The sequence below is a fragment of the Gymnodraco acuticeps genome, unplaced genomic scaffold (assembly GCF_902827175.1).
Source record: "Gymnodraco acuticeps unplaced genomic scaffold, fGymAcu1.1, whole genome shotgun sequence".
Classification (NCBI taxonomy): Eukaryota; Metazoa; Chordata; class Actinopteri; order Perciformes; family Bathydraconidae; genus Gymnodraco; species Gymnodraco acuticeps.
The window spans coordinates 527,455-671,633 of NW_022992308.1; the positions used below are offsets into that span (position 1 = coordinate 527,455).

Here is a 144,179-nt window from a genome sequence, read left to right on the forward strand (position 1 = left end):
TTCTTTACATCTGAGGGCTCAAATGTTTCCATCTCTTTACTCCGGATGCAGACCTCCACTCTCAACACTTCCTAATGAGGGAAACAGCGTGAAGTGTGGATTCATTAGTTGTTATTATGGGCCTGAGGTGCTGTGCGTGGGTAATGGCTTTGAAAGGGAAAGTTAATGGCAAACTTTCAATGTGAAAGTCAGATGAAACCTTGACTGAAACCCACTGTAAGCCTCTCTATGGTGGCAAAAATGCTCTAAGTAGCTACTGTAAATATTAAAAAGGCGGATTAAGCAGCATAAAGCGATGCATAGGATAAAGATGAAATATGCATAAGGGATTTATCTTACATCGTAGTTCTTTAAGACGCTGGATCATAAAAAAAGGGAGTGAATGATGCAATAAATAACCTGTTTTAATTGAGTGCAACTCCCATGGAGTGAAAGTGAATTTCTAACTCATCAAATTACACGAAAGCTATTTTTGTTAGAAAGTTAAGAAGGCAAATAAATGGGAGCATTTGTTGCAGCAGAAGTGACAGCTGGACTTTGTGCTGAGTCTCACTCTTACAGCAGATAGAGGACAGCCGGCTGCCCAGATGTACCCGAAACAGAGTCCCAAATGCCCTCTGTCCCTGAAGCCTGTTAGCCTCAGATGGTCCTGCTGCCCGTCCTGACTCCACATCTCCACTGAGCAATGTGCCGCTCGCTGTGGGACAAAGAGGCACGGCAACATTCCCAGACAGATGTCACTGCTCAATTCATCACACTGAGCAGATGCACGCCGGTGAACCTGTGGCTCATTGACCAGCTGACACAGGTATCTATATCTGTACAACTCCGGGACATCATAAACCAAGCTGTTCCGTATCATTACTTATGGCCAAATACCCTTTATTTAGTGAGTTCAATGCTGATAGTCAGGCGAAAAAGTGCAAGCTAACATTTGCTTTTCTGCTCCACCTGAAACCCCAACTTGAGTGTTTTTTCCCTCTAAAACCCCAACCTGACATTTAATGTTTCAAAATGAATCTTTAAGGTATATATATTATAATCATGTTTGAGAGACTTTAGTGTCACACAAAGTGTACTATTTACATATGGACCAAATACTCCTGTTCATTTCTTATGACAAAGTAAAAAGTTATAATAATTTGATTAATGTTGTTTATTGTATATAATACTTTTTTTTTTTAACTCAAACCTTTTCAGAGTTCCAAGTTTTGCGTCATTGGATTCTCAATAAAGGCATTAAAGATGACAGTTAAACACGTATTAGGGACTAGTCGTGTACAGAAAATACAGCATCACTAGATGTGACATCCTTAGATTCAAACGCAGTAGAATAACTGTTATCAACATGACTGATGTAATTTAATGTTCAGTGCTCTTATTCAGAGTCAACACTCACTCAGAAGACTCTCCTGAAGAGAAATACAGCACATGGTAATAAAACAGTGCCGAAATGAAAAGAATATTATTAGCTTTGAAGAAAAACAGATCTATGCATGCCGTCATGATTTCATCATATTCTGTCAGGTGTGCATTGATTTAGTTTCTCTCTCTGGCATGGAAACATCACACTTCAGCTGTTTTTTCTTCTTGCAAAATACATATATGATTATAAATAAACCAAACAACTTCTATTGGGACACTCTTTCCATTTCTATGTAACAAGAATCCTTATTACTGGCAATCCAATTATTGCTTGAAACCAGTTGTGTGGTTCAGTTTGATTTGTTCTCTCAAGTTTAGATTGAAAGCAGATCAAAGATGAAGATGTGCCCTCTCAAATGTACGCTTATTTAATGCAGAGCAGCAGCCAAAGAAACATGTTTCAGCTCTTTGCCTTCATCATTATCATCGGTACGAGTACAAAATGTAATTTATTTGTTTCCTTCATTATGTCCCTTCATTTCTCCTTGTTATGAAGTGTTGGGGGGATGGTAAAAGCACCAGTCTAACTCCATTATTACTGTGGAACTAGAGTGAGGAGCACACATTTCTGACCGATTATAGTTATTAATTATAAGATATTACAGCTACAAAAATATTTAAAATAAAAGGATAGGCTTTATTTTCAATTGTGATCAATACATTTTATTCTGTCACATTTCAGTGTTCTTGATTTTTTTTCAGTTTTTCTTTTTTGTTGTTACTGCTTTTTCTGTAGGTGACATTGACATATCTGGCATTTTAAAGAAAATTCTTCCTGAAATATTTCCAAATGGTCACATCACAGTGACATGCATGTGTTTCAACTTCAAAGATATATTATCTATTGTTTGTGCATACAGGACTTAAAGTGACTGAGTAATGTATTGACACTGTTTGTGTTTTTTCTCCTCCATACAACATGAAGGGGTCTCTGTTTACTGCAGACATGTCACACTGATTGCAGAAACCATTAAATGACACTACACTGACAGCTGTTCAGGGTCATTCATCAAGTGATGGAGTGAGAGAGAAAGTTGGAAAGATGAGGCGAACAGGAGGGGATTCAAATCTGCTGAGGAGTCCCCTCAAGTTGATGAAACATTTCTTGGACGATTACCCCCAGGTTCAGTCTCTGCATATTGGCCATTCAGACAATTCTCAGTTTGCTTTACTGAGAAGTTACTTCACACCTTGCTGCACTAAAAACATAAACAATGACACATTTGGGTGTTTTATATACAGAGAAAACCTCCAAGAAAATACAATTTAAAGGAACCAATCAATTGTCTCACACCGAGTCCATATCCAAAGTCCAGCCAATCCTGATCAGATCTATGTGAACTACCTTGAGTGACAGACCGATTAGCCGGGGCTGGCACTTTCTCTTTCTGTCACACAAAACAAACACATCACTCACCAGCATGCACACATGTGCAAATGTCCACATTACAAAGGTGAAGATCATCTCATGGTGTTTACTCTTTATTCACCTCTCAAGGACAAAGACCTTTATCAGTGCTGACCAGCGCCTAGCGTCCCACCTTCCTCCCCTCCAATATGCGGCTGAGTTATGGAGTGCCGGCTCCTTAAAGGGCAGCAGGACGAGAGAGAGATGCAGAGTATGCTTAACACCAAGCCGATGGCTCCAGACACTCCCCATCCATCACTGTCTGCCCTGAGCAACCTCTTCTTACCTGCCATTCCCCCACTGGGGGCCCTCCAGGTCATACTTACATAAAGGAGAATTACTGAACACTTCTCTGAAAGGGCTGTCATTTAGAGGATTTCCATTTACAGGATTTCTGGTGAATACAAAAGAAGATGGAAATATTCTTGCTCTTCCAAACTGGAGATTTCAGGTATATAAAAAACTCAAATTTACTATGATCGAAAACAATTCTGTTTCCTAAGGCATGAGCACCTGATGCCGGAGGGTGTACCGAGGTGCAAAATTATGAATATTAAATAGTTTAGGGCGGTAATAAGTTATTCTAGCCTATCTAAGGTGCACTTCATTTGTGTTTGTTATTGTGTAGGCCTGATTCAATAAAACCCTTTCATCTGAAGATGTAAGAAACCTGCTTTTTGATGATACTACTCCAGGTGTCTGGTCATAAAATATATAACATCCCTCATTATATTCCTAACGTTCCAGTTTCTCTACACCTCTAGTGACAATTGCACAATCAAAACTAAGACACTGTTAGTGCATTAAGGTAAAGGGGCAATCTGATGTATTTCCATGAGGGTGAAATAAAATGACTTATTAACCGTTCAAGGTTACAGCTCACTCTGAGATAAGGCACATTTCTATTCTCCTTGTGAATGTATGAGAGAATTAAGGCATTCCAATCTCAGTAATGTATGTATAGCGGTGAGAGTGTAAGCGTACGAGATTGTGATCCATTTTAATTGGAAGCCAGTGTCATTCTTACTCAGTGGGTGTGACTCCTCTGGTCAAATATAATTTTCTCATCAACACTGCAGGATGTCAGCAGGAGCCAGTTAGACCCAATGTGATTCAAATGAGTCTGAATTAAGAAAACGACTCAATTAGTGGATATTTATTCACAGCTGTACTCTGCCCAGGGAAGCAATTAACTTGTTTAATGCCAGAGTATGAGTCAGGGTGCTTGAAACATCTAACTATGTGCAAGAATTGAATGACGAGGTCAACTGATGCATGCGTTTCAACAAAGAGAACAGGAGGGTTTGTTATGATGGTGATAAGTGGCTGATGATTCGACTAAAAAGTCATACTTTAAGGCTAAATGTTGACCAAAGATCAGTTTCCATAAAGCTTTGGTTATTTTCTTGTTTTGTCAGAATCACAATCATTATAAATCAATCAAAAATCTAAATACATCCGAATATACATACATTTAGGACCGTTGGTTTGTTTTGGCCGTGGTCCAATTTTCTTTTTAAATCATTTTCATAATGCCTGTTTCCTGCTGAATGACTTCATTGCAATGTTTTTCATTCGTTATGGAGGAACTCAGTTTTAGAGATCTGTTCATTAAATCATCTAAACTAATATGAATCTAAATTTCCCAAGTTGAGGACAATCCTAAATGTATTGTTTAGGTTACCGAGTCAATAAAATGTGTAATCAAACAAAGAAATACCGTAGAAAACTGCTGACATTTATTTAAAGCAACATCTAGCTTTCTTGCTTTCTCCACCCTCCGAATCCTCTCATATCAAACTGACTCTATAATGTAGCAAAGTCAACTGCCTAACTCTGAATTTTGCATTAAGGCGAGTACTTGATAGACAGCAAACAGTACACAGTGAAGTCTTACGGTCGACACTGTAGCAATATGAGGGGATAACAACCAGAGACATGCATAGAGACATGTGCTTGCATCCCTGGAGTGTTTGGACTTGAGTAGTAAACAAACATTTATTAGGTATTACTGTAGTCATACAGCCTGTGTTTGCAAATGTGTTACAAGTAATGTTTGTAGCTTCCTTATAGCATTTGAAGTAACAATACATGCCAGAAAATATTGTAGGTAGGGGACTGTAATTCAAAAATGTGAGGCCCGCCCCTTGCACCTGGAAGTTAGTGGAGAGTAGAGTAGATCAAACACATTTTTTACATTTGCAATAACCTTGCCAATAGCTCATACATTTCTACTTTGCATTTTGGTAAAACACATTGAATCATAAAAGAAATGCATAGAAGTATGACATTTGAAATTCTTCATGCACGTTAAGTTGTTCATGATATCATGAAACGTACTGCATATCATTTTTGAGATATTCAAGGTAGAGTGTTGCTGTTTTCCTCTAAGTCAAGAGAATCCTCCAACGAAAATATTAATTATGCCGTGGAAAGTCTTGCATTTTGAGAAAAGTGAAGCTTAATGTTGAAGCCCAAAGGGTAAAACAACATTTTGAGTTGGGAAATAATTTATTCAGTTCAAATGGAGTTCAGAGTTTCAGCATTTTCTAATATTCATAAAGTACTTTTAATCCACTTAAAACAGCTTTACTTTGTGTGTTTAACCATTGAATGGCCACTCAAAACCAGTGAGACAAACATACTTCTCTCCATGATGGTTCTGTGTAAAATATTGCACTGTCTGGATCCACTGCTCATTTGGCACAGGCACAGTGTGGAGCAGACTCTGCCTGCGGTGTGCAAGTCTGAGTGTTGTTCCAGGTAATAATTAAGGTTACATAAAGTGGATAGCTGGCTGCTCGCTCATCTATGCAAGTAAGTACCAAGGTAATGGGCAGCAGGAAATGGAAAACTTTATTTTGCCACAGCGTTGTGTTTTAATTGTGTGCACCAGCCTTGGCACATTCGCTGTAGGTGCCGGTTCATTTGGAGGCTTCTCACACTGTTTTAATCTTGGTTTGAAGACATGCCGTTGGGCTGTAACTACAGTAGGGTGCAATGTTTGCTGTTATGTTGTGAGAATGCTTGTTTACTTACTGGATACCTTACACTTTAAGAAACATATCACTCACTGCATGGGGCTTTCATGGTTGTTTTTCCTCCATAGAGACAGTGCATGAAAACACCAGGATTATTGATGTTTTTCAAATGGACGAAAATAAACAGGCTGTATCTAAAGAGAAGCCTTCACATACAAACAACCTTGAGTGTCTCCTTCAAGAGCACTATTTCCCCCCTCCTTAAAACATACACAATATACATTGTATGGTTACCTGTCATGATTTAGGAGAAATTGTGAATGTGCATGCTCCAAAAGAGCTATAAGGCTTCAATGTCTCACTAAAACTTGACAGTTTAAACCTTGTATTGTATCGAGCAGGGAAATGGCCGTACATCAGATATAAGGGTATTTCATATTGAATGTAGAAAGCACTACAGGTTTATGAGGCAAAACTAAAGGTGCTATTGTAGATACATTTGACCTAGAGTACACAGTGGTCAAGGCTGAACCAACAACAACACCTGAGTGCTTAGCTTTGAAGCTGATCTTTACTCAGCTGCTTCTTGAGCATCTCTAAATTATGTTATACAGCAATGGCAGGCGCACCGATTTGCAATAATGGCATTCACAGTCAAATGATAATGCAATGAAGCTGTCAGCAGGATGATTATCATAATACTTGAGTCCATATCCCAAAGGCATTATAAGACATTAGAGAACAGAGAACTCCCCCTCGGTCCTACTTTTCCTCCTATAAAAATGCACTTAGCAAAAACATAAATAACTTTTGTTTTACTAAACGATAATTATTGCTATGAATTACGTTGTATTGTGCAAGAATGTAAGAAGATGTAAGAGAATGTAAACAACAATGAGCCAACCTCAACACACGTCCTCCATGATCTACATCACCCCTAGGGTGAAGATATCTCATCACCTTATTTACTATCTGCACTGGGTCTCTGCAGGTCTTCTCTGTATTGCTGTCGAGGACAAGAGTTTTATTGGGTATCCCTCTTCGGGGTGTTTCCATCATGATTGCCGAAGTGGCACACGTAAGAAAACGGAATGATTACATGATAACATCTCGCTCCTGCTCTTCTCACTCCCCCCAAGAGGCTGTTGATGATATTCTGAACTGCTGTGCTACATGCCGCTCACATTCCCTTTCATATAAATCCAAAGACAAGCTGCCAGTTGGGATTTTACAACGTACACAACCCAATTTAACAATACAGCTGTGCACAAGCCAAAACAGGCTTGCGTACAATTTTTAAAAAGCGATACAGAAGTGGTGAATGGCGATAAGGGGTTATCTATAATGTGATTTTTTTAGTCAGATAAAACAAATGTATCGTAACCATGCAGTATAAGTGATGCATTAGATCCCTTCTATGTTTATAGACTTTTGTTAAAGATTATAATATTCCACAGGGATTAGGAAATTAGAAATAATTGATCATGATTGATCACCTGGGTGTGTCATTAAATACAATGAATAAGGTCGGCTTCAAAAGCCAATGGTTGCCATAGAGACGAGCATGGAGAATAAAGGGTGGAAAGGCGCTAGGGGAGACATCACCGGTGTTTGTAGTTATTGTTACCACATTTTTCCTTCCTTCCTTCTTTCGTTGTCCTCCTACTACTCAAACTCCTTGGCATTAGAATGACCTTCATGTTTCTCCAGCACTGGCCCAACTCCTCTCATAGGTCTCGTTACATAGTTTCACAGGTAGTTTAGTATTCTAGTTTAGTATTCTGTTGATGTGTAACCCCTACATACCCCCCGACTTGTGTTCCTATCAACCATATTTATTGGTGTAATTTCTTGATCTAAAGACAGGATGAGCAATAATGCGCTCCCTTGTGTCATTTGCTGTCGTTCCATTAATGGTTTCATTGTAATGTAATAGCAGCCAGCAAACATGAAAGCCATTAGGGGACCCTCCCCCACGCCAACACCATTTTCTTACAGTGTTGAGGAAAGTGGGATTCAAGGTTACATATTCTGTGCTGCAGTGAGTTTGTTACAGCAGGTTTATTGTGTGAAGTAAGATCTGGCTCTGGGTGATGCAAAAAAAAGAAAGTCTATTTTGTATTTCCGCAAAGAGACAGACAGCAAAGTAAAAACAAATCAGTGCTTCTCTGATGTTGGCAATAACAAGGTAAAAAAAAACGATATCAACAAAACACTATATCCCTGCTGTTGATAATTGGTGGAGAAAAACAACAGGAGACTCAAAACACTATCTCTAATTTCAGTTTAATGGTTTCTCTTAAAGAGGCCCTATTATGCTCATTATCAGGTTTCATATTTCCATTGAGTGCCCCTACTGAGACATGCTTACATGCTTTAATGTCCAAAGACATAATAATATATTAGATATATAAAAGCTCTTTATTTTTCTCATCTCATGCTCTTTTCACCCTCTGTCTGAAACCAGAGCCCAGTCTGCTCCGATTGGTTGGATTGCTGGCTCTGTTGTCATTGGTCAACCGCGTAGGGATGTCCCGCCCCTTCACCTATCACGTACAATGCGTTGGAGTGCTAGCCAATAGAAACGTGAGTGTTGTGTAGTGATGTCACTATCTCGCTGAAGTAAACAAAGGAGTACAATCTAGGCGTTGCAGCCGGGGGGGAGTGAGTGGGAGAGAGACCCCTTTTGGACGGAACTTTGGGATTTTGGGAAAACCCCAAAAGCATAGCAGGGCCCCTTTAACGGAGCTCTGCTCAAAGTCAAATCTAGAGCACCTATGTCAGTATGTTTATTTTAAATTGTTCCCTTCACTCTAGTACCCTCCCTTGTCTCTTCCCTACATCTATATGACCATCACAAAAAAGAATCAAAGGCACTTTGTGGACATTTTGTCTAATTAAGGGATTAGATACGCTTCCCTGGTCTTGTAGAAAAGCCCCATTGATTTCTTCTTATTGAGTTTTCGTTTGTGTTGTTTCTGTTTTATTCAATTTCACACTGCAGTTTGTATTCATTACAGGGGCAACTGAGAGAGTCAGTTTGCAGCCAACACAATGCCTCGCAGAGTTTAAGTATCTCGGCCTGAGCACTGATCGTAAAGTATCTGCTTGCATTACCATCTTAACGTTCTTGACTCTTGCTCCATCAAAGGAAGCATGGCAGGCATCCAACCCTGGCTTGTAAAAAGCATTCCTAGTCTTTTATTTTTGCAAACAACTTTGGCTGCAGGGTCAAAAGGATCGGAAAGCTTGTCAATCACAATACTACATTCTAAATATACTGTGCTTCGAATACATACCTATGAGGATTACAATGTGTCTTTGCCAGCATGTGTAAGCATATTAGAATAACCTGAACATCAATCAGCCGTTCAGCAAATGCTCAAAAGCAACATCTGTTTATGTTCACTGGAAAAGACTGAAATTGCCAAAGTAATTATAAATGTTTTCCATTAGGATGGAGAAATAGTGTGATTTGTTATGTAGGGGATAATGTACAGCAAGTTGTTCGTTATTAAGAGTGATTAAAGTCCAGCCCACCATATCGAGGTTCATTTTGTAATAGTGACCGGCTCGTTGCATATTATCCCGCTTACTACACGACTACCATAACACTCTGTAGCCTTGTGATAAGCCTACTTAGCGTTAGCTATAATTCAAATTCATTGTGTCAAACGTTGAGAAGTGTCAACAAATCCCAGCCCTAAGTGCTATGTGACTGCCAACAGAGTAAGTTTTACCTTTTGAACAGACCAATTTTAACATTTCCATATACTGTGTTATTTGGTGTTTACTTCAGGTCTGTCTTCTCTGATTTAGACAATTTCTCTGTCGTTCACCTCTTTGTCTTTTAACGATGACGAGATGAGGCCCTACGATCAGAGTGAACTTTGAAATAAAAAAATACCAATCAGAATCAAGGTTTCTATTAAAGAACTGTGCAATAAAGAGTTCCAAAGTCCACAGAGGAAGGAGAAAATGACAGATGTGTGGGTCAACAAAACAAATAAATACTTATGAGGACCAAGGTCTCCCAACTTGAACCAAAACAATGATCAATATCTAACCCTGACATTTTTGTTCCTTTTGTTAGCAGCTATTAACTTCATTCAGTGTCAACATCATATTGTAACCTCGATAAAGGATTTTGAATCTACTGAGCTTCTTATGGGTTAATAAATGAGGTTTTAAGGCTGTCTGTTTAAAAGCGGTCAGAACCTTATGCTCACCTGTAACCTAACATTTGTACAAACCTGCACCTGCGGCATAATCACTTTGTGTCAAAGGATTACAAGCATTTGTCATGTACCCTCCGCCCCTGAGTACAGTATACAATTATCTACTATGTTGAGGCTTTTAAGATCAAGAAGCAAAGAGGGAGTTCTACACGTTCCTGGTAAGAAAGAGGAAACTGTCAGTTAGCTCTACGGCCTTATCAGGGTATCTCAGCAGGGAAGCCGGAGCCAATCTGCAGCAGCTGTTTCCTCCGGATCCATGCACGTTAAGGCTTTGTTTGCTACAGTTTCTCCAGGGAGCTAACCATAAGCCTGAGAGACGCTACTGAATGTCAGCTTCTCTGAAAAGAAGATCCCGCAGGTGTCTCAGCAGGATTCTGTTTAAAGAAGGCCTCCAGGACAGTTAAGCTCAAATCAGCAAAAGCCCTGCCTGAGAGTTGTAACTAGGAAGAGCATCATGAATTTTTGCGTTCTGAAGCAAAGTTGAAGAACACTCTGTAAAGTATGAAATTGAAGTTGACGTAAAAGTGTATAGATGATATGAGAAGGCAAATAAAAAATAATACGGTATTTTTATACCAAATCAACAGTCGTCTCACTATCGTTATCGCAAGCAGAGACATATTTAAAGAAGCGACTTCTAAGAAAGTGGGAAGTGTTTTTTCAAATTCTACTCTAAGACAAGTCCCAGAGGGTGGCTGTCATTTACGTGATATAAAAAACACTAAGGTTCCTTTTAAGGCACGAAAACCACTGTTCAGGGATTTTAAACCAGAAGGATGATAATTATCGGAATGATGGAGATGCAAACTAAATGACAAACCTACATGAAAGCAGGAGAATTCAGACATTTGGGTCAGAAGACAAAAGGTAGATGAGTGAGCATATCTCCATTTTAATAGACTGTCAAAAAAAACATGAAAAAATGGTGAAGGCAAGCTCTCCCGGTGTTTTGTGTTCCCTGCTGAGTGGGTGGTGTATACGACAATAGAAAAGCTGCAGGGCACCAAAGACCAAAGCCATCTTAACCATAGCAGGGTGACCTAAATGTTCATGTACGGACTTGGTGATTAGAGGGATTCATTCCTAAGAGTAAGCATCTTCTTTTATCTGCTTGTGGGTACCAATGAAAAAGTTATTTTCCTCCATCAGTATAATGCATATTACACAACAGGGTTGTTTAACATCCTAGAGACAGCAACTAAGTTCTTCAAAGAAATTGAAAATGAAATGTGTAGACGAGATTTGTTTTGAGTCAGCAACCAGTTCTCCTTTCCATTTGGCTTGCCTTCCCATTAGTTTCAAAATAAGATGTTGTGCCTTTGCATGTCATAAAGCTAATTACCCATGATGGATGTTAGACAAGCTTCTGACAAGAACTAATAACTGTGTTGATCATTCCCTGAGAGTTTGCTGCTTGTATTTCCTCCCACACCCAAACCCTGCCTTCCATCATGTCTGGGGATGCTTTGACTAAATAAACCCACAACATGCTGATGAATTATTCAAATTTGACTCTGATGTGTGAAGACCGAGTTGCAATGGAAGGATGGGGTTAGCGCTAGTAGAAAAACCCCTCCTCCCGCCCGACTTAACCTCCAGTCAAACCAATTACCATCCATACCCCTCCAGCTCTGGAGCCTTATGCGAGGAGAAGAAATGGAAGAAGCCGCTTACATTATTCCAGGGTTCCTGCAGTCAATACTGCTGCACAGCAAAGATGGAGGTGATGGAAATAATCAATTTACAGTGTAGCACAAAGTGACTTCCAGTTGTTCCAGCTGATGGCGACAGATTAAGAAAATGATTTCATGGAAAATGATTCTGGCTTTATTACAAATAATAGTGTTCATGTTTTGTCCCATCAGTGAGCTGAGTGAGCAGTGTTTTAGGGATTGCAACATATCTGTTTTTTAGTTCAAAACTTTGAGATTAAGATTAAGCAAATTGTGGCTGCTCATGGGGCTTTCTATTTCCTTATTGTTAAGTTTCTTCTAGCTGTATACACATAACATACTCTGCCACACTGCATTGTGCCATAACCTGCTCCCTGATTTAGCGTTATGAGCCATTTGGAGTCGTTTAGGTCTTTTTTTGTCATTGTGTTCTGGTGCCTGCGCTCCACCAAGTCGAGTTGATGTCACAGTCAACCGACTGACTCAAGATGCACCTCCCACCCCCATCTCCCTCACCAGCTTACCATGAATCACATTGTCCCTTATTTGAGTCTGGTCATGAACTGATGCCTGTATTTTTCAATCTGTCTGTCCTTCTCCATATTTACTCTCTTCGCTCTAATGTCAATTATAATAACAATAATTTATTTACATGATTACAGGTAGACAAAACATGTTATTTAAGGGCTTTTTCAGCTTTCAGAACTGGTTCTAGCAGAATATAAGAGGTTTCTTTTTCGGTATACATCTAGGTTACATATAGTAAGGTAGTTTTGATTTGTTAGGGGAAAAAACACAAACCGAGAAGAAGAAAGCCTGAAACACAAACATGTGATCAGTGCCATTCCTCTATCTTTAAGCAACATACATCCACTATCAGCTCTGTTCTTAACTTCCCTTTATTAATATTGCCTTCACAGTGTTAGATTTCTAATAATAATGATGAATACCATTGTGAAATACAAACCAAACAACCGCATTGTTTGAAGCAGTCAGTTGTGAGAAGAGACAATGCAGTATATTGGCTGACTTTTTGTACCAGTTTGGTTTATTTTCAGAACCACATCATATTTGTCTGCTTCTGCACATCGTTGGGTGGAAAATATGGCATCGACCCAAATCTTATCAACAGAATCTCTCACTCTGCTCTCTAAAAGATTCATAACCAGCGAGATGGTTGAAACTGATCAGAGATTCACACACACTCTCTCAGATAAAAGTACACCAGCAATTGAGCTGCAAAAATCCGCAAGCTCAGGCTAAAATGGTACAAATTTGAACTACCAATGGATTCATATTGATCGTTAGATAACCCGTTAAAAGTTCCTTGTAGTATCTTAACAGAAATGTATGTGACCATACAGTATAGAGCATTGACGCCCAATTCATTTTAGAGTATGATTGTTACGCAGTGTTGCCATGAAAAACAGTGGGATTCACAATAACATTGCTTTGACCCTTAGATTCTGTCTGGAAGTACATCTGTCCACTTAAAATATTTTTAACACAAAAGTTTGGCAAAGTAAAAAAAAAGGTTTTGCGGGGTGTAGGCTACTGTAAAGGTTTCTCGGGACAACTCAGAAGTATTAATCTTACCGTATTTCTGAGTTATAAGGAATAACAAGAGGCGCTTTCACACCAAGTACTTTGCCGTACTTAGTGCATCAGAACTCTTTAGTTCTGATGGCGGCTTCACAAAACTGTTTGGGAGTTTTACGGGCCGTGGTTTGCAATCCGCCCAGCCAATCAGAAATGGGAACCTTTTTCTCCCATGAAAGTACCTCTCTAGCAGGGACTGAAAAGGGGGTGAAAAGGTTCTCATGAAAGTAAGTTCTAGTTCGGAATTTTTTTGGTGTGAACGCACATTTTCGGAACTATATCTGAACTATACTGGGAAAAGTACTCCGGTGTGAAAGCACCTAAGGTAAGACAAAACCCTGCTGAATCACATGTTCAATGTAGCCAATTTAACAGTGTTTTGCTCTTCCTTCAGAGCAACTGTGTACTTTATCATAAAGATTTGTTATTAATCTTAAATGATCCTTATCTTAACCCAAGGTACTTTATAGAATATGCCATGGTGTTTTGCTTTTATTCCACCTTCTCATCTTTAAAGCCTTCAGTAGGCACAGACTTCATTGTGTTTTGGTAAAGATAATGATAAAAGTTGAATGTTAAATTCAGTGATAAATACTGTAGGAAAGGTGATATATACACTATGAACAACTGTTGTTATGGTGGTGGGTTGTTGGACCTCCAGACACATCCAATGACAACCAGAATCTGAAGTTTGGTCAAAAAAGTTAAACAAAATAATTGTTTTAATCATCCACAGTATACTGGAGATGACCCCAAGAACAGCCATCTAAAACACAATGAATCATCTGAAAGCTATAAAATACATCTTTAATAATTCTACAACCTTCAGTTTTGGCATGGTACATCCTGTGTCACCTCATGTAAGCACAGTCGTGATACTGCAACATGAATCATCCTTGTCTCGTTTGCCGCAGTTAGTTTCTTGTTCTCTTGTTGGTAACAGTTGTTACTCATCCCCTCTTTCCTCTGTTCATTCTGAAATCAGTAGCATTAGTAAACAGTCTTTTTCCCCCTGAAAACTTATTTATCCTTGAGCACCTGGTATAAAGTCTGCAAAGCGAATGATTTTCTGGGAATGGTAACCTCTCAGGTGTGTTAACTTTTAAGTGAAAGACTACAATGTCAACCTTTTCTATTTATAAAAGATAAGATGCAGTTGCTCCTGATTTCATCATGCCTTATGTGAGACACTTCTTGCTAAACTCTGCAGGTTCGTCTGGATACCTCTTGCAGCTGAGAAGAGCTTCTGTCTTGTTTTTTTTATGTAACATAACTCAAATCCCTCTTCCACCCATTAACTCAGAGTAAAATCTCCCGATCCCATTGCATCAATAACAACTTAGAGCAGACAAATGAACCTGTTAAGATTCAAGACTCCTGACCATAAAGGGGTCAATCAATTGTATGTTAATTGGCTCTGCTTTCACTCCGACTAATTCTCACCTAATTTGTATTTCAGCTTGGAGTCACTGAACAATTATGCAAACGTTTTCAAGATCCATGCGCTTCAATGCACTTTAGACCGTGAATAAGAGCAGCCTATCCATTGTGAATTCAAATAAATCATTTAATGTACATTTAATACAGACATGTGAATTACAAATGCACCTGTTAGTCTGCTGTTGTGCTCTAGTCAATGTGCAATATGTCCCCTGAGTAGCACTCATACATCTTTGTACTTCAGTCTAAGACACAGAGTATACTGTATGGAACTAAACCAATTTCTGGTGCATTTACTCAAATGTCTACCAGGATGGTGCTTACTGTATCTGTGCAGGTTTATTTGGACAAGACGGACTATAATTCATGTTCACTTCCCAGCCAAGACAGCTGCTCAATCAGAATGTGGCAGGCTTTTCTCTTGATATACAACCACATAGAAACTGAGTGCATCAAAGGATATTTGGAGAGTGAACATGAATGAAATTCTCTATAACAACTTTAAATATGACAAAGCCCTCTAGCAGCTCTGGGAGTTATAACTCTTGTCCGTCGGGGGGGAAGTAGGGACAGTGTGACATTGACATAGTGTCAAAAGTGTGCAGATGGAGGAACGGTGAAAAAATGTTGGTGTTTATATTTGTATGTTGTGCCTCTACTGTGACATGCTTACATGCTTTACTGTTCAAAAAGGTCTTTATTTGTCTCATGCCTGTGCTGCAGCATCTCTTTTCACCCTCTGTCTGAAACCAGAGCCCAGTCTGGTCTGATTGGTTAGCTGGCCGGCTCTGTTGTGATTGGTGAACCGCTTAGAGATGTCCCACCCCTTAGCCTATCATGTACAATGTGTTGGAATGCTAGCCAATAAAATCGCAAGTGGGAAATAGTTTATGTAACAGAAGTAAACAAAGGAGTCCAATTTCAGACAGGTGGGGAGTGTGTGGGGGAGAAAAATACTGTTGGGAACTTTTGGGTTTTATCCTTTGCAGACCATTTAAATGCATAAAAACCTAAATAACACACTACATGAAAGGGAACACCCCAACAAGCATAATAGGGTCCCTTCAAAAAATAGGAGACCATCATCCAACATCAGATCATGCATGATTAATAACAAATCCATGATTGAGTTAAAATGAGGCAAGGATAGAGGTTTAATACAACTGTAAACAAAATATAAAGAGAACACTATGTACAGTAGTTCCTGTGGAGACTGGTGGGAAGGAAAACTACAAAGATTTCTCAACTATTTTGGCTAATTAAAATGTAATCCATTACCGCATTGCTTTGCATTCGATTCATCGCCATCACATACTCACACAACAGCAACAGAAAAGAAGCCAGAGGGCACAGTATTGTTTCGACGCACTGCTTCTAGACCCGCGAGTGTCACAGACTCACAGGCAGCCATTGACCCACTCCAACAGAGATGAGTCACACAGATGCTTTTCAAAAACTGCAATCTTCAAAAACGTCTTTTATAAGCTGCCTCATATTGAAATATAACAAGATCTAAATATTTTTCCCAAGAAATTATAGCACAACCCATTAAGTACATTTTGCCTCAGTAAGTTAAACAAGATAAAAGACAGCATAAGGCACCTTATTTATGGCTGCTGCAGGTTCCTGCCCCATAAAGCTGAACATAGCGGCACATTCATGTCAACACAGATACAATTGTATTTCATAGTTACAACTCTTAGATACCGAGGCTTGTGTGTCATAAAAAGATGTGGCAATTAAAACCCGCTGCATCATAGTTTGAAACGACACAAAGCATACCACTTCCAATCTGCTCAGTGTATACATCTTAACAATTGATCCATAGAGGTGGCTGAGCTGTCTGGAATAAATAAAAGAGTATTTATCTAGCATATGAAGACAAACTCCTCTTATTCTTGGGTCATGCAAACACTGGAAATGATTATGCACATGTTTTCATTTTTAAGGCAGGATCCTTTTTAAATCCCATTATGAATACAAAAATCAGCACTTTGCTGGTTTCCACAGATCATAATTCAACTTGGCTTGTTTAACTTATATGTTAAACATTGTTCATGTAAACTACATGTCTCTCAAATTAAACAAAATGTGTTGCTTGTCGATGCCCTCTAGAGCATTACATGGTTTTTCATTTGTATGATAGATAGTGCTTTTAAAAATTGCACATGCATGTTTATTCATGTGTGGGCCATCTTGTTGAATTCACCAGTAGGGATGTAATGGGGAAGGATGCACAAAATGTACAAGGCTATCTTTGTGGGCCACACTGCCCATTGGTCCTGTCAAAGCTGTAAGTTGGAAGTAATGCAAATGCAGGTGTGAGGGGTTACACAGCGTCAGGTTTTTCATTTAGTCCTGCCGCACATGGCTGTGGAAAGCACTATCAAACTAAAAAAGCATTATCAGAGGCAGAGACAGTCTTCTCCTGAAGCTGAAAAAAGGCGCAGGGTTGGACTTTTGTTGATTGAGAGACGGAACAGAGTTGCTCTCAAGGTTTGAAGCTCTTATCTGGAATTGAGCAAAAATGTTCACTTCACAATATGCAAGACCAAAGCACCAGCGTCTGTAAACTTGGAGGAACAAAACACAAAGCACTTGCTATTCGTTGTTGTTTGAAAGACATGTTTCAAACTGCAGGCTATTGAACACGCACACAATACAAATAATAGCTTGTTCGATGCCTTCTATAGACACACAGCAACAAGCATGCAAGACAGTGCAATGAGATACAAACGATCTTTGATCTGGCCTCTGCGACATTCCCTAGTGACCTTTCCTTTAGTGGCCTGTGTCCCCATATCTATGTCTCTCATAAAGTTTGACCTTTTATTTCCATTTTAGTCAGTCGAGCTATTTATACAACATTTAAACATAACAGGCACCCAGTGAATCTTTGACTGTGCAGTTGTTTGGCATGAACAGGAGATGCCCTGCTCTCCTGACACGGGTCATAGACTGACATACAGAAAGAGCAAGGAAATTAGAGGACATCATGTATTTGTTATTCTATCTGTTAAATGCATTATTGGTAGAGTCTAGAGAATGCAGCACTTTGTAAATTTTATTTATAATTGTATGTCAATCAAGTGATAAAGGTTGTCTGCCTTAAAGGAAGCTTGAGTTAGAGATAGTTAAATGAAAAACAATGAGATAATTAGGTGTTTTTCCAAAGCGATAAGGCTTGTTTGGAGTTTGGTCTTAATTTCAAATATTTGGCTTAACTTTACTTAATTGAAGTAGTAATGGAGATACTGCTTAACAAAGCTAAACATAGCTATAGTGACAGCAGGAAACAAACAAAATCGCTGAGAGGCTGAGGCCGGGCCTGTTTGCTATTGTGTGACACGCTACAAAAAGTACTTGCTGAGATCAAAAACTCTGTTGAAAAATAATGTAGTTTAATGAAATCTGGGATGATCAACTTATTATCCTTGGACAGACATTGTTATAATAATCAAAGCAATTATTAAACTTGCGGTCAACAAAAAATACAACGACCCTGTGACACACACACACACACACACCTCACACCTCAAGCAGGTGAACAGGATTATAATAACTGCCGCACATATCCATGTGACCCAAGCCAACCAATCAATAGTGACCAAACAAATATCTTATATTAAAACAAATCTCATTAATATACACGTTTCATGGCTCCTACAATAGCTTTAACAACAGTGTGCACTGTATTCCCACATGAAGGATTAGACTGGAACTTGAGTAAGTAGGTCAAAGTTAAAGCAAGGGGCAGCCCTGCACTGCAATGAATTACAGTAAACAATATGTGGGAAAACAATATTTACTTTCCTTTTACCTCAAATGTAAATGAATAGGATATTCTTGTAGCACCAACTACCTTGTTGGCAGGAAAACGGGGTTCAGGGGGGAGTGGCTGTACCCGTAGGATAGAAAAGGGGGAAGTGACGTCTGACTCAGAGGTCATGCGGCTGTGGAGAAGAACGTGTTGCCCACATTCTGTTACTGAGTTTAGGCTAGTTAGCTAGCAGGTTTATTGTTTTGGGTGCAGTCACTTTTGCCTCCACTTGCTGTTCAAATAAATGTTGAATATCCATAGTTTTAGTCCCTAATGTTGCACCAGATTGATGCATTTAACTTCAACATTTAAAAACATAATCTTCCCGGGGGAGCATGCCCCCGGACCCCCCTAGAGGAGGTGAGGTCCACCACCTGCCCACACCCCCTGTTAAATTGTCTCACCCACATTGAGGATGCTTCCTACGCCCATGTTTTATTCCATGTGTCAAGTCAGGCGAATTGGGTCCAAATGTTATTGCATCAATGATCTGTTAACATTAAAATCCCTAAATATATGCTGTAACTATTTTGCTCTAGGCAACTCAAGGGCTCAGGTAATGTGATTACTATATATACACCATATATATTATGGTCCAAAATAACATTAAATGCATAGGTTTTTTTGTTAAGTAACATACTTTCGTCGCCGGCCGGCCGATACATGCCGCACATTAAGTGGGCCTGTCTGTCAATTAATCCCCGGGCCACTTTTTCCTCCCAGTCCGCCCCTGGCCTCAAGCATGGTATTTCAAACAAGTTTGATAAGACAAGAAGTTCCAATCCAGCATAATATTGATGTAAGATGTTAGCTCACCAATAAGTGGTGTGTAAATAAACGATGTGCATTGTACCTCTCTGAAAGAGAAGGCCAACAAACATTATCAGCAATAAAAGTTGGACTTATCCTGAAAATGTGATTATTTGCTTTCTTGAAACAAAGTGAGATGAGAAGATCGATACCTTAACGCTAAATATGATCCTGGAGCAAGGAGACTGTTAGCTTAGCACTAAAGAAAGCAGCATGCAAAAAACAGCCTGGCTCCGTCTCCTAGCTCTAGATCATGTTGATCATATGTATTCAGTAACTCCTTAACTCGGGGCAAAAAAGTAAATGATGTGTATTCAATCACATGTATTCCCCAACATCATCATACTATTACTCTAATATAAATGTTAAATAGTTTTATTATATTACATCAATCTGGATAAGCCTTTACAATATACATGTGGAACATTATGTTATATTCACTGAGAGACGCATAAAATATGTCTGCATTGAAGAGGAAAGTGTTTAAGAATGGACTTTAGATTAAATCAACACGAAGATGTGACTGTATTCTTTCAGACTAACTTGTGTCACAAACTAACCCAAAAAATGTAATCACCCAATGCAAAACGAAACCCTCGAATAGAGGTGGAAGTTCCTTCAATACATTATTTCTCCTCTCTGAATGAGATTGCCTCTGAATCGAGGGCTGCAGTGAGCTACGTGCTAGTGAATCATAAAAGAGTCTTTGACTACCCCTAATATGAATAACATGTGGAGCCCATATTGTGTTGAACTTGCTTTGACATTGTAATCTTCCAATAATTTGGCTGGCTGATTCAGTATTGCCTCGTCATATTCTGTTTGACGACCATGTCCGTCTGTCAAAGACTATCAGCTTTTTGTTTTGATTGGCTCTCTACTTTAGCTGGCTGTGAATATTGAATGGATGCTTTGCATGCAGACCCACAGAAATGTCTTGTCCTGGATTATTTCTTACTTTAAGTGACACATGTATGTAAACACACAGAGAATCCTGTATACATCTAGTAAAATGACTTTAAATAAAATATTTGTAACAGAGTTTTGTGTTGAATAAAGTTTGTGTGAAGAAACAATTTTGGAGCTGATTTGTTAAACAACAGGATTAGGTTGAAATAGGTCGCGTCTCATATTTATGGATGAGGCGGGTAAATATGGCCACACTTTTCATTGAATGGTAGGTAGTGAATAACTTTTGTTTTTGATAACACTGCCTTGTTTGACATTTACATCCACACAAAAGTTTTAAACTGAAACTTCTGTGCATTGAAAAAAATGAGACTGCAGACCTCAGAAATTGTATCAAACAAAAGTTAATCCTCAATCAATTAATCAAAAGTAAAAAGGAGCGCTAGAAAGAAAAACAGAGAGCAAATAGACATTTACAGACAACTTGGAGAAACATAGAGGACAGTTGTTACCAAAGTTCTATTAAATACAGACAGCTAAGACACAAGCAGAGAGGATGGCACCTTGACCTTGTCTCCATGTAAATTCCGCAAAACATTTTGAGGATAATCACATCTTTAGGCTATACACAGCATGGACCACTGCACAAAGCTTTTTGTATTCACCCAGACCAACAGCCATGCAGAATGCTATTTACTCTGCAGCGGAGGATAAGAAAGAGGTTAGGACACAAACAGGCTACTCCAACCACAGGTCAATCCTACAGGGAGGGGACTCAAGATTGGGATTTTCTGCTAGGCTGAGCAAACATTTCTCAGGGACTAAGGGGGCAAAAACACTGAGGTACAATTTAAGCAGCTAGGAAACACTTTCACAACAAATGTAAGAATGCTAGATACGATGACAACATAATGGATAGTCTATAGTTGGGACAATTACACAGAAATGTTGGTTACGTCCTCTCTAAGGGTTTGCTTCTTGTCAAAAATCAAGGTCTCAGGATCTTTCCTTTTATACAAAACCACAACCAAGAAAGAAATAAGCCTATTGTGCAATGTGGAACATGATTAAGGCCCATCTCAAACACCATCTCTTCCGGTTACAGGTCAACTTGGGTATGTGACGATGAATAAAACCAAAGCATGTTTACTGGTTATATTAAAGTAGGTTGGTTTAAAGAACTCTTTCCTTTCGCTTCTTTGTGTGTAAGGAGAAAATGGCCGGAGTGATCACCACAGCTGCAATCTGACCTCACATTTAAAAGCCATCTATTAATCCTTTAAGATCAGGGGTGAATGGTGAGAGGATACTGACAGTCAGAAATCACATATCAGCGGCTTAAAATATTTTAGCAGAGGAGTTCATTTTTACGGAGCCCTGGAGGGTTCATAGAGAGAAAAATAAATAAAACGAGGCCACGTTTTATTAATTTGTGCGCACGAGATGTAATTCGTAGCCTCAATTTAAATAAAACTGAAGAAACACACTCCTCAATGTCAGTTTCGGTACTTTAATGACAAGGATGACGACACCCTGAAACAGAGCAATGCCGCAGGATAAGCTGACAAAGTACTACATACATGCATGTCATGACCAATACACATATATTCAATTACATAGAGTAAAGACACACCAAACAATAGTGGAAACAGTCTTACATGAGTGAGTGCAGTGCATGACATTAAGGATTTTGGGAGATGGCCCTGTGGGCCATCTAAGCTAATTTATAGATGGCCCTGAACCCAATAGAGATTGCCCTGAAAAATGCGCGCGGACGAAATGACTCACGAAGGGTTTGGGGGGCCTCCCCTAGAACATTTAGATTTTTGCAGGTCTTAGATGCTGTCTGGTGCATTCTCTAGACTGAATTATAAGATGAACCACCGCAATATTATATTGTTCAATTGTATTCTTCATTTCACTTGTTTGTTCTTGTTTGTGTTTGCTCACTTGCATGCCCTGCAGCTATAAGAAATACTTAAGTTGTTGGTCAAGACACTTTCCATCTGATGAAGGCAGATGCCTTCCCAGATGTAAAAAAGTAGAAAACATTATATTCAGTTATAACTGCCAAAACAAACATTATTTACACTATTATGGCCCCTGTTAAAAATGTTTGTAATGTTATCTACTGTAAGTTGGTCGAACGAATACCTCCTCATCCGGAAGCTGACCGAGCAGACCCGAGCAGCAGTCGAGAGGAGCCGAGCGCATCCGCGAAGCACACAAAATGGCGACGTCAGAGTTTCCGTTAGCCGGCAAATCTAAATCTCTTCGGTCAAAAATAATTTCCCTTTAGCGCAATACCGCTTCAGTTGCGCCACTTATGTGACAGACAAGAAGAGTATGTGACAGACAAGAATAGTCAATTCTAATGTCTAAACACTTCATGTGGAGAAAGAGATGTCCTGTGTGGGTTGATTGTGCGTTGATCTGTTGGTAATGCCTCGGGGTTCCGGTGGGCATGTAAACAAATGCATAATGCTGCGCTATACTTTGTGGCCTCACCCAGTTGCATAGCGACACTTATTGTTTAGGTGTCTTTTAATAAGCAGGTAGTCATATCATTAGCTAGAACTCGCTAGATCTGATCGATATGGACATAAACGCGAGTGAAGTCTAATCTGACGGGAGAGAGAGATCAGCTGCTGCTGACGAGTCGACACGCAGCTCTGCATAATCACCTGCAGCGGTGAGCGGACAAAACACACACTTCAGGTTAGAATATCACACGTAGCTATTTTAATTACCTCTCAAACTACCTAAACTAGTTATAGATATGTTTAGTTTTACTGTCGGGTCACTCATTACTGATCCGAGAGCTGCATGATACTGGCATAATAGATTGCCCGATCGGGCAACCAGCAGGTGAGGCTTCATTGCCCGAGCTAAATACTAGATGGCCATCGGGCAGTCCTTAATGTCGAGCCCTGGAGTGGATGAACGTCTCAACTCGAGACGGAGTGAATGAACAACATGTGAACTAAAATGGCCGCTCGGCACTTCCGGGTCAAAGCACGGCATACCCGGACAGCGACAGCAGTGACGCTGCCCTCTAGTGGCCGGCGATAAACTCTTCATCCCCCCCCAGACCGGAAAACTATGGGCCGGAATAGATTAACGGTCTAAATCCAGCTGCCGGACTCGGGCTCGTAACGTGCAGGCGGCCTCCTCACGCGGCCTGGCCGAGTAGGCTGGGGCAGCGTCGGCGGGGACTGCGGCACCGGTGCGCCCAGGAAGGCACCCAGGAACGGTGAGGTCAGAGGACGCCTCACCGGCCAACCCAGTCTCACGGCATTTCGTGTTCACCAACACGATTTTTAATCTATTGATTCGTGTTCACCAACACGATTTGCCCCTTTTTTTCGTGTTGCACAGCACGATTTTAAAAGCAATGTATTTCTACTACCTGCAGCACGTCTTTTTCTCCGGTCGGGTCGAGGAAGACCGGAAGCTGTGTGGTTCATAAAAACATGTTCTTACTCAATATCAAGCCACAGTTATTGCTTTTATTTGAAATCGTATAATTTCGGACTTTTGTTGCCGTCTGTGAGGAAAATAAATGGGGCTCAGAGCCTCAGAATACGGAAATCTGTATTTTAAAATATTTGTTTCCTTCTAATTCGATATTCTTTTCAAAATAACACACTGTTATTTACTCACCAATAACACACAATTATCCTTGCTTTTATTTATTGGTTTAATTCCATAATCTCGGGCTTTTTTGGCGTCCGTCAGGAACTGAATTTCAAAATAAAAATAACCGGAAACAGACGTAGGCCTATAAGGGACATATCGAGCATCATTGCGATTGTCAACATTTCTGAGTTTAGGATGGCCGAAGACACTACACTACCCATAATCCCCAGCTATCGTTTAGGACTACAGTCCCCGTAAGGTTACGCAGAACGTCAAACAGCTGTGTGAAATGGAACGAAACCACGCCAGACTATCCAAAACTGGAATCGAACGCCCCCCCAGAACTACACATGCTGGCTATTGTGTTTCGCAAAATGTTCTATGGGACGTCTCTACTGAACGTTTTCGTTTTTCCCACAATTAGAAGTTGCCAGTATTAAACACATTGGTGTTATCAAATGTAAAACATATAATTAATAAATGGGTGAAAATCGTTTGTGTCCATAATGCGCAGCATTAATACCCACATGACAGCTCATTGTTACTTTGTAATTCTACTCCACTACAATTCAGAGGTTATCCTGGTATTTTTACTCCACTGCATTTATTTGAGTTACTTTGCAGATTCTGATTAATTATGTGAAATATAAACAACCCTTAAATCAGACTTTAGTTACACCTGAGTAAAATTCAGGTAAGGTGATTGTCAAGTGCCAACAATCAGGAGAGATATTTGATAGTTGGTGCTTGAGAAGACTAAACATGTATCTGCAATTGACATGAATGGAAACGAGTAATAAAGTATATTCATTACTCGTTATTCTCCACTAATAGTTAATTAAAGACTGTATATTATGGCTATTTTGCACATCCCTTTCAAGATTTTCAAAGATGTATTGACATATCATATACACAACTACGGTGTAGTTATGCAATGAATGAAACACTTGGGTCACAGGTTCCTCAACAGTGCATTACAAGACATCTATCAATATGTGTGTACCTCCACCATTAAACTGTCATATTCTGCACATTTCTTATTCTATCTACATACATAAGAGTATAATTCATTTGTATAATATCAGTTAAAATAAGTGCTTCAACATAGTTAACATTGCAGGAAAGCAATATATTAGACGTTAAGTACTTTGTCAGGCTTAATATTTATCTGTAGATAGATACCCCCAAAGTTGTTTTCTTATTTAAAAGAAGACCTTAATCTGTTATTTAATGTTTAAATAAAGGTTAATTCGTTTTTCTGTTTAGCACCTCCTCCTATTAATATCTTTGTACATTCTGCACTAAACTGTTTTATTGTAGAGATCACTTATAGTATCTTCTTGATTTTTTATATTCTATATTTATACTTTCCCCCTATGAAAGTATGTACTCTTAATATTTTTTTAATCAAATAAAACACAATAATTCAATAACATGCTTTAACCACTAGGCGGTGCACACAAGGTACACACAGCCATAATACATTTGTATTATTAGTGTAGGACACTTTTGTTTTCGTACAACATCTGAAAATGTGTAGTTTTATGCATGCTTTCACATAATTTTACAGCATATTGCTATACTATTTCAGACTCAGTATTTACATTCTTACATTCAAAGAAAATCAGTAATATCTTTAAAAACTACAGTCCTTTTATATCAGCTGTGCACCGTTATGGTGTAAATATAACCTATCTGTGAATTAGATCAAATGTAAAAGTCAGCCGAATTAGTGTTGATACTGCAAGGAGACGTATTGTGTGAAGAGAAATTGAAGATGTTGTTTAATTGTTGAATATATTTATGATCCACGTCAAGTATTCAGTTTGGGCGGCATTTTCTCAGTTTTTCCAAAGGTCTTCTCATCAGGGCTCTATAAATAAAGAACTACGGCAGATCTGTAATATACAATGCAGCCGAACCGTGTATTACAATGCCGTTATGTGATGACTTTCAAAGAGAAAAGCAAGAGCGCTCGGAATTAAGTATTCTTTTATGCTTTTAAAATGTTTTCCGGATTTCATATCATATAAACACCAAATCCCAGCATGCATTGCGGCTAAAACATCCAATAAGCGAGCTTAAAACCATAGCTGAGGATCTTGGGTAATCGCTCGAAATGCCTACGTCTGTTTCCGGTTATTTTTATTTTGAAATTCAGTTCCTAACGGACGCCAAAAAAGCCAGAGATTATGGAATTAAACCAATAAATAAAAGCAAGGATAATTGTGTGTTATTGGTGAGTAAATAACAGTGTGTTATTTTGAAAAGAATAACAAATTAGAAGGAAAAAAAGATTTAAAAAATACAGATTTCAGTATCCTGAGGCTCTGAGCCCCATTTATTTTCCTCACAGACGGCAACAAAAGTCCGAAATTATACGATTTCAAATAAAAGCAATAACTGTGGCTTGATATTGAGTAAGAACATGTTTTTATGAACCACACAGCTTCCGGTTTTCCTCGACCCGACCGGAGAAAAAGACGTGCTGCAGGCAGTAGAAATACATTGCTTTTAAAATCGTGCTGTGCAACACGAAAAAAAGGGGCAAATCGTGTTGGTGAACACGAATCAATAGATTAAAAATCGTGTTGGTGAACACGAAATGCCGTGAGACTGGGTTGCACCGGCAGGTGCCGGTGGGGAAGCGCCCATAGCCGAGTCGCGGGATCCAACAGCCGGCCGCTGAGCAATCCCCTCGGGCGTCGCCCAGCCCGGGTGGATTGGTGGGGGCTGATGGCCCAGAGCAGCGGGGTGGCGGCAACGGCGCCGCCGGCTGCTCACGGGCGCAGGGTGTGGCCGGCGTATAGGCACGGAGGAAACGCCGGTTGCGCAGTGTCAAACGTCCCAAACCGTCAACCCTGACCCGATAATTGGTCGTGGCCCGGTGACTCCACCACGACCCCTGACCTGTCCCATTTGTGGGGGCTCGGGCCTTGCTGGTTCTGGAGGAATACCCTTTCGCCGAGTGCCAATGGGCGGAGCGGTCTTGAGTGAGTCCCCAGAGATTCGGTGGTACGGGACATACGGGTCCGAAGGGCGTCCTCCTTCGCCGCCCATGCCTCGCGCCATAGCAGGCGGATGTGCAGGTTCGAGAACTTCTCGAGGCGGTTCACGAAGGAGAGCGAGCCACGAAGGGGGCGGCCGAAGATGATCTGCGCTGGCGAGAGGTTGCAGTCGGGGTAAGGCGTGTTTCGCAACTGCAGCATAGCACGCAGGAAGCGGTCCTGATCAAGGCCGCCCGACGGGCCGGTGTTGGACATCAGGAGGCGCTTAGCGGTCTTAACCGCAACTTCCGCCCTCCCATTCGACTGCGGAAAGCTAACGGACGACACACGGTGTTTGACGTGCCATAAGCGGAGGAAGTCCTCAGTGTGGCTCGCCTTGAATTCCGGACCACCGTCGCTCGAGAGCTCCTCCGGTACGCCGAAGGTGGCGAAGAACGAACGGAGGTGTTGGACCAGGCCAGCTGAGCCCGCCAGGGCAGTACCCGCCGTAGAGCTCAGGACCTCTACCCAGCCCGAGAGACGGTCCCCGACAACTATGTAGTGGCGGCCCCCATAGTCGAAGAAGTCAGCAAACACTGCCTCGAATGGCGTGGACGGGTCCCTGGTGGCCTGAATGTCCCCGGACATCCCGGGCCAGTAAACTATGGCTCGGGCATGCTGCCCCATCGCTGAGGTCCCCTGGTGAGCGGCAGGGAGGGTGTAGCCGCCTGTGACGGAGCATTGTGGTTGCAGTCTGCACACCCGTCCCTGGTGGCCTGAATGTCCCCGGACATCCGGGCCAGTAAACTATGGCTCGGGCATGCTGCCCCATCGCTGAGGTCCCCTGGTGAGCGGCATGGAGATGCCGAAGGACTCTCCCACAGAGGGATGGGGGGACCACGACGCGGTCCCGATAGAGCAGGACGCCGTCCTGTGTGTAGACGGACTCACAGACCGATGACAGACTCGCCAGGGCAGGGTCATTTACGTCAATCCCACCCTCCTGCTCGATGAGTTGGAGGAGGTGGCCGAGGCATCCGTCAGCCGCTGTCTCCTGTGCGAGGAGGGGCCAAGAGACGGCTCTGTGCTCCCGTGCGTCGTCGCGGATGGAGGCCATGAGTGCTGACTCCACGGTGTCAGGCCCGCTCGGCAGCGCCAATGAGAGGCCGTTCGCTGAGCCCGAGGGGGAAGGATGCCTCGACGTGGCATCAGCGGCATAGTTGCTCTTGCCAGGCAGGTGCACAATGTCAAAGCGCCATGGGAGGGTGCGCTGCTTGAGTCTAAACAGACGCGAGTTTGTTATCTCATCCAGCGTACGGTCGCCAAAGATCTTCACCAACGGCTTATGGTCGGTGACCACAACGAGGTTGTCGGACCCCTGCGTGAAGTACCGCGTCTGTTCCAGACCCCAGGCCACAGCTAGGGCCTCTCCCTCGACGGCCGCATAGCACTGCTCCGCAGGGGACAGGAAACGCGAACCCACGAGGGTGATCCTCCATCCACCTGGACAGCAGTCCGGTATGCCCGAGGCACAGTGACAATGTTGCTGGAGCAGGAAGTAGCCAATGCCACGCATGGACCAGTCAGGGCGGAGGCAGGTACGCTTCTGCATGTCGTAGATCTCCACGCCCTCGCGGATGGCCTCCATTATGGCTTGCTTGGACGCCTGGAAGGCCTCCTCCAGAACGGGGGACCATAGGAACACATAGCGTGGGCTGAGGAACGGCTTAAATGGAGCCATCGTGTCACGCAACTGGGCGTAGTTGGCCACCTGGTTGACAAGGCCGAACCAACTCCTGATGTCCGTCGTGGAGCCAGGGGTGGGGAAGTCCCGGATGGCGTCCAAGTATTTCGGGAGCGGTTCAATGGTAGATTCCGACACCCTGAAGCCAGCGAAATCGACGCACCTCTCCGCGAACTGAAACTTGTCTGAGTTCAACACGATTCCCGACCGGCCGACACGCGTCAGGAAGTCGATGGTCCTCCACCAGTGTTGCTCCAGGTCGGTGTCATAGTGGATGGTGTCATCCACGCAACGTTCCTTGCGTTCATAGTCCGAGAGGACGGCATCAAACCGACGGTTGTAGCCATCACCCTGATGACAGGAAGCCCTGTGGTGCCCTGGTGTAGCGCCAACGGCCGAAGGGTGTGATGAAGGTGTGAGGTGGGCGATCCGACTCACGCAGGGGGACACTGTGTAGCCGTTCCAGGCGTCCGTGACGGTCCTTCCAGGTGCCCTTCGGGACGCGGCGTGCAAGGTGGAACGGGGACTCAGTGGCAAAGGTCTCACGTTGGCAGAACTTGTTAAGGGCGGAGAGGTCCACGGTCCTGCGTGGGGAACCGTCGTGCTTCCGAGTGACTACCATATGATGGCACCACGTCAAATGACCCCAAGGGCTTCGTCCCGCAGGAGGTCATCGTGGACCCTCCGCTGCCAGTGTAGAGGCACTGTAGCCACGGTGTGAAATGCCCTAGGCGTAGCTGGCGGGGTACCACGTGCATCTCGATAGGTGGCCCCTTCATGCATGGTAGTGCTCGATGGGGGCAAGTATTGAACGTCGACGAGGCATATCTCCCGAGTAGCCAATCTTTCATCCTGTTATTGTTCTCTGGCTTACAAGGGAACGGCAGTGCTATGGGGCGCGCCGGGGGGACCGTGCGCTGAGGGCATGTGCACTGGGCGTCCCGGGGGTCACCTGGCCCCACGCAGCCGCCGTTGGCTGACCTCGTCGCATTGACGGACAAGGGCTGGTCTGGCGTGTCAGCCGTGTCAGGGCTACGCCTGTCCTTGTGCCCCCCTGCAACGTCGTCCAATGGGAAGTTCACGGGCAAGAGGCCGAGGTTGAGCAACGACTCGTAGGAGAGTTACATGGCCCGGACCGAGCTGCTCACATATACCATGGAACGGCAGGATGTGACAAGCCCCCTAGCGAAGAACGCTCCCTCGATGGTTATGGGGGAGCGGTTGGCGGCCGACAGGCTGAGGCTGACGGGTCGCAGGTCGTCCCGCGAGAAACCGCAGGCCAGGAACTCCTCCAGCGACCAAAGGTCCGACTGCGCGCCAGTGTCTGCGACGGCGGATATCCGAGCTCCATCGGCCGAGCCTTGGTTGCCGGTGCCATCCCTCAGCCCGACTGGCATGTCCATCGAGATGGTGATTAATGCTCGGGGGTGGTCTCTCAGCCTGGCCCGTCTCCATTCGCCCTTGGAGAAGATGTGGTGCTCGAGTCTGATAGGTGCTTGCCTGTTGACACATCCGTGCGACGTAGGGGCGCGGTGTCGGCGATGGCTCCTGTGACGTCGGCCAGGGCGGGCCCCAGCTTGCATCGATGAGACCTGGGAGACCGGCTCCGACCCCATGGCGGCCTGTTGACTGTCGGACGACGGCTGTTGACGCCTCTGTCGTCGGCGGGCCCTGTAGTAGCCGATGCACACCTGGTGAGGCTTAGGATTCCACCTGCGAGGCCCCTCCGTGAAGACGTTAAAGACGCTCTTACATTCCGGGCACGAGGCACGGTTCGCCCCGTCCGCAGGGCTCGGGGCGGGGCTCGTCTGTGGAGTCGTCTTCAGGCGCCGGAATGACTACATGGCTGATAGGGAGGACGACGGGAGAGCGTTACGGGCCATCTCTCTGTTCTCGACGAGTGCAATTACGTCATTAACTGGCTTAACCAGGACGTCAGGTGTCCCCAGCGTCTCGCGGCGTATATCCGAGTCATAAATGCCATTGAACAGAACATCACGGATGATGTGGTCGGTATAGTCCACGTCCTTACCACACTCGCATACCGCATTATATGCGCATGTCTCTGCTTTACCCCGCACTCTGGCAGCGAATGCACGGAATGTCTCATCGCGTTCCTGGCGGAACTGAAGTAGCTCGGTGCGCAGGACGCATGTAGCGACTGGGATGACAGCTAGGGAACGCATGACGGTGATTAGGTGTGGCAAGGGTCCGGAAGCGGCGTCGGGGGCGGCTTTCAACAGGCTGTCTCCAAGTACAGGCCCAGCGCATTGAAACAGCTGGAAGGGGGCCTGCGCATCCCCTATGCCTGAGCCGGCGCGGAATACGTCCCAACGGCGGATGAACACGTTCCATTCCTCTATCGACACGCCCACATCAACTTTGGGCCGATCGAGTCTCGGGCCGTGAGGGGCTGGGGCCTGGGCTGGCGCGGCCATGACAGGCGCTGCGTGCTGGTGGCTAAATAATAATAATAATAATAATTTCAATTTATATAGCGCCTTTCACGAAACCCAAGGACGCTTTACAATGGGAAGTAACAAAACAAAAAGTAATAATAAAGAGACATAGGCTGAAGAAAACAAAAAACAGGAACAGGTTGCTGAGTACTGTATATTAGTTGAGGCCAAAGGCCTGAGTGAACAGATGGTGTTTGAGGTGTTTTTTGAAGGTGTCCAGAGTGTCTGCATTCCTGATTGCACAGGGGAGAGAATTCCAGAGGGTGGGGGCTGCGACACTGAAGGCTCTGTTGCCAAATGTTTTCAGCTTTGAGCGCTGGATGGAGATTAAATCCATGAATCGTCAATATAATAATGACGAGTGCTTCAGACAAGTCTTCGGATTCAAACTCGCAGCCGGGGACGGGGCATCCAACAACGACCATGGTGTCGTCATGAAGAAACACACTCCTCAATGTCAGTTTCGATACTTTAATGACAAGGATGATGACACCCTGAAACAGAGCAATGCCGCAGGATAAGCTGACAAAGTACTACATACATGCATGTCATGACCAATACACATATATTCAATTACATATAGAGTAAAGACACACCAAACAATAGTGGAAACAGTCTTACATGAGTGAGTGGATGAACATCTCAACTCGAGAAGGAGTGAATAAACAACATGTGAACTAAAATGGCCGCTCGTAACTTCCGGGTCAAAGCACGGCATACCCGGACAGCGACAGCAGTGACGCTGCCCTCTAGTGGCCGGCAATAAACTCTTCAAAAACGAGGCCACGTTTTATTAATTTGTGCGCACGATATACTTTCTCGTGCGCACAAGATACTTTCTTATGGTTAGACACATCGAACTGCCCGATTATTACGCCATATTATTAGTTTTATGAAGAAGATGTCCGCTCGCCAGGGCGCGCGCGCGTGTGGTGTGTGTGGTGTGTGTGTGTGTGTGTGTGTGTGTGTGTGTGTGTGTGTGTGTGTGTGTGTGTGTGTGTGTGTGTGTGTGTGTGTGTGTGTGTGTGTGTGTGTGTGTGTGTGTGTGTGTGTGTGTGTGTGTGTGTGTGTGTGTGTGTGTGTGTGTGTGTGTGTGTGAAATGAAGTCCGAGTTTGAAATATATCTCAAATAATGTATGCACTGCCATTTCCCCACATAAACATAACAGTCTGCAATGAAACGGTTGTCTCGTGTTCGCTCCACTTGGCGCACCGGTAACTTTCTTGTGCGAATGAGAAAGTATCTTGTGCGCACGAATTAATAAAACGTGGCCTCGTTTTAATTATTTTTCTCTCTATGAACCCTCCAGGGCTCCGTACATTTTCAAGTTACATCGTTAAAAAAAAGGTTATTCTAACTGCGAAATCATAAATGTCAGGTTTGGGGAAAATAGGACCCAAGTGCAGTTAAAAAAATACAAAAAAAGGTTTGTTAACAAAAAGCGAGCTTTATTATAAAAAGCCAAAGGCATGAAAAACAAGAAACTAATTAACAGAAACAAAACCGGGGAGCACGAAAGACAGGAAGAAACGTACATACGGGAACAGGCAGGAGACACGGACAAGCATGGGTGACAGTGACATGAAATGACGACGAACAGACATGGAGCATAGGGGAAGACCAGACTAAATACACAGAAGGGTAATCACAGGACAAGACACAGCTGGGCAGGGGAGGAGAAACACAAGGGAAACAGGTGAACACACTCAGACAATTAGACACTCCAGGGAGGAAAAACACAGGGAGAGGGACCAGACATTATACAAAGAGGAAAACATTTCAAAACAAAGGTGGAAAACATAAATCCAAAACCATGACAATAAAGACATAACACAGACAATTAAGCTCCAACACTGACTGACAAGTTACTTCAAACCAGGAACATGGCACTGTAAATTATTTTTTATTTAACCCCACATTCAAAATAATGCTAAATTCTACTGCCTTTTAACACCATATTTAGAAAGTGAACTCATACATATGTTACATTATGTAAAATGTGTTTAAAAGCATAGTTTGGTAAACGTTGTTTATTCATGTACTAGCTAGATGAGAACATTGATACCCTTTTGTTTCCATTGCTATGAATTTAACAGAATGCAAATTAAGAAAAACCTTTTCAGAGTCGCTGTGATTATATAAGCCAGTCAAACCTGTTCGGTTGTTTGATCCAGACCTAATCCGTTAAAACATAAAAACACAAAGGGGTGTGTGCTAACAGACAGACATTTTAAAGGAATCTTTCAATTAAACATTGCCAATGACTTGCATTGTTCAAAATGAAATAATTCATCCAAAATAATAATGGAATTACATTGCCTACCTCAGCTTTGATACAAACTGGTGAAAACGAATTATCAGTCAAAAGCCAAAGAGACTTACGTTTTCCAGTGTATCTTTCACACGCATGCTTCAGTGAAGGAGCAACAAGGAGACTGAGTAATTGTATGAAGCAAAGGTTAATCTGATGTGTTTTCCCGACATAAACGAGTGACACCTCTGCCTGCTCAGGAAATACTGGATCTGCTGGCTCTAATCCACCCGGGAGACAAATGATTGCAATAGAAGCAATTTGATGGTCAGACCCTGTGAGTGATGTGTCACATTGTGCAACTGCCCTGTGATCTCTAATACAAGAGACTTAATGGATTCTGAAAGTACGGATACATTGATCTAGCCATTGCACTGCACGTCTGGATGACACCTGGAAGGTATCTGATCGCCACAGAGATTTATTTCATAAAGGGGGGAGATACAACCAAAGCCTAAGAGTGGCGACGGGAATACTGTATTTGAGACATTCTAGTGCTTTGAGAAAGCAAATGTAATTCTTCAATATCTTACTGCCAACATCTGTACATTGTAAGGGACACATAAGAGAGTGTGTTAATTCATAAAAGACTGATTACTAGTTCCTGGTAGAGTACCTAGGATTTTAACATTGATCAATTTGATACCTCCTAGTGATAATAACACAAATTACACTTTGAACCTCAAAAAAATCTTGCTTAGAAACTACAGTACAATAAAACTAAAATAGTCATGTCGCCCATATTAGCAACTATCTTCCTATTTATGCTTATAACGAATACATCAGACACGATGCAACATTAACATTTATTGTAAGTCCTTTATTATGTCAATATGATGAATGTAAGTCCAATTACCACTTCTTATTCAGCTCTGAATTGGTTGCTGGCAAACTGGGACAAAACAAATTCTGGCTTTCCTGATGTAAATGTTTGGCTATGTTCAGCAGCCAGATGTTAACTTTGTCTCTCTGCTGTGTGGGTCTGGAAATTGTGCACCATGGGCTTATCAGAGCTGTTTTCTTAAAACCGCTGCCTGCTGGTGCTGAAAAGAGTAGAGCTTGAAAATCCAAAACAAGCTAAAAGACGCTAAACTGTGGAGTTGAGGGGGAACTGCAAGAGACGGCTTTCAAATAACATATTGTCCTTTGATATTTAAGAAAAACAAGTCTATTGCATCATTTCCATCTACTCTGGCCTTAGAGGCACACAGACCTTATAAAAAGGAAAAGCCCCCAAAGTAAGAAAAGCTTGATCCATTTAGAGATACTGACTCAATCAACAACAACACAAATCCCAACTACATTTTCAGACCATTACAAAAACATACTCCTACACACACATTAACGCACTTCCTGAAAACCTTCTCCTCCAATGTGTCCTCCTAATTAAAATGTTTATTTGGATGCATTTCACTGCAGATTGGTCATCACCACAATGTATTCAAGACTGCAATTAAGCTCATCATCACAGCCATCACTCCCTCCAATCCTAATTAAGCCTAATTACACATGAGGCAGCCATCATAACAAAAGCTGCCGTTCCTTTAAATGTTCACCCCCTTTTTTAATTTTTTGGAGCGAGGAGGGGAAATAAACGGGGGGGGGGGACAAGCAGGCGAAACCACACTGTCAAAACACGCACTGACACGCAACCCGACACTCCCCTTCAAAACATGCACTAACACACTGACTGAGTGTCCAGTGCTGTCCAGCTGCCTGAAGCAGAGCCTGCTGTGTGGATGTGTGCAGCCCCCTGGACTTGGTGGGAGGGGGAGAAGTTTCCCCAAAGACAAGCTTGGATCAGTGAGAGAGACGATGCTTTCCTCCTTCAGCCCATTCTCACACGCTGCTCAGTGGAATTGCTGATTTTCGAAATTAATTTTCCGCAAGTTATTCAACGGGACTGAGGAGAGATTTTAAAGCAGAGGATGCTCCCACAGGTCATTCGGATTCTGTATGTCTTGTCTTTCTGCTTTTTCCAAGGAGGCTTTATCAGGTGAGGCGCACTGATGTTTTAGTCTCTGTGTTGCGCGACTTGTCAATTCTCTTATTTTCTGCTTGAAATTAACTTTTCGAGTCGACGCTACTTTAGATCATCTGTCATTTCATACACTTTTTGCTTGAAGCTTTTAAGATGATTACCCGTTTTTGTTTGTTTGTTTTTGTTTTAGACGCGAAGGGGTTTAACCTACTTTGCCTTAACAATCCATTTAGATTGAGAGAGTGCCTTTTCAAACAATGAAATTGAACGTAGAAAACAATCGTGTTATAAAGCGGTAGTCTCCATGCGAACAGACGTGGGCATGACTTCACAAAGAATAATCCAGCATTTTACGCACAGAGCAAACTGGAATCTCTCGCCACCAACTCCAAAAAAAAATCATCTCATGGTCGCGGTTTGTAAACTGGCATCGCATGCACATTTAGTAATAAGCTATGCAAACAATTTACTATAAAAATAAACATCAGGTAACAAGCACTGTTGTCTTGGTGCCCAGATCAACAAAGCCCTATCTCGCAAGCTACCTGTGGAATTCCTGCTTGTACTGCATGACCAATGTGTGGCTTTTGGTGGAGGTTAAAATAAGACATTAAGACTCTAATGTATGATATAATATTCATTGAATGATTAACAGTTTAATGTGATCTGACGTTGGTGGCTGACAGAAACCTGATTTATTTCATGCATGCACACAATTATTTGCTTCCTTGATGTTTTTTTCAGAAACTGCAGAAAAAGTGTTTGCAGAGTTGATTCATTATAATAAGGGAGGGCGGGCAAGCTCCAGTCAGTGTGTGTTGAGTGTGTCTGGGGAGAAAAAAAAACCCACCCTCCCTCTCTCGCTCTGTCTTTCCGTTATTCTCTCAGTTTGTCCTCTCTCAGTTTCCTCCCTCATAAACTCACTCTGACCAGCAACCAAGCTTCCTTTTTCTCCCTTCCTACCTCCCCCACTCTGTACATCCTGATGGCAAAAAACTTTTATTTGCAGTGACACTTTCCTTATTTCATGGCCTGCCAACTTCAGGTGTGAGCGAAAGGGAATTAGGATCTGCATAATCCCAAAGCGGAACAGAGCAGTGACTCCGTGAACCCAGGAGCAGGAAGAGCAGCTCGTAGCCTGGAGAGCAGTCACCTGACAACACCTCCTCTCAGAAAGGATATGCTCTCCTACCAACCTCTCTGCTCGCCATGTAGGCAGCAAGAAGGGAAAGGGATCTAGGAGGTCAGGTGTAAAAGACAGGCAGCATTTGATGAGGGTGTGTATGGGGGAGGAGGTAGAGGGGGATAAGAGAATCGAGCAAACAGGGATGTAGAGAAATGTGAACAAGAAATTGAGAGGATTCATCTAGCAAGAGGCAGCGGGGAGATTAGTAAAGTGGAGAATGGAGACAGGATATGGAGAGAAATGGTTCAGATAGGAAAGATGAGATTGAGAAAGGGGGGGGCATTGGAGGTCCCCATGAGGGGAATCTTTAATTTTAGGGTGAAGACTTGGTTAGGTTTAGGATTAGGGTTAGGGTAAGGTTAAGGGTAAGGGTTAGGCATGTGTTGGTTATGGTTAAGGTTAGGATAAGTCTCCAGGAAATGCATGTAAGTCAATGTAATGTCCCCTGAAGTGATGTATACATGGTGTGTGTGGTGTGTGTGTGTGTGTGTGTGTGTGTGTGTGTGTGTGTGTGTGTGTGTGTGTGTGTGTGTGTGTGTGTGTGTTGCCTGAAACAAATCTGCTACACAGAAATGTATTTTAAAAAACATTTTCATTTCAGCATTTGCACAAGGAAAGTGTTTGTTTATAGCCAAATAGAGACATTTCAATCAATGCAGTTTGCACCGGTTTGTTAGTCCAACAAATAGAAATGTTCTTTTTAGTTGAACCCTCCCCAGTTCACAATTGCCTGCAATTTCTTTAAATCCTTTTTTGTTTGTGTTTGGGCTTCTACACATGTTTGCAAGAGCATAGTTCAAAAATAGATTGTGCTTTTCTACAAACCATATTTTATTCTAACAAAAACAGCAGACATTTTTTGATTTTTCATAACTGTTGGAGCCAATATGTTTGTCTTCAGTTTTCAGTCACAACATATAGTTTCAAAACTTTTTTTAATACAGCATGATGTTCAATTTGTAAATGATGGTCCCATTTAGAGTAAAATAGATGATAAAGCAGGGTGGCTCATGGGCGTGGCCACATGTTGATTCACAGGAGGCTACCACAATGTTGTAGAGGCTGGGAGCTCTTTGATGTTCATACTATAACTTCAACCTTTCAACAGTATGATTTTGTTTCGTAATTTTTACATTTTTGGTCTAGTCACTGCTGTTTTTTTTAAAGATGGCGTGCTTCAAAAACCAAGGTGCGATGCCACTGTGACTATAATCCCTTCTTAAATACACTTATAAGCTTTTTTGCACTTAGTTAGAATAAAAGGCCTACGAATAATAATATAATAATACCATTTATTTATAGAGCACTTTCAAGAAACTCAGACCCTTATCATAAAAACTCGTAAAAAAACAACACTACTGCAGGACTGTGCTTTAAGTCATACTGTACTTTCATGACCTCATGACAGCTGCACTTTTATACACAAGTCAAACTGCCTTGCAACGTTGCTTTGCATCAGAATCAGCCATGCGAGTTTGATCAATTAAGTTCTTAAACTTACAAAACTAACATTTATAAATTGGAAAATACCTGATCAAAGAGTCAGTTATGAGTTTGCAAATCGGACTAAACATTCACTGCTAGCTTTTGCTCAGCACATAGTAGTTAAAGATGTAAAGTTCTGTGATCACTCAGTTGGGTATAAAGACACTTGACGTATCGTAGAGTTAACTCTGATTTCCTCCATCTGGTGTGGAGCGTCATTAACAAGCAGAACTCAAGTTGTGCTACATTTGTTCACAGTGGGGTCTTAAACAGCAGTTTGGATTTGTGCAAGTTTGGTTGTGTTTCTGGAACACTGCTGCCCAAAGAACTGTTCAATGAGAGACTTTTGTTCATTGTGTTATGGTACATTTTATTTATCTCAACATGATTACACATGCGGACCTCCACAGTATAAAGAGATCACAATAGCAGATAGACATCTTTCAAATGTATCCACTACCCTCTTTTCATCTCCTGTGGGTCTGCCTATTGGCAAATTAAGAGTAGTGAACCAAAGAAGTCAAAAACAGAGAATCATATATTATTTATTTTTTCATCCGGTCAATGAAAGATCTTGAAAAAATGCAATGCTTTTGACCAATTGAGCTGTGTCCTCTCATTGGGTGTCCACTTGATAGCATGTGTATAAGAAAGAAGGTACATTTGGAAGAAAGGCCTAACAAATACATTTTCAAGTGAAAATTGCTTCATCACATCTTCAGAAAGTGTGTCAGTCGAGGAATTATCAAAATAAACCAATTATATGACTGACATCTTTGTAGAGGAGCCAAGGAAAATACATGGTTAATTGGGCTAAGGATATAAAAAGGAAAGTTATTTAAACTTTAACGTTTTAATTTAAAGAAAAGAAGAGACCTTATTGCCGATGATTATGTTCCTTTTCTCTGATTTGGTTCTGAACATTTGGAACTGTTATTGTCAATAGGCTTGCAGGATTACCTAACAGTTTGATACTGAAAACTAATTGAGATTTTGGTCCTCATGCATGCCCAATTAGGATGATGTATATGCCACTGAGATACACATAGTGTTATTTCATTTGATTTTAATAACAAACATTTTCAGCATCCTTAAATGTCAAATTTCAAAATAAAAGAACTGAGCTTTTCCAGTTTGCACCAATGTCCCAAAATGTTAAAGCCTGAGAGCTCATTATTTTTAGATTTCAAATCACTTTAAAGTGTGGTCAACAGTGTCCTCTTATAGCAGGAAGCAACAACTTTACACGTATTCTTGTCAATGAAAGTCTGTGAATATACTTCACAAACAATTCCAACTTTGTCAGGCATTATAACAGCAGCCAACTGTAACAACAGTCGTTTTGCTCTCAGTTTGAGCTTTTTCCCAGCTACTGCTCAGTTTAAATATTGCAGGTCAGAGAGTTTGAAGTGCAGGAAGAGAAATAAGGTAGAGCATAGTCAGTGTGAAGAGGAATGGATGTTAACATTTTGTACCAAATGACATCCCTTAGGAAAACCGTCCTTGAACAAAGTTCACTTTTTGCTGAACATCAACTTCACAGGCGAATAGGAGCAGCTTAAGCTGGATAAGTGGACTTAGTACTAAAATGTGTCGCTGTCGTAACTATATTTGAGTGTCAAAGCAGCAGCATTTAGAATAGCAACAATTTCAGAGTAATAAATTAATTCTAGTATCACTTGCAGGACCATGTAAACTCACAGTTATGCTTGTGAACTTTATTTAAAAGGCACAAAGTAAAGGCATTGATACAAAGTAAATTCACTTCATAGTGCTATCCTTTGAAGGTAAACCAAAGTGAAGTATCCAAAAACAGGGGAAGCCATTGTAGTTTTGTTGGCGGTGTTGCTGGGCCATTCCCGGTCAATCCCTGGTGATAGAGCAAAACAACAGTTAGCAAAGTTACCTCCTCTTAAAGTGAATAAGAACTTCAGGGGGTTTGTGAGGCGATACTAGACTTGAGTTGTTCCAAATTGTTTTGTTTTAAGGCTGTTCTAAGACAAACCTGTTAAACCAGCGAAAAAAATTCTGCAGGAAACACTTCAAATAAATAAACACAATTTAGCGAGTCCAAACTTCAAAAGCTCAGTTGTTGGACATTCTGATGGATGTCCAAGCTGCTATGGGAGCATCAATAACAGCAAAGTTATATCTGGACTGGAGGCTAGTAAACATTAGAGAAGAGAGGAAAGCAAAGAGTTTGAGCTTTCAGTTTACATATTCACAGCAAACAACTGACAAATAAGGCCTGTAAAAACTTGGGTGAGAAAAAGCCAGTTCCACCTTTGAATGTGAAAGGCAAAGAAAACGTTTGCACCCCAGTTTGAATTTAAAATGGTTGCATTGGTAACAATAAGTGTCAGAATAGATGCAGATAAATAAAACAGAAAAGGCCATAACCAGCAAATAAATGCTTACATTTTTTCAAGGGAATTGTTTTGGATAAGTTATATATATCCTTTTTTGTTACTGATACAGGCTGGGAGAAACAGCATTTTGTTATGTTATCTGTGTATGTCCACAAGAAAATTACAATAAACTGAATCTGGAACATGCAGAGGTTGATTTGTTGTGTTTTTTGCACACAGCGGTGTCATAAAAGTTTAAACCAAAACTCACCCAGATTTCACCTTGACTGTCACAAACACTTTTAGGGCTCTTTTATCCTTTCCAAAAACACACAGGAAATCCCAGTGCACTCGACTGATACACAGACAAGAGCAGCGAGGAGCGAGAACGAAGGACAGATGGGATGTTTACGTGAGTTAATGACTAAAAAATGAGATCCAAGCTGGTGACAAGAGTCAAACAGACGGTTCGTTCTCAGCTTCGTTCGTCGTGGTATACTTAGTATTGAAATATGAAAACTAGGGAATAGGATACAAAGAAAATTCATCAAAAGATAAACAAATAAATATGCGCTGGTAAGCTTTAAATTCCATTGAGGATATGTTGAAGATTTAATTGTATCCTGTCAAAGAAAATTCAAACAAGTCTTTTTTTCTGCTCATTGTCAAAGGATGGTATAATTTTCACAGGGAAGTCACTGAAAGTGTTTGTCATAAGCAACTTTTAATAAAAAACAGGGATTTACTGAGAGCCCATTTACCCATGAAGTTACATTTAAAAACCTGTCAAGAAAGCGACGTCTAACACAGACCTGCCCATTGCTTCAGTGGACGTTAGATTTGGGTTTGGATATTTGGCGGAGGTGACAGCCTACTGATGGTCTTAGCAGTCTGCCAGGGCCTTCAGTGTTGGGGGGACATCTCGGGCTGAGACATGTGACTGATGGCCGCTTCCCATTTCAATCGAACAAAACGACATTTCCATTTTCCTCTTGTATCAAATACATGACAACCCCTTCAAACACATTTTAAAAGAGTTGTTATCATCTATTCTTTTATTTAGAGTCTCACCAAAGATGTTATTTTCAACATGGAAAGAAATGGGTGTCCCTCCTTGCCTATTCTTTGCCTTAACTGAACCACGAGTCGTTGCCATGCCTCAGCTGCCAGCCTAAATCAACACCCCGAGTCACTGAATAATAAATGCATCATGAAGTGTAACCGACTGCCATCAACTCAGGGTAAACTTCTAATCCTCACAGATACGAAGCCAGCTGATGTTCAGCTGGAAGAGCATTAAAATGCAACACTGTCTATTGATCATGCAGGGAACCACCAAAACCCTTCAGGTATTTATTCATAGAGGATCAAATCAAATGTGTTTTTGTGCTTCATGAAAATCACTTGCTTGACACGTGCAAGTGGAAAAAGAAAAGTGATGAGTAAAATGCATCACCTCATAGCCAGAAACTATAGGTTACTTACGTAACCCCAGTTCTCAGAGTAACATGAAGTGAGATGTCTCACTATGGGATGCGCCTCATCGCGGAGCAAACAGAAGCATCAATCTCATTACGCCAATCCTGATTGGCTGGAGATCTTGACGTCAGCGTCAGGGAAATCACCCCCTATAAGTAGCTTGCGCCACAACGCATGCGCCATTCAAAATAAGCACCTCTTCTCGCTTCACCATAGCAAGGAGGACCGTCTGGTGAGACATCTCACTTCATGTTACTCTGAGAACTGGGGTTACGTAAGTAACCTATAGTTCTCATTCATAACACTCCGTTCGATGTCTCACTATGGGAAATTGTAGCTCCCGTATTGCCAGACGAGCTTATCTTGAAAATCACCAAACCAACCAGAACTTAACAGGTAGAGCTCTGACTCAACCAGGTGCCCAGCACTGCTTGAGTCACACTGGGAGCAGAACGTCCAGCCTGTTAGGAGGCAGACAAAAGTGAGCGGCGAGGACCAGCTCGCCGCTGCACCAATGTCTTGGATGGGAGACATCCTGGACAGAGTCCAGAATGCAGCCAGACTCTCGCGGACCCGAGGGTGCCTGCGAACTCTGACTCGTATGAGCCCCAAAGCAATTGCTTCCACAGACCAGTGGGAGAGCCGTTGCTTAGTAACAGGCTTGCCCTTATAAGGGTTAGCCCAGGACACAAGGGGTTGGTCATTATGACAAAGCACCCTTGATCTGTCCCTGTACGTGCGTGAAGCACGGGCTGGACACGGCAAATCCGGCCGCTGTTCCCCGGAGGAATACAGTGGCGGGGAGGATGCCTTAATGTCAAATGTGGTACCCGAACCGACCGCCTTAAGATAAAGGCAGGGTCAGGCTTCATGAAAACTGTACAGATAGTGCATGAGTGCCGCTGGCTCGCTTGGCAGCTGCCAGGGTCAGCGTCATGTCACACTGTATTTGTACCACTCATGGGCCAGGCCCATAGAGCCAAGCGCTCTGGGTGTGGGTGAAAGATCGCCCCCCCGCTTGGGACAGTATGTCCCTGCGTAGTGGGAGCTGCCATGGCTGCCCGCACAGCAGCTGATATATCTCCGCTAGCCAGTACATAGCTGGCCAGTGCGGAGCTATCAGGATAAGTGTGTGGCGTTGCTCTCTCACTCTGGCCAGAGTTGGGGGTATCAGAGCCAGGGGTGGGAACGCGTACAGAAGGCCCGGGGGCCAATTGTGCGCGAGTGCATCCACGCCTAACGGTGCATTTAGATCGCTCATCGAAAATAACAGCTGACACTGAGCGTTGTCTTTCGATGCGAACAGATCCACCGCGGCTCTGCCATAACGCACCCACAGCTGGCTCACAATCCTTGGATGTAGAGTCCAGTCTGCATAAAGTGGTATACCTCTGGACAGTAGATCTGCCCCGAGGTTCCTCACTCCCGGTACGTGCGTCGCTCTCAGAGAGAGGAGATGCCTACCGCTCCATAGGATAAGTTTGCGCGCCAGTGTGTGTAACTGGAGAGAACGCAAACCCCCTTGGCGGTTAATATACGATATTGTGGTCGTATTGTCTGTCCTCACGAGGACGTGATGTCCCCTGAGGAAAGGCAGAAAGCGTTTTAGGGTGAGAAACACAGCTAAAAGCTCCAGGTAATTTATGTGCGCCCGCTGGAGGTCTCTGCTCCAGAGACCCCTCACCGGGCGACCTTCATAAATACCTCCCCAACCTGTCAGACATGCGTCCGTGGTGACCACTTTCCGTGAAAGGACAGCACCCATAGGCACACCTCGTACTAGAAAAGTCGGGTGCAGCCAGTGGCGCAGTGCCATTACGCATTTCACATGGCGCGCGGGGTTTAGTTTTAGGGCGGCCACCCAGCGCTGAAACTCCCTCATGTGTAAGCGTCCCAGTCGTACGACCAGGATGGCTGACGCCATGAGCCCCAGCAATCGCAGGCATGATCTGAAGAGAACATGTTTGCGCAGCCTGAAAAGAGCGAGACAAGCTCTGAAAGCTTTCACTCTATCCGCTGACAAGCGAGCTGAAAAGGGCACCGAGTTCAGGTGTAAACCCAGGAAGAGTATAGTCTGCGCGGGGCACAACATGCTCTTCTCTGTGTTTATTATGAAACCCAGGTTGAGCAGGTGCTTTACGAGGACATTTGTCTGCGTAACAGCCTCCTGCTCCGACTGTGCGAGAAGCAGCCAGTCGTCCAGGTAGGTCGCCAGGCGAATACCCTGTTGTCTTAACGGGGCTATCGCGGCTTCCGTACATCGTACAAACACCCTTGGACTGAGAGACAGACCGAAGGGGAGTACTCTGTAATACAGAGTATTACAGAGTACTCCCCTGGACTCCAGTGCTGGAATTGGGCCGGTACTCACCGGTACGCAGTACCGGCACTTCTGGTTCTGACCCATGGAGTACCGGCACTTCTTGCTCAGTACCGGCATGCTGGCGGTACTCCGGTACTCATGCACCGTGCCAGTACTCAACACTCTCCCGCCGTTCTTATTATACCTCCATATATATATATATACAGCCGCCCGGTACTCAGTAGATGCGTCATGAGGTGCCGAACGGACATTCTCATCGCTCTAACCGCTGGAGTTTCACAGCGGCTGTCAGCTGTTTACTCCTGTCATTCAAACAGAACGTGCTGGAGAGGGGGCGGGGCTTATCTTCTCCATGTAAATACTGTGGTGGAAACGACTATGTCAAAATTAACCTATTTGACCGTGATTTAATAGTAATACACGTTTCAAAATAATAATAATAATAATAATGCCGAAGTAACAACATACTGAAAACTGTTAGTAAAACCATGTTTTAATGCTTTACAATTTACATACCTAGATGCACGTGTGTTGTGTTTATGCAGTGCAACTCCCACCCAGTGGGTGGCTATGTAGAGTGATAGAACAGAGCAGGCACGCCCCCGAGAGAAGGAAAGCAAGTCACGTCACAAATTAGCATTTCAAAAATGTTAGCGTGGATTAATAAAAGTGCAAAAAGACAGCGGTTGTCGCCGGAAGAAACTTCAAATACAGAGAATGTTGTGCCTGTGTTGGAAATTGTGTCTGATGGGGAGCTTTCTTTGGTTGATCCTCCTGCTCCAAGTTCTAGTGCATTAGCATTAGCACTAGCTCCGCCGCCTCCTCCAGAGCCTCTAACGTTAGCTGCTGCTGGCGCAACTGCCACCACCAACACCGGGCAAAGCGATGCACCTGACTGCTGGACAACGGACCAGGTGCAATATTTTTGCAAGACCAATGCATGGCTCCTTCTTAAAGATAAGAAGCTAGGATGTCGGATATGCAGAGATGTCAAATCTTTGGGAATACACACTGGACAAGGACTGAAACTGTCAACTGAATGGGGTGAGTGTGCAGTGTCTCATTTCGGTGTTGACAAAGACAAACAACAAGCTAGCCTGAGAAAAAAAATCAAAGAACATAAAGAATCACAAGCCCATGTAAAAGCTGCTGACATCCTTACATCTGCTTCACGTGAAACTATTCAACATCAAGTGCAGTCTATGCATAAATCTGAATTAGACACCACTATCAGAGTTTTTCGAACGGCATATACAATTGGCAAACATAGCCGGCCATTCACAGACATGCCAATTGATTTGAATGTACAGAAACTGAATGGGCTGAACGTGGGCAGGGTTTTGCACTCCAATAAAACCTGTGGCGAAATCATCGACCACATAGCTCATGAGCTGAAGAAAGAAGAAAAAAATGGCAAAAGACATTACAGAAAACCAAAGAAAACTCTGTGTTTTGGTCGATGAATCTACCACTATTAGTGGTAAAACGGTGCTTGTTGTGTGTCTACGCTCAGCATTAGCTGATGCTGAGCCCGAAACGTTTTTTTGGGAGCTGATCGAGTTGGATGGAACAACGGCTGATGACATCACAAAGGCGTTAATGGAGTGTCTTGGAAGAGATTTTAACGAGGACTTTTTAGGTCAGTGTTTCGTTTCTTTTGCATGTGATGGGGCTTCAGTCATGCTAGGGAAGAGAACAGGCGTTGCTACCCAGTTGTGTAGTAAATTCCCAAGCCTGTTTGTGTGGCACTGCTCCAATCATCGTCTAGAGCTGGCAGTTGGGGATGTGGTCAAGGAGGTCTCAGGGCTCAATCATTTCCAGATCTTTTTTGACAAACTCTATTCCTTGTTCCATGCCTCCCCCAAAAATCAGAGGCAGTTAGCGCAGTGTGCGCAAGCAGTCGGACAGCGTCTCCTGGTGATAGGGCATGTTTTGTCCATCCGCTGGGTGGCTTCAAGTGAAAGGAGCGTCAGAGCAGTCTGGGAAAACTACCGAGTGCTTCATGATCACTTCACAAATGCTGCAAACGACAGGAGCAGGGATTCCAGAGACAGAGCAAAGTACAAGGGCCTGGATGATGTGCTCACATCTGCAACGTTTGTCAGCAATCTGGGACTGATGTACGATGCGCTCACAGAGCTCAGCGACCTCTCTCGGCAACTCCAAAAAAGAGAGATGACACTGCCTACAGCAGATAGGCTCTTAACTCGAGAAATACGAATTTTTGAATCCATGGTCACCATGCCTGGCCCACACATGACTACAGTTCATACAGCTCTAGCTGAGAAGTCCTTCAAGGGTGTTGCCCTGCGTGAGAATGGCAGGCTTGTACAGATTCATGCAGGTCAGTTTTTCCGCAGTATGGTAGAGAATCTGAGACACAGAATGACTTCCACAACCTCCTCTCATGTCAGCACAAGAGAAATCCCATTACATGGCCGGGAAGCCCGGGACAATCAGCTAATCCAGGACATGAAAGTTATCCATCCTGGAAGTTGGCCTGAAGAGGAGTTAGACGTACAGTATGGGGACGTAGAGGTGCTACGTTTGTGCGAAGTGCTGAAAGTGGACAGAAGAGAGACTGTTCAGGGCTTTCGCGAATACAAGGAAACCAGGGCATCCCGTACACCTGCTGCCATGGAGCCTCTACTGAAAGCAGTCCGAACCATCGCTGTCTCCACTAGTGAGTGTGAGCGGGCATTCAGCTGCATGAACGATATCCTTACTGCAAAAAGGAATGCTCTCTCTGTCAGCCGACTGTCCAGCCTGGTTTTCATTAAATGTAATGGACCATCACTAGGACAGTTCAATCCGGAACAGTATGTGAGGTCCTGGCTGGCAAAGGGAAGGAGAAGTGCTGATGAAAGAGCCTGTCCAGCTCCAGCCCCTGATACTGATGTCCCCAAGGCCTTCTGGAGCCTTTTCTAACAATGTGAAGTATATTGCAAAGCAGCTCACCCAGTGAGAAGACTTTTGGCATAATGTGCCGATTTGTACAGATCCTGGAGATAGAAGGACTTCAGACCAACCAGGGAGTTATCTGATCAGCTTGGTGTTCAATGTAACTCTTTACCATGGCTCAGACTTTGTTACTTGCAGTTACAGTTTCTCATTTTAGATTGTGCAAATTTTGCATTTGTTTTTACATGTTCTTTGTTCATGCTCTTTATCATTTTTCTGAGTTGGAAAGTTAGATTGCATCATAGTTTACTTTATACATATTTGTATTCTTCAGTGGTGAAGTATATTGCAAAGCAGCTCAGCCATGTGAGAAGACTTTTGGCACTTTTTCGTTTTTCGTTTTCTGAGTTGGAAAGTTAGATTGCATTCAAAATGTACAGAAATACTTAATTTTGTTAAAGCTTTTTATAAAAAATGCTTCTGACCAGAGCTTTGTTTCCTTGTCATTAATGTTGAACACCACCAGAGGGGCTCTCACCTGAAAGGTCTCTGCTTCATGTGTCTTCAGCAGAAGATCTAGACTTTGATTGCTATATTTTCAGTTAATATTGACCTTACTGAGCTTTAGCCATATCCGCTGCCTATCATAAAAAATGTTAAGTACAGTGAACCTTTCTAAAATATACAGTAGTAAAGAGACAAACCCACCAGCATTATAGTAGCCAAATTCTTGTTTGTGGGCTGTATATATAACATTTACTTGAAAAAGTTGCTGATTTTAGAGTACTGGCACCTTTTTCATTCCAATTCAAGCACTGCTCTGTATTCATAACAGATCCCCTGAAATGCGAATCTCAGATATTTCCTGTGTGGGTAATATACTGGGATGTGAAAATACGCATCTTTCAGGTCGACTGATGTGAACCAGTCGTCTTGTCGCACGAGCCGCAACAGAGATGTGTGAGTGAGCATTCTGAACTTATATCTTCTTAGATATTTGTTCAGAGCCCTCAAATCAAGTATTGGCCGAATTCCGTTCCCTCCCCGTTTGGGAACGAGGAAGTACTTGGAATAGAAGCCGCCCTGACTCTGCTCGGCGGGTACAATAGATATAGCCCTCTTTTCTAGGAGAGAGAGAATCTCTTTCTCCAGAATATGGGCTGACTCTCCTCGGGCCTGCGAATGCAGAATGCCCGAGAAGCGAGGGGGGGTGACAGCGAATTGGAGTCTGTAGCCCCGTGTTACTGTCTTGAAAACCCAAGCAGATGATGTGAGCATCTTCCACTGCATGCTCCTTAGAGCCAGTGGAGATGTCACATCTCTTCCCCTCTGAGTCTCTATTTGTTGTGTTATGGGGCCCTCTAGTGTCTGAACACAGTGGTGCCCCCTTTCGACAATCCCCACCGACACTGCGCATGCGCATGACGGTGGTGCCTTCACAACCCCAGCCGGCACTGCGCATGCGCGTGGCGGTGGTGCTTTTAAAACCCCAGCCGGCACTGCGCATGCGCGTGGCGGTGGTGCCTTCACAGACCCGCCTGTAATCCGCCTTTTGAGAGATGCCGAAGCTGCTCTCAGAAGAGGAACAGTTGACGGGCTGTTTATTGTTTTTTTTGTTTTTCTTATCATTTTTTTGAGCTGCGCCCTCGGCCTGAAGCCTGGATGCGTCAGCGGCAAATGTTTAATGACAGAGGAACAAACAGATTTGTGACATGTGTTTATGCGGACTTGAGGATGGTGTTGAGGCATCTCTCGAGGCGGCGGGAACACATTTAGAGCTGGGGAACCGTGGACTTCCAGCTCTGTCACGGAGGGGAGAATGAGGGGCTGTCACGCCGCTCGCTTCTTCTTCCTCGCCTGCTGGCCGAAATTCTGGGTTGGCTGCGCCTGAGCTGCAGCCGGAACCGGAGATTTTCTGGGCCAGCTCGCCCTCGTCTCCAGCCTGGGCTGGGGACTCGGGGCGGGCTGCGACCTCTGCGTTCTCGGTGTTTTAAACCGAGCAGGGTTCAAGGCAGCTTGGGCGAAGGACTGCTGCTGCGAAGGCAGCGGCTGGACCCTTCGAGGGAGGCAGAGGTGGAGTGCCTCGTCCTCCCTCTTTTTCGACTCACACCTCTTTTGCATGGAAGCAAGAGCGGAGCCGAAAATTCCCTCGGGAACGATGGGCATATCCAGCACATCCTCCTTTTCCCGGTCTGGGAGGTTGGTGAGGTTGAGCCATCTCGCTCTTTCCTGCACCACCATGATCCCCATTGCCTTACCCGTGGCCTGGACGGCGCAGCGTTGGACACGGAGACAGATGTCTGTGACCGCTGCCATCTCGTCCAGAGTGGCTGCCCCCGGGTTACCCGACAGGTCCTCGCAGAGCTCCGCTTGGTAAGCGGTTAGCAGCGAGGCCACATTCAGGGCCCTGGCGGACAACGCTGCGGCTTTGTAGGACCGTCCAGTCATTGTCGACTGAAATCGGTCCGACTTTGCCGGCAGCGTGGGGTTCCTGCTTGGTGACGTGCCCATCCTCGGTAGGAGGTGGGCTGCTACCAGCGGTTCCATGGGCGGTATGCGGAGCAGGCCGAGCTTCTCCATTCCGTCACAGTCTAGGGAGGAGGCACCCTGGATTGGGACCTTGTTGCTGAAGGGCCGGTCTCTCCACGAGACCGACACCTCATCCAACATCTCCGGGAAGACCGGAAGGAGTTGCCTCTTTGTCCGCGCTGCTTGGGGAAAATGTTTCCCTTCGTAGCGGGACCTGGAGGTCTCCTTGGCCATTTCAGGCCACGGGATGTCGAGTCTGGCCGCAGCGCGTTTGCACACGGCCTGCAGGTCCATACTCAGACAGGGCGAAGCTGGTGTGCTATCGTCTGGGAGAGCAGCCCTCGCTCCAGGCTTTGCAGCCTGAGCCGATGACATGAAGATGTCCTCTTCATGTTCATCCGACTCGGACAGGAGGAACACCGAGGCGTCCTCTTCGTCCTCGTCGTAGTGAAGCTCGAGGACATCCTCCGCGGGTGAGACCATGGTGAGGTCTAACCGGGAGCCCCAGCTCGGTAAAGCGTGGGGTCCCGTTCCCGCGTGTCTTGCCGCCACCGGGTCCCGGCCTGCCAGGGCAGGTCAGAGGACATGGGGGGTTCCTGCTCCGACAGGCTAGCTTGGCGTGCTAGCCGTCGGCGGAGGCTCTTTACGGTGAAGCGGACACAATGTCCGCACGAGCCGGGGTTGTCGATAGCGCCTCGGGCGTGTTCCAGCCCGAGGCAGGACGAGCAGACCTGGTGTGTGTTTGTGCCCGAGATCTTCAACCCGCAGCCGCAGAGTCGAGCCACCGAGTCCCTGACTCCTCTGGTGTGAGGGAGAGGGGCGTCCATCTTGTTCGCCTCGTGGCGTGGAGAGGACCCGCTCTCAACAGGTAGGTTGGGAGAAAAAGAGGTAACCACCCTGTCCTTAATCCGGAGAAAAGGACGGTGTGGGTCTTTTATTCCCGGAGAATACTGACTGGTGTGGCAGTATGCTCCTTTTAATCCTTTCCTCCTCCGTGGGGAAGAGAAAAGAAAAGACTTCCTCGCTACCGTGGTGTCGGTAGTGAGGGAGCAAGCTAACGCTAGCTTGAAAAAAGTCAGACCTAGCTTACTTTCCGGGGAAAGAGAGCGGCGAGGTCGATTTCAACAATAACTAGCGTTAGTAATTACCGTCTTCCTGCGAAGCAGAAGGAGTAGCCGGCGAGCGCCCGTCGACCGAAATGGATATTTGGGTTCAGTCTGTGGACCGTGAAGCTTTTCCGGCTACCATAGAGATGTGCTCTGAAGCGAGAAGAGGTGTTTGAATGGCGCATGCGTTGTGGCGCAAGCTACTTATAGGGGGTGATTTCCCTGACGCTGACGTCAAGATCTCCAGCCAATCAGGATTGGCGTAATGAGATTGATGCTTCTGTTTGCTCCGCGATGAGGCGCATCCCATAGTGAGACATCGAATGGAGTGTTATGAATGAGAACTGCTTTTACCTACAAACTGCAAGTATATGTAATCCAGCTTTTTAGAATCTTTTAGCTGATTGTTTTGGTTTCATAGACTGTTACTTTACTTTTTACTCCCATTGCTCTCGCCAGCAAAGCTTAGTGTTCAGTAAAAAAGTTTTTAATTGTATATTATTGAGAGTGCCCTGAACAGCAGTCAGACATAAAGTGGAATATTTTGCCGCTAAAGAGCCAAATAGAACAATTAGAGCTTAAAAGCAGAAAATACAGCAGATCCAATGCGGAGTGCCACCTGCAATGAGCCTTTATGAAGTGTATATGCAATAAGGTTAAAGCATTTAGATTTTGCAGCAAAGTGAGACCAAACTAGAAATTTAGGATAGATGATTTATTTTAGCCAGAGAGTAATCGGTAAACATATTTCTGTAAACCTGCATGTTGACCTGTGTTACAAAGAATGTATTCCTAAAATACATCAACATGTCTGCAGCATGCACACAAATGTACATGTACTTACTGCAGTAAGGGTACTATGCTGCTGCCTGGTGTGTTTTTGGGTAGTATTTGGATTCCACTTAAATTCCATTTAAATGTTCTAATTGAAATGTCTGTAGGCTACCTCACATGGCTTTGTTAATTAATCAAACACAACAAAATCCTTGGATCAGTCTTGTATGAATGGGCTTTGGATTTGACAAGCTCTGGACACACATGTGTGTACCTCTGAAGGAAATCCCATACCAAAGGTTTTATGTTAGCACTGCAAGCTTGTCTGTTATCACTTCTGACAATGGACAGACTCTAAAGTCAGACTGACTGTTTGCAAAAAGACTTTTCAGCACTTCCTTTAGTTACAGCAGGTACTGTATAGTCACAAAATAATTGCATTGGTCTGGCTACACAAGCTTCAGGTAGCTTCACTGGTGGTATAAAACCACAGTTGGGCCTAAAAACATGTTTTTCTTTGTTTCGACACCTTTCACTCAAGATCAAACCAACCCAGCATGATGTTTGATTCAATATTGAAGTAATAAATATGTAGGTAGGAAGATATGTGACACAGTAGTAATGTAATGCAAATTAAGTGGACCGCTCCACTCCTCTTCTACGGATTGAAATGGCCACTTATTGACTAAAGCAGCACTTTGACTCTGAGCTGCACTGCTGCAGGTCATAATGTGCTCTGAAATCAGGAACATGAAGTCGAGGCCCATTATGAAACCCTTCATCATGTCATTATGTCTGATCATACAGTCCATAAGGATTCAACTTCACTCTTGGTGGAAAGGAAAAGTGTGTCCTACAAAAACCAGATCTCATAATATATGGTTGGACAAAAGAATCAAAGAGCAGTAAAGTCAAACTGAAGCTCTGCTATGTAATTGAATCAAAACTGAACCATTAACTGAACCATTAAGAATGACCATGCTGCAATAAATCAGTAATTACAGAGGTCTGTAATTTATTAGAGAAATACTGCAGGCAGAAGCTATCCGTAGGGGAGCATACTGTACTTGTTAATCATGATCTTAAAGTCAAATGTACGCTTCACCCAAATCCTCAATAATTTTGACATTTTGGGTGGTTTGTCAGACATCTAAATGTGTCGTAAGTTGCCATTAATTGGGTGTTTGCCTAAATTAATCGCTCTCTATTTTTGTGATTCATTCATTAATATATTTAAGGAATTATGTAATGTTTTAATAAGTAGTGTAGAGCAATATCATAATCCGAACCGTCAATTGTAATTGCATTATTGTCAGTACAACATCCTTTTTTAAATGACTGCAATCAACTAAAAGTCTAATCTTTCAATTCATACATTGCACTTTTTAAGTACCGTCAGTATGTTAAGGTTCTACTAGCTACCTAACTTTAATAAACAACCTTGTACAAAGAAGATGGGGGGTAAATAACATGTGAAAATGTGTATGAAAAAACATATTTGCTTGGAAGTTAAACATTTTTTTGAATGGCACATTATTAAATATGCTGAGGAGCAAATCTGATGATTGTAAGGTAAAATCTCACCGGTTAAAGATGTTGTGTGGCTCATGTTCACTCTGTTAACCTCTCAAAGATGGCTCAAAGTAACACCCAGGTCGCTCATAAGAACACCAAGTCCTAGCTTCAGTGAAAATAAAAGCCAAAACCACAAACAAATCGTCTCTCTTCCTCCGTTTTATTGCAGCCGAGGTCACACATGACCAGTAAAGCAGATATTGTCGGGCGGTAAAGGGGGTCCAGAGGGTCGTTGAGGGGGATTACAGCTGTGTTCGTAAGATAACACAACGGCAAGAGCCGGTGTAATTCCTCTACGCACTGAATGAATTAGTTTCTGATGTGAGGCCGCCCACTAAGGGAAAAACAGAATTACATGCATCAAAGGCGTGATCACAGTTTCACCATCAGTAAGGAAAAGATGCATTTATTATCAATGTGTTGTTATGTGTTTGAGGCGTGTGCGACCATATGCCATTGAATGTTTTAATAATGGACATTTAGCTGCACCCGGTGTAACAGAAAGAGATCCAATATGGACTGCAAACATCAGTTTCCATTGAAGTAACTCCCAATTGATGCTTTGACTTACTGCGGGTGTCCATTATCTGACACTTTGTGATATAAGTGGGCTGTTTGCCATAAGTGGCCTGCAGGTGACTGTATTTTATACACAGTGCAAAGCTGATTCAAGGGTAAAACACCACAGATAATGTACTTCCATAAATCCCTTACGCTCTAACCTCTGGTTCCTGGAAAACTTTTCTCCCCATTAGTGAGATGACGAGTTGTCCTTGACAGGTCAAGAGCTGTATTGATGATATCATAGTGTGCTCAAGTAAAACATCAAATTAAAACCTTGACAGTAGTCAAACCAAGTTTTTCGTTAGACACATTTAGTAGTTTGAGCTTTGAACGTTATTGGTAAAAAGCCCAAGGATATTTTGGGCTGCATTGGTGCACAGCTTCATACTGAGAATTACTTTTGAAAGGTTGCAGGTTGGACTATACATCTTAAAGAAAGTTTTCTCATAAAAAATGGTGTCTCAAGTGTGCAATCAAAAGCCAGGTTTTAAAATCAACCTTATTAAAGTGGAAAATATTTGACATAAGCTCCTCACAGGACTAATGGTTGATTGCAGAACTCTTTACACCTATTTTTATTAAATGAATGGCAATGGGATACCTAACACATTACAAGTAGACAGGCTTTGAAGGAAATGTTTCAGAAAGTAGTCTGAGCCATATTCATCTGACTCCATTAGATCTTATCCTGAGCTGTTAATTAACTCAACCTCCTTTACTTGATTCAATCAACGGCCTGCCAGGCATTTGTCTTCCACTGAGAGGACAGATTCATCCTAGTTCAAATCATGTCATTGAGGATAGACTATTCATTAACAGTAATGTTTACCGTTTTATATTGTATCCAAATGTATAGGAAACATAGCAGAAATATATATACAATTGCTAATGATTTCTGAATAGTATATAGAGTTATTGTGGCAATCCTGTCTGATCATAGTTTTTAGATTCACATTTTCTTTTTAAGGGTAAATCATTTTTGGCATCTTTTGACGTACCTCTGTACACAGGTCTGAACGGGACTATTTCAATGTATTATGATCAAGGTTGAATCAATGTTTAGATCAAATGCGTTTATCATGTTACACTTAACTGTAGTTGTTAAGCAACTCCACAGTAAAGGGTGACGTTCAGCTGATTAAATGTATATTTGAACTGCCCAATGCAAGATAAATAAAAGCAAAATAACAGAATAATTGCTGTGTGTTGCATTAGCAGTAAAATAAATCCTTTGATCGGACAGTTCAAATTGTCCTTTCAAGGTAATAGTTATAATTCATTGGCCTAATCTCAATGACGTCACATTTCAAAGTCACATTGACTAAAAGTTTCCCAGTTGAGAAATATTCAATGTGACATTTTATTGCCTCCTCTTTGGAGGACACAACTTGGATGTCTACTATGATTCTCAAAAGACGTGATTTTATTGTGTTATTGTATTTGGTGACGTCCACACTATTAGTCATGCATGGCAATATAATAGGTTATCTCAGGCCACACAAAGACTCAGGGCTTCCTAACAATCCATAACAGGGCTGGATCTCTTTATCAGGGTGAACAGACCCTGTGTGAATCCTGAACGTATTCTTTCTCTCACTTTGGTGCTTGACCACAGAGACTCCCTCCATTTGTCTGTGTTTCCTCACGAGACGCCCACATTGTTTCCAGAAAGAGTGTGTACAAATCCTGTCGTTCTCTTTGGAGGAGGGATATTTGCTTTTCAATAAATGGGTGGTAAACTCGAGAAATGTGTCATGGCTGTGTCGATGACACCGGGTCATGCTTCAATTCCTCCAGCTATTCTAGAAACATTTTTCATCTTAATAAAATGTGTCTTCAGTATAAGGCGTATAACACCAAGAAAAAATGATATTCAAATCCCTTTTGGTACTGGGGTTGCTTATCTTTTCCACAATGGAGTACAGGGGTATTATTGCAAATGTGTGAGGGAAGATATGAAACCAAATCTCAATCTGTATGTGCGCAAGATTTGTGAATGTGTACAAGAATCTCTGAATGACAGAAATCTGTAAATGCATTTTCAGAATGTGATAGTGTATACGAGGATATTTTTAATCTAAATCAGCTGTAACTCTTTAAGTTATTACCTGAACACCAGCCATTTACTTTTTATGACGCCAAATTCGTTTTTTTACCACTATGCTAAAAAATAAGGAAGGCACTTGCCTATACAGATCACAATGTCCACCTCTTAACAAAAAAATCTTATACAAAAGCTGGAACTTAATCCTTTTAAACAGATCATCAGTGAAATCCCTAATCTTAGCAGTAGTTTTAAAACACTTAACAACAGTGTATATTTGGTCCAAGTAGTGGATGTAAGCACCTTGAAAGAAGTGTTGCATCACTACAAAACACTGTATACTGTGAAATTCAACAAACATGGTAACTGGTTAATGTTCAGTAGAAGGAACGTTGCACCAACATAAACAAATCTTAACATCAAAGTAGCTCAAAATATTTTTCCCCTTATTAGAGCTGACAGTTACCAGTTATTGGGGGTTTTTCCGAGGCAGGATCAATACAAAAACCGGCAAGGGTTTCTTGCATTAGAACACAGAAAATAGTGCCCCTTGTTCCTTTATTTCCAAATAATGTACTTATTAATTAACTGAAGTTGGTACATTTACACACAACACATTTATGTTATACCCTACAAAGATTATTGAGTAATTATATTTAGCCAAAATTACATAAGCAGCAGAAAATAACAGAATTTATTTTAGGATTTTTTCATAATTATAATTATTAATATTGTGAATGAAAACGTGATCACATGTGGCTAACATTTAAACTATAAGTGGAAGTGTTGCATCCTAGGCTTCATTTGGATTTGTTTTATTCTGGTGAAGTATTCAGTCCTTAATAATTTAGATACGCTGAGCTAGCACTTGCCTCCAAACTGTCAATGAATTCCAGTGATACAGAATCTTTTTTTTAACAGACTAGAAAATGTATCAACATAACAGTAAGGGAGGCAACTTCTACCTGTAGACATATACCAATTCTACATGTGCAGCACGAGTCAGAAGAGGACCGAGCATTTCACAAAGCATTGTTAGGCTGCATACCTTAAGGGTTTGATTCAGAAAGTCCCTGGTGCTCCATGGTGTCTTTGTCCTCACGCTTTTGGTTCCAGCCAGCAGCTTGATCAAGCGAAACAGGCTTGCGGCTATGCCTACAACTTCCTCTGTCCCCACTGTCATGTCCAAAATATGGGTCATGTAGAGTGCAGGGTGTGTGCGTGCGTGCGTGCGTGCACGTGTGAGAGATTCAGAAACAATTTCTGTATGACAATCAGCTTTAACTCTGCTGGGCTGAAACCTATCTATACAGATTGACAGAAAAACCCCAGTAGCTTTTATTCTCTGGTTTAAAAAGGCACAGGTGGACCATTACTGGGGCCAAGCACCATTGACTCCCCAACTGGCCTTTGGCTTTTCAGGTCTCTCTTTTAATGCAGTAAATGCTATAGTGGCAAGTTCCCCGGGGTCAAATTAGAAAGCCACTAAGCTATTTTCTCCAAATACAGAAACCATTAGCAGTTAATACCTGAAAGAGAGTAGCCAGAGAAAATGCAAAACTATGGAAGACTAAAGGGATAATACCATATATAGTACAGTATAAAAAATGGAAAACACAATTACATAAACCGCTTAAAGCTGTAATGGAAAAAATAGATGATGGCAGCTGTGAATGACCTGTGGTTAACAGGAAAACAAACATATGCTATCAGAGTATGTGATTTATTCCGCAACTGATGGGAGCTGACACCTCTATCCATATTCATATAGGTGCATTTAGCAAATGGAACACATTAATCATCACAGTCAAGCAGTCTACAGCCTCTAATTATATGTTCACTGTACACACGCTGTTGACTACTTCTGTAAGAATCCAGCTGGAGAGATTTCCCAGTGGCCTTTAAATCTGAAGGAGGACGGGGGAGGCAGAGTAGACATGTGGAGGCACACACAGATGATGACACCCCTTTTCCATAAACTAAAATGCACACTCTGCAAAGTGTAATCACTGCATTTCATTACTTGACTTCACTACATGGAGAGGATGAGAGAGACAAGTATCCTGCTTTGATCATGGTGTTTATTCCCCCTAGGTGAACATCTCAACTCACTGCAAGGCACATAACAGCAGCATTAATGGAACTGCATCAGCAATGATACCTTAAAGCAAAATAAGTGCTGCACTTGTAGATGATGAGAAGAGAGATCTAGACATATATAGGTTCAATACATTTGCATGAATCTAGATGTATTTTCTGTTTGATCCAGGAAAACTAAATTATTGTAGGGCTTTATAGTGCCCACATGACTAACAAACCTTTTGTGGTGAGGAGCTGACGACTGTGTCAGGATAAAGCTACGTCCATCTCGAGCCCCTAAGCAGACGCATCAAAGCAATCTTCTGCAGTCAGTATAGTCTCTATCAGATTTCCTGCTAGCTCTGTTTCAGAGTGACAGGAGGCAATTCGTGCTGATATCAGATCTTTGAGAAGGTGGCCTGAATATAGAGATGCTTGGAGAGACCTCTGGAAGATGGGTAGAGGAGGATAGATTCATCTCCCTTGAGGGGAAAGGTCAGTTCCTCAGGTTTGTCACAGATATTGCCGTTTAAACTGAGACTGTCGGAAACCCTTTGTGTTTTTTATTTGGCTTTGGGGGAGAGCTAACAGGAGGGAAAAGCTGATCTCTTAATATCCCCATAAATACACATCCCCTCTCAATGTGTAATATGTATGACCAGTAGGAGAGGGGGCAGTTATTTAAAGGAATGCTTATAAAAATGTTGAAAGCTGACTATGATAATCAGCTTTGCTCCATTCTCATTTTACACAGTTGAGTGGAGTAAAAAAATAGTATAAAAATAAGGTCATTCTGTTTCTTAAAGAAGTCAAAATGAGCAGATTTGCTTGTGATCATGTTTTTGTCCCGCACATCAGAGGAGAACAACAGGAAACTAAATGTTTCTCTGTTTACTGCTCTTCTGGGAGTGTTTGAGTTCAAATAAAGACCATCTTTATCCATCTCCAGTGTGAGTTTTAAATATTGATGTACAATCAAACTAAAAAAAGCATTCAACCAGCCAGCAGTGTTAATGACAATATGTCCGATCATTACACTATCACAATCCCTGTATCTAAATAGCATACAGTAAAATATAATGGGTCTGATATACCCACATGTTTGTGTTATACATTTAAATTCAGTGCCTCATATTCCCATGTTTGATTTTTAAATGAGGAATCTTTTTTGCAGTATTGCTAGATGTGTGGGTTGAACAATGTATTCTCCCGTGACGTTATGACAGCAGAAGTAGCAATTAGGGACTGGAGAAAGTTTGGAACTGTTTCCTTCAGTTTTAATCACACAGAAACTCAGAAGAAATTATTCACAAGGAAAGGATATTATATTTCACACAAATAGGAATTTGAAGTCACTAGACCAGGATGTATTGTGAGTGCCAGAGTTTAGTTTAGGTTGCATGGGAAAAGCCCAAGGTGGAAGTTGGAGTTCAGCGTAGTAGAAATGAGCCATCGTGAGCATAAATCTGTCATGCAGCCGCAGCTCGTTTTTCCCTCGTCATTACTGTGCCACAAGCCTAGAAACATAATTTCTGCTGGGTACTCCAGAGATGTCAAGCCTCACTCCCACAACATTAAAGATTGCATTACAAATTAGAACGCATGAGCAATGGCAGAGAGTTGCGATTTTCTCAGCGTTAGCATGGTTTAATCTTAATCATTAAACCCTGGTGATTGCATAGAGAGAATAAAACAGTAGAGTCTACCATAAGCATTGGCTCATGGCTGAACTAATTATGCTTTACTACAAAACAAAAGATCAAAGATAACTGAAAAAAGAATGGAAAAAGTTCAAAGACATGGATGGTATCTAAATCAAGCCAAGTAAACAATATCCAATGGGAATAAGTCCTCAGCCACTATTTGAGATATCTTAAACCCCCAACTATCTTTGTTCTTCTCTGCTTTTAGATGTCTAACCCTTTGATCCACACATAAACGGAGGTGTGTAAAAATAGTGACAAGGTTCCTGAAGCAATTTACTACACAATATTTTACATATGCATCTTTTATTTTCACTTGAACATATAACAGAGACCATGAAAAGACCAAAGCAATCAAACATTGATCCTACATATCAGTATTGTACGAGTGGCCAAAGCCTAAAGTAGCATTCCTCTGTACCATAGACCTCCAATGTTTTCCAGGAATTATTAAAAACACATTAGGCAAGGCAAGGCAAGGCAAGTTTATTTATATAGCACTTTTCAACACAAGACAATTCAAGGTGCTTTACAAAAAATGAAAGAGATTAAGAAAATGGCATTTAAAATCAGTCATTAAAAAGAAAAGCTAATAAAATAAACATTAAAAGAAAAAAAAATACATGGCAGTCAATTAAACATTAAAAGAAAAAAGTACATGGATAAAAGTTACAGTGCAGTCTAAGATATGAATAGTTCAATTAAAAGCAGCGACAAAAAGAAAAGTCTTCAGCCTGGATTTAAAAGTATTCAGAGTTGCAGCGGACCTGCAGGTTTCTGGGAGTTTGTTCCAGATATTTGGAGCATAATAACTGAATGCTGCTTCTCCATGTTTAGTTCTGACTCTGGGGACAGGAAGCTGACCAGTCCCTGAAGACCTGAGAGATCTGGATGGTTCATAATTTAGCAGGAGGTCAGAAATGTATTTTGGACCTAAACCATTCAGTGCTTTATAAACCAGCAGCAGTATTTTGAAATCTATTCTTTGACACACAGGAAGCCAGTGTAAAGACTTCAGAACTGGAGTGATGTGATCCACTTTCTTAGTGTTAGTGAGGACTCGAGCAGCAGCGTTCTGAATTAGCTGCAGCTTTCTAATAGATTTTTTAGTGAGACCTGTGAAGACACCATTGCAGTAGTCGAGTCTACTGAAGATAAAAGCATGGACAAGTTTTTCCAAATCCTGCTGTGACATTAGTCTTTTAATCCTAGATATATTCTTTAGGTGATAGTAGGCTGATTTAGTAACAGTTTTAATGTGACTGTTGAAACTCAGGTCAGAGTCCATGACTACACCTAGATTTCTGGCTTTATCTGTTGTTTTGAACATTGCACACTGAAGCTCAGTGCTAACTTTTATACGTTCTGACTTGGCTACAAAAACCATTACCTCAGTTTTATCTTTGTTTAATTGGAGAAAGTTCTGACACATCTAGTCATTGATTTGTTCAATGCACTTACTCAGTGTTTGAATTGGAGCATAGTCTCCTGGTGAAATTGTCACGTAAATGTGTGTGTCATCTGCATAGCTATGGTAACTTATTTTGTTGTTCTTCATTATCTGAGCCAGTGGTAGCATGTAGATGTTAAAGAGAAGAGGCCCCAAGATGGAGCCTTGAGGAACCCCACATGTCATATTTGTCAACTCAGATGTGTATTTACCTATAGAAACAAAGTTGTTTCTGTCCTTTAAGTAGGATTCAAACGAATTCAGAACTGTTTCCGAAAGTCCCACCCAGTTTTCCAGTCGGTCTAGTAATATGCTGTGGTCAACAGTGTCAAACGCAGCACTGAGATCTAATAATACTAACACTGAAGTTCTGCCACTGTCTGTGTTTAAGTGGATGTCATTAAAGACCTTTACAAGAGCAGTCTCAGTGCTGTGGTTTGGACGAAAGCCTGACTGGAACACATCAAAACAGTTATTTAAATGCAAGAAATTACTCAACTGTTGAAAAACAACTTTTTCAATGATTTTACCTAGAAATGGCAGGTTTGATATGGGCCTGTAATTGTTCATTACTGAAGCATCTAGATTATTCTTTTTTAAGAGCGGTTTAATGACTGCAGTTTTCAGGGCCTGTGGAAAAATACCTGAGTGAAGAGATTTGTTTACTATATGAAGTAGATCTGAGGCCATGCAAGGCAAAACATCTTTGAAAAATCCTGTTGGAATAATATCAAGGCAGCAAGAGGAGGATTTCAGAAGTTGAATAATGTCCTCTAGGTTTTTATCCTTAATCTGATGGAATTGTGTCATGGTGTCTGAATTTATATTAGGTAGACATAGGGACAACACATTTGCTGTTCCTGATGCAGAGGCACTGACTGCTTGTCTGATTTTCTGAATTTTGTCAGTGAAAAGGGAGGCAAAATCATTGCACGCCCTGGTGGATAGAAATTCAGAGGCGACTGACACTGGGGGGTTAGTTAGTCTGTCGACGGTAGCAAACAAGGCACGTGCGTTGTTTTTGTTTTTGGTAATGATGTCAGAGAAGAACGATTGTCGTGCGTTTTTCAATTCCAAATTATAAAGGCCAAGTCTCTCTTTATAGATTTCAAAGTGAACCTGGAGATTTGTTTTTCGCCACCTGCGTTCAGCTTTTCGACATTCTCTTTTTTCTGTTTTCACGGTCATGGCCTTTCTCCATGGAGATATTTTCTTGACAGACACTTCCTTTAACCTAGTTGGAGCAATGGCATCTATAACATTTTTAATTTTTGAATTAAAATGATCTACTAGCTCATTTACTGAGATGTTGGCAGGGGCAAGTGTGGAAGAGAAATTCTGAGTAAACATTTCTCTAGTATTTTCAGTTAAATATCGCTTTGTGGTTACCTCTTTTTGAACATTTTTGTGAACAGAAATAGAGCTCTCAAAGAAAACACAGGAATGGTCAGAGAGTGCAACATCAGTCACCACAACCTTAGAGATATTCACACCCTTTGAGATAATTAAGTCCAGAGTGTGCCCCTTATTGTGCGTGGGCTCCGTCACATGCTGAGTCAGTCCATAGCTATCAAGAACACAAAACAGTTCTTTAGCCCCTCTGTCCTGGGGGTTGTCAACATGGATGTTAAAATCACCAACAATGACTAGACGGTCAAAGTCAATACACACTATAGACAGCAGTTCAGTAAAGTCATCAAAGAAGCTTGCACAGTATTTGGGTGGTCTATAGATATTTAGGAACAGAGCTCGAGAGGAGCATTTCAGCCGAAGGGCCACATATTCAAAAGAATCAAAGTTTCCATACGCTGTCTTCCTGCATTGAAGGGAATCATTGAACAGAATAGCAACTCCACCCCCTTTCTTATGCATTCTTTCCTGACTCATAAAACTAAAGTTGGGAGGGGTTGATTCGATAAGAACAGCTGCACTGTTATTTTGTTCAATCCAAGTTTCTGTTAAAAACATAAAATCGAGATTGTGCTCAGTGATAAAATCATTGATTAAAAATGTTTTTCCTGCCAAAGACCTGACATTTAATAAAGCTAGTTTAAGTTTGTTAAACACACTATCAGTCATGTTTTTTGTAACAAGCTGTGGCTGACATGGAATCACTGCTAAATTAGATACACTCACACAAACATTTGAGCGCTTCCTGTTTCTATGATTCACCGCTCTTAATCTATTACCTATCAACACAGATATCGGCAAAGCTACTTGCAGGCAGGGCCCCGACATGTCCTGGAAAGAGTTGAGAGTGCCATACGCCCTTGAGCCTGGACCCATCACATATCAGTAAGAGTTTGTTGTGTTTTGTACACACACATCCTTATCAGGCTTCGGAGACTGCAGATGCCCCCTCGAAGGGAGGGGAGGTGGTCGACGTAGGCACGGTGATGGAGACGGGCGAGATGGTGCGGGGGTAGAGGACATGCTGCCAGGGGGGGGAGGTGGTTGACGTAGGCGCGGTGATGAGGACGGGGGAGATTGTGCGCGTCTCCGCGGTGATTTTGGTGGGCGTCGTTGAGGAGCGGGGGTAAAGGACATGGTGCCAGTCCTGCGTATCGCCTTCGTTTGGTCTTTGAACTCCAGGAAGGAATCGGTGCCAACCCTCTGTATCTCCTTTGTGTGTTCATCGATCTCCAGGAGGGTGGGCGAGGGTGAAAGGGTGAACGGAGTATCCTCAAAGGCGTTGACAGGGGGGGGGGTGACGGGCAGTGGAGACTCCTCCATTTGTCTCATAGGTCTCCCATAATCAGAACATTCCTCAGGCGGGTGCAGTGATAATTCTTCAGGGTTTTCTGCGTGATGTGTTGTGTCTTTCTCCTGTTTTGATTCCTCTTGCCGCTTGTCCTTGGCAGAGGGAACAGATTGATGACGCAGGCAGTTGAATATGTTAGAGATAAACAATTTCACTCCTGACTTGTTCAGGCAAACTCCATTTGCCTTGAAAAGATGTCTGCGATCCCAGAAAAAGTTAAAATTGTCAATAAAATGAACAGAATGGTCAGTACAGGCCGTTGAAAGCCAGGTGTTCAGTGCAAACAATCTGCTGAATCTCTCCACTCCTCTTCTGACTGGCGGTAGAGGGCCACTGATGAACACCTCTGCATTTAGAGAGCTGGCAGTTTCCAACAAACATTTAAAGTCTTCTTTCAGCACTTCTGACTGTTGTTTCACAACATCATTTGTTCCAATGTGCAGTACCACATTCTTCACAGTCGGATGTTCAGCCCCAATATGCAGGATCTTCTCAGCCAAGTCAGAGACCACATCCTTGGGAAAACAGAGTACTTTGGTATTGTTCTTATTACACAGACCTTTTACATCTCTTACAGCAGAGTCACCCACAATCAGAGTTTCAGGCCCAGTCGTTAGCTTTCCCTCTAGCCTTTTACTTTTAGAGTAGCTATTGGTCCTTACCCTGCTGCGTGAAGAGGACAGGTTATCCAGGTCATCAGATCTCCGGTTCTCGGTCAGCGGAGCGCATCTGTTCTGGATTGGCACACTTGTTGGTTTAGGAGGATTGTTTGTAATTCTCCCTTTAGCAGCTGTCCACTGCTGTTTCCTAGTATGAATAGGGGTTGAAGAGGCGCTCTTCCTGGGTGATAACAATGCAGGCCAGCCGGTCGCATCACAGATTTCGGAGCTCTGGGCTCTGCCTGTTATCCGTCCTCCCAAATCCCATGGAAATGATTTACTCTTAGGCTTTGCACCCAGAGAGTTCCAGGGAGGACTACCACTTGTAGATTTATTACCCGGTACACAGCCCTCCTGTTCCTTGGAATCCTTGTAGCTGCTAACTAGCTGTGAGTTAGCATACCCTTCTCCATTATTTTGCAACACTGGTAAAGTCGTGTCATTCCCACGACATAGTCCATTCATTTCCACGTTAACTTCCAACCGTTGCATTTTCATTTCCAACACAGCCATCTTCTGTATAAGTTTCTGGAAGTCATCTGTAGAGAACGGAGGCATTTTGCTACCAACTAGCTAAATAGCAGTAGCCTACCAGGCTTTAGCTGTTGCTAGGCCACGCTATTGTAAGACTGACGTCGTCGTAAAAATGTTGAAATATGGCTGAAACCCTCCGTCTATTTACGAAGATAAACTGTCCCAGTGATAAGTTAATGTCCAGGAGCCGCTGCTCGAAGTTTTCAGAGAATAAGAATAGGAAAATCAGCATAAAAAGTAAGCAGAGGCAAGAGCAAGCAGAAAAGCGTCTGCACTGTAAGAAAGATAAGCAAGCAGACATTAATGAGCCACATCGTTACATCGCCGACATGTTGCCTCATTACATTGAACATGGGGCTGCAGTGATTTATTTTCAATCGATTCCACATACCGTACTGGTGCCATATGAAACGGCTCTGGGAATTGTTTTTATTGAGTTACGTTAGTTAAACAACTGCAGCTGTTTCATGGCTTTTTGTTTGCATTGTTAACCCTATCCATTAGTAAAAGCATTAGAACAGAATGTAGCCCGTTGTCCTTTTGTAACTGTAATCCATACATTAACAGTCTTTTGCTCAAACTCCTGCATAATCACAGATATCGCTCTACAGATAGAGGTCATATGCAAATATGTTTGAAATTCAAGAGTCATTTCAAATGCATCCATCTAATATTTTATCTACCGTAGATTGAATATGCATGTATGCCCTGTAGGCTTCTCCCATGACATCATAAACCATGAAACAATTTAGAGGAATCTGCCTTGGAAAGTAGACCTCTGTACTGAATAATTAATCTGCACATCGTTTCACCTCGGTCCTACTGAACTCTCACTTTTGTTGACATACATTAAGTGATTCCTTATGTAATTTCTCTCAACGTTTCACCTTCTCACTGCATCCCTTTAGGTTTAAGTATGTTTTCATCCTCATTCCCATTCAGCCTCAACTTGTGATCCATTTTTCTATCAACATCCAGATGTGATTTCTCTATTTGATGCTATCCAAGCTCCTTGAGAAGGTTTCTACTGTAGGAAGCTCTGTTTCCATGCGTGGAGAGGTGTCACTGTGCAGGAGTGGCAGTGGTCATGTCATTGAAGATAGATGTGCAAGGGGGAATTGCAATGTGCTTCAAATCCCATTCCCCAATGAGCCTATTGGTCAAAAAGGAAGAAAAGTAGCCATAGGCAATCAGATGTGAAGAAGGGTAGCATGGGTCATTTGAAGACAGAAAAATGACATGTCAATGTATTACCATGAAGCATGGTGTGGTTGAATGTATTTTTAATAAAAGGCCTGTCACTGATATGAGTCCATTCATATGGTTTGGTGGGTCCTCCAAATAAGAGCCTTTGGAGAGTGAAACTGTACCTAAGGCTCAAGTGGATGTCAAGGGCAATTGGAGAAGTAGGAAATTACGGAAATGTGTTTCAACACACTTTTGTTCTGTTCCCCATTATCCTAATGGAAATAAAAAGTTAGTAGGTTCATGCACGGATGTCTAATGGGCCTCATATCCCAGAGGGATTCCTTGTAGGAAACCACAGAACAGCCATATGATGTGCTTTTCTGATCACCAGCTTTTTAATGAAAAAAGCAATTAAAAATTATATTTTTTCACTCCATGGGCAAAATCCCATCTAATTAGAGATCATTTTCATTGGATTCATCGCAATCAGAGGCTCAATGAGGTCGTTGTTTCTAACTAAAAACAAGTCTTGAATCTTCATCTAAAAAAGGCAAGCACCGTACCATGGCTTTATGTTGTGAGATGATTGAAAAAGGAAGCAGTGAATTTTGTAGATTAAAATAAATGATGGTGTCTCACTGACCCCGCCTCCCCACCCACTCAACCCACTCCATGTATGTCCTCATACATTTGAGGCGTGTGTAATGTATACAGAATGACAGCTCCAGCTTCCTTTCTTTAACTATGGTTATATATTCCCTGTAACTAAATGATGCAGTACGCTGGAAATGGGTAGCAGTTGTGCTGCTTCTCATTCTTTGCAGGATTTTATTAAGGATAAATTGGTCAAAGGATCCATTTACCCTTTTTGCATCTTTATGTCATAACTGGATCTGAACATGCATCTCAAACAAGCTGCAACAGGCCAATAACGGCAGGAAGCATATTTATATTGGACGATTCTACAAACACCCCATAGTTTAAAATCAATACCACCACTCAAAACAATCACAGAAATGTGTGTTTCTTGTCTGGCACTAAAGGTTTGGGCTAAATATAATATACTGTAGTGTGTCTATCAGCCCCTGATTAGTTCTCTCTAGCCAACTATTATGGATTAACATTGTAAAAAGTAATTGTGTTGAATTTGCAACATATGGAGCGGTGTATCATTTAAATCCAAGGAGGTTTCAAACTTCTTGAAGGCTAAATTAGTGTCAAACAGTCTATAGTCAAAATACAACTATGAATTAAGTAATAAGGTGCTGCAGAGATTCATTTTAAATTATGTTCTACAGAATTAAGAAAATCTTCATTAAATATCCTCTTAAAAATAAGAAGATTTTAATATGTTTTCAATGAAAATGTGAATAACGCAGAAATTATAATTGGAATATCAGGCAAAATAATCGCAATTATATTTCCAAATTACTCATGCTTGATTAACACCTTATAATTATAAACGATATTTCTCACAATGGCTTTGGACCAAAACTGGCTGTTGATGTGGGAGATTTTTTTCTGTGAGGAGACATTTAAAAAGTGAAGCAACCATGGTCATGTATCCATGTTTGCAGAAATTGCCAACATGCTGTTTGCCTGAACCATTGGTCATGTGTACACATACTTTGATTAAAATAAATGGCTGACTGAAATGTTTGCCTAAAGCCAGGTGGGGTGGAATGGTAATCAAATGCAGGGTAGCTTTTCAGATGAGTTGCTCATACAGTGGCTTCCCGTGGTTGATTTGTTGACAGCAGAGTCCTGACAGGTGTGTCATAACAGTGTTTCACTCTCATAGCTGTAGAGTGCACAGGTTTTAGTGTATGTGAGCACAGGATGATGAACAACTGCCATACAAACTGCGTCCAGAATAGAAATGTGCCTGATCACCCGCAAAGTGTGCCAAGATTAAAACCATTGTGTTTAATGTCTATTTAGGCCTGTCCTCAGAGAGAAAACAGTACAGTAGTTTTAGCCGGCATACTGACATTTCACAGAAGACTAAATCATTTCAGAACAGCTGTTTGAATTAAACATATACATAACCATCTCCGTATTTCTAGCATTTGTAACTGTGTGTATGCAATCGTATTTCAGCATTGACTCATCTTTGCTGTCAAAGCCAAATAAAGTTACTCATTAACAAAAGTGACAGCCAAAACGTGCTCCATAGTGGGATGAAAGAAAGGAAGGCTTGTTACGTATTCTCGACAGCAGTCTGGCACAAAATGCTAAAATGAAAAGGGAAGTAGGGGGAAGTAAAAGGTCAGGCTCATTAAATGTCAGCAAAGAGCATCTTAATAATTGAATCACTCAGACAAAGAACCACATACTTTAGCTTTGAAGGGTTGAGGAACCACTTTCAGTAACACTTGTAGTTTTAAAGTTACTAGAAACTCAAAATATGAATTTGAAAATGACGGTTATACAGAATACTAACCTCAAAAGACCTAACATAAAAATACATTTGGATAAGATCCCTAGTATTTTGTCTACCAAAACAGCAGATGTAAAAAAAAAATTTAACAACCTGTTTTATTTCAAACAGTTGGGTTGGTACGTAAATCTTGAGATAATAAGTATTTTGATTGAGGCGGTTTCTTCTTTCACATATTCAGGGTTATAAGATAGCTAACGTTGAAGCATTGATGACACCTCACACAATAGTGAGGAGTCCAATTAAAAATGCATGGCGGTGGATCGAGAGGTGATGTAAGGCCTGAGGGAAAGCAGAAATCCTCAGCCCCTCCCACAATGCAGGGTGAATAGTTCAGCCTAGACCTCTCCACAGTGAGTTCACATAAACTATGATCACACTCTGAATGGCATCTGCAACATTTTTTTGTTGTTCTTTAAGTTCAGAAAATGAGAAAGAAAATATTTCAGACACTTCTGGAACCGTCCCAAAGATAAATGGGATAATTTTGCAAAAATGTTCCTAAATTTGTGTCTTTTTTCCCACATGTTTAAGAAATTAAACATATACGTTTTGTCCATTTAACAAAACAAAACGCTGCAAAGGTAAAGAATGTTGTCATTGGACCCAAGAACAGTTGTAACTTAGAAACAATAAAAGAAGGCCTCAATGGAAATGTTGTTTATTACATGTTAGGACCATATCTGATCATGTAAATGCATTCTATATATGCTTGTGTTGAATCAGTATCAAGAGCGCATAGGTTTTGTATTTCTACAGCTGAGGAATATCATACTGTTGTTTCATCACTGTGAATTTGCATCAACAAGGAAATACTCATACAGACAGCTCCACAGACCAAGGCTGCATTTCACCGGCAGTGCATGCTTTGATGAACAGTTTTGACTTCAAGCTCTGACTCATGAATGTAGTACATAATAGATATGAACCTTGCCTTATGGGTTAGACTTGCTATGCAAGCATTTGTAAGAATGATGATTTGACTAAAGTGAACTCCCTTTATGATTTTGACACCATAAATGTCATAATGCAGCTCAGTCATCAGCAGGCTGTGCTGATGCGTTCACAAATCTTTGCTTGAATCTTTGTTGTGCTACAGACCTGTTCTTTTTCTTTTAATATATCTTCAAAACTACACAATCATTTTTCCCTGAGAGCTTGTGACTGCATGTCAGAGAAAATCCCACTGGAGACCAAACAAGATGTTTTATTGTTTTGGGTTGATCCGTCAAAAAAACCTAACCTCAAGACAGCCAGTTTGTTATCAATGGCTTACTGAGAGCGTAAGAGCCTGAGCATCAATCCATCTCCCTGTGTACCTGTTTGAGTGTGTTACTGTGTGAGTGGAAGAGAGAGAGGGGCATGAAAGGAGGACCAATACACTGTACAACTAGTGGACTTTGGCTGGAAGCAGTGGAGTGGAGTCAGGGGACGGATGAGAGTTGAGCTTTATAATGTTAGAAAGGACCAGCTATGTGCTCTGCTCCTCTGGGAAAATCAACAAAGTGCTGGATGCTTTTGTTATTTTTCAGCCATACAGTAGATGTGCCTTCAGCGATGATAACTTTTGGGATGTATGGCAGTTACATTTTATTTGTAAAATGTAAAATGTCTTTGAGCATTAGGAAAAGCGATGTATTATTATTATTAAGTTGGTTGATGTCAGCTGTGCAGCAGGCTCAACATCCCTATAAACGTTGAAATTGTAAGTCATGAATAAGTGAAATGTTGCACTAAAGAGTTAAATAAAAGCTGCTGCTTGACGTCCCAAAAATACCCTCCTTAAAGTCCCCGATCCTGAAGCCCCTGACAATGCGGTTTATATGACTATAAATACAGCTAAGAGGCTGTAGAATTTGGTGGATCAGTGGCTGCCCACTCGTACTGTAAGAGCACAGGGCACCAGCAAATCTGTGCCTCGGAGGGGACTGAACCAGCCATCTGTACTGGGGAGCTACAGATCATGACAGATCGTGAACTGTTAACAATTGTATCAAAAGCATGTGGTGCAATCAGCTGTGCAGGGGCTGGTGAGAAATCACATTCATTATAAACCTTATATAACATTTTTCTCGTTGCCCCAGTCTTCTTTCTGTCTCACTTCCCCTCTTTACCTTCACTGTGGCCTATTGATTATCCCTTGCAGTGGCTCCTGAGCCTCACTGGAGCTTCTATCAACTCCTTCCTCCCCCCCGGTGTGACATTCAGAGCATTACAATTGAGTCATCAATCTGTCAGGCCTTACGCCAGCTAAGCCACGAGCCGTGGGAAGCACAGGAGACAGACAAGTTTACCTCTGCTTCTCTTTTGCTCCTCTGTAGTTAGGGCCTAACAACCAATAAGTGTCAGACATGATGTGAAATAGGTAATATTTTTGCTGCCAGCCGAGGCAAGCCATCCATCGTCATTTTTCACACTCATTTCCTCACCCACCGCTGGGTATTTTTTACTGATGACTGACTTGGTTATTGCTGTTGGCTCCTCACTCCGTTGGATTCTCATTGTTTTGTTACCACCACCCCCACTACCTCTCATATATACGCACAACCCTCTGCTGTTTCTCAAATCTTCCCCCTTTTCTTTGTCTTCTTATTTGTCCCACTCTCTCTCTCTCCCTCCCTGGGTCAGACTGAGCTCCTGTAAGGAGGATATAAAGCCCCCCAGCAGGGTAGGACCACAGCTGTCGCCTTCTGACTTCCTGGACAAGCTCATGGGGAGAACATCAGGATATGATGCTCGCATCAGACCCAACTTCAAAGGTAGAGAACATGCCCTCACAGTAGCCCTGAAGAAAATCAAATCCATAGCACCACAAGCACTAGAAGAAAAAAAGACCAGTGGATCTGGGCTTCAAAATCTCAACATCTGACCATTCTCCAGTGTATGTGCTTGTGCTGTATACTTTTTTGTCAGAAAGGTTTATATTTTTCTAAGATTTCTAGCTTTCCAGGACATAAATATTGCATCAGCTTGTCCACATTTTCAGCATGTTTGGATTTTACACAGAACTGATCAACCTAACAGCTGGCCGTCACCACAAACTGTTAATTAGATACTTTGTTGTTTGATGTTGGCTTAATTAAGAGACATAATATATTATACTACGCAGCACAAGCACCCTGCAACCCTGTCTCCCAATTATGTTCTGAAGAAAATATAATTGCTGCCTGAAGCATGTTTACTGGTAATGTTTTTTAAACCAGTAAAGGAATTGCTACTTTTTTGTACTAGCACAAGTGTTAGGGGATTTTAAAGTCTGACATTGGGATAAAATCAGCTGAACTGCAGCCAAATGCCTGTGTCTTTTTTAGAAAAATTACAAACCGGAAGGGAATTGAAAATGATATATATATTTCAGTTCCCTGATGGTGCTTCTTAGTTTTGCTTTGTATAGTTTGAAGCTTAGATAGCTTATTAGTTGTTGCACATTAAACATGATGAAAACAATTTATCCAAAACACAATTTAACTTGATTTATTGACAAAAAGAATCATGATTAAATGCCATTTCAGCTGAACTTAAACGTGATGGATAATGTTATACTCTGTAAGTTATTGAATCTCTATTGATTAGATTAGGTATTTGCTTTGAGTTTGGATTTGGCAAAGTTACGACCAAGGAGCGGTATGATTTTTGACAATTGAACATTTTAAAAGCAATTGTACGCCAAGGATAACAAAGTATCTTCATCGCCTGCATGAGCTGTCACAGCTGCTGCTCCAACTGCTGACTGTGTTGATGAGCAGGCAAAACCAATGAGCCAAACGACAAAAACTGACTTCCCATCGTCTCAGAGCTCCAGCACGCACCTGTCCCTTCTACCTCACGCAGCATATTATACTAACATCTCTCCCTCCATGCCCTACTGGGAAGGAGGACCTCACAGAAGGAAAATCTGTGTTCTGGCCATGAAAGCACTTTAATAGGGAAAAGTTCATTGTTTTGGTCGAATCTGGTAAATGAGTAGCATAATCATTTTATTTCAATAACGTAATGTCAGTGTTGTAAACTAATGATTTTATCAGAATGCAGGAAGATGGATCGCTACAACCTTCATTTGAACAAATCCAAAAGTTATCTGTCATTTAAGTATGAATCATCTTCTTGAAATGTTGGTTTCAGTTAATGTCAGAGATTTATTTTGGATGTAATTACCCTTCAATAAATGCTTGAAAAAACTGGTGCATTTAATGAACAGGCTCTTCAACAGCAACATTTTCAGCCAAAATGACTTTAGGATGAAAATAACAATGAATCTGATCTAAATGGTAAAAAGCAAAAAGGAGATGTAAAATATAAAAGGTAATTTTATAATCTCATGAATCCCCTCTGATGGAAAACTTGTATAGATTCAGTCTTGTTCTTTGTTTCCTCAGGCCCAGCTGTGAATGTCACCTGTAATATCTTCATCAACAGCTTTGGGTCAATCACAGAAACTACAATGGTAAGAAAACCAAAGAGATTTCAAATGCTTAACATATGTTAGACGGACAAATGTGTTTTCTTCTAAAAGAAAGGATAATGGTTTGTACTTTTTTTAACTGTATTTAGCACCTCCTCTTTCTTTCCAACTTCTTTGCTAATCCACTCAGTGCTGAAGCCATTCTCTCATATCTGTGTTTCCTGGAGCATAACAGTGCAACCTTCAGAGACCAATGGGTCACTGACATGCAGATAATGAACTGTCCACTCCGCAATTAAAATGAAAAATTGATCAAATGGATGAAAGGGGGTATGGGAGAGAGGACGAGGGGTTCAGGGAGAAAAAGGCTGTCCTCCAGTCTGCGTTTACAGCGTTATGGCTGCTGAGTCAGCACAATACAGTAGAGAACTGTTTAAGGGCGTCTGAGGGAGGCCCAGAGGGTCAGACCTCCAGCAGGACAGCCCACAGAACGACAACTCCAATGATGTCAATGCGCGCGCTGGTGAAGCATGCTTTTTATTCTGAGCAATGAAGTGAACGAGCAAGATGTGCAAAGCCCAAAGATGAATTCTGAATTAATTGCAGAGATTAGAATTCTAATTGAATTACTCATGTATGCTGGCTGCGGGCAGGGCTGATTGTGTTCTGCACTCGTCCCTCACATTGCTTGCATTGCCAACCCTCTGCTCACCAGCAGCTCATCGATGCAATGCTCCAACAAACAGTACACCATCATTCAATCAGTTATGAATATGTTCATGCATGGGCTTTTCAAAGAGAGTAATGCCTTTATTATTCTGAACCACTGAGGGTTACACTACAAATATGAATCATCTGCCATAACTCTAGTGCTTACACCAGTCAATGTCATCGGGAGATATGTAAAAAATGTTGTATCTGCGTTTTGAAGTACATCCTCACTGTATTAGAAGCTCAGATAAAAAATCTTGAAAAACATTAGTTCGTTTCAAATCTTCCTACAATAACTTTTAATTGTGGACAGCATACCTTATCATGGTGCTGCAATGTCAGAGTGTATTTCTGTATTGTATGAATTATATCATTGCACAGTTTTTGTATATTTAGACTTAAAGGTGATATTCCATCGTAGTAAGGGGGATTTTCAAAGTTCCATCATGGTTTTATCTTTGAGTCTAACAGCTTCAGTCATCTTAAATGTATGGTCAGATAGAAAGGACTCCAATCTTGAGCAGTAACAGAACATCGGGAATGCACAGAAAGATCCACTTCTAAGCTGTCTGTGTGTACTGCAACATCACTGATGGTATACGTTCTTCCACAGGATTACAGGCTTAATGTATTTCTACGGCAAAATTGGAACGACCCTCGTCTGGCGTACAGCGAATACCCAGACGACTCCCTGGACCTGGATCCATCCATGTTGGACTCTATCTGGAAACCTGATTTATTCTTTGCAAACGAGAAAGGAGCCAATTTCCACGAGGTCACCACTGATAACAAGCTGCTACGGATTTTCCAAGATGGCAGCGTTCTGTACAGCATTAGGTAACTAAAGATAAGATGTAGCTGCTGTATGAAGTGTCAAAAACTGCATATCCATCATTCATCTAACTGCTTAGGTATACATATGATTGTTTTACTCAGAAAGGCTACGGGGAAAATGTTCAATTAACATTTGTGTAAACCTGCTTTTGAAGCCACTATGACAAATATTGCTAAGCTTTTAAATATGTCTGCATTTTAATGTATAAGACCAACATGAAACTAGTGACTAAAGTAGGAATAAAATCGGTTTGTGTTATTTTAGAGGGCTCTTTTTGGGATAATATCTGTCAAATAAAGTGAGGAAAGTAGTGCAAATCCCTCGTGACCAGAATTATTTCAACAATTGAATTGCCAATCACAGAAGCCCCACTGCACCTTCCGCAGGTCAACGAAATGCTGAACGGGTGAAGGCATGGATACAGGAGATGTAAATGTGAAGTGGCAAGTGTGTGACCTCAAAGTCTGTTTGTTAAATGACTGTCATTTTGTACAATTGGCTTGTAGAAATCATAACATACCGTGGGAGGAAATCTCACCTTTGTACTTCCTGCTTGTATGTCACAATAATTATAATATTGCAACTTTAAACTGATTAATATTGGAAATGTAACCAAACCAACACTAGGACATAAAAATGTGCAAACAATTGGTTGAGCATCCTTAGTATTTGCACTTTTCAAGGATGAAATCAAGTGTAACATATTGTTTTAGGTCTAGATTGGTAATTTTGTTGATAAGATCAGCAATTTAACACCTTTATGGAAGCCCCCTTGTGAGTGCTTTTCTTGTTTTGTTTTTTTAATCCTCCTGACACTCTCCAAATGTTTCTTTCCTTGGACCAGGGGCCGTAAATATTTGGATAAAAAGATTATTGAAGGAGAGCTCGACATTGAGCTGTCAGGAGAACAGAGGAAAGAGAGGCAGGCGGAAGAGCAGATTTTTAATATGTGTTAACATTGTTTTCCATATTCAATGAGATGAGAATGTGGTAAAAATACAAATGTATTTAGTATTACTAAATCATGCCAAATCTTAATATTACCATATTATGTAAAAAGTTTGACCTGATATTGATTGTCCAACATGAATACATAACATTATACATTCATCAGCCATTTCCAACTTCCCAATAACTCTTAACTTAATTACTCTACGAAATGATTTAAAGAACAATAATAATTATAATCATTTCCTTCCGGGTCTCAAGAGGTTTTCAAAGCTAATATTTTATATATTATTTTATTTTGAGTTAACAGAACTTACTCTTGCTTTGGGAACAAGACATAATACATGAATCCTGTTGCAAATACAAATAATAACAACCTCATTCCACTGATTTACTGCATGCTCTAGATTCGGTTACCAACTATGTTTGGTAATTATGGATCAAACATCTTTGTGTGGATTAAATCCATGACACAATTAATCCAGTGCTAGGATAATGAATCACTTGGGTATTTGTAGTTTGTTCTTGAGCTGGTGAAGGATATTGTGTCATCATAACACAGTAGCAAATGGGTGCCTTTGTGTATACTGCTCGCAGCTCTTGTCTCGCCTCTGGGCGATGCATTACAGCAGGTAATTACACACTTTCCCCCCGAACAGACTCCTAAATAGCTCCCTCTCTCTGTTCTCTGAGGATTTTTTGAAGGCTTAATGCATCAACACCACAACAAATAAATGTAGGGATGCCTACGCCAATTACTTTGCCATTACTTTGCCATTACTTTGGTGCTGCTAGGAATCAAATGGTAGAGCAACTCAATATGTTTCCCATTCTACTCTTTTTGAATTATACACAAACGCATTACTCCTATTTTAAAAACAAAAACAGCTTGGCACTGATTTACTTCACTGTAATATGTTAACCCATCTTTTTACCTTGTGTCTTTTCCTTTTCCTGCCTTTTGACATCCCTTTTTGCTCCTCTTTTCTCTTCCAATCTGTTTTTTCTATCTCAGGCTGACTCTTGTCCTGTCCTGCCCTATGGACTTGAAGAATTTCCCAATGGACATTCAGACCTGTACAATGCAGCTTGAAAGCTGTGAGTTTTCTTCTTTATTTCCTCTTCCTCTCGTCTCACATACCTTTTTGTTTTCCACCTTCTTCCTGATTTTTACCTTTTCCCGGCTATCTTGCTATATTTCAAGAGAACTGTATCATGAATATAAATGTCCATGTGAAGGTTCCCTGTTATCTTATTACATCTCATTTGTTCTCAAAAAACAAAGATTCAGAATAAATAGTGAATCGATTAAACTTTGCAGGTTTATCTGCAGCAATCTAAGATGCAAAGATGTCTGGCTAACTAGTTTATTTCCTACATAACGCAGCATGACTTCTAACACCAAGGTGTATTTCACACTACATTATATTGTGAGATGAGCACATCAATTTTTGAGAGTTTCCCCCACCATATAAAAGCACTAGACGCTTATCTATCAGAGTGTTGTTGTTGTTGGCAGTCCACAGCAAACACAGGCTTTTCTCTTATTTTAACTTTAAAGGTAAAACATAATGTTGAGAGGTTCACATTTTGTCAGAAGTCAGCTTTAAACTTTGAGCGAGCCAGAGACAGACTGAAATTAATATAAACGTACTGTACAGTATGTTCTGCGTACTGCCTACTAACTGAACAATGATGTTGAGTCTCTGCATCACATGACTGTATTGGTCTTGACAGTCCAAGCGACCATTGAATAAAAATGGTTTACCCAAAATGTAAATCAACAGAACCTCTTCAACTAAATGTATTAATTCCTTTGTTTTATTGCAAATTAAAATGATTAAATAGTTTTTTACTGTATCTTAAAAACATTCGCCCTCACTTTATCCAACAGTCATCCTTGCAGGCTTCTGAAGAGTTGCAGTGCATTTGGGGCGATTTCACGACTCTTAGCAGCTCTTGATTATCAAGTATACATCTGGACATTTTTCACGTACACAAAATTCCCATATTATATGCAGCTGGGTCGCTCTTCAATGGCACTCTGAAAATAAAACATATTTCTCATTGTTTTCGTTGTAAACTGCAGAGAGTGCAACGTTTGACATGTGTTGCAAAAAATAGGTGGCTTTAAAAAAAATCCACTGTTTACCATTCTTGTTCATATTTACAGCACATTTATTAAAACGCCGCTGTTGAAGAAATGTACAAAAAGGCATTTGAAACCTTATAAAATGTTATTACAGTGATAAAATGTGGGGGAAGAATAATTTTCTTCCCTTTCAGTCTTCCCTTGCCTTTAGCAGAGATAGCATCTGCCCTCATGAAACCAATTTCCAGGATATAAATAATAAAACTTCAATTTTGTGTCCCTTTTATTATATGTTACCCAGCCGCTGTGACTAGAGGTGACCTACATTCCAGTCATAGGGACAAAAGAACTTGTAGCAAAAAGGAGGAAACAGAAGGAGCACTCGTACCCAGTGCTTGAATTGGAATGAAAAAGGTGCCAGTACTCTAAAATCAGCAACTTTTTCAAGTCAATTTTATATATACAGCCCACAAACAAGAATTTGGCTACTATAATGCTGGTGGGTTTGTCTCTTTACTACTGTATATTTTAGAAAGGTTCACTGTACTTAACATTTTTTATGATAGGCAGCGGATATGGCTAAAGCTCAGTAAGGTCAATATTAACTGAAAATATAGCAATCAAAGTCTAGATCTTCTGCTGAAGACACATGAAGCAGAGACCTTTCAGGTGAGAGCCCCTCTGGTGGTGTTCAACATTAATGACAAGGAAACAAAGCTCTGGTCAGAAGCATTTTTTATAAAAAGCTTTAACAAAATTAAGTATTTCTGTACATTTTGAATGCAATCTAACTTTCCAACTCAGAAAACGAATAACGAAAAAGTGCCAAAAGTCTTCTCACATGGCTGAGCTGCTTTGCAATATACTTCACCACTGAAGAATACAAATATGTATAAAGTAAACTATGATGCAATCTAACTTTCCAACTCAGAAAAATGATAAAGAGCATGAACAAAGAACATGTCAAAACAAATGCAAAATTTGCACAATCTAAAATGAGAAACTGTAACTGCAAGTAACAAAGTCTGAGCCATGGTAAAGAGTTACATTGAACACCAAGCTGATCAGATAACTCCCTGGTTGGTCTGAAGTCCTTCTATCTCCAGGATCTGTACAAATCGGCACATTATGCCAAAAGTCTTCTCACTGGGTGAGCTGCTTTGCAATATACTTCACATTGTTAGAAAAGGCTCCAGAAGGCCTTGGGGACATCAGTATCAGGGGCTGGAGCTGGACAGGCTCTTTCATCAGCACTTCTCCTTCCCTTTGCCAGCCAGGACCTCACATACTGTTCCGGATTGAACTGTCCTAGTGATGGTCCATTACATTTAATGAAAACCAGGCTGGACAGTCGGCTGACAGAGAGAGCATTCCTTTTTGCAGTAAGGATATCGTTCATGCAGCTGAATGCCCGCTCACACTCACTAGTGGAGACAGCGATGGTTCGGACTGCTTTCAGTAGAGGCTCCATGGCAGCAGGTGTACGGGATGCCCTGGTTTCCTTGTATTCGCGAAAGCCCTGAACAGTCTCTCTTCTGTCCACTTTCAGCACTTCGCACAAACGTAGCACCTCTACGTCCCCATACTGTATGTCTAACTCCTCTTCAGGCCAACTTCCAGGATGGATAACTTTCATGTCCTGGATTAGCTGATTGTCCCGGGCCTCCCGGCCATGTAATGGAATTTCTCTTGTGCTGACATGAGAGGAGGTTGTGGAAGTCATTCTGTGTCTCAGATTCTCTACAATACTGCGGAAAAACTGACCTGCATGAATCTGTACAAGCCTGCCATTCTCACGCAGGGCAACACCCTTGAAGGACTTCTCAGCTAGAGCTGTATGAACTGTAGTCATGTGTGGGCCAGGCATGGTGACCATGGATTCAAAAACTCGTATTTCTCGAGTTAAGAGCCTATCTGCTGTAGGCAGTGTCATCTCTCTTTTTTGGAGTTGCCGAGAGAGGTCGCTGAGCTCTGTGAGCGCATCGTACATCAGTCCCAGATTGCTGACAAACGTTGCAGATGTGAGCACATCATCCAGGCCCTTGTACTTTGCTCTGTCTCTGGAATCCCTGCTCGTGTCGTTTGCAGCATTTGTGAAGTGATCATGAAGCACTCGGTAGTTTTCCCAGACTGCTCTGACGCTCCTTTCACTTGAAGCCACCCAGCGGATGGACAAAACACGCCCTATCACCAGGAGATGCTGTCCGACTGCTTGCGCACACTGCGCTAACTGCCTCTGATTTTTGGGGGAGGCATGGAACAAGGAATAGAGTTTGTCAAAAAAGATCTGGAAATGATTGAGCCCTGAGACCTCCTTGACCACATCCCCAACTGCCAGCTCTAGACGATGATTGGAGCAGTGCCACACAAACAGGCTTGGGAATTTACTACACAACTGGGTAGCAACGCCTGTTCTCTTCCCTAGCATGACTGAAGCCCCATCACATGCAAAAGAAACGAAACACTGACCTAAAAAGTCCTCGTTAAAATCTCTTCCAAGACACTCCATTAACGCCTTTGTGATGTCATCAGCCGTTGTTCCATCCAACTCGATCAGCTCCCAAAAAAAACGTTTCGGGCTCAGCATCAGCTAATGCTGAGCGTAGACACACAACAAGCACCGTTTTACCACTAATAGTGGTAGATTCATCGACCAAAACACAGAGTTTTCTTTGGTTTTCTGTAATGTCTTTTGCCATTTTTTTCTTCAGCTCATGAGCTATGTGGTCGATGATTTCGCCACAGGTTTTATTGGAGTGCAAAACCCTGCCCACGTTCAGCCCATTCAGTTTCTTTACATTCAAATCAATTGGCATGTCTGTGAATGGCCGGCTATGTTTGCCAATTTTATATGCCGTTCGAAAAACTCTGATAGTGGTGTCTAATTCAGATTTATGCATTGACTGCACTTGATGTTGAATAGTTTCACGTGAAGCAGATGTAAGGATGTCAGCAGCTTTTACATGGGCTTGTGATTCTTTATGTTCTTTGATTTTTTTTCTCAGGCTAGCTTGTTGTTTGCCCTTGTCAACACCGAAATGAGACACTGCACACTCACCCCATTCAGTTGACAGTTTCAGTCCTTGTCCAGTGTGTATTCCCAAAGATTTGACATCTCTGCATATCCGACATCCTAGCTTCTTATCTTTAAGAAGGAGCCATGCATTGGTCTTGCAAAAATATTGCACCTGGTCCGTTGTCCAGCAGTCAGGTGCATCGCTTTGCCCGGTGTTGGTGGTGGCAGTTGCGCCAGCAGCAGCTAACGTTAGAGGCTCTGGAGGAGGCGGCGGAGCTAGTGCTAATGCTAATGCACTAGAACTTGGAGCAGGAGGATCAACCAAAGAAAGCTCCCCATCAGACACAATTTCCAACACAGGCACAGCATTCTCTGTATTTGAAGTTTCTTCCGGCGACAACCGCTGTCTTTTTGCACTTTTATTAATCCACGCTAACATTTTAGAAATGCTAATTTGTGACGTGACTTGCTTTCCTTCTCTCGGGGGCGTGCCTGCTCTGTTCTATCACTCTACATAGCCACCCACTGGGTGGGAGTTGCACTGCATAAACACAACACACGTGCATCTAGGTATGTAAATTGTAAAGCATTAAAACATGGTTTTACTAACAGTTTTCAGTATGTTGTTACTTCGGCATTATTATTATTATTATTATTTTGAAACGTGTATTACTATTAAATCACGGTCAAATAGGTTAATTTTGACATAGTCGTTTCCACCACAGTATTTACATGGAGAAGATAAGCCCCGCCCCCTCTCCAGCACGTTCTGTTTGAATGACAGGAGTAAACAGCTGACAGCCGCTGTGAAACTCCAGCGGTTAGAGCGATGAGAATGTCCGTTCGGCACCTCATGACGCATCTACTGAGTACCGGGCGGCTGAATATGGATGTATAATAAGAACGGCGGGAGAGTGTTGAGTACTGGCACGGTGCATGAGTACCGGAGTACCGCCAGCATGCCGGTACTGAGCAAGAAGTGCCGGTACTCCATGGGTCAGAACCAGAAGTGCCGGTACTGCGTACCGGTGAGTACCGGCCCAATTCCAGCACTGCTCGTACCATGAAGTCACTGCACCTTTTCAGAAGCATCTCACAAATAAACAAGTCAAGCTGAATACTGGTATCTCTACCTAGGTCCTTATCTGATTCAACGAGGAACAAGAGTTATTGGTTTGTAAGGAACTAGTCAGCCACTCTTTGTGCAAGAGGCAGCATGATTTATTTCTGCAAATTAACACAGGGACAAACTGATAAAAAATCCAATAAATGTAACGCACAACGTACGTCAGCCAGCATAACAACAAAAATATAAATAAATGTTACCCTTTAGGAAAGTAAGGGAGACGACTTGTGACAAATGTTTGCTGGAGCGGCCGTGTGTGTGCATGTGCTGGGTGTATCACATCACACTGCCATTAAAGGAGGCGTAATCATTCCTGATTAAAGGCTTGGTGAGGACACTTGGCATTGTGTTGACAAGCGCCAGTACACCACCCAAGGGTGTGATCACCTTGGCTAGAGCTCAGTGTTAAGACGACATTATAGGTTTTACTGCCACAACTGGAGCTGTAGAAAAATGAGAAAGCGCGAGAGAGGCGGGTGATTGAAAAAAAAAATGAAGAGGAGAGTCATCTTTGGGGTTTAAGAGAGCCAAGGCCAATCTTCTTTTCTGGCCTTTGATGCCACGGGCTTATAAGAAGAGAATAAGGCAGAATCGTATTGTTGAGTCTATTTATACGACACATCAAAGGCTTATATGCAGCCTTTACCACTTCGCTTTGCCCTGAGCCATTAGCGTCCAATAAGCATAAATACACTTTGTAACTTACACCATAAGTAAAAAGCAAACCGTACTATGTGAAGCATCACCGTGACTGCATTAAGGACGTGGCTTTCATTAGGTGAACAGCTTTTTACCATGAAAAGACAAATGGCATGTTACTAACAGTGATTAGTCTGCCCTGCTGAGATATTCCAGACATTATACCTCATGACTTTCATTGTATTGAACCTAAAATGCCAATTAAATTTGACGCCTCTTAGCTGTAGTTGGAAGCCAACAAAATAGCTTTTCATCATCTTAGAAAAGCAGGGTTATTTACTTCTCTTATTGTGCAGGATGTGTGAATGACAGTGAACCTGTGATAAGTGTGGTTTTTCCTGGCGTGTTGGCAAGATGGAGTATAACATCTTGAATAATTGATGCCTTGGTTTCACAGCCCTAAGGGTCCCAGTGGACATCGGTATTATTCAGATGTACAAGAAATGCTGCATTTTTAATAATAATAAGGTAGCTGTGAGAAGGAGGAGAGCAACCCTCGAAAAAAGCAACGGTGTGTAAATAAGCTAAATAATTATCGTCTTATTCCGAGTGGTTTACTAAACTGTGTATTCAACTTGCAAAAATAAAAACATTAAATGCCATTATATTTCCAGTTTGAAAATCTCCAGTTGCACTAATCATCTCAGCATACAACATCACTGTCACAAGCAGATATGCTCCTCATGTCCCCCTTTACTCTGTAACCTTCAAGCAACCACAACAACATGACTGGATCTGTGCTGGGTGACCTTTACTGTGACAAACGTGATGGCAGAGGCTAGCTGGTAGCTGGACAGATGGGCAAAAGCAACATTATATCACCACAATCTTCAAAAGTTCATTCTCTCTTTCTCTCTGGGTCTCATTAGCGAATGGCAAGGTTGTGCTAGTTGTGGTGTGGAGAAAAGTGATTATGTAAAAGGAAGAAGAGGATGAGGAGCAAGAATATTTACCAGCAAATGCAGTAGTGCACTTGGTACTGTGCAATACCTTGAAACATACAGGAAAAAACATAAATTGTCCGATGCTGACAATACGAAATGTTATTCCTGGTGTGAGATGCATTTCCTGTTCATGGTCAGCAAACACATATACAGCTTAATTTGAATGTGTACTTGTACTGTAGAACCGTTGCTGAAATATCAATACAATGTTGAGATTGATGACCTGCAGCTGCAAGTAAAATGCATCACTTCCTAAAATGTTATTGGAATCTGAGCTGTAACATTTAGGTGGTAATATAAAGATGTGTCATCTCTAAAATCTGGAGGGACTTTCTAAATAATGAAGAGCATCTCATTCTCTCCTCTGCGATGTAATGTTGAAAAATGTATCACCAAGGTATGCCAGAATTGGTCTTTAAATGTGCAATATCCATGGACATAATAACAAAAGGGGAATTCATACCATATCAAATGTATATCTGAGCTTTAGTGAAAGAGAAACGAAATGTCTTACTATTTTTCCCTCGTTGAAATAACTTCTCCATCTCCTCTGTACTCTTTTCACAGTTGGTTACACCATGAATGACTTAATCTTTGAGTGGCTGTCTGAAAACCCCGTTCAGGTGGCTGACGATCTCACCCTCCCCCAGTTTGTGCTAAAAGAGGAGATGGATTTGGGCTACTGCACTAAGTCCTACAACACAGGTACATAATACACTCCATATACAGTGTTGAGAAACGAAGTTGAAAACACAAATTGAAATAAAGTGCTGGCGCTTGTTTTGTATGCTGAGGCATGTTGAAGAAGTTGGGTATGCAATAGAGATTGATCAACTACAAAAACTTGAACACTAAACTCTTTGTTCTTGTTGTGATGCAACTGTTTCATGCTGTCGGGTTAAAAAAAGGGGACATTTGCTTTTCAGTGCTTGCTGTTAAATAAGAACATGTGGGCTGCCTCATTCCAAAATAGATTCAACAAGCCATTCAGATTTGGCTCCTCTTCCTATATGTCACATGCAGGATATACCGCCCCTTATCTGAGTATATCCAGAGCTTTAGAACTATTACACAAAGGTTCGCCAGGATTTTCTCACAAGCGAATCAGAGCAGAATGTGTTTTTACAGGAGGATAGTGGGTTAAAGAGACAGGTGCCAAAACAGAGCGGTTTAAACCGTATATGTATATAAAGACTGATCAAATGAGGAGAGTAATGTGTTTTTTGAACGTTAAAGCATTTTCTTGTCAAAAACATGTTATGATAGAATCACAAAATCCAATATTGAACATGGAAATGAACAACATATGTCCTCTTTAACCAAAACGTATCTTTATTCAATGTCTTAATTATGCATCTACATTGTTTTTTCATTTGCAAGTGCCTTTATCCTTTCAAGTGTGAATTGCTAATAGAAATGGATGAACAGAGTAATACACAACTTCTCTTTAAACAGTTGAATGTACAATGTCATGCATCTTCAGGTAAATTCACCTGCATTGAGGTGAAGTTCCACCTGGAGCGTCAAATGGGCTACTACTTGATCCAGATGTACATCCCCTCCCTCCTCATCGTCATCCTCTCATGGGTGTCTTTCTGGATAAACATGGACGCTGCACCCGCTCGAGTGGGTCTGGGCATCACGACCGTACTGACGATGACCACGCAGAGCTCCGGTTCGAGAGCCTCTCTGCCCAAGGTGAGTCTGAAGATATATGATGGTTTGTTACTAATACAGTAGGTGACATTGCTTGTGGATAGCTTTCACTGCAAACTGGACAGGAAGAACCAAGATGCCCCATGATGGGTATGAATTAGCGTTGAGGCTGTGAATATAGTTTTATTTTAATTAATTAGACAGTTTTAAAAGATGATGTTGTGATATTCAAGGCATTTCTTGCTCACCGCTAAAAACATCCCCCAAGAAGTGATACTTGATTTAGAAATGACGTTACCATTTCTTACTGATAATTCCTGACAAGCCCGATCCAAATCCTCCATGAAACAAGTGACAGACAGACAATGGATTACTGAGGATTGCGAATGGTAAACTGGTTGCATCTACATGGGTTTGGTAGGCATTTGGAAGGAGCTTTGGAAAAAGAGGATCTGCTATGAGAGCGTGTAAAGTCATGAAATGCTGACTGTGCACTAGGCAATTTTAATCTAATTTTGGACAAGGCAAGAGATTTATGAGGGATCAGATAAACAAGTGCCAGGTGGGCTGAGGACGCTGGCACGTGAAAGACGTGAAGGACTCCCAGATCCCCGGGGAGAAGGTCAGGGGAAAGATAGGCTATATTAGATCAGCAGGGAGGTGAACACTTTTTCCTGGTTGGCTAATGAATAACAACAATAGATTTCCTTGATGATCGAGGACTGGCCAACAGTTGAACTGACATTCAATATCAGAGCAAAAAGCATAGCAGCAGCACTTCCTACATTACCAACAGCGTTAGAAAGGTTATAATAGGTTTCATATCACAAGTTATCCTGTTTAAATGTAAGCAATGTAACAATTTAAATAATTGTATCAATGCAAGTTATTTCATTTGAATACTTTTTTAATTACTTTTTAAAACTGGACAATAAAGTCCTAAAAATTAAACTCTTATGCCAAACTTTGGCTCAAGTAATAGTGATTACCAAAACTGCCTAAAATGTGAAAAATAAAATGTGGTTTTAAGTGTAACAATAGAGGAAAGGGCTTCAATTCAATATAAAAAAACAACGACATTATTATTATTAAATAAAATAGTGCAATATAAATAATAGTACTTTCCATTATTTTATATTTTGTATAAATAAACAAAGCGATAACTTCTGAACAAAAATCAAATGTATATATTTTAAATATATATATTTTGTGACAGTTCAAGTATGACATTTAGATGTAGTGGAAGTATTGATTAAAACACAGCTGAGATGTTCCCGGAGTTTATCCCTTCTGATTTGTCATTAGGCCGGGGGTTTCCTCTCCACTTTCACATGTAACTGAGAAAACTGCTGCTGAATTGTGTGAAGTTTCCACACAATACATTGCTCAGTGGGCATTGCTGATTGGCTGTGACATCTCAACTCTCATGACCGGACGGGGCTCCCCTCAAGTCTCGAGCTGTGACCTGTCTCGTGGCAATGTGTCAACTGCCCCCATCCCACAGACTCATTACACATATAGACCCTCCCAAAGATGTGTCATTACGTGCCTAAACTGAGGAATGGGTAGATTGTGATGAAGCCATGGATTATCCGTTATAGCCTCATTGATTGGCTGTTGATGACTGTGACCTTGTGTGTTTCTCAGGTGTCCTATGTGAAGGCCATTGATATTTGGATGGCGGTGTGCCTCCTGTTTGTGTTTGCTGCCCTTCTGGAGTACGCAGCAGTTAACTTTGTGTCAAGGCAACACAAGGAGTTCATCAGGCTGAGGAAAAGGCAGCGGCAGCAAAGAATAGTAAGTGTATATGACACACACACAAAAGCTTGTCAAACACACACATTGTGGCAGATTCTATAAATGTAAGCATGTTGAGCACACACAGACTAAAGCATGCTTACACACAGTGACGGACAGTAACTAAGTGCATTTACTCAAGTAATGTACAATTTTTACTTTACTTAAGATTTTCCATTTCCTGCTCCTTTATACTACCCCCTTGCTATTCAAAGGGGAATGTTGTCCTTTTTATTTAACTACAGATATTATATTACAATAATTTAAAAAAGGACAATCAAAGTATCATTATGTTCTTATAAATGATCATGTACTTTATTGACCCCTTTGTAAAATTCCCAAGCTACCTGTCAGTAAATATAGTTTTTAAAAAGCTACTTCTTTACCAGCTGCAACATGATCACAACAAAAAAGAATCAATTACTTCGAGTCCAATCAATTACATTATGCTGAAAGTGGCCGCTGTGCGTAATCATTTCTTTTTACTTTTGGTAGTAGCTCATATGTAACTTAAACAAGATTTTAAATGTACTGTACCTTTGAGTTATATCCAGTATTTCTACAATGTGTACCCCTTTTACTTCCTTACTTCATCCAACTCTGGTTACACACACACTTAAACACACTCACATTGTGGCAGATTCTATAAAATAAAGCTTGAGGAGAACGTATACACACACACACACACACACACACACACACACACACACACACACACACACACACACACACACACACACACACACACACACACACACACACACACAACACACACACACACACACACACACACACACACACACACACACACACACACACACACACACACACACACACACACACACACACACACACACACACACACACACACACACACACACACACACACCACACCCACACACACCACACACACACACACACACACACACACACACACACACACACACACACACACACACACACACACACACACACACACACACACACACACACACACCACACACCACACACACACACACACACACACACACACACACACACACACACACCCTGTCAGCCTCTATAACATTGACTTATGCCTCTTGTTATTGTGGGACGCAGTATATTCAGGAACTGACAACATCAGCACGCTACAGCTGGCTGTCATATTTCATGAGGCAGATCGGCTCATTTCTGTTCAGCTCGTTTCCATAGTGAGCACTGACCTGAGAAAAGTTTTGTTGATCCTTTCTCTTTCTCTCCATCACTACATTCAAAAGCATCAGCCTATCACATCAACCACATGCCAGAGTAAAACACTAACCCTGCATTCACACGCAACATCTTTAGACCTGTTGTCAGTCTGACACTTTTCCACTGCATTTGTCACTGCCTGTGTGTAATACAATACTATCTGCTTTAATTAGTTTATATGACAAGAAAGTGAGCACTAACCACTTTCTTTAGATACTGGTATTTCTTTAAATACTATAACTCTTCAAATTATTAATTTGTACTTTAACTTAAGGCATGCACTAAAGCCCTTAAAAAATGTACCTTGAAAAATAAGTATATATATATAGTTTGTTAATTATGCAAACGGTATTGCTTTTATTCAATTGTAATGTACTGTATTGTTTTTCATATCTACCTGCCCAGGGACCATAGACGTAAATAGGCTTTACAGCTTATTGGTTTGGGTTGTTCATGGCACCTGTTAAATAAATGTATTAATCAAACTAATGTAAGAATAATGTTTTTGCCATGTTGGAGGGAGGTCATCACGTTAAAATAAAAATAAAAACATAAATCTTACTAGGTACATATAGTCACTGTGTCACTTTAAACATCCCTTTCAGCCAAACATAATACGTTTCCTCAATTTGATCCATATATTGACAATCATCAAAGCCATCAGCGTGTCACTAGCACAGAGAAGTGAGAGACCTAGTTTGACACAGAAATGTTTGTCTCAAGAGGAACAGAAGAGACATCTTGAGAATCCCATTAAACTGCTCACTGGCTGGGCAGCTTCCCAGACTCATGGCAAAGTTCCCTGTAGACGAGGAAGAAGACTCCAGCAGATTTACGGGCAGTCTGCCCTCATGCATCGATACAGGAGAGAGAAAATGACTCTCTGTAGGGGAAAATACTTCTATGGTCAACATCAGATGCACAATTACTCCCACTCAGGACTTTGAGGTCGCAAACTATCCATTTGAGGGGTATTGACACATGAGCCGGTGTGTTGTAAGAGAGGGGGTTTGGGAATCTGATGGAGTGTACAAATCCCAGACTGAGCAGGTTCAATCAATGCACATTCAGCTTTGTGTTTGGCATCTTTGGTGCTCTCTGAGCCAAAATATCAAGCCTTTGAAATAACAAAATCTGAAAAATAGAGCTTCCATTTATAGTCTTTACAGAAATAACTTGAACTGTCGCCTTGAGGATTCTTTATTCGTCTTCAAAGCCAGTTCCCCAGTCGAACAGCCGCAGATAATGTCCTGTATTATCACACTCACAGCCCCTCTTTAATTAAAAGCTGAGAGGGCCTGCTTGAGTTTATTGTTTGAATGTGATGTTTGCATGTTTAATTACTTTATTGTTGGCATGGCACAGGTAGGTTTTCCATTTAAATGAAGCAGGGGGACTTCTTGTTCCCAGCTAAATGTGCAACCCAGTCTCACGGTTGTTATAGTCACGACATTTCATCTATTGATTCGTGTTCACCAACACGATTTCCCCCTTTTTTTCGTGTCACACAGAACGATTTTAAAAGCAATGTCTTTCTATTGGTAGTATGTTTCGTGCCTGCAGCAAGTCTTTTTGTCCGTTCGGGTCTTGGAAGACCGGAAGCTGTGGGGTTCATAAAAACATGTTCTTACTCAATATCAAGCCACGATTATTGTTTTTATTTTAAATCGTATAATGTCGGACTTTTTTTGTCGTCTGTGAGGAAAAGAAATGGGGCTCAGAGCCTCAGAATACTGAAATCTGTATTTTTTTTAATCTTTTTTTCCTTCTAATTTGTTATTATTTTCTAAATAACACACTGTTATTTACTCACCAATAACACACAATTATCCTTGCTTTTATTTATTTGTTTAATTCCATAATCTCGGGCTTTTTTGGCGTCCGTCAGGAACTGAATTTCAAAATAAAAATAACCGGAAACAGACGTAGGCCTATAAGGGACATTTCGAGCATCATTGCGATACACAATAAACACAGGGGGAGTCGCCAGCGTAGCTCACCGGCGGCCATCTTGCCACAGTCAACAACTACTGCTACAGCTGTTGTGAGGTGAGTGATCTGCACAAAAATACTCTTAACTCGCTGAAATCTTGACTGATTTACAAACGGTTTGGTTTATTATAAACGTTATTAGCATGGCTATGATACAGGAGACAACAAGACATGTTGAAAAAAAAAAGTTAATGATTATAATTATAAGTATGCAGTATCATAACTACATCCTTGATGTTTATAACAAACCAAACCGTTTGAAAATTGGTTGAAAATTGAGCAATCTATGATTATTTCAATAGTGCACCATAGACATAATGTTATGAATGAGCGAGCTGCCGGTGGCAAGATGGCCGCCATGTGGCAACGTCGGTCTCCATTGGCCAGCAGCGCGGGTGAGTCATCTAGTGTTTATATATATATCTATGCGATACACTGAACTGATTACCCAAGATCCTCAGCTATGGTTTAAGCTCGCTGATTGGATGTTTTAGCCGCAATGCATGTAGGGATATGGTGTTAATGCGATATTAAATCCGAAAAACATTTCTGAGTTTAGGATGGCCGAAGACACTACACTACACTACCCATGATCCCCAGCTATCGTGTGTATACTGTCCCCGTGATTAATCTTCAAGCTCTGGGATTGGATGTTGGAGTGGCAGTGCGCCAAGGTTACGCCGAGCGTCAAACAGCTGTTTGAAATGGAACGAAACCACGCCAGACTATCCAAAACTGGAATCGAACGTCCCCCCAGAACTACAGTACACATGCTAGCAATTGTGTTTCGCAAAATGTTCTATGGGACGTCTCTACTGAACGTTTTCGTTTTTCCCACAATTAGAAGTTACCAGTATTAAACACATTGGTGTTATCAAATGTAAAACATATAATTAATAAATGGGTGAAAATCGCTTGTGTCCATAATGCGCAGCATTAATATACCCACATGACAGCTCATTGTTACTTTGTAATTCTACTCCACTACAATTCAGAGGTTAACCTGGTATTTTTACTCCACTACACTTATTTGAGTTACTTTGCAGATTCTGATTAATGATGTGAAATATAAACAACCCTTAAATCAGACTTTAGTTACACCTGAGTAAAATTCAGGTAAGGTGATTGTCAAGTGCCAACAATCAGGAGAGATATTTGATAGTTGGTGCTTGAGAAGACTAAACATGTATCTGCAATTGACATGAATGGAAACGAGTAATAAAGTATATTCATTACTCGTTATTCTCTACTAATAGTTCATTAAAGACTGTATATTATGGCTATTTTGCACATCCCTTTCAAGATTTTCTAAGGTTTATTGACATATCATATACACAACTATAGTGTAGTTATGCAATGAATGAAACACTTGGGTCACAGGTTCCTCAACAGTGCATTACAAGACATCTATCAATATGTGTGTATACCTCCACCATTAAACTGTCATATTATGCACATTTCTTATTTTATCTACATAAGAGTATAATTCATATGTATAATATCAGTTAACATAAGTGCTTCAACATAGTTAACATTGCAGGAAAGCAATATATTAGACGTTAAGTACTTTGTCAGGCTTAATATGTATCTGTAGATAGATACCCCCAAAGCTTTTTCTTATTTAAAAGAAGACCTTAATCTAAAGTAGTATTTAATGTTTAAATAAAGGTTAATTCGTTTTTCTGTTTTGCACCTCCTCCTATTAATATCTTTGTACATCCTGCACTAAACTGTTTTATTGTAGAGATCACTTATAGTATCTTCTTGATTTTTTATATTCTATATTTCTATCATTGACCTTCTACTTTCCCCCTATGAAAGTATGTACTCTTAATATTTTTTTCATCAAATATAACACATAAAAACAATAATTCAATAACGTGATTGAACCACTAGGAGGTGCACACAAGCTACACACAGCCATAATAACTTTGTATTATTAGTGTAGGACACTTATGTATGTACAACATCTGAAGATGTGTAGTTTTATTCATGTTTTCACATAATTTTACAGCTATTTCAGACTCAGTATTTACATTCTTATATTCAAAGAAAATCAGTAATATCTTTAAAAACTACAAGTCCTTTTCTAGCAGCTGTGCACCGTTATGGTGTAAATATAACCTATCTACGAATTAGATCAAATGTAAAAGTCAGCTGAACTAGTGTTGATACTGCAAGGAGACGTATTGTGTGAAGAGAAATTGAAGATGTTGTTTAATTGTTGATATATTTATGATCCACGTCAAGTATTCAGTTTCGGCGGCATTTCTTCCAGTTTTTCCAAAGGTCTTCTCATCAGGGCTCTATAAATAAAGAACTACGGCAGATCTGTAATATGTAATGCAGCCGAACCGTGTATTACAATGCCGTTATGTGATGACTTTCAAAGAGAAAAGCAAGAACACTCGGAATAAAGTATTATTTTCTTCTTTTTTTTAAGTTTTTCGGATTTAATATCGCATTAACACCATATCCCTACATGCATTGCGGCTAAAACATCCAATCAGCGAGCTTAAACCAGAGCTGAGGATCTTGGGTAATCAGTTCAGTGGCTGTGTATGGCAATGATGCTCGAAATGTCCCTTATAGGCCTATGTCTGTTTCCGGTTATTTTTATTTTGAAATTCAGTTCCTGACGGACGCCGAAAAAGACCGAGATTATGGAATTAAACAAATAAATAAAAGCAAGGATAATTGTGTGTTATTTAGAAAATAATAACAAATTAGAAGGAAAAAAAGATTTTAAAAAATACAAATTTCAGTATTTTGAAGCTCTGAGCCCCATTTATTTTCCTCACAGACGACAAAAAAAGTCAGACATTATACGATTTAAAATAAAAACAATAATCGTGGCTTGATATTGAGTAAGAACATGTTTTTATGAACCCCACAGCTTCCGGTCTTCCAAGACCCGAATGGACAAAAATAAACATACTACCAATAGAATACATTGCTTTTAAAATCGTTCTGTGTGACACGAAAAAAAAAAGGGGAAAATCGTGTTGGTGAACACGAATCAATAGATTAAATGTTGTGACTATAACACAAAATGCCGCGAGACTGGGTTGAAATGAATAGGCCCATGTCCAAAACTGATTATAATTCAACGATTTATCTTACAGGAGAAAACTCTTGTTTCAAAACTATTGTTTCAAAACTAAAAGGTGAAATAAGGAGCAATAACTCTTGCTTCAATTTGTCTACCTTGCTTTCCAATGGAGATGTTTGCCAGTCAGCATGGGAGTGTTGAGTCGTTGCGGAAAGTGAATGACCTCCCAGGTAACGGCTCAACCTACAGGAACCTGAATCAGCACTGCAGCGCCTGTGCCAGGGTAAAAAATTAAACCCCATGTCAACCCAAGACCTTCAAACCGAATATTATTTCATGCCCCCCAGTCCTCCAAATTGATTGTGTCATTCAACTTTCATTTCAGACCTGAATATATCCTGAAATGTTCTCCTACATCCCAACCCGCTTTGTGCCGATCTCACCTCCAAGCCCTCCATTTATGACCTTCTGCCCCGTAATACAAACACTACTAACTTCTTGCCCTTAATTCCTTTCCAATGTTTAACTCAAATTTAAAGTCATGCATTCATTCCTCTTCCCTTGTTTTTTCATGTCAAACTTGTAATCTGCTTTTGTTCAGGACAATCCCCAAGAATGTTGGCTTTTATTACTGTTTTCATTTACTTGTTTTATTTTTTTAAAACAGCAATTCACCAAGAATTACATTTGGGAAATAGATATCTCCACCTTCCTGCAGTATTAAGATAAAACACATTGATACGCTCTTGTGCGATAAATATGAATATACATCCAGCAACTGGCTAGCCGGTTAGCTTAGCATAAATACTAGAAACTGAAGTAAGAGATAGCCAGGTTCTGTCAAGAGAAAACAATATTCCCCTACCAGCACCTCTAAAGTTCACTAACATATCATTATTTTCCAAAACTGAAGTTAAAAAACATAACTATCTTTGTAACATTTGGACAGGCACAGGCTAGCGGTTTTTCTAGCCGTCTTTATGCTTATCTAAGTCGATATATACAAACCACACAGACATGAGTATGACAGTGGTATACATTTATACAGGCAAAGAAAAAGGTATTTTTCTTCAAATGCTATAGCGATTACTTTTACAATTCATAATAAAGTGATTGCAGTGTGAATGAGCACTCTGTAAACAGCCACCTCCACAGTTACTTAAACACACTTTGTGCTCTGTGGAGAATAATCAGTCTCAGCTGATCTTATGCCAACAAATCACAAAGTGTGAAGCTGCTGCTGGGAGCACAGACGATGAGCACCTATTATCTTTAGAGAAACGCACCATTAGACTTTAGCACATGATGTACTGTATCGTTTAGAAAGGAGTTGGAGGGATAATTAAGCTATCCTAGAAGGGCCACAACTCTCTACCCCTCTGTTTGGTGGTGCACTTTGTCAGTGGTGCAACAGATAGTATTAAACTCTGAAATGAATCACGAGCATTCAACTAGGAGGAGGAGTTTACAGGATAGGAAGTAAACTACTAAGTCTTTAGCTAAGTGAAGGTGCGGGGTAAAGGGCAGTTGGCAGGGTTCAGAAGTCTGGGACATTTTTAAAGTACAAAATGAATACATTGTGCAGGACCAGACAGGTGGAGACATGTGGGAAATACATAAGTAGCATTGGACTTTTGTCAGGTGCTGGTAGTGTCTCACTGCCAAGTCCGTCCGGCACCGAGATTTGAAGTTCAGCCGAGAACCAGAGAACCGCCGGGGTCAGTGAGAGAGACACAGAAGAGGGAGGACACAGGGATCAGAGTTTTTGGGGCACTTCACACTGACTTCTAATAATCCAATTTAGATCCCACATCTTCCCTTTCCCCTGCTAAAGTGAATCTCTCAAAGTGTCAGAGGGCTGTCAGAGTTAAGCTGCATGTCTATTAATATTCTCTCTTTTAAAAAAAAGAAAAATGCCCTGCCATTCATCAAACATAATGCCAAGTGCAAGTTTTTTTGGAGAGGTTGAGGTCATGACTTTTTATTAATAGGCATTTTGAAAGGTCTATCATTCTGCAACTTTGAAAGGAGCCTGAAAGGAGAGACAGGGGTGAATTTCTTGATTAACTCCCGTAAAAAATATTTGCTTTCTTCCTTCTAATGATTATGCCCTCCGAAGACCCTCTTCGTGTAATTTCAACTTCAGAAAGCCTGGTGGGAAGAGAGTTCATCCGAGGCTAGGGTCAGTTTGTGCCTCTCACATATTACCATAATATGTTTGAAAAACCCAAGGTCCTTGTACGACACACTTTTCTCACCACAACTCTCCAAACCACTTGTTGCATAAGAAACAATTGTTTTTACCCACTTCTTAAAATGGTGCCTTTATTTCCTGGCAGCATTTATAGACTAACATGCTTAGTTTATATATGATCCTAACATTTTAAAGTCATTATCTGTTTTTAATTTAGCAAAGAATTTACTTTAGTGATATTTTTTTTGGGAATTGTTGTCCACAGTCAGAGGCCAATCTGTTTTCCCTATGCTTGACTCCACAGGAGGAGGAACTGGTGAGGGACAGCCGTGGTTATTACTTCCGGGGTTATGGACTGGGTCACTGCCTGCAGAACAAGGATGGCAACGCTGTGGAGACTGTGTTCACCCCCCCGCCGCCGCCCCCTCCCCCTCCAGTCACCGTCTACGACGGCGAGGTACTTCACAAGCGTTTTGTGGACCGGGCCAAGCGCATTGACACCATATCCAGAGCCGTGTTTCCCTTGAGCTTCCTCATATTCAACATCTTCTACTGGATCACCTATAAAGTGCTGCGACACGAGGACATCCATGCAAATTTGTAGAACGCTCTCTCCCGACCCCAGTTATTACATTTTCTTTCTTTCTCTGAACCAAAACTGCCTGTCAGATCTACATTACAATGAGGAAATGTGTAAAGAGGCATCCCTGCTTCTTAAAAACCATTGCTAAAAAAACGTTGTGCTCAGGTATGTTTTCAGGATCTCAGAAGAAGAGTGATTAAGCGGAAAGACAAGGTTAAGCTGCGTAGATTCAGGCTGGTGTCGTTTGTGATTCTCGCGTTCCTGTCTTGGTTTGATTCATCCGCATTACAACAGAGACAAATCACTGCTGGTACTTGTGGGTTCATGACCTTTGTATGAGATGATGAGACCTGATGTTGATCCTGGCTGAATGAGATATACTGACTTGAATTTTGCAATGCGTATCTTTGAATGTTTTTGAAAATTTGAAAAAGATTAAAACGGGATTTTTTTTACACCTTTAGAATATCTTATGGTTACGAATTGGTGCGGGGGGAGGAATGGGTCTTTGATATTTATTCATATTCAATAAGTGATGATAATACAATTAAGATTATATATATATATAAATATATACAGTGTATAAAGTGTATATTAACAAAAGCTGTTCATTAAACTGCACAAAGCACAAATATGTATTTCCTTTTGTCTAAATTTAAATAAATTGTTATTCTGCCAGGAAACAGAAATTATTTGTTTTCTCTTTAAGCTGAAGATCCGAATGATTACTCTGAATATTGATGCAGGGGTTGTGAAATACAGTCACATTACTTTTCTATTTCAGTCCTTTAATAGACTCCATCAGCTCAAAATCCCAAGAGGTAAGGAAAACACTTTAACCCAAAGTGGAAATCAAACGCTACAATAAAGCAAATTGTATATTTTGCATTATGCAAAATAAGCAATCAGTCACCATCAGTAGTCCTGGGTCTCTAAAGCTTTGTTATCATGGCTCTAATTGTTAGCCGTTACACTTCGATTCAAATCTGGGAAGAATCTGGACAAATTGTGGAGCTGCTATTTCTTTCCCAGTCTCAGGAGTGACTTTGAAGGTGTGGAAATGCAGGGTGGAGGTGGAGGGGGAGCATCGCCAGCGAGGGAGGACGAATGTTTTTTTTTTTGGTTTTTTTAATGGGAAATCAGAGGGTTGTTTTATCAACTAATGAGTTTGAAAAGGGCTTGGTGTTCCACTGCTAATGACAATTAATTCAGAGAGGCAGAGAGCCTACTGTCCTTTTGTCGGCAATCCTAATCAACTCCTCTGTATTGTATGGTTCCCCAGGTAATGAAAAAGAGTGTGTGTGTGCGTGTGTGTGCTTTCGTGCATGCCTTTGTTTCTACTTTATCCTGCCTCTGTTGTATTGATATCGATTTTTTCAGATGTGTCCAGCGTTGCATGTTATCTTTTTGAATCACAGCCTACTGAACTGTAAAAAAGGGGGTTCTGTTATTTTATAAAAGGTTGTGGTAATAAACAACTTTGGAATATAAAGAAAGACCATAAAGAATAGCTGATTCTTTGCCACAGATAGCTGAATATACAGACTGGATTGATATATTTCATGAAATCCTTACCATACGGACTACTTAAGTAGACTTATGTGAAGGTGTGAAGGCACGCAAAAAAGTCACTTGTCACTGGCATAGCTTTCCCCAGCAGTAAAGCATACATTAAACAAACAACTCAAAAAGAAAAACCTTGGAGACATTCTTCTTACTGCAACCAGAAAAGATACAAAAACAGAGTCTGCTCTGATTGTCTGATTGGTCAATCACTTAGCAATGTCCCGCCTATCACATACAATGTGTTGAAGCGTTAGCCAATAGAAGCGAGTGTTACATAATGATGTCACAAGAGAGAAACTCCCTCTGGAGGGAACTTTTTTGATGTTAGCCTTTGCAGACCATGTACATGCACAAAGACCTATGACAAACTACAGGAAAAGGAAAACCCCCAAAAGTAGGGCTCCTTTTTTTTTAAACTAACAAGGAAAACATACATTTGACACTTTATCATCTATTTTTTTTTTTTTATGGGACCATTGTTAATAAATGAACATCATGCAAGACTTGAAACTTTCCATTGAGGCCATGAACTCGTGAGGAAAATATTTACTGAGGATATTAATCAAGTGAGAAGTTTGGCCATTTCCTGATTCTGTTTTGACCACTAAGTCACAAACAATGAGTTGACATTTATAACTGAATGATCACAAAAAAATATGATATTAAATTGATAACTAAACGTGATGATAATATTCAGTAGTGTATAGAGCTTTATAAGTTTTAATTAAAGCTATAAACACCTCCCTGACACTTTATAGATAATTATCCCAGATCCCAAACAAAGAAGCAGTATCACAAGAAGCGTCACCATAGCAACTGCTATCCTTTCAGTGTAACGCAGTGATGGTATTGTTCACTCGTGATGAAAAAACACGGCAAATTGGTGGCAATATAAGAAGCTTTTCTAAATCCACAAACCCTGACTGACACACGCAAAATAGGCCCATGATTTCTGGCACATTACGCCTCATCACCTGTTCCAGAAAACAGCATGTCCCCCACAATGTGTATTATTATTTCAAGGACACATGCAGACTGATGGATTCCAATATTGTAGGATCTTCACTCGGCAGAGCAGATTCACGCGCCAACTTTCATTAAACACAGAATCCCAAGAGTGTGATGAGTTAAACAAAATCACCCCCGCAACCTTCAACCTGTCACAAGGGACCAAAAAGACAACCACAGCTATCAAAATGTCTAATCTAGAGAAGTAATCCTTCAATTGAAAGACAGACGCAAATGAAAACATTAAATATTAATTGTTCCACAGGCTTTGGACCTTTCTGACACTGTGTTGTGTCACGCTGCTTATTTGAAGACCTTCTCTAAGGAAACGCTTTATGGTGATGAATGACACATATGTCATCAGATTGTGTTTAAATGAAGATACAATGAGCAGGAAGGAGAGGAATGAACATTTGGCATGCCCTTGCCGTCTCCCTATCAACATGTTTCCCCCCCCCCTCCTCATTTCAGCTGAATGTCAATATTGCCAGACTCAACTGATGTGTGAGCTTTGAGAGAGCCTAAGACCTGCAATCAATACTGCTGTCCCTCAAAGCCACCAGCATCCTATATAATGCACATAAAAAACTGACTCACATACAGAATGTGTTGGATTTTCACACTCAATTAAATGTAACAACGGCAATGAGCACAAACTTGTATGAGCTGTTATATTTCAGTGCTTTACTTCTTTGATAAGTTGCTTTTAATGATTTTCTTAACAGTTTTTAAGGAAAACAATTTCCAAATTTTGATTTTTCTTCATGGAAATGTTATCGTTGACCATCTAGCATGTAGTCAGAAGATTATTAGAACAGCTACTGTGAGGTGCTACTGCTTTTGTTGACAATCTTTAAAAAATAAATGAGCATTTTTACACTGTACATTTCCAGGTACAGTGTACATGTAAAAAAAATCTATAGCACCAAACAAAAGAAATATCCCCACCTCTGGGAAATTGAGAAGCCCGGTATGAATAAATAGCAGCCGAGGGGAAATATTGGTTTCTTTTGACAGTGATGTATTAATGATACAACGCACAACATGCCACCTTTGAATATATGAGTGTACTCATACTGCCTGCTCCACAGCAACATGCTTACACTTTAAATATTTGCTCTTGCAAATATACTGTCTATCCACTATTCAATGGATACATTCAAGTCTTGGACACAAAGTGATGTTTTACCTAGAAACAAAACGTGTTTTCTGTAAGGTAACCCTAACCCTTAACATCACATTTTGTGTTAATGTATACCCCTAATCACACATTTCTGCAGAATAATTTGTTAAATTAGAGCATATCCACTACTTAATGTGTATGGGTCTAATTATTTTTAAATTCTTTGTTATTTTTTGAATCAACAGTGGCAAGTTTGCCTTTGATTAGGGTTACAACAAAAGGTACACATTTGCCTCATATTTATGAAATTACTCAGTTCAGATAATGAAGTCTCTGGCTTTGTCTAACAAAATGCAATGATACATAACTGAAATAAGACTTTCTAAATCACAATGTACACAATCATTTATACTGACAAAAAGCACATTTGCAGGCAAGATTTGAATAAAAGAAAAACCAAAATTAATTTGCTAGAATTTGTCAGGTGACTACAAGACAGAAATGTAATGTGCCTAAACAATCCTCTGCCTTTGATCAATGCAGTAAAAGCTTGATAAACTAAATTCTCACTAAAGCATCTTAATTAAGTCATACATCAGTGAAACACCCTTTGGATCTGCTTAATCTGCTATGAGGAAGTTATTTAATTTCACTGTCAAATAGTCCCTTCAGCACTTCACGCTCTGTTATATGCATGCAATACAGTTTTTTGTTCCAAATATTCTTTAAATAGAGAAGAACAGCCATTCCCCAAGTCCTTTGCCTCGTCTAATTGTTCCACCAAACGCAAGGTCTATGACTCAAACCCAGAGTTGGGTGTAACGCGTTACAAAGTAACGCGTTAGTGTAATAATACTACTTTTGTCGGTAACGGCAGGGTTGCCAACTCTCACGCATCTGGCGTGTGACACACGCTTTCACTCTCAATCTCACGCTCTCACGCTGCCCAAACTATTCTCACGCCAAAATAAGAATACCGAAGACTAGAAACGGTTTTGAAAACTGTTGTCACGCAGTGATCGTCTTCTCAATAGAACATCTTTGATAATGTCTTCTGGCCAATCAGAATCAAGATAACGGCGTGGTGTTGTTGCAGGAAGTCCCGACGGAGAATACTTGTGCTGTAGTACATCTCTATATACATCGATACAACATTACGTGTTGATAGAAATCAACACGTAATGAAATAAGACCCCACGGTTTGATGATTGATAGGTGTGTGGGCTGTCTTCCATTTTGACACACAGAACAATGGGGGCTATCCACCCTTATCCACAATGTAAGTAATTCACACAGCCTCTTCTCTTTGTGAGGAGAGAAGGTTCAGCAGGTTCAGCTTCATTTAAATATGTCGTGTAGTATTAGATGTATTTATTTTTCTTCTCAAGAGAGTAACAGAATGTGTATTTTATATGTTAGTATTTCAAAAAACTCCTCGGGGAGAATCCCCCCAGACCCCCCTGCAGGGGTTGGGTTTTCAGCATGTCAACCCTTTCACCTGTGGGGAAATTGCAGGATTGGCTCCAGGTCGCCCTTTTTATTTACTACAAGACAAATGTGCCTTTTTATGTCATACAGTTCAATTTGGATTGAGACAGGGAAATAATCTAAACCTCACGCCTGGCGTTTCACTGTCAAGGGGAGCGTGTATGTAATTACATTGCAAATACTGACTTGAGCCCCACCACTGTATGGGTTAGCCCTACCATAGATTACCCAACAAAAATACTCCGGAGCCGAGAAGTCAATTAATTGCTTATCGCGACAGGCACACAATAAAACAGTGGAAACAAAGATGTGTTTGACTTTGATTAGTGAATGAAACTGTGTGCCCTTTGACGCTTTGTAGTCTGTGTCCAATATTGTGTATTTATATATATTGTATATCCTATATGCTAAGGTCCCGCTACTGACACGATAGCAGTCATTTCGTGCGCAGATGTGTAATTAAACCCATGATATCAAAATCTCACTCCAGCCAGGTACCCAAAGTTGGCAACCCTGGTAACGGAGTAGTGTAACGCGCTACTTTTATAATTCAGTAATCACACTACAGTTACTAACATTGCCCCGACACGCATTACTTCGTTACTTACTCAAATCAGTCATAATAAAACCTCCACAAACACCTGCAAAGAACACATGCTAAGGTGAAGCTAACGCACAGCTATTTGTTGTTTGTTTATATCACGTAGTCTGTTCTTCTTCTCTGTTTTCCGGTTGTTGCCTGTTTTGAATGACGAATACACACTACCGCCGCCTGCTGGTAAGGAGAGTTATTGCCACTCACGCATGCGCAGTGCTCGGCTGAAGTCTCTGCGGTGTCTGGTTCCAGTGCAACACATGGCCAACACGCAGGAGAACACGCCGACGCAACAGCGTGAGCAGAGATAGACTGCGCAAAATATACAGATAGCAGGAGCATGATCAGATAGGAAAACATTCAGGATCTGGATCAGTCTTATGCGACAATGGAAACTGAACTAAAGAGAACATTTGAAACTTTAGCAGTCTGCGTGATCTGCCTGCAGGGAGGGGCGGGCCGGCCCTGCGAGTAAAGTAACGAGTTACTTTATGTAGAGAGTAACGAAGTAGTGTAATATATTACTTTTTTTTAAAGTAATATGTAATATGTAATATATTACTTTTTTTTAGTAACGACCCCATCTCTGTCAAACCCCTTGATAATGGATGGTACTCTGAGGCAATGAAGAAACAATGGTATAATCACATTACTGTAGCTGACTGCAGCATGTGGAAATATGTACAGGATATTGTGGTGATACACATTCTGCTGTTCACGCATTTATGGCAACAGTTTCAAATAATACTTTATTTCTTCTTGCATCTAGAGTTGAGACGTCACTATCTGTCTTTTGTATGTGTCTGATTGGTCAAGAAGGTTAATTAATTCAGAGTTATAGAAAAAGGCAGCATGCTCTAATTATTTTTACTTAAATCACATCTAGAAATCTATTGTTTTTATGTTTTTTCCCCTTTTGTCAAATTTGAATAATGAAATCAGGCAACAAACATCTTCAAATGACATGCTTTCGAGAGCACAGCAGGGAAAACCTACATTTTTAGCAGCACTGAAGAATTCCTCCTATATACTTATACAGGGAATCCTATGTGGATTCATTTCCACTAATCCCTTGCTGCGCTTCTACATTTCTGTAATGCCAACATCTGAGAGAAGCCTTACAGCTGTGAAGAAAGCAGCCTGGGGGGTTACGTGCATAATGGTTAGACATACATGTGCACTGCATGTCCTTTGTGTGCAAACAGGAGAAACAAGGAATTAGTTCCTTCCCCATCGCTCCGTAGAAAGAATAAGCACCAGTCAGAATGATGTCAAACCTCTTTTCAAAAGTCCCTGGCTTTGTGGAATGTTCTGAATTTCTTGGGTAGAGCTGAAGCCTGAATATTGAATTAGGTGTGACAGCAATTCTTCATACAAGATTTTAGAAAATGTGTAAGGGCTCCTTCCGCCAGAAACATGGAAGATGCATTCTGTACAAGGCAGAAGATATGTATTTATTGGAATACTTATTAGTGCAGTAACATTAAACACTGACACCGTGCCATTAGACATGCACTGAACATTAAGAAGTGTTCCAGATAAATTCTAGGAGATCTATGCATTGCTGAAATGTCAAACAAACAAGTGATACAGTTTTGGTTTTAAAATAAAAGAGATCTAGCTAAACTGACATAGTGTATGAAAGCAGCACAGAATAGAAATTAAGTTAATTTACTAGGTTCATCAGAGAGCTTATTCTGAATAGTAAAATGTCTTATTTATGTATATGGGTTACAATTCTTGGACAAAAAAATTAAATAATCTGCAACAAGATTGTTTATGTTATGCGTTTGTGATTAAGCTTTTTAAATTGACAAAAATGTTGTTATTTTTTAAACTCCCAATCATCAATATCCTAAATATCCATGTGCTTTAATGTTCAAGACGTACTTACACATTGATCATCAAATGCATGAAGCAAATACTTAAACATGTAAGCCTATCCTCCTGAACCTTAACTTATCAACGTTGAGGAGTATTTAGTATTCAGGTTATGTAGATTTTGAATGCAGGATTTTTTTTATTGTAATAAAGTATTTCTACATATCCCACATTATTTGAATTCTTCTTTAACAACCTAAAAAAGCTATTTAACATTATGACGTCACCTCCCCGTCTGTTTTTTTCTCCATTTTGTCTAGACTAACGGTAAAAAGGTCCTCGGGTAAGTAGCAATGGGCCTGAGGATTGAAATTGTGACTTTCTCAGCTCTACATCTGTCCCTCATCCTCCTCAGCTCCTCTTGCTGTGATTTAAGTAAACATGGGATTTTTTTTCTAGCTCCTGTTCTGCCCTGTCCATCAGACACAGCTCACACTACGGTAAATGCCCAAGAGAGCAAGGGATGGAGACAGCTCGCAGCCTTTTTCCTCTGCTGCTCTGACAAAGAATCAGCGCAGGAGGTTAGCTCGGAGAGGTGAGCCAAGAGATAAAATAATTACCTCCATAGGACACGAAGCATGCTGGTGCACATGTGTGTAGTTGAGACAGCTAAATGTCTCCTTGGCTTCTCACGAAAGAGAGAAAACAAAGAGCAAAAGAGACATGTTCTTTCACTGTTCTCAAAGAGAGACCATTATTCTCCTTTCTTTTACCTCTGTGACACACAGCTAGTCCAAATCCAAACATTTTGGTATTTTAATTGCGTTGGAAATGTTTCAATTTCAATATTTGTGTAGACAGGCATGAGCACGGAAAGCATCCAAACAAGGGCTGGTTTGTGGTCCCTGTTCAATTAGTTTAGAGGATTCGTTTTTTCTATTGCCCATTTATGAGCAAGAAAATATTATCACAAGAAACAGAGAATACAACATTTTCCAGTAGGTCTCTTCCTCCTGAGGTTGTGCATATAGCTTTGAGGATCTCATGAGCTGGGTTGATGCAACTCTGAAATGCTTCAACTCAAAAATGTTACCTCTATGTCGAATTCACTCTCCCAGCAGTGCATCAGAATAATAAAATAAAAGAAGCAAAAGCCAAAGGGCTGCAGTTTCACTCTAACTCTGAGTCAAGATATTTTTTTACTTTAGATCACCTCAAAATGGCTCCCATACTTTTCCAAATGGCTGCAATTATTTGTGCACGTTTCGCTGCTAGTGTATACCTTGTGGCTACATTACATCCCATATGCAGAATAACAATCACAACTCAAGTCTGACACAACTTCCTCCATATCGGGCCACAAACAGATAAAGCATATGGCACAGTCAAAACCAAGTGTCTTTATGTGATCGTTCAAACAGGAGATGAGGGGCCCAACAGTGCATGGCTAATACAATTTCTCAATCCATCGCTTACCTTATCAGGTGGGAGGTCTCAGCAGGCTTTCTGGCCGTCTTTGGAGGAAGGCCGCAGTGTCTGCAGGTCTTCTGGCTAATAGCAAAGTTTCTCAGGCAGCCATCTTCTCAAACACCACTAGAGGCACCCCTTATCCTCCTGTTATTTAGGGAATACAATTGTAGTCCTTGGAATCCACTGCCTCAGGCTACATCTTCTGTAGACTGCGACACTAAGGCGTTTCACTACTGCTAAGCAAGCATGTGTTTCCTTTTCTTCTGCAGGTTGTATTTGGCTAAGTTAGCAACTGTGCTTATGTTGGTCCTTCTGGTTTAATATCATTAGTCCAGTTAGGGAAGGTGTATATTCCACTTGTGACACAAACAGAGGTGCTTAGCACATTGGTCTTTAGATAAAGCAACACTGCTTATCATTTGCCAATTAGTCTCCAATCTTCTTCAATGGGATTGTTAAAAACAGCATTTATCTTTATTCAGCTAAAAGCCTAAAGTCATTTTCCTTTTCTGTTTTAAAGTCACATGTTGCCACCCCAATTGAGTGGGCTGCCCTTTATATTCACAGCATGAAAAATCAAGGTGATCATCCCCAGGTGTGTGTCGATGTCCTGCTTCTTTAAGATCCAGAGGGAGGAGCTAGCATACTTGTAAGTGGAGAGAAAACCCAACCACACCCAGCCCTTTTTCCTTTGAGTGTGTCACAGCCAGTGTTGGGTGTAACACGTTACAAAAGTAACGGAGTTACAGTAATATATTACTTTTTGCTGTAACGAAGTAATGTAACGCATTACTTATGAAATATGGGTAATATATTACCCGTTACAATGCCCAGTAACGCAGTTACAACACATTTTAACCCGAAATTAAATGGTGTTTTGTTTTTTAAGAATGTACTAACATAGCGAGACATTCGGACATCAGTGCGGGTAGATTAGTAAACCTGGTGTGTTTACCCTTCCGGCTTTGCGTCGGGATCTTCGGGGTAGTTGAATGTTATGCACCCTCTATTCAAAAAAGAGAACGGAGCGAAAAATACAAACAACAAATTGTGTCAGGTGCGCGTGACCTGCTCCGCTGCGCGTGCATCATTTCCAAAGTGCTTCCACAGCAGTGACACACATCTGTGGATAATCATTTATACGAAAATGGTTAAAGCAACCATCACTAAACGCCAGCAACACTGCATCTACTGCAGACAGTAGCAACAGGTCAGATGGGGACATCACGTTACCCTCCGTTGTGGACACTAGCTTACTCCCGCCTGACTCGCCACCCTCGCCCCCGGAGCAGCAGTCTTCGTCGCCCGAAACTACGCCGCCCCTCTGCGGCCCGCAGGTGCCAGGATACCACGGCAAAACAGAGCCTGCCCAGGTATATCTAAACAAGTACCCGCCTGTACAGTGGAGTAAGGCGGTCATTTTGCAGCTCGTGCTATACAAATAGACAATATGGCACAAATAGTGCCATATTCTGCCAAGCCTGTAGAAATGTTGGGTCAAAAATAATGCATACAATAGCACAGATGCCTTCACCACGAATGGCTACAAAACTATCTCATATCCCAAACTTATCAACGAGCTGATGTTGCAGCTGAAATGTTCTCCAGGTCACAAAGTCAACCTCACATGATCATGTACCAGTTTTCAAGCGCAGTAAATATTCTCTTCCCAGAATATATGATGGGACCAAAGTGATATGGTGTTAATAATACTTTTGCTTTTCAATGTTTGCCATTTCAAACCATGAGCTGGTTCAAATAATATTTGCCTTAATTTACAATATGTTCTCATTTCTTTTATCAGTACAGCTTTGAAGCTTTTGTGCTTTTCCTTGCCATTGTCCACTTTGGACTATATGAAATATTTCAGGATTGCACTTTTAACTCACTTGAAATGTTCTCACTTGCTTGGTTTCAAAACATAACAAATGCCATAATGTGTTCATTGGGGATCATCAATGCTATTTTTCATTGCTGTTGCCGGCCACTATTGCTCATGTAAACCTACTACTGCTGCGCCCCCTGTAATCTCGGATGCACCCTGAGTCATTTTGTTCTGGAACCGGGCCTGTACACGGCCATATACTAAACAAAATACAGAGCCCATTCCGTGTCCTGTTATTGTTTACTTCCTCTCTGCATTCTTCTGGTGATTTATCTGATGTCCAGCGCTCCGTCTTTTAACCTCTTTTCCTTTCTCTTTCTGGATCCTCCTTAGCAACCTTCATTATAGTCCTTGACAGTGGTCTGTACTGTATTAACAATGTGTCAAATGTTAAGAAGTTACAATCAGAATTGAGTATTCAACTAAGCCGTGTAATACAAGTTGTTAGTAGCCTTAAGGGCCTACACAGTTGTTATGCTATACCACATTGCCCTTCACTGGATGTATAATGAGCTGCACTAAACTACATTTTAGCATTTAAAATAACTAGCCATTCTTTTGAGGTTATTTTGGTGAAAGTAACTAAAGTAGTGTAACTCATTACATTTCAGAGACAGTAATATTGTAATGTAACTTATTACCTTCAAAAGAGAGTAATAAGTAATATGTAATATATTACATTTTGGAAGTAACTTGCCCAACACTGGTCACAGCATGGGTTTATGTTAGCAATGAATTTACTTTTCTTTGCTTAGTACAACTAAAACTCTTTACTCTAGTATAAACCCCAACTTTAGCAAACAAAGAGTATGAGATGACATGGCAGACAAATGCTAGCCAAATAGATATAATATCTTTCAACATCATTATTTCTGCCCATTTCTGTGTGTGGAAATGTATCAAGAAATAACATAAAACAACTGAAACAGTTGTGTTACTATAACAGCTGTGGGAATACTTTGTGGATGTCTTTATTGCAAAGATAAGTAAATGGCTAAATAACTTGATAAACCTGAATAATATAATAATAAGTAAATCACTCTTATTCGGGAGTCCAAGCTGGCCACAATATATTCAGATACATTTAGAAATCCAAACACATTATATTTGCAATGCCAAAAAGCAGACGTAATTCGTTCTCTGAAGGTGACACAGGCTTTGACAATTCAAAAAGGTCATTTTCATCTGCGCTAATTAAAAGTGGGGCAAGGAAAAGACCCTTTGTTAAATATCACGTATCCCAGATAATGCCAAAGACAGCATGATAATGAACGCTTGTGATGTCTCTTAAGGTTAGCCTTTCCATCTTCATCTTGCTTGTTTTCACTGGCAGGTCAAAAGCAAGGCTGCGCCGCAGGAACCTGTCAGTCTGCTAATTTGTCTTTCTTCTTTCTGCTCTAAATTAGTATGCAGACAAAGACATTGACCTCTTATATCTAATTTGCATAACTTATATCGTTAATTTTTATAAATGCAGGTTTGAAAAGTAATGTAACCGTATGATGCTTATTATATCCATAATTATTTAAATTGGATTAACTGAATACCAGTTTTAATGTATAATACCTCAAAGTGTCAAAGTTTATATTCAAAGACCTCTGGTTAAGCTCCTGTGGTATCTAACAGTTTGCTGTTATGCATACAAAAGACATCATTTACTTGATGGTGGATATCTAATTTTAAGATGTCAATTGGGAGAGTCTCAGATAACAGCTTGTATACTAATGTAGCACTGTTATGGCATTTAAAGCCAAGTCAATAATTTGTTTGGTCTTCTAAAAAAGGAATCTCATGACTTTAGAGAGAGCATTGATTGACACAACAACTGCAGGTTGACGGCAAGATTCAGCTGTGAAAATATTCTAAATATAGCGTACTTTTAAGCTAATAATGATGTTTTTATAGGTTCAATAAATTTTGCTCCTGGTACATCTGTACATTGCTTATCTCCCATGCTGATACTTCTGTCTTTTTCAACAAATAAACATACACTAACTTTCACGTACATCATACCGCCCCACTTCAGATCCTCCAAACTATCCTTTTAACTGAAGTTTTTGTTAATTGTCCTTCAGGGCCGGAAAACCTAAATATGCAGACACATGCTCAGGATAAACTATGTAAAGGCCAGGACCCCATCGCTCCTCATTCACTTTTCTTCTCCCCAACGGACAACAAAACCACCAAGAAAGGCAACTTAGCTCAAACTCTACGCGCCATGCATCACATGCCCTGCTGCTCTCAGGTCTGATCCCACACCGTTGATCATTCACCCTGTGGAGGTTTATCATGATGCTGCTAAAGGAAACAAAGGATGATGAACTCTCTTATTTTCTGCCCAAGTAGCGCCATTAACTTCCACCTCCTGCCTCGCCTGCAAACAGCCAATGATGTTTTTGTATGCTCACAGAGGAAGTTACTGAAATTATACGTTTTTTTGGGTAGTTTTCATGCAATATTATTTAAAAAATACCTTTTCATTGGCACATGCTTTTTTAAGAGGGGGAAACAACATTATACTCTAATGTTTTATTTATTTAGCAGTTATTGAAGTTGCAATACAGGGAGTACAGTGGAGTAGGAGGGCCTAACCTTTTTAAGGAAATCCAGCAGAGAAATTGCTGAGGTGAGGAGGGTCTCCCATGTGTCAGTGATCACAATAACCTCCCAGATAGGTGACCTACCTTATAAGGTGAGTATGTGTGCAGGTTGAGTTGTAACATCACTGTGGTTTAACTGATGAGGGTGTTTTTCTTCCTGTAACCCTTTAGCTTAGTGATAAGTAGAGCTGTGTGCAAAGATCACCAACTTGACTTAACAGCCGCCTCTGTGTTGTTCAGAAAATCTATTATCAAATATATTAACTTCAAACGGTATGCAACTTAATTTGAAGAAACATACTTAAAGGTCCCATGTCATGGCCATTTCTACTGATCATAATTCCATTGTTGAGGTCTACTAGAATAGATTTACATTGTTCAATGTTCCAAAATCACATTGGTTTCTCATACAGCATCTCTGTATAGTATGTGTATTCACTCTCTGTCCTAAACGGCTTGTTGGAGCTCCTGACCCCCCCCTCCCTGTGAGCCCACTGTGCTCTGATTGATCAGCTCGCCCACTCTGTTCTGATGAGTCCACCACCGTTACAGCAGAACATCAGTGTTTATGTGTTACAATGGCGTTTGTTAGCAACCAGAAAATGACTCCAGTAATGACAAACAGATGAGAATGCTGCGTGGGGTCTGGGTGCCGTGTTGGTGGGACGTTGTGGGGCTCGCTGCTCCGCCCTCTGAGGCTCGAGGAGCGGACAGTGTGAGCTGAATTACTGGTGTCGTTTCCTGGTTGCTTCGTGGGGTCTGCGAGACAGCGAGACACCGCGGAACTCAGCCTGAGCACACACACTCACAGCCAGCCGCGGCTGAGAAAAGATAAGGCTGAGTGAGTGAGTGAGTGAGTGAGTGAGTGAGTGAGTGAGTGAGTGAGTGAGTGAGTGAGTGAGTGAGGTGAGTGAGTGAGTGAGTGAGTGAGTGAGTGAGTGTGTGTGTGTGTGTGTGTGTGTGTGTGTGTGTGTGTGTGTGTGGTGTGTGTGTGTGTGTGTGTGTGTGTGTGTGTGGTGTGTGTGTGTGTGTGTGTTGTGTGTGTTGTGTGTGTTGTGTGGCCTAGCATTACTATACTTGTGGGGACCTAAATATGTTTACACAGTCACGTGTGGGGACTCGCCTCCCTTATGGGGACAAATTGAAGTCCCCATGAGGGGAATCATTAATTTTAGGGTGAAGACTTGGTTAGGTTTAGGATTAGGGTAAGGTTAAGGGTAAGGGTTAGGGTTAGGCATGTGTTGGTTATGGTTAAGGTTAGGATAAGTCTCCAGGAAATGCATGTAAGTCAATGTAATGTCCCCTGAAGTGATGTATACATGGTGTGTGTGTGTGTGGTGTGTGTGTGTGTGTGTGTGTGTGTGTGTGTGTGTGTGTGTGTGTGTTGTGTGTGTGTGTGGTGTGTGTGTGTGGTGTGTGTGTGTGTGTGTGGTGTGTGTGTGTGTGTGTGTGTGTGTGTGTGTGTGTGTGTGTGTGTGTGTGTGTGTGGTGTGTGTGTGTGTGGTGTGTGTGTGTGAGGAGGACCAATCCGTGGAGCCGTTACATCACTATGACCAGGTAGAAAAAAATGGAAAAAGATAAATCTCCAACGAGGCATTCTGAGGCAGCATAGACAGGTCTTTTCTGTGTTCGAGTTTTACTCGCTACGGGTTGTACTTTGAGGGTTTGTGACTCTGCAGACCGTTTACATGCATAAAAAACTACATAAAACACAAGGGGACGGGTAATAACCATAAAAGCATGTCATGGGACCTTTAATACTTAGATACTTCTCTTCACAATGACAGAGTGAACTGTAGGATAGATTATTCATAGTTCACAACAAGCAGTCCAGCACTTTTAATGATAGAATAATTGTACTACACTTTAATGTCAAGCTATGGAACCTTACAAATTCCAATCGTCTAGACTACAGCAAACCCAACACATCCACTAAGTCTTGTTGCCTTGGAAACAAAGGGCCTGCCGAGAAAGCAAGAGTGAATAATAATGCAAGACATGGGGATAGTATTGGAGGGGGAGGCATCCAGTCTATGGGGGCCTTAGCATGGGGATGTGTGTGTAAGGGTGTGTTTGTGCGTGTTTGTGTTTGAAGAAAGCCCACCAAGATCAACACCAGCGAATTGAACTTGTGCGCTTTTCCCTCACCTTGTTTTCTGCTTTAAAACTCCCATCGTCATCGCTATGAGCATCTCTCTGCAGGAGATTCGAAAATAGATATGACATCTTTCTTTGTTACGACCGTGTTGAGCTTTGCATCACAACATTCGGGCCGAAATGTGAAAGAAGAGACTCAGCAGGGGATGCTCAGCAGGTGCCACCACACCCTTATATTTACTGCTGCTTCCTGCTGAGTAATGGTCTGTCCCATCCAGTTACCCCCCGCTACACACACCTCATCCAATGTGTCACTGTAACTGCATATACAAACTTGCATTTTTCCATTCCCTGCCATTGCTCCTGATATATAGATATTAAATGCATAGTTGACTGTCATAAAAAGTCCTTACCTAAGACCATTTGTCAAACGTTTAAACCCTGCTGTGAACGAAAGGCTTTCCTAGACCACAATTTCCTCTTCCAAGTTTATCGAGAAAAGACGGCAAGATATTTCAGAAAAGTCTTTTGAAACTGACATACTTAGTTTAAGACATGGATATATATGTTAGGTGTGCTTTGGAATAAAGGTGGAATGTCTTTACTGTAGGTTTTGATGTTGTTGAGGAAGAAAATGTTGTGAAGAAAAGCAGGTTGAAAAGGCCAAAATGTCTCTGCATGTCTTCTCATGTATGTCTTAAATAATATAATCACATTAGATTAATTGTGACGCTCCTTAGTAAAGTTGGCATCTAATCTTTTAAAATCACGTGGGAGTATTATTGAAGTAACCTGTGTTCCCAGTGTCCAGATGTGAGTTTGCTTAAATATATGTGTGTACTTAATTACTTTGTATTAAATAGTAGCAGTCTGTATAACAAGAAGCTGGAAATATGAGAAGTGAAACATTTGTATTAAGAGTAGTGGAGATGTGAGAGATGAGATATCCTTATTTGCACACCGCGTGGCAAACATCTGGAGGGCTGCATAGTGTGCATGGTGAAATGAGTGTGCGTTAAACATGCTGTAAAGTTCTACTATTTCTCGCATTGCTGTAGGACTGCTTAAGAGCAGAGGTCATGTTTTCCTCGTTATTATTGATATTAAAGTAACTTACATGTATTACTTGTATTAGCCAACTATAAACAACTATATCTTAGACATATCTTAAAAATGCGAGAGAGGGAAGTCTATGCAGAAAATGTGTGTGTGCAGGCTGCAAGAATGCGAGACAACGAACACCAGATGTGTTTGTTTTGCCTCAAACTGAAGAGACTCTTGTTTCCGGGTCGCCTCGGCTGGCTCACGCTGATTCGTTGCGACCGGCCATCGTTTTTGTATCTCCCAATAGATGACCTGTATGGGAGGAGCAGCTGACACAACTCCTCCCATTGGGATTGCATGTAGCCCGGTTGTGTCTTTGTGGTCTCTTTTCCTCCTGCTGCCAAGATAGTAAGATCTTCCAGAACTGGGAACAGAGCAGGGGTACCCCTTTAAAGTGTACTCAAGTGTATCATGGGTAACGAGTTTTAGCTTGTTAGTGAAGCTACAGGTCAGTATACAGCGGGGGGAGGTTTGCAGCAGGGGAACATGGAGTTGCAATCATGGCATCTCATGAATTCAGTGGTGGTAATCCTGGCTTGTTATCTTGTGGATACTCTTCAGAAAATCCTGAGTCCTGCAACCTCTTTTTTGTATAGACCCATAGACTGTATATAGAAAGAGGAAATATATATATTAGGGCTGTCAAGTTAACGCGTTAACGCAAAAAAAAAAATTAACGCCACTAATTATTTTAACGCGATTAACGCATGTGTATTTTTTGTCCTCGGCCGCCCCGTAGTTTCAGAGCGCATCGAGTTTAAAATACCATCTACAAGCTGATGCTGACAGCCCCGCTCCTGCCGCCCGCTTGTGGCAGACCACACTTCCACGCTCACCGGCAGGCACCGACTGGCTGTTGGGAGGACCGGGAGGGTGTGTGTATGTGTGGCCCGAGCGAGCGAGAGAGAGACCTTACGTGCATTGTTGTTGTTAGCATCTGGTGCTAGCTAGCTGCGCTAACGGATATGGAGCTGTTTAAATGAAAACAGAGGAGCGACATTTCGCCACAACTGCGCCGAGCACTTGACTTTATGCAGGAAGCCAGACAGTGGGACATTGTACGAAAAGTCAGCACACTCAGCACGGATAGTGCGCAACATGATTGCAGCGTCCAGGCAGCTCCCGTTCGAGCATATGCCTTGAGTTGCACATCGCTCCAACGATCCATCACACACACACACACACACACACACACACGCATATTGTATTATTGAATGAGAGAGGTTCCAGGTTGAATTGAGGCGAATATTTGTAATGTTCAGAGGTTGTTGTGTTTAATATTCATGATAATATTTGTCATTGTTCAAATGATAATAAACATTAGCATAAAGCATATTTGTCCACTCATATGTTGATAAGAGTATTAAAAACTTGAAAAATATTCCTCTAAGGTACATTTAGAACAGATAAAAAATGTGCGATTAATTTGCGATTAATCGCGATTAACTATGGACAATCATGCGATTAATCGCGATTAAATATTTTAATCGACTGACAGCCCTAATATATATATATCCTTTTGGTTTGTGGACTAGCGTCTTGGAGCCTTAATTTTGGCATTTTGGCTGTCACCAATACCTTTTTTGGAACTGATGATGTAAAAGGGTGAACATTTTGACACTTTTAAGCAATCAAAATGTTATTATTCACTGTCATAAGTTGAAAACACACATCAAAAGTGTACAGTTCTAACACAGAGAGCATCTAAACCGGACAACACTGTAGCATCGTGAAGCATCGTAGCAACCTGTTGATCACAAGTTAGCCGCCCCCTAAAGTACACCCTGCTTTATCATCTATTTTAACCTAAATGTGACCATAACTTACAAAATGGAGATGATACTGAGATGATAAATCAAGTAAGAAGATTTTCTCATAGACTTCTACACGACTCTTTTTTTTTTTAACCAATGGAGTGGACCCCTGCTGGTTATTAGACAGAATGCAGTTTATGGTACTTCCTCATTGGCTTTACTTTTTAGACTTGCTGCTTGTGTAGGCAATATAGAAAATCACAGAGTCCACTAAGGTCAGATGTGGTATTTTGCTGTCATATTAAATAATGGTACTAGTTTAACTCAAGAGATAAATGCAACCTCGCTGCCTCTTTTAAAAACCATTCCTTGGCTCTATCGCCTTCTGCATGACCAGGTGGAGTAATAGCACATGATGACCTGCTCCCTTTAGGCTACTGCTTATTTCCATCTCCAAATAAAGCAATATAACAATACTTTCATGTGATAACAAACAAGTGGAATGGTGTGCGTGACATTATTTGTTTTTCCTCTCACAGCAAAGAAAATAAATGTGCTCCAGGCCGCAAACTCACCCAGAGAAATCAATTTTCAGGTTCGTTGTATCCTGAGACTTATTGAACTCCAATACGAAATAATTTCTTCGGGTTATACAGAGGCAGTGTCTCAAAGAAAACACAACCTGAATTTTTCAACCTAAAATGAAAAATTAAACAGCACATACAGCCACAGAAAAAGACAACATTTTTTCTACTCTTTCAGAATCAATGCTTACAAAATGAAGAACATTCATACTCTAAGGTCTTTAGTTTCAGAAAAAATGTATCCAATGTACAGGTTTAAGCTTTTCAAGCTGCAAACTGCTTGGTACACGGTTGATTTGGCTTATCAAAGCTCCTGTGGGCATTGCAGGCATCACAGTTTCATCTCTATGTGAAAAGGTCAGGCCTGCATCTATACACGGATGCAACATGTGAACCATGGAAGATTGGTTTGACCTGGTAAAAAGGTCGACTTCATCCTCCCTTCACATATGGCAAGAGGACATTTGTGTAATGCCATGTAGTGCAGTTTTACTATCTATTAAAGGGCTTTCAATCATAAATAACCTGCGGATATTGATTCTAAGTGTGAAAACTCAACGAGTGGCAGTGATGCAGGGCAAACAACCTGCTCTCAGCTGTTCAGCAGTTGAACAGCACTGAACACTCTTTTCAGCAACAGCTTTTCACAGGATTGCTATATTTTGGTGTAAATGTATTTTCTTTTGTAACATGCAGCTACTAAAAAACTGCCATACAACCCAATAGTCAGTTGTGAAAAGTGTTTTTCACAACCCTTTTGTATAATATGTACCCTTTTAACACATTGGGATTGATGTCATTTCTTTCAAAGCAATTTCTCTAACCAAATGAGATCACCTTTACACAAGATAAATGCTTACCTCTCATGTTAACTTTCTCGCACCATCCTGCCATCAAAGTTTATACCAGATATTTATATTTGGTAGTTTTATAGAAGTAAATGTAAATGCATGTGATGTTGGAATTAGTTTTTAAAAAAAGAGTTTCTGATCAACTTTGAGTTGACAGACTGTTAACAAAAACACAATGTTAACGAAAGACAATTTTTTAAATCAATTTATGGATTGCATATTGTTTTACATAACTTGCAATGTGGTTTTAGTTATAACCTCTGGTTGCCGGCCATGTGAGTGACCTGGATTGGTGAGAAAGTTATTTTTAAGCATTAAGTCTGATTACAAGCCAGGTAAAGTAATATAATATTGGTCTGAGGGAATCTACATGTGCAAGTCATGGACAGAATTACCAATATAATGGTTCGAATTCAACATTAGGATTCAAAGTACAAACCAAAGGTTGGAACGTCTTCCAAACTCAGGCAATGAGACCATCCAAGGAGCCTTTGAATGCACACTGAAAGTCTGAAAAAGTGGAAATGTGTCTGAATAAAGGAATAAACAGGCAGAATGAGCAGGAATCCAAACAATGGAAGAGGACATTGGAAAGATTTAAAGGAATCTTTTTAATGAGACTTTTAGCAGAATTGTATCTGAAGCGTCTGCTTTGACTTAAATAGACAAAGACATAAAAAATGCCACAGAACAAGAACAAACCAGACGCCAAGTAGACAGCCTCAAAATAACCTTGAGTAAATGTCCTGCATACTGAGCTGAACATATCATTGATTTTATCAGAAATGTACTGCCTCTTTTAGCTTGTTATTGATTTTGCAATGCACTTTGTTTACCAGCAATAGCCCACAATACACAGTTCTATCTAATTATTGACGAGAAGGTGAATCATCAGGTCTGCTCAAAGGTAGGATTAGTTCTGGCAGGTCTACGCTGCCTTTGTCACAGCGGGCAGAAGGAAGGTCAGTCTTTGTGTACTCTCTGACTTTTTAGGGATTACAAACTGACTAATGCATCGATTACACTATTAAAATTGATTTTCTCAAAATATACAATCTGCCGTGACTCCCTCTGCCGGGGTAGCTGCCCCGACAATCATTAGTAATAATATTTAAAATGTAATCACTAGGAGACTATTATTGAACAACATTTTCACATTGGCAGGTGAATACATTCTGAATTGGGTCCAATTTCCTGCACAGAAATGTGACAAACGTCTGATGAGAACAGAGGATATTCAGGTGTATCGAAGAATCTGAATACTTAATTAGCAAATATATAAAGTGATGACAATTCATATGAAGCTCAGCGCAAGTTCTTTCAGGAAGACTGGGTATATACAGTCACTCCGCAGCTGCATATAATTCACGGGCGTTGTCTATAACCTATTACATTCACCTCATTCTCCAGCAGCCAATCACTGTGCTGCAGCCAAACTTTAAAATGGTTCTCCTCTCTCCTGCAGTCAGCTGTGATTTCAGGTTTTCATGCTGCCGCCCCGCCTCCTCCCCATCCACCTCCTTTCATCATATCCAGTGCCAGGAGAGTTAATCCAAAGACCTCATCACACCTGCTCTTCATCCCATCTCCTCATCAAATCCAGATCTTCAGCATCATTACCAGTGTCTAGACCCCGGGGGGTTCCCTATATGCTCACGGCTGCATTTCCCCCTTTAGATATACGATTTCAGGATCGGGGTCTAATCGCCAAAGACTTAACATTTATCACAAGACATGGTCAATAAATGTTCTTTAAACAAAATGAAGTCTCTCCTGATTGAAATATTTGAAAGTAACTCCCTGCCTTTTTATGTGTCAAATGTAATGTCAAATGCTTCCCCAGAGACAGTCAGAGCATCTCTACAAGGAGAGAAAATGAAGAACCTCAAATAAGCTTGTTAAATATGTTTTAATCATAAAAAGCATGTCAGCCCTCTACTTAACATCTTTATGAGATGGAATACAGGATATGCAGCTACTGCAACATGAACACAGTTATTAGAGCACACACTGTGGACCCCTTCTGTGAGTCGAGGGATCTCATCTAATTCACAAATGAGAATCTATCTTTGTACTACATGCTTCCCAGCTGTGAGCATCTAGAAGATGCTGGAAAAGGGAATAGTAAATTAGTGAACACTTTACTAATACTCAAAGACATTCCTTCCCACAGTGTATTAAAGATTGAGGGTATTCACTACGCACAATACATTTATGACTTTATAATTACATTTTGACAATGAGGAATGAACCATTGGGAATCTAATGAAACATATCTACAGTTCAGTTTACCCTAATGATCCATTCGTACTAGTTCAATATAATTAGAGATATCGTGCAATAAGAAAATTAACTACATTAAATTCTATATCTCTGTTTCTTATTCTTACTTTTTTCTACACTGTATTGGTTTTACACAACAAATAGTTTGACATGTTTTCTTTAAAACATAATGATTATTATATGTGGCCGTCTGGTGGTCGAGCGTGTCAGCTTTTGACTGTCCATTGTCAAATAAAGACATGATTAACCCAAAATAAAGATAGACAAATGTATATGTGACCTATGTGACAATGAATTACAAAATAGTCTTACAATATCTGTAAACCGATTACATATCAGCTATAATTTGTTCAAGTCAGATTGTAATCGCACACAATTTCCATATATCTGACTGATCACATTTTAATTATGTCTAGTCAAAAATGCATTTGCAGATGTTAAAGATGTAGTAATAAATTGTCAAATGAAACCTTTTACAAATCAACTGCTGAGATCATGAAATCAGAAAACGTAAAGAAACTCATTACTTGACTGTACACACATGCTTAATGCGTAGATTCAACTGCATTAAAAAAAACAGCAATTAACAAAATAATTTACGGGTCCTTTCCTCAGTTTCTCAGTTCAACAAGGACCTAATTAAAGTAGCAGCATCAGCACATGAGGCTCCCTCCACTGTCACAGTCACATAAACAACTTAAGCCGCTAATTACAAGCAAATACATTTTTTTCCACTGAGTATATATGAGACATACAGCGTTGTATTAATGGAGGCTAAACTTTCTGATGACTCGTGCTGCCACCTATCCTTATATATCAATACAGTAACGTAGCTCCGACAGCTTTCCCTTTCATTTTATCTCCATACACTTCATAACAAAGTAACCAGTATAAGTCAGCCATGACAGCCTCTTCAATTATGTGACACTGGTGAAGAAAGGCACATGATGGATCGGTGTCAAAGCTGTAGGAAGCCATAAGCCAGCCAGAAAACTCAGGCCGCCCATCTGTCAACAATCTCAATTAACCACTGCACAGACAGAGACATGCTGCTCTTTAAACAACAAGGGTCTCTGTCACGACGGTGGGCGAGACCCCATTTTTACAAAAAGAAAACTGTATTCAAGATAGCTGGATTGGTCCATCCATCAGCAGGTGGAGGGGGGGGAGTCAAATTGAAATCTGACATTTAGAGCCCCAACGCCTTTGCTCGCTGGCACTGATATGAACTATAGCAAGTGACAAATTGTTTGTATCAGGCCTGTCCCTGGGTGAAGCCTCTGATAATGTAAGGGTTGAAATAGGCACCCTTGACATTTTGCTGAAAGGTCAGGTTTTGTGTTCATTTATGCTGGCTTTTTACATACAGCCAGCAGTGGGGATGAGGATTATTGTCATGATCTGGATGTGTGCCAAGTCATGAAGGACGCCTCATTTGTTTTGACTCTCAATATCAGGACACAGGGAGTCATGCACAACAATGACAGTCTGTCAGGAGCAAGATCACAGAGGGAGGTTTCACTGAGGCCGTCTGCTGATCAAAATAGTGTCACCTCTGTAAAGTTTCACCTCCTTTGTGCTTCTGTACAATTTTTCAAATAGCTGATTTAATTGGCATATGTATAATATGCACTGTCTCCTTACATTTTAACAAAATGGCAAAGTATAGCAATAAATACGAAACTCATTACTCTCTCTGCGTGTGTGAGCAGATTGCTAACAATTTCACCAAACGTCCAGGACTGATTTGTTTGAAAGCAGGGTGTTCGTTTACAGCTAAATTAAGAGACCTATCCGTGATTCATTTAACGTCTGCACAAGACAAATTAGTGTCTTGGATCCGAAGCTAATAAACAGCTGGAAGCGGCATCAATATGTACCTGGTCCTACATTATTGCTGATAGTGTGTGTGGCTTTTTTGATTAGCCATGCTCCTCAGGGAACAGTGGGGTAAATTGGGCAATTTTCTTTCATTCTTTGTGGCTGTTGGAAACCGGATACGTTTAGATATCCAGCAGATTGTCTGGTTTTTAACAGATCTTGCATGAAAACCTGACTATTTTTTAAACAAAATGGGGGTCCATGTCCTAAATGTACCGTTAGTTGCCCTAATGAAAAAACAAAACAATATAATGACACTATTGATCTTTTTAACTATGGATCTCAATAAGGCAAAGAAGGCAGTTGCTATAGGGCCCGAACCTCCAGAGGCCACTAAAAGCCACAGGTTTATGTGTAGATAATTGGCTTGTCAAGGCAAAACTGTCTACCTAAATGTCTTAACTACATTTTTTAAATAATTTAATGGATTACTATGGACATTTTATATTATGTGTTCATCTGTGTTGAAGAAGTATCCATATAAGAATTGAATAGCAATATATGTTTGAATTGTTTGATTTAAGACCATGATTATTTTTAGCTTACATGACTGTTTCTCTGACATTTATTTGTGTTTAATGAAAGTCTCAAATGTGGGGCCTTGGGCCTCGTCATAGTCCGGCATGGGAATACTGTACTCATAAGACGAGGGTAAGGAAGTAGGGGCCCAGAAGGTCCTTTTTGCCCTAAGGGCCACATTGGGTTAAAGGAATATTTTTCTACTGAGAGTTATATGAAATGATCGATACCACTCTCATGTTTGTGCATAACATATAATGATGTAGCCAGCGGGTGGTTAGCTTTACATATCTCTGTCAAAGTGTGTCAACATCTAGCATCAGCACCTCTAAATCTCACTATTTAAATTTTAGGGTCATCTAATATCTAGTTTGTTTGTTTCGTACAAAAAAAATACGAAGTGTATGAATAACAACAAGTGGTGGTTTATAGGACTGTTTGTATTAAGTGTTTGCAGCAACTTCCCAAAGTCTATGTGATGAACAGTCAAAGCATGAAAGATGCAACTATTGAAATACATTTAGTTCAGCTGTGCCTACATGCAAAGCAAACATTTACACAGATTGGTTAATACTTATTTTTGCATTAGGGCCCTATAACAGGTGGATCCTGTTATGGAATCCTTTAATATTTATTTTCTCACTACAGACATTGAGTGTTGTATAAATGGGCTTTAACGTCGATTTTTCATATTTTCTTATTCAGATAATCACAATACATGTTTATCTTGTCATGTCAGCTGACTTCATTGTTTTCACCTTTGCGCTTCCTGGTTTGTAGTGAAACGCTATTGGACACACGCATTTGGATTCTATTGGTCCAGATTTACGTCAGTCATCAAGGGGGCGGGCTTTATACGTTTAACACAAGGAAATGGAATTAAAACAGCCGTTTATTGTCATTGTTGACCGAAAGTTGTCGAGTTTCTGAGTCAAAATGTGCAGAGCCGTGTTTGTCCTTGCTCTCACCGTGTTAGTGTGCCCAGCTGCGGAGGCGTTGGACAATGGGCTGGCGCTGAAACCCACCATGGGCTGGCTGCACTGGGAGAGATTCATGTGTAATACCGACTGTTACAAAGACCCCAATAACTGCATCAGGTAAGAGACATCAGAGGGTCCATCACAGCCTGCGTGAGAGTGAGCTAAAACACAAGGAGAGCTGTCATATCAACGTTACTCAAGTCCTACTAACATGGTCTTATGGCATTACTTCAGCTTATCCTTAAGATATCTTTATTAAATTACTGTTTTAACACCACATAGTTATTCAATGAATCAATTGTTTCAAGATTCAAGGCTTTATTGTCATTTGCACATTAGCTAAAGTGTAGATATGGCTGTGAAAAACGTATGTCACAGGTTCCTCCAACAGTGCAACATATATGACATAGAACAAATAAAACAGATAAAATAGTGCAAGAGAATGTTTTGATATTTGCCAGTAAAACCAAATACAATAGAAATAGTGTAATTTATGGGAATATATGGGAAACTCCTGAATGCATTCACTGTTATAAACGACACAAGGGGGTCTAAAACCATTGTGTACAGGAAGTGAATATATGAACTAAACAATCAAATCTATGGAGAAATAAAACAAAATTGAAAAGAAGCCTCCAGGTTTTACATAAGAAAAAACGTTTTGCCATTATGATTTATTACAACAAACTCGTAACATGGTCGTTATTTCCCATGCAGTCAATATTTCATATTTATGACACATATTTTGTAATTATAGGATCTTTGCTTCATAATTGAGAAGATGTCTCAGCTGGATAGTTAATGAGAAAAGAGACCTGTGATAGTTAAAGGGCATAGAAATAAATTAGATAAGACAGCAAGAATATAATGATACCATGTGATTTAATTTGCCTTTATTTGTTATTTGGTTGAACAAGCTGGAAATGTAATAAACTAAAAGTGCTTTATGAACATGAAATATAAAAGTCTGCACACATTCCAGTGAAGTTAAACAATACATCTGTAAGCGGCAAATATTTGGCATTTTTGCTTGAAGAATTATGACAATTAAAATATAATAAAAACGGAAAACTTTGTGTTAACTAACTGAATCAAGACTATATTATTGCACAGTCATCTCAACTCATTGGAAAGGCTCCGGTTAAGCACAATTCAGATTCAGGTTATCCTACAGGTCTAATCTCTTCTCATCATTATAAGATGATCATTCATAATTAGGGCTACAACTAATGATTGTTCCTATTATGTATTCATCTGCTGATTACTTTTTCTTGATTAACTAATACAAAATTCAGTCGACCAATCAGAAATTAAGAAACAGAAAAAAACACATGTTTTCAGATCCATTTATATACTGTCATACATGACAAAGAAAAGCAGCAATCCTCAAATATGAGAAACTGGAACGAGCAAATGGTTGGCATTTTTACTATTTATCATCAAAAAGGTTCAAATGTACTTTCTTACAAAGGACTGATCATTTGCAGCTATGAGTTAGTAAAGTGTCTTTTATTGTGAATGCTTCAGAACGAATACAAAATCCTTTATTTTTGGGATCTCTATGTTGAAAAACCCACTTCCTATGCACAGAGAACATTGTTTTTCTCCCAGGCAGAGCTAGCCATCAAAGCATTCAGAGCAGCAAATATCAGCCTGTTGCATATATTGTTATTGCCCAATATGATTTGACAATGAAACACGGAAAAACTGGCATTTGTTTTCATGAGAATAGCATGCATTTGTGTCTGCCATATTGCCCCGGCACATGACATTGAACCCCTGAATCTGAACTGATACTATCAGCCCCGCCTTTCTCCTCCTGTCTCCCTGGCAGTGAGCGCCTGTACATGCAGATGGCAGATGTGATGGTGAAGGAGGGATGGAAAGAGGCCGGTTACGAGTACGTCTGCATCGATGACTGCTGGCCCTCCCACCAACGGGATGCCAAGGGCCGCCTGCAGGCAGACCCCAAGAGATTCCCTGGGGGCATCAAGAAACTGGCAGACTATGTGAGTACTACGTACAAAAGAGGCACTGGGATTTCATTATTATTGATGCTATGATTCCTCGACGGACCTCAAAGATAGGAGGTTCAGATATACTTGTTTCAACAGCTGGAAGAATCCAAATGAGAGTATGCACTGGGATATGGCTGCTTATATTATAGTTTCCAGTCTTGGGGTATATGAAGGTAAAGCATGTCATATTTAACACTGTGCCGATATATTCTGTTCCATGGAGTGCAGTGTTAACAAATCTGTGGTGCAATGCGTCTACGTTTTTTAATATTTGACAAATAACAGGTTTGGGAATCCCTCGTTCAACAACTCTAGAAGTAAAAGTGGTTACACAGTCATATTACATATTCATTATACATCCATCTGAGCCAACCTGCAGGTATTTACATAATGAAGGGGTAAGGACCAGATGTAGAACCCAGGTCTCAGATTTCACACCGGTAGAAAATCAGCACCTGGAGAGCTAGGGGAGATAACGTAGGCATATATTGTAATATGTAGCAGTACACTGTCGTTACCCCTCTTTGTTAAAGACACTTCTCTCTTGAGTTGGAGGCCACTATGACAGGTGGATTTTGACACAGGCAGACAAAAAGCAATAATCACCAGAAATACATATACAGTATTTGGTCCCACTATTAAGAGCAGAGCTGATTTGGAACAGAGGCGTCATGTTTTTAGCTATGCAACATCGCCACCTACTGGTTAATATCCATAATCTGCCAAGAACACGTCTATTCTTTAAATTAAATCATTAATTGAAGTGTAATTTTCTCTTTTAAGGTTCATTCTAAAGGTTTGAAGCTGGGTATCTATGCAGATGTTGGGAAGAATACCTGTGCTGGATACCCTGGCAGTTTGGGGTACTATGAGACAGACGCTCAGACTTTTGCCGACTGGGATGTGGATCTGCTCAAATTTGACGGATGCTACATGGACTGGAAGTTGCTAGGAGAAGGTGAGCTTTCTATTGTGTAATATAATTCATAGTTATATGAACAGGGAAAGGCCGGTCTCCAAATAAGCCAAAAAGTAGTCCCGGAAAAAGTGCTATGTAGAAATGTAATTAAAAAAGATGGTATACAGAATTGTATTACTTCTTCATGAATGTTCTGGGTCCATTACTCAGAACATCCATGGACTCACAAGACACATCATTATGTGCCCTAATCTTACCTTTTATGATTTATTTTCTGTTGAAGGCTACATGAACATGTCAAGAGCACTGAACAAAACAGGAAGAAGCATCCTCTACTCCTGTGAGTGGCCTTTGTATGAGTGGCCTCACAAACAGGTAAGAGAGAAGTTGTATTTTCTTTCCCCAACTTTCGAATTAGGCTACAACAATAAGGCGGTTCATACTTGTTTAAGCAAAAATCTAGTAGCTTTTCTTACATTCATTTGTTTTTCTTCTAAAGCAAAGTGCAATAAGTGCATTCAAACCAAGTAGGAGCAACAGCTTGAAATATATATATCCTCCAGAGACCCACCCATTCATTTTTGTCCTCAATATTTGTTGCATTGAGTTGTTGTGCTCTAATGTTGTCTAAATGTACTTGTATGTTAATGTTGTTTGTATACTATGATTCGCATAACTAACACCCGATGTCCTATACAAAGGACACACAATAAAACAAAAATGTAAATATATTTTTTTAGTTTGTGTTAGTCATTATGTTAATACCACCCTAAAGACTTGTGTGATCAAAAAAAAGGAAATTTGAAACCTTTTTCTTTCTGGGTCAAACTAATAAGAAAAATGTTTAGTGCTACAGTCAAAGTGCTTATAGATTAAAATAACATCAATGTATCATGTTTTACTTTCTTGTCTTAATCAATTCACAATTAATTGAGAAAAATATTGGTAGATTATTTACTAAAATATTATAACGTCTTTATCATACATTATGGATTTGTTTTTCTTCATAAACTTGACCCACTAACTATAATACATATAACTCTATATGACTATGCACTGCTTGATGACACCATGCATGGTACGACATCAAAGAGCCTCTCTGTGCTTCCAGCCTGACTACAAAGCCATCCGTGAGATGTGTAACCACTGGCGCAACTTTGATGACGTGTACGACTCATGGAGCTCCATCAAGTCCATCTTGGACTGGACTGCTTCTCATCAGGATATCATCGCCCCCTCGGCCGGGCCCGGGGGCTGGAACGACCCCGATATGGTACTCTGCTCAAGTTTGACTTCAAAATAAGCTACAACCGGTGGCCTTCAAGTACTAAACTGCTTTATTATCAATTTCAAAATGTAGTTTACCACTTGGTATTTTTTTTAAGACAGATTTGTATCCGGAGTTCCACTGGCACTTTAAGAAATAGTTTGATATTTAGCTTATTTGCTTTCTTGAACATATATATGAGAAGTTTGATTCTACACCTCTGCAACAGCTGGCTATTATATCTGAGAAAACGTATACAAGTTGTATCATACGCATGTTGCATTTGTTTTTACATCCTTTTATAGATTTATTGCCAGGGCTTTGAAATAGTTGTAGTACCTTCTGTAACTGTAGGAATATTCACTCCCATAAAAAACTGAAACTGAATTTATGGTACTTTTTTATAGCCACTTTTCTCAATAGTAGGCTGTAGTACTGAATATTGTCTGTTATCCGAAATGGCCCTGTTAGTCACATTTATGGTTTATTCCTCTAGCTCGTGATTGGGAACTTTGGCCTCAGTCATGACCAGCAGGAGTCTCAGATGGCATTATGGGCAATCATGGCCGCCCCTCTGCTCGTGTCTAATGATCTGAGGGACATCTGCCCTCGCTCCAAGAAGCTTCTTCAGAACACAGACATCATCGCCATCAGCCAGGACCCGCTGGGCAAGCAAGGACAATGCACTATCAAGGTGGGTGAGGGGTGACAGAGCATTATCACTTTCTGGAATAACAGCTGTGTGGAGCATTAGCCATTATCTAAATAACTTGTTTGACAGGTGGACAGTTTCGAGGTGTGGGAGAGGCCTCTGTCCAAGAAGCGGCTGGCCATCGCTGTGCTGAACACTCAGGAGATCGGCGGTCCTCGGGGGTTTTTCATCAGAGCGGCTCCTGGCTGGAAGATCTGTGACCCCCAGTGTAACGTCACACAGATCCTCCCTCAGTACAAGGAACTGGGTGTTCAGACGCCACATACCAAATTGGTTGTATCCGTCAACCCCTCAGGCACCACTCTACTGACTGTCACTCCCACCAGTGACTATGCTGGGCTTATCCTGTAAACCTGGTGTTTATGCACTTTATCTGCTTTCACTTGATTGTCTGGGGTAAAAATATGTTGGTATTTTGGGTGTATTTTTGTAATAAAGATTGAAGTCTACATTACTGACAGGAACATCTTATATCAGCCTGCTCTTACATTACACTTGACTCTTGAATATGTTGTATCACTGGAAAGATTGAGCCAGAGTCCTGCACGGGTCTGATTTTCAAGACCCGCTCCCGCCCCGCACCCGCGACGTGCAATACCGAACCTGCCCCGCTACCCGCACATATTGCCAATTAGTTCCGCAACCCGACCCGTCGGCACAAGATCCGCAACCCGACCCGAACCCGCATAGCCTATGAGCAGTGAAAACGTGCAATTATTAACACACGCAGTTTCATATTTGTCTCAGAAAGCGTGGGATGTTGGTTATTTCCTCCATCTAGGATGACACAAACAGCCTCCCAGACGTTGGATTTCGCTCTTGAGGAAGTGTTATTGAAAATGCTGTATTCTCCGCTAGAGAGCTTCACCTCAGCCATTTCGAATGTGGCGCGCACAGCAGCAGATTGATGCGCTGCAGAGGTTATGATTATGCGCGGTCCCGCGGGGGAGAGGTCTGAGGATTTTAAACATTAAACTAATTTATTATTTTAATATATTTATTATGCAATACCCGCGACCCGACCCGCATCATCTTTGTTTTACCCAGAACCGAACCCGGAAAAAAGCGTTTGAAAAAATACCACCCGCGAATCACCTTTTTTGCGGGTCACCCGTCGGGTACCTGCGGGTACCCGACCCGATGCAGGACTCTGGATTGAGCACATACTGTGAATTACCCTGAGTGTGCAGGAATGAGTCCCTCAACCCTAAAATTAATTAGCATTTTAGCACACCCAATTTCTCAATGCAAAGTACACTTCTTTTTTGGTTAATGACTGAAATAGCAGTGGTAGTTTCACATTCTGTCCCTAAACAATACTCACCTATGTATAATATATGCTCCTAAATCTTGAAGCATCTTAAAGCACTCTGTATCAAGACACCTAAACATCACCATGCTTAACACTAGTCCAGGAATCCAAGGTTAGCCTTTTACTTCCTCTTACATTGCTTCAAATATCTGGAACAAACTCCCAGAAACCTGAAGGTCCGCTGCAACTCTGACTACTTTTAAATCCAGACTAAAGACTTTTCGCCGCTGCTTTTAATTGAACTATTCACATCTTAAACTGCACAGTAACTTTTATCCATGTATTTTTTCTTTTAATGTTTATTTTATTATCTTTTCTTTTTAATGACTGATTTTAAATACCATTTTCTTAATGTCTTTCGTTTTTTGTAAAGCACTTTGAATTGCCTTGTGTTGAAAGGTGCTATATAAATAAACTTGCATTATTTAAGACTGAATAAAACATTCGTGGGTTTGGAGGCCACAAAAGGAGAAATCCCATTGGCTTTATGTACAAGCAACTCGTGCAATGTTTAGTTTGGGTTCTGCCAACAAGAAAGTCCGCCCTGCACATCTGTATGAAGCTTATATTCAAGACACAAGTGAAACACAAGTGAAACAGATGCAAAGGAAAAGGCCAAACTCCAAATTATGTTTCCATACATTTATTGAAAATAGTGACAATTTCCTCCAGCAGACAGTTTAAAACTGGATGACCTGGCCCTGTAAGAAGAAAAACAAAGATGTTGGTTAAAATGATGCTTAGGAGTAGAACAAATGTTTAATTGATATGGTTCACTTTTGAGTCTGGAATTAAATATAGTATTCACTGTGGAGAATTATGAAACTTTTTTTATGATGTTTAAGATTTGTTGTCATAACCCATATTCAAAATAAAATGCCGTATGAGTTTGCATCTACGCATCTAAACCGAATCATTCATGAACATTTTGAAGTGGATTTTCTGATGAACCAATTTGACAAAGAGGCTTATGTAATAAACATTTTAAGTTTATCTGGGTGAAATAACACCAATAGTATTTTTGACTTTAAGGGATAACAGAATAGCAAAGGTTCTTGATTTAGCAAGTACCATCTAATGTAGTACTAACACAATTTGAATGAAGCATCAGGTCAGAAAAGGGTGAAACCAATCTGAGGAATTCTCATTACAGCGAACGCATCAGTTAACAAGTAGTTACTTCACGTAAAATGCCAAACTATTATACACAAAAGGTTGTGCAAATTGACCAATAATCACTGACTACTCAGTATGGAGAAGATATACACAACATGACTTATTACAAACAGAATACCTGTCAAATAGCTCAGGGGCAAGCCAGCAGTGGATTTTCACGTTATAGTGCATGTTATGGAGTGAACTCTCCAACTGCATTTAGCATGCTGTATTCACTGCTTTTTTTTTACAAGGCCTTTTTATGTTTACATTAATTCTTTGTTCGCCCAGTTCAGCCTTATGATCTAACAGAGTTGTTTTCTGGGTCGTTTAGTAGCTGCCAAATCAAGTTTAATAAAAATGTGCTTTTTGTAAACCACATGATACCTAGTGTCATGTGGGCAGGCTATTTTAACAACTCAAGATGTCGAATATTGAGGTAAATTGTTCAACAAAAGTGAGACGATCACATGGAAACAGGTAGAGCTCATCAGCCACAGAGGACTTGGTAAGTTTTAGGCTGCGCTGTATAAAGTTGACCTTCACATCAAGTAACTGTTCCGTTCAGAAAGCATTGAATCCCTCTGAAAAGTCCCAACAAATGACTGTGCAATGCAAGAATGCCTACCTTTCTCTTCTTGTCACCACCCAACTCAAAGTGCTTGCATCTCTTGATGGCGAGCATCCTCTTGGATCTGCAGTTGGGCTCGACGCACTCAAGCCTCAACACAATCTTCTTTGTAGTCTTGGCCTGAAAAGACATGATCATTCATTGAGACTTATTCACACACACACAGGGGTGTAGAACATGACCGGCCTAGAGAGCACTATACATACCTTTTTGCGGAAGATGGGCTTGGTCTGTCCACCATAACCGGATTGCTTTCTGTCGTATCTCCTCTTACCTGCAAAACATACATAGTTAGGCTTTTTCTCATATATGAAAATGATTAAACTATACATAACATTTCAGACTCAACCAGATGGAAGAAATATCATGGCAAGGGGTCAAATTAAAACATAAAGTGAACCCTTATATCTCTGCAGATATGATATCAGTTCTAAGAATCATTTGGTCATGTGATGCCAAATAACATGTGCCATTGAAGTATTTTCTTTACATGCTTCGTTTGCCATACAGATTTTTTTTTTTTTTAGTAGCCATGTTATTATTCATTTCACACGACATTGTTTTCTAGGCATCCCATCAGATGAGTTATCCAATATGGTGGACTCCATTTGTAATGAAAAAAATATGACAACATAAAGCATAATTTACCCTGTGCGTAAAGGGAATCCTTTCCCTTCTTGTACTGGGTAACTTTGTGAGGCTGGTGCTTCTTGCACTTTTTGCAGTAGGTCCTGCGCGTCTTCGGGACGTTCACCTGGACAACACAAAATAAACCGTCAACCCATTTGAAATAACCCTGATAGCAAACAAATATAACCTGAATGATGTCCATATATATTGCAACCAATAATTCCATTTGGAAAATTGACAGACGAAAACCAGTGAATGTCAATGTGGTATAAGACACTAAATGGATGACACTACTAAGCTATGCCAACAAATGGCATTGCTTTAAATACCCATTACTAATATTAACTGGCTAAACAGAGTACCTCAGGATCTTGTAAAGTTAAAAAAAAGCTTTCGGGTCAATCTCACACATTCAGGAAATTCACATTCGCAGACATAAAGCTCGTGTTTAGCATTTAGCCGTTAGCGCCCGGTCAGTGTAAACGAGATGTTAGCTAGCGAGCTTAACATGTTAGCATCGTAGCTATTCAACGTGAATTAATAATGAAATATTTGCGTTAACATGGGACGGTGCAATTATATAAAAGTGAACATGCTAGTGTTTGCCATTTGCTATTAAGACTGACATTCAATATTAGCTTCTCTGTGAAGAAGAAAGGCCGGTTTTAGTAGTAGTGTAGCAGCAGAGTTTTACCACGTACATAGCTAGCTTACTTGAATGACAATATAACAGCCTAAAATGTAAACAATGTGACAAATACTATCATGGTTGTGTGTATCAGACTATTGTTAACATATGTAGGTAAACTACAAAAGATAAATATTGTTCAATAGGCAAGATTGAGTTAGATTCTGTAAAATGCATCCGTGGAATAGTTTCCTACCATGGCTGCGTCCCGATGCAGAGGAAGAGAGAGAGACAGAGGCCGGAAGCACCTCTTAATGTAGTGCCGAGCGGTGACCCCACACCCCCCCCCCTCCCCTCTCTCCACGGGCCGCACACTGCTCCCTAGCGGCGGGGCATGTCAGGAGGACCACAACTCCACACCAACAAACCAGAAACAAAACGGCTTTAACACACTTTAATACATTCTTGGAGTAAATAACGTAGTCTTTGCAGAACACAATGAGCTAATGAAGGCAAAAGTTGTAAGTCACAATGTTGTTTATAGCCTCCTTGAAATACCCAAACTTGCAGTGTACTTAATTACAACATCTCATTTAATATAGGTGAAAAGAAGTTTAATAATCTGCTTTACGCACATATGGATCAGTGTTAATGTTTATCCAGCTTGCACTTATCACCAAAACGGTCCAAACGGCTGATATGAAAATGAGCAGGAAGAAAAAGGGGAAGTTAGCAGAGTCAATTCCTCTCTGTCGGTAGGTTTAAGGCTTCTTGCATCACAGACTAAAACACATTTTATGGAAGGCGACTGAGGCAAAAGTTCATGTCACCGCTTCAAACCTAAGAATCTGTAGCTGTTTTTCTGATGCTTGACTTTTTTGAGTCTCTAGGTAAGTGTCAAAGCTCTTTTAATGTAGACTGTATGGTCAATAAGTAATTTAACCTACTGTTTCACTGTATTATCAATGATAAAGTAGCTATTTCAATGCATGTCATTTCAAAGAATGAACAAAAGTATAGTAACAAGTATAATTCAGATTTATACCTTAATTACATTGAAAGGTATCAACTTTCAGTTTGTATGCAAATCCTAAATGCAGTGTGAATAAACCACACAACAAGAAATACATCAAACCATAGTGACATAATCTGCTGAAATGCAAAGATGTTGTACTCCTAATGTTATACCGACGAGGTTCTGGTGTATTCTACCGATCTTTGCATGATTTTTAAACCTCTGGAAAGCTGCATCTTGCAGCCCTACATTGGTTTAGATGATTGGTAGGGTTATACTCAGATAGTAGTTTCATGTGGTTACCTTTATAATATGCATGAACTATGTCTTGTATATTGTGAATCACTGACCACATTGAATTGAATAATCTTCCCTAAAATGAACTTTATTGAAGTGCATTACAAGAAATGCTAATTCTAAACTAAGTATTTGGCCAACACAGAACACCACAATGTTAAATTGATGTGGTTCCTTTATATGTGTGAGAGAGTATAAGCTTAAAGGTTAGGTTCAACTCTTAAAACTTGTCCTGAACATGTTTGTCACTCTCTTTTTCTCTCTTGTATACACTTACAAACTCACATACACACACATTCTTTGCACATATCACTTATCTGTCAGGAAACGTCAGGAAAGAGAGCATCTGAATAGGTTCCTGTTAAACCAAGCCTTTTATGATGTGGTTGTTTTTGCTGTGTCATATGTAGCGGACATCATGCAACAAAAATACATTGAACATAATTAATTTGGGCCTTTTTCGTTTGGAACATGTTGCTCTACAATATTTGCAGGTTACAAAGATCATAACTCTGACAGCCAGTAAGTAAGGGTACAAATATATCAAAATATATCCCTCGATTAGATTATTTATTTATTTTTTGCTGATTAAAGCATTTGAGGGTACATTTTGGCTATTCTTGACTTTTAAATGAATCAAAAGTTTCTGTGTACAATAACAAGAGCATTTTGAGTCCAATTGCAGATAGAGTCAAATGGATACACATACCATTTCCCAACAACAAAGAATATACTAGCAATTGACATAAACAAGCATTACAAAGTCTTTTTTACAATGGGTGAGTGTAAGTTACATGTGTAGAAACAGAGGAGAAATAAAAAAACAGGGTTACACACATGTATGCAACATGCATTTCAAATATGTGAATTCCAGCTACATTAAAATGATAAAGATAAAGTCAGGATTAAGTGCTGCAGAACACTGGGTTTCTTCTTGCTATATATTGCAGTTCAACATTGATGCAACTTCCCTATCGGTTCATCTGTGTCAGCCACCATGCGTCAACTCCTTTCAAAATGGACAACAAATATCTGGTTGCCATGTTACAGTAAAATGTACATGTACATGTTCAGTCAATCAGAGAGAAAGAAACACATGTTGATCATCTCACATCAGAGTTTGTTGACCTCTATAATGAAGTTAGTGATGTGAAAAAACATTAGGCGCTGCAGAATGAGGAATGAGTAAACAATGTTTCACAGAATAGGGAACACAGCCGTCTGTTTATGACGGCACAACCAAAACCAATAGGTATCGTCAGTCTGTTGTGAATAAATGTCACAGTCCTGGTTAGCTGGGAGAGACAGAGGCTTCTGGTGGTGTTAGAGTTACAGTTCAGATGATAGAAGGAAGTGCTCACAAGCTGAAAATAGGCTGAGCTGCAGTGAAAACACTTCTGACAAACACTATCACACAATTAGTCTTCAGCTGTGTGCCAAAGGGTGAGTTGAGCAGTTGATCCTTGTTTCACCTGGCAATATAACTTCCTACCTGTAGTGCATTGTGTTTTCTTGTAGTATTTTAGAATAATCTTTAGACAGTGTTTGCTGAATGACATACAACTATGATAATTGCTTTTTGGTTGATTTTAGTTCAGCAGCATTGGTTACAACTAAAGATGACGTTACTGGGTCTGTAAGTGATAACACGACTAGTATATCTATTGACCCACACATTGGGATAAACTATTAATTATCTCATGGAACTTCTTACTAGGATTTGTGGTCCTTTTCTTGCAGTACTGCCAGTTAGTTTAACACTAATTTACAGTGATAGTGTTTTTAATATTGTTACCTTGTTTTTCCAAACATTAAGTATTCAGAGCATATATTGGAATGAGGCCATGTTTGAGTGTTTTCACAAAGTCTCCTTTATCCTCATTCCTCAACTAGTATTGTTTTTTTTCTCTCCGACCCACGTCAATCTAATTTAGATAAAGTGGCATAGAGGTGCAAGTTTCGGTTCTGAGAACAAGACAAAATAAGATGTCTTAAACTAAAACGAGTCACAGCTATGATGCAGGAAACATGTAGTTTTGAAGATAAGTGAGGAAGATAGTCTTGTGAAATAGTTTGACCTCTTTTATGATGAGTTGCAAGTAAATTCATTTCAAAATATGTTGTTTTTGACAACAAGCAAACAAAAAGAAGTTACCGCGTTAACAACTGGGTTGCTGGATCCTAAAATAAGAATTCAAAACCAACCAGGAAAAGAAAAAGTGGTCGTATATATGTCTGTGTATTTGTGTCTGCATTTAAAGAGAGCAAAGTTTCCCTATCAAGCATTTTAAATGTATGTTACATTAAAATCAATCACCTGAAACATTGAAATGCAATTCATTGAGACTATATCACAACAATTTAGGAAGTCTAAACAGTTATGGAACAATGCCAACCAGTCATGTTAAGGAGATATAGTAGGCAAGGGATTTGGTGGACACGGCAAATTCTCCTTTCACCGTTTCCCAGCACAAAAACACCAGGTCACTGAGTTTGTGTGATGATGAACACAAAACAGTAGCTTAGGTAAACAGGTGTGACACAGTGGGAATGTTGGAGTGAAAAGGATGTAGCTGGCAGGAAGATCAGGGCTTATGCAAACTAGAGCTAATCACACGCTGATATGTGCTCGCATTCATGCTGCATGTCTCCTCATCTTGTGCCAGATCTATATGTGTGACCTGATACTGTGGCATTTCTCTGACTGCTATGAATGTAGGGGCGCATATTGAGTACGATTCTAGTGAAATAAACCAATAAGAGTGAAGTGCAACTTAACCCAAAAGGTTGCCTCATATAGTGGTAAGCTAAGCACAGAGATAAGGGGTGTGTGTGTGTGTGTGTGTGTGTGTGTGTTGTGTGTGTGTGTGTGTGTGTGTGTGTGTGTGTGGTGTGGTGTGTGTGTGTGTGTGTGTGTGTGTGTGTGTGTCACAGCTGTCTGACAAGAGGTTACTGGCTCAGGCGGTGTGCAAGCTCTTCAGTGCCACAAAGAAAAAGAAAAAAGCCAAGTGTTGTACTGCCGTTACGCTTCACAAAAGTATTCACCTCCTTGTTCCCATGTAGATTAATCCTGGCTGAATCATGTCAGAGACCATACTGGAAGAAATCTTCATGAAACGATCCCAGCAGAAGAAGAAGACCTCGCCTCTGAACTACAAGGAGAGATTGTTTGTTCTCAACCAGGAGAAAGTAGCCTACTATGATTTTGATTCTGACAAAGGGGTACGTATATGGAACTACAGAAAAACTTGATTAGTATTGCATCAAATCTGTCTCAGGTTAATGTTTGCTGGTAACTGTGCATCTGAGTTACTTGACTGTCGCCTCCTCTGTTAAGCAGAAGCGAAAAGGTATGAAAGGATCAGTGGACCTCGAGAAGATCAAGTGTGTAGAGACGGTCCAATCAGAGCCCAATACACCCCAAGAGCGCCTGTTTGCTTTCCAGGTAGACATTTCTGTCAACTTACTCCTTCAACAGAGAGGGTCTCTTAAGGAACTTCCCAATGACATTCATAAAAGTGACAGAGAACGCTGCAGCAATGTGTAAACTACCACTACGTGTTGATTTTGGAGATAAAGGACATTGTTAAGAAGAATTGACTGCCCTTTTTATCAGTAACTGTCCAACCGACGTACATTCTGCAGTAAGCAGTAAAAAACAGTTTTATCCTTCAATAGTTAAGAAAGTCTATTGTTAAGAAGTGAAACCACCTCTCCCACTCAAATGAAGTAGGGGCTTTCAGTGACAGTGCAGGTGTTGCCTTTGCACGGTATGTTAACTCATACAGTTGAGTGTGTGAATTAAGTGCCATGTCTCGCTGGCTCTGGCCATTCAAGTAACAGCGTTTAATAAGTTTGTCTTCAGTTGCATGATCACACAAAATAATTTATAAAACTCCCTTAAGCTTTTTTCACCCTTGTGACACTGGTCTTTTATGTATCTACTGTGCTAGTAATAAAAAAATAGAAATTCTAACTTTTACTTTCTTATTTATTTTTCCACAGATCGTTTATGATGAGGGACCGCTGTACGTTTTTGCTAAAAGTGAAGATATTCGGGCTCAGTGGATAAAAAAGCTGAAAGAAAGTCAGTATATGAATTGAAATGTACAAAGTTTGATGTTTATGTATCCATCAGTCGCAGCATCTCATACAATATTTGCAATATTAGACCGTATCCTAACATCACGACTGGCTGCACAACAAAAGAGCTGGGAGCATATGCAAATGAAGTGTTGATTTAATGTAAATGTCCCGCTTGTGTGTCCATACCTGTGCATAGTGGTGCGCTTCAACAAGGATGTCATGCAGAAGTACCATCCTTGTTTCTGGTTGGACGGGGTGTGGCTGTGCTGCAAGCAGGAAGTAAAACAAGCTATGGGCTGCAAAGTGCTGGATAGTAAGAACGGTGTGGACGAGATTCCCTAAAGCATTGAAATCAGTAACTGAACTTTAGTGTAAATGGTTTAAAAGATGTATTTAATCATGTCTTTAATAGGCTTTTCATCTAATGCATCTCGGCGAAGGGGATCCAGGAAACCTCTTCCTCCAACCCCAACGGAGGTACACACAAATAATATTAACTGATAATTATAGTATTTAAGGATTCAAGGATAATTTTCATGATGCAACACAGGGTTGCCCACCAAATTGCTGTATTAGCCTATTCCATTATGCTACAGAATGAAAACTAAACAAAACAAAAACAGTGTTGCACTCCTCTAGTGCATTCTTCAGGCGGTATGTAAGTATCAGCAACAAAGACAAATGAATTCTCTAGGTAGACAAAATGGCCAAGACCTTTAACAGATAAAATCATGAGGGAAATGTTGTATCAACTTTGACACAGTGAATGTTATTAATACATCCACTACTCTTCTGTTTTTCCAGGAGAAGTCTGTACGACCTTTACCCCCACAGCCTCCTGAGACTCCCTCCCCCTCAGTGGGCATGACTGTCATTGCAGAGTATAACTTCGCACCTGTGACACCCCAAGACCTGGAGCTGAGGAAGGATGAAGAGTACACCATCCTGGAGATGTCTGATCAGAACTGGTGGAAAGCAAGAGACAAATATGGGTGAGGAAAAAGAGGCCTGCTCAACATTTCACCAGAAAAATATAATACACAAGAGTTTTCAAAAGAAATGTCTACAATTAATCGAATGACTTTCTGAGGAAACATGTGGTTAAAGTGATGTTCAAACAGTGATCACAAGTCCCTTGTTCCTAAATGGAGAAATCTTTAATGAGATCTTAGAGGTTCATAAGTAAAATAAATGAAGAGCAAGAGATGAAACTAAGAGTAAACATGCACATTATGTCTTTTTGTATGGTCGCAATTTAACTGTTTTGACCAAATCAATTTATCTAGTTGCTCCATCCCATTGTGCCTGACAAGTATAAAATAAAAGCATTATATTTTATTTCATAATCAGTAACAACATATTCAAATGTAGATTTGCATGTCGGGTTTTAGGAGCAAGAATTTGTGTATGAGCTGCTACTGTACTAATGTCTGTGAGCACTTCAGTTCCAGACTTGTTTTTATTATTTTTAAATACAATGTGTTTTATTTTCTTCTGCAGAAAAGAAGGATATATACCTTGTAATTATGTTGTGGAAGCCGAAAATGGGCTGGAAAGATTTGAGTGAGTATGGGCACTAGATTATAATTTCCTCATGTATCGTTATTATGCTAGATCTGTACAAGGTCTGTACATAAATGTTTTTCATTTGTGAAGCAATAAATGTTTAGAAAAACGAATTATAATGACGTTTATTTTCACAGCTGGTATTCCAAGAATATGAATCGTAGCCAGGCAGAAAACCTGTTAAAGACTGAGGTAAAATCAATGACTGACATACACAATGATAAAAGTCAAATTTAGCTGGACTGAATTCAATTGGAAACCAAATGATATGCTTGTGTGTTGTGTCCCAGAACAAAGACGGAGGCTTCCTGGTACGGGACTCAAGCAAGGCCGGGAAATACACCGTGTCTTTGTTCACTAAGAGTGGCGGGTGAGTCAGCTGGTGGTGTTGAACTCTGCTGCAATAGGCTACTGTATCCACTGGTTCCAGTCATGTGTGAACGTATCAAAAGAAGAACTGTTTGTAATGAAAGCGGAAACAGTGGGCCACAGAGGGAGAGAGATGTAAATTATTCATGCAAAACCTGGACTAATCTGCCTGCTGAACTTTTTTATGACATGGCTCTATTATAATGAATTACCTTATGGTGACAGCTGACAAGATATTACCCAATCATGCACACAAGATAAACGGTGACTATATCTACTTTAAGTTACTCTTCTCTTTCTCTTCATAGGGAAACAGGTGGATGCTGCAGACATTACAACATCTGCACCACTGCCGAGGGCCAGTTCTACCTGGCAGAGAGGCATTTTTTCAGCACCATCCCAGAGCTCATCAACTACCACCAGCACAATGCAGCAGGTTTATACAGTTGCAAACTATTGTATCATTTTCAAACACAATAGAAGCAGTCTAAATCTGTATATCCCAGAAATGTACCATACATATTTTGTAATCTCTCTCACTAGGTATGGTTAGCAGGCTGAAATACATTGTATCCAACCGGGCGCTGCCTCCATCAACAGCAGGACTTGGCTATGGTAAGATGAATACTATATAAATGTTATTAAGATTTGTATTACCGCCCCCCCCGGCACCAAAATTATTCTCTCACACACACATGCCTACATACACCTGCGCACACATTCAACGTAAAGCATGTAGATACACATTTACAACAAATACATCATATACACACACATGTACATGTACACATATACAAATGTACTTCCTGTCCCTCCCTAGGACAATGCACCTTTGATATAGGCCAAGAAGATGTGCCACACTCCATTAGATTTGCTTGGGACATTATTTACCCTGGCGATCATAGTTTCAAAGGCCGCAGTTTCTGTCATGAGTTTAAGCCATTCTGTAAACTCTGGCTTATGTGGGCTCTTCCAGTTGTGCAGGATAAGCCTGGCAGCTACAATAAAACCTGTTAAAGTCAGTCTAAGTTCTGCTTTAGTAAGGCCTGGTGGCACAAGAGATTTGTCCCCCAGCAAACAGAACCGTGGCGATTCTGGTAGAGGTTTTCTGAGCCACCCTTCAAGGTTTTTTAATACCACCTTCCAAAATGGCAGTACCCTTGGGCAATCCCATAGAGCATGAAGAAATGTGCCCATTTGTCTATTACATTTCCAACATTCATTGTCCTGAGTTAAGCCCATTTAAAACAATTTCAGGGGTGTAAAATAATATCCATGCACAATTTTATAATGGATAAACTTGCTTCTCGTATCCCTTGTAGCCCATACATTCGAGACTATATCCTGCCATAGATCCTCCCTAATCTCACGACCAAGATCTTTTTGCCATATCTTTCTCAGGGCTTCACATAGTCTAATTTGAATATGTGACATTTTTCTAGAATAGTGAGGCAGAGTGTAGAGTATGGGGAGAATTTAGACACTCTTGAATCTTATTCTCTTCTTCCTCATCCCATGTCCGTCCAAATACCGAACCAACGCTGCTCCTCAGCTGTAGATATTTCCAGAAATCCCCTTTATCAGTCAAGTTAAATTGTTTCTTAAGGTCCTCAAATGACAAAAACAAGCGGTCTCTGTAGAGATCATTATAAATGAATATTTTTAATCATAATGTCTGTATTTGTCTGTGCAATTTATAAACCACAATTTCTCTGTAGTACAGACATTTTGGCCAATAAATATATTTGCTCTTGGGACTTCTAGCACCTCTAAAGCTAATGCGTTGTATAGTGTTTGAGTAATCAGTACAACATGTTATGAATAAACTCAACTAAAAATATATAATATATTAACTAAAAGGACACTGGGAGGGCGCAAACTTCCACCAAGACCTTTACATACGTTTAAAAAAGCAGTTTTCTGTAAGCCTGTTGCAAAAAAGCAAAAAGGTGTATTTTGTAAAATGTCTTTAATGTAGAAGCTGACAGTATAGCAGTGCTCTTCAGTCTTGTCTTTTTTGCTTCAGGTGAGTGGGAGATTGATCCCCATAACCTCACCTTCATCAAGGAGCTGGGCACCGGTCAGTTTGGAGTGGTGAAGTATGGAAAGTGGCAGGGCCAGCATGACGTTGCCATTAAGATGATTAAAGAAGGCTCCATGTCTGAAGATGATTTCATAGAAGAAGCCAAAATCATGATGTAAGCAAATTTAAGTCTGATTATGGAGCTTATATTATTTGATTTAGTCATTCAGCTGCTACAGTTTAGTTGTCTGTGTTTAAAAAGAATAGTGATGCTTTCGTGCACGAGACTCATGAAACGTTGTGATGTGTCACACTGGGAAGTGTTTATAACTTTGAGAAAAACTAACACATAATACCTAACTTCCTTCTCCTTTTGATTAAACCAGGAAGCTACGGCATGAAAACCTGGTACAGCTGTATGGCGTGTGCACCAAACAAAGACCCATTTATATAGTGACTGAGTTCCTTTCTAATGGCTGCCTGCTGACGTACCTCAAGGAGGGCCTGATGCAGCACCCCACTGCTGTGCAGCTCCTGGAGATGTGTAAAGACATCTCCGAAGGCATGGCCTATCTGGAGTCACAGCAGTACATCCACAGAGACCTGGTGAGAGACATACATTTACAACTGAGCGACACATATCTCTGTACATTTCTGGATCAGTGCATCATGCTATGTTGATATGTACTGGGATTAGGTATGTGTGAATAACAGTTAATGAGTAAATGATTCATCTTAGATCAAGATGGTTGTTTGTTTTGTCCACAGGCTGCCAGAAACTGTTTAGTGGGTGAGAATGGCTCCATCAAAGTGACTGACTTTGGACTGTCAAGGTAAAACATTTCCCATGAATTAAGGACACTCAGAGGCATATTAGTGCCTACTAGAAAGGTTAGTGTTGAATAGTTACTGTTTTGTAGACCTTTGAGGTACTTGAGTATTATAATTGTATGATACAACTACACTACATTTATTTTAAAGAGACTGGTTGGTTTGTATAGTAAGATATCATACACAAATATTATCAACTTAAATATAAAACATTGTGTAGAGAAGTTCAAATTAATTTAACCTCAACCAAATACAGTAACGTTGTACCTGGTGCGATGACAATAAAGGAATTATATTCTATTCTATTCTAACATGCTATTCAAACACAATGAGTATTGTTTCTTTGATAACTTTCTTTGATATTCTTTTTGTACTTTTTTCAGATGTATATTATTTTAGGGGTTTATCCTCAGATAATACATTTCGGACAATACTTTTCCACCACTGCTTTAGGTATGTCTTAGATGATGAGTACACAAGCTCAGCAGGATCCAAGTTTCCTGTGCGTTGGTCGCCTCCGGAGGTCCTCCTCTACTGCAAATTCAGCAGCAAGTCAGACATATGGGCATATGGTGAGTAAAGTATGTGTTTTTGAATTCCCCCTGCTTTTCAGGTCAAGTGTAAACTATGAAGTCACATCTGTATTAAAGAAACATTCATTTTTAATAACTATTTCTATTCATATTTAGGGGTTCTTATGTGGGAGGTGTACACTTTGGGACGACTTCCGTATGAGCGCCTTAACAACACGGAAATAGTGGATCAGGTGTCCCGGGGCCTGCGCCTCTTCCGCCCCCAGCTGGCCAATGAGAAGGTCTACAACATTATGACAAGCTGTTGGATGGATGTAAGTGGATTTTGTATTGGGTTGTAGGCTTCAGAGGGTTTAGTCCAGACTGAGGATTGCATATCATACAAAAAAGAGATTCTGAATACCAATCTCACAGCCTCTTTTTTTGTTCTTTTTTGTTCTCAGAAAGCAGATGAAAGACCCACCTTCCAGGAGCTGGCGCTGACTGTTCAGGATTTGCTGTACGAGCTCCAGTAGATTTCAGAAAAGTCAAAAGACATCAACACAAACAGACAGTTGATCCCGCTACAGCATCTCCAGCTGTCCCTGAAACACAAGCATTGAACCAGTTTACAGCTTGCACATGGGACCGCACAGCCACACTGAGGTCCTCTGTAATGTGAATTATGGGAAATATGAGTGTTGCTTTTAATCACTGATTACATAAGCCTTCCTATTACAATACTAGAAGTACAGTCATACTGTACATATATATGTGTATATTTTATTGAAGGTGTTCTTTCTTTATTGTACTCTGTGTATTGTATTCCGTGAAATCAGTGTGAATTGTAGACACTTCTGCATGTGGAAACAAGATTTGTTAGAGCATCTAATTGCACAAATAAAAGCTAAGTATGCAGGGCTTTGAAATTGAATTATCATGTGAAATAGAAATTACACAAAACATCAAAACATCTTAGAGAGCTGTTGATCCAACATTATAATCCAAAATAGCAATAATACTTTCAGATAAAGTGGTATTATTTGTTTAATAAACCAAAGGGTAATTTATTGAAAATGGCCGTTATGAAAAATGACGCTTGAATGATGATGACAATCACCTGAAGAACGTGCTCTGTGATTGGTTGAAGTAATTCTTACATCCTGTCGTCCATACATACACGTGAAGGTCAGCAACAGAGCCGCAAGGCTTACATATTTGGATACATATTGCTCTTACGGTCGGTTTTTAGGGAAATATGAACAGCCAGGGAGCTACAGCGGACCCTCAGCTTCAGCATTTCATCGAAATCGAGACTCAGAAACAAAGATTTCAGCAGCTGGTGCATCAGATGACTGAGGTTTGCTGGGTAAGATCAGCTTTAAGCTAGCAGTGCAGCTCTGCAATGAACTTTTTACATATTGTCTGTAGCTACAACTGTTAGCTAGCCTATCTAATGTCGACATTAAAGTATGTGTTTTATTAGTTTAGTCAATATTGTCCTGAAATGTACTTCATGCCACATTTGTGACCCAGTGCACTCCATGTCTCCCCGGGTTTCGGTCAAATAGCTCTCCCTGCACAGCATGTGAAACATAAGCGTTTCTACCTTTTTATGATGCTGCAGGTTTTATCTTCAAATGTCGGCGTGATCTTAGAAGTGTGTACTATTTGTGTGTAACTAATAAATATTAGTAAGACACATATTGAATAACATTACCCTGGAGAGCCACTGTCACTCCCCCGGCCTGCTGTAGCTAACGTCAGTGCAACGGAGAAGGAGAAGTGTGGACAAGTTGAATTTATGATACTGGACTGAAAGTAAACAGGCAGTCAGTTCAGGTAATAAAGAAACAAAAGTTAGCTACTTGAGAACGTTATAAAAATACAAGAGACACATTTTTGGGTGAAAAACTTCTTCAGATAAAGATCTGAATATGTGTTGCCACTGACCGACATGCTTTCGTTATTTGTTTCAAATTTAAAAGACCTAAATATCATTCCGTTTAAGTGAAAAACCACTTCAAATATGGTGTTGAATTAAGAAATTCAGCTTTTTGTATGTACACTTCTAATTTCTATTAAGCTTAAATCAAGACCAGTCTTTCCAAAATGTTATACATAATGAGCAACGATAAAACAGACAAATCATAATTTCTCCAATCTTACCCATAGAGATTTACACGTTTGTGGGATGTATTTGTGAATATTATAAGATGCATGTCTCTAACGTTGTTTAATGCAAAACCTATAAGAAAAAGCCTTGTTTTTCGCCAGTTTATGTTTGAACTCCCCCTTGTTAGTAGTTGGAGCGTTTTGGTACAATACAAAATGGACAGAGATAGGTGCTGGGGAAATGCACTAATGCAAGAGAATCCCTTCTTAATGTTAAGTGTGTTACACCACTTCTGATAACTGTGATGTATACTATTTGTGATAAACCTTGCATCATTTGTTGCACATTGCTTGAATTTGTCTCTCTGTCTCCAGGACAAATGTATGGATAAGCCCGGTCCAAAACTGGACTCCAGGACAGAAATGTGCTTCGTTAACTGCGTGGAGCGGTTTATAGACACCAGCCAGTTCATCCTAAATAGGCTGGAACAGACTCAAAAGAGCAAGGGCTCATACTCTGAGAGCATGTTGGAATAAAAACTGTCTGAACTGAAAGGACTGATGAGACACATGCACGTGACCCCGGCTCCATGAAGAGGCTGACACCGCCGTCTGAAATGAACTTATTGTTCAACTGGAAAAGGAAAAACA

The 144,179-nt window shown here is 40.8% G+C and overlaps 5 protein-coding genes across 10 annotated transcripts in view; 4 read left to right on the forward strand and 1 right to left on the reverse strand.

The window, feature by feature from the left end:
- Positions 1 to 3,071: 3,071 nt before the first annotated feature.
- On the forward strand, positions 3,072 to 96,288 carry glra4a (glycine receptor, alpha 4a). 5 transcript variants are annotated; one of them, XM_034208195.1, is made up of 10 exons: positions 3,072 to 3,284; positions 71,182 to 71,312; positions 72,930 to 72,997; positions 74,280 to 74,503; positions 76,465 to 76,547; positions 83,894 to 84,031; positions 84,810 to 85,024; positions 86,630 to 86,779; positions 93,229 to 93,339; positions 95,555 to 96,288. In XM_034208195.1, exons 1-10 carry the CDS (start codon positions 3,247 to 3,249, stop codon positions 95,852 to 95,854), a joined length of 1,458 nt encoding a protein of 485 aa, XP_034064086.1. In that variant the 5' UTR covers positions 3,072 to 3,246; the 3' UTR covers positions 95,855 to 96,288. The 5 variants fall into 5 exon arrangements, with proteins under 5 accessions (XP_034064086.1, XP_034064085.1, XP_034064090.1 ...); XM_034208194.1 differs by lacking the exon at positions 3,072 to 3,284 and adding an exon at positions 35,120 to 35,440; XM_034208199.1 differs by lacking the exons at positions 3,072 to 3,284; positions 95,555 to 96,288 and adding exons at positions 35,120 to 35,440; positions 93,442 to 93,482.
- Positions 96,289 to 121,301: 25,013 nt separating this feature from the next.
- gla (galactosidase, alpha) lies at positions 121,302 to 126,812 on the forward strand. Its single transcript, XM_034208154.1, has 7 exons — positions 121,302 to 121,559; positions 123,277 to 123,451; positions 124,244 to 124,418; positions 124,663 to 124,754; positions 125,491 to 125,652; positions 126,143 to 126,340; positions 126,428 to 126,812. The coding sequence occupies exons 1-7, from the start codon at positions 121,399 to 121,401 to the stop codon at positions 126,707 to 126,709; spliced, it is 1,245 nt and encodes a 414-aa protein (XP_034064045.1). The 5' UTR covers positions 121,302 to 121,398; the 3' UTR covers positions 126,710 to 126,812.
- A 1,485-nt stretch (positions 126,813 to 128,297) lies between these two features.
- rpl36a (ribosomal protein L36A) lies at positions 128,298 to 131,040 on the reverse strand. Its single transcript, XM_034208155.1, has 5 exons — positions 130,971 to 131,040; positions 130,105 to 130,210; positions 129,663 to 129,730; positions 129,454 to 129,576; positions 128,298 to 128,371 (listed from the first exon to the last, which is right to left on the reverse strand). Exons 1-5 carry the CDS (start codon positions 130,971 to 130,973, stop codon positions 128,351 to 128,353), a joined length of 321 nt encoding a protein of 106 aa, XP_034064046.1. The 5' UTR covers positions 130,974 to 131,040; the 3' UTR covers positions 128,298 to 128,350.
- Positions 131,041 to 131,459: 419 nt separating this feature from the next.
- Positions 131,460 to 142,342, forward strand: btk (Bruton agammaglobulinemia tyrosine kinase). 2 transcript variants are annotated; one of them, XM_034208135.1, is made up of 18 exons: positions 131,460 to 131,604; positions 135,090 to 135,248; positions 135,367 to 135,471; positions 136,032 to 136,113; positions 136,309 to 136,434; positions 136,525 to 136,589; positions 136,917 to 137,104; positions 137,613 to 137,675; positions 137,816 to 137,870; positions 137,969 to 138,048; positions 138,356 to 138,483; positions 138,591 to 138,662; positions 140,074 to 140,245; positions 140,457 to 140,676; positions 140,839 to 140,903; positions 141,355 to 141,473; positions 141,591 to 141,748; positions 141,878 to 142,342. In XM_034208135.1, exons 2-18 carry the CDS (start codon positions 135,108 to 135,110, stop codon positions 141,947 to 141,949), a joined length of 1,911 nt encoding a protein of 636 aa, XP_034064026.1. In that variant the 5' UTR covers positions 131,460 to 131,604; positions 135,090 to 135,107; the 3' UTR covers positions 141,950 to 142,342. The 2 variants fall into 2 exon arrangements, with proteins under 2 accessions (XP_034064026.1, XP_034064027.1); XM_034208136.1 differs by lacking the exon at positions 131,460 to 131,604 and adding an exon at positions 133,332 to 133,469.
- Positions 142,343 to 142,554: 212 nt separating this feature from the next.
- The window catches only part of timm8a (translocase of inner mitochondrial membrane 8 homolog A (yeast)), a 1,964-nt gene continuing 339 nt past the window's right edge, over positions 142,555 to 144,179 (forward strand). The window contains exons 1-2 of the mRNA XM_034208141.1: positions 142,555 to 142,782; positions 143,904 to 144,179. The exon at positions 143,904 to 144,179 is cut by the window's right edge and continues 339 nt beyond it. Of these exons, the coding sequence (XP_034064032.1) occupies positions 142,672 to 142,782; positions 143,904 to 144,065 (273 nt within the window). The 5' untranslated portion in view covers positions 142,555 to 142,671 and the 3' untranslated portion in view covers positions 144,066 to 144,179. The remainder of the gene's footprint in view (positions 142,783 to 143,903) is intronic.

Coding starts and splice junctions, on each gene's coding strand:
- glra4a (XM_034208194.1), top strand. CDS start 35,373: ATGCTCCCACAGGTCATTCGGATTCTGTATGTCTTGTCTTTCTGCTTT. Junction 71,313..72,929: donor CATCAGACCCAACTTCAAAG/GTAGAGAACATG, acceptor TTGTTTCCTCAG/GCCCAGCTGTGAATGTCACC. Junction 86,780..93,228: donor GGCAGCGGCAGCAAAGAATA/GTAAGTGTATAT, acceptor TTTCCAATGGAG/ATGTTTGCCAGTCAGCATGG.
- gla (XM_034208154.1), top strand. CDS start 121,399: ATGTGCAGAGCCGTGTTTGTCCTTGCTCTCACCGTGTTAGTGTGCCCA. Junction 123,452..124,243: donor TCAAGAAACTGGCAGACTAT/GTGAGTACTACG, acceptor TTCTCTTTTAAG/GTTCATTCTAAAGGTTTGAA. Junction 124,755..125,490: donor ATGAGTGGCCTCACAAACAG/GTAAGAGAGAAG, acceptor CTGTGCTTCCAG/CCTGACTACAAAGCCATCCG.
- rpl36a (XM_034208155.1), bottom strand. Junction 129,731..130,104: donor GGATTCCCTTTACGCACAGG/GTAAATTATGCT, acceptor TATGTTTTGCAG/GTAAGAGGAGATACGACAGA. Junction 129,577..129,662: donor AGCCCATCTTCCGCAAAAAG/GTATGTATAGTG, acceptor ATGTCTTTTCAG/GCCAAGACTACAAAGAAGAT.
- btk (XM_034208135.1), top strand. CDS start 135,108: ATGTCAGAGACCATACTGGAAGAAATCTTCATGAAACGATCCCAGCAG. Junction 137,676..137,815: donor AATGGGCTGGAAAGATTTGA/GTGAGTATGGGC, acceptor TTATTTTCACAG/CTGGTATTCCAAGAATATGA. Junction 137,871..137,968: donor AAAACCTGTTAAAGACTGAG/GTAAAATCAATG, acceptor GTTGTGTCCCAG/AACAAAGACGGAGGCTTCCT.